This window comes from Natator depressus, chromosome 13 (assembly GCF_965152275.1).
Source record: "Natator depressus isolate rNatDep1 chromosome 13, rNatDep2.hap1, whole genome shotgun sequence".
NCBI classification, from domain to species: domain Eukaryota; kingdom Metazoa; phylum Chordata; order Testudines; family Cheloniidae; genus Natator; species Natator depressus.
This window is the reverse complement of record NC_134246.1, coordinates 22,748,317-22,892,153: the sequence shown is the minus strand read 5'-3', so window position 1 is coordinate 22,892,153 and position 143,837 is coordinate 22,748,317. Positions and strand designations below refer to the sequence as shown.

The 143,837-nt window shown below is 45.7% G+C and overlaps 2 protein-coding genes across 2 annotated transcripts; both read left to right on the top strand.

The window, feature by feature from the left end:
- The first annotated feature begins 2,449 nt into the window (after window positions 1–2,449).
- ACTR5 (actin related protein 5) lies at window positions 2,450–16,772 on the top strand. The gene is made up of 9 exons (XM_074970097.1): window positions 2,450–2,833; window positions 4,112–4,341; window positions 6,185–6,354; window positions 7,390–7,607; window positions 7,886–8,068; window positions 10,931–11,053; window positions 13,414–13,553; window positions 14,411–14,543; window positions 16,177–16,772. The coding sequence occupies exons 1-9, from the start codon at window positions 2,450–2,452 to the stop codon at window positions 16,432–16,434; spliced, it is 1,839 nt and encodes a 612-aa protein (XP_074826198.1). The 3' UTR covers window positions 16,435–16,772.
- Window positions 16,773–39,997: 23,225 nt separating this feature from the next.
- On the top strand, window positions 39,998–141,410 carry PPP1R16B (protein phosphatase 1 regulatory subunit 16B). The gene is made up of 12 exons (XM_074970221.1): window positions 39,998–40,057; window positions 62,603–63,010; window positions 115,874–115,944; window positions 118,367–118,512; window positions 122,772–122,875; window positions 126,267–126,391; window positions 129,667–129,792; window positions 130,830–130,905; window positions 131,974–132,103; window positions 132,967–133,135; window positions 133,874–134,441; window positions 140,704–141,410. Exons 2-11 carry the CDS (start codon window positions 62,764–62,766, stop codon window positions 134,393–134,395), a joined length of 1,716 nt encoding a protein of 571 aa, XP_074826322.1. The 5' UTR covers window positions 39,998–40,057; window positions 62,603–62,763; the 3' UTR covers window positions 134,396–134,441; window positions 140,704–141,410.
- The last annotated feature ends 2,427 nt before the right edge of the window (window positions 141,411–143,837 follow it).

The following is a 143,837-nucleotide window of genomic DNA, read 5'->3' as shown; positions in this document are numbered from 1 at the left end:
ACCATCTCAGTATGTTTGAATCCCTTTGTGATTCTTTTCTTTCCTTGACAAGTATATTAGTAACTCGTTATCTATTCTTTTTTTCCCTTTAAGAAAGGCAAAATATTCCTTTTTATAGGAATTGTGGGTTTTAACTTATTTCTAATCACAAGGGAGTTTGGCAGTGATTAGAGCAGGAACACTAGGAAAAAGCCCACGCTCTCTCATTGACCTATGGTGCAACAGTGGAAAAATCACTTAACTTCTCTCTGTGTGTTTCTCCATCAATCAGATAAAACCATTACTAACCACTCATCTCAGGGAGTTTGTGTTGCTTAATTGTTTGTATAGCACTTGGAAAAAAATGTCAGATGAAGGGGGGTATATAAGTGCACATTACTAATGTTTGCATGCTTTTAATTTTCTTGTTTGTGTATACATTTGTTTTTCTATAATAGACTATATAATATAGTTTATAATAGACTATATAATATAGTTTTCTATAATATTCAAAACCTTTTGAATTTTTTATCCCAGATTCTCCAGGTGCTTTGTAAATTCTAATTAATTAACCCTGACAGCACACATGTGAGCAAGGGAAGTCTTGTTATTCCTACTTTGTACCCTGGGTAAACAAAGAAATCAGTGGGCGGTGTTTCAAAGAGGCTGAGTATCTGCAGCTTCCATTGACTTTCATGGGAATTGTAGGGACTCAGCATTTCTGAAAATCAGGCTCTTAGTGAGTTGCCTAAGGCTAGATAGCCAGTCTGCGGTAGAGGGGGAACAAAACCCAACACTAGTGACTCAGGTCTCTTGCTCTAACTAGACAATGCTTCTCTTAGTCACAGGTATACTAAAAATTTAGTTAAATATTTCTAAAGAAAAACTGTACAATTAAGGCTTTGAAATAAAGTATTTAAAAGGTTTAACTGCCATAATTTTTAGTTGGAAGGCTTTAAGGGGAAAGCATAGTCGGAAAAGTCTCCGCTCTGATCCTAAGCATCATGAGTTGTGAAACTGAGGGGTGGCAAAGCTTGGCTTATAAACCAGTTTTACCAGGTGTGGGGTTTTTTTTGCTGAATTGCTGCTTCTTGTAGAAGCTCTTTCTTTATATAATTCTTCAAGAAAGTACTCATCCTTAGCATTAACCTTCTTGGAAAGCTGCCTAAAGTGACTTATAGTTTAGCCACTACATTTTAGGTCCCTTTGATACGCAAAATCTTCCAGTTTGTCACATTTATTCTCTGAAGTGCTAGACATGCTAACATGACATCAGGGATTATAACATTCAAAAACCGGTAGGAGAACACTTCAACCCCCTCTGGCCACTCAGTAACAGATTTAAAGGTGGCAATTTTGCAACAGAAAAGCTTCAAAAACAGACCCCAATGAGAAACTGCTGAGCGTGAACTAATATGCAAAGTAGATACCATTAACTTGGGGAGTTTTGAATAGAGACTGGGAGTGGCTGGGTCATCACACATATTGAATCTATTTCCCCATGTTAAGTATCCTCACACCTTCTTGTCAACTGTCTAAATGGGCCATCTTGATTATCACTACAAGAGTTTTTTTCTCCTGCTGATAATAGCTCATCTTAATTAGTTAGCCTCTTACTCCACCTTTTCATGTTCTCTGTGTATATCTATCTATCTATCTTCTTACTATATGTTCCATTCTACGCATCTGATGAAGTGGGCTGTAGCCCATGAAAGCTTATGCTCAAATAATTTGTTAGTCTCTAAGGTGCCACAAGTACTCCTGTTCTTTCTGCAGATACAGACTAACAGGGCTGCTACCCTTAAAGGACAGAACCATGTGAGGTTCACCTGAGAAGCAAGAAAGAACCAGATCAAACAGAAGTGAAACTGACGCGTCTGTTTTCACCAAGTGCTAGCAATACAGAAATGATAAAAAGCGAAATTTGATTTTAAAACTTTATGCATCGGAAAAACAAAAGGAGGACTTGTGGCCCCTTAGAGACTGTAGCTCAGGAAAGCTTATGCTCCAATAAATTGGTTAGTCTCTAAGGGGCCACAAGTCCTCCTTTTCTTTTCGCGACTACAGACTAACAGGGCTGCTACTCTGAAACCTATGCATCGGAAATAATCCGTTATTAGTAACAGGGGGATTTTACACTAACACAATGAAGACGTGTTTTAAAAACAACAGGATGGTTTTTATCTGGACAAACATTCCTTTAAGGTCTCTCTGTTTTATGGACTCTCGCTTCGGGAGCGCTAGCAGCCGGTTGTCCCGCATGCCCTGCAAGCTGGACGAACGCAGAGGCGGCCACAGGCAAAGCAGTTAAGCCTTCGCGGAGGCTGTCCGCAGACAGCAGCTGCCCACGTCGCGACCCGTTTCACCCGCCCCGCTGCACGCTGAGCTCCGCCCGGCCCGGAACGCTGGTGGCGGGCTCCTGTTCCCGGCCGGAGCGGAGCGGAGCTAGCGCGCGCGCGGCGGCCCCAGGATGGCGGCGGCGGGCCTGGTGTTTCCGTTCCGCGATGCCCGCTGGCTGCCGGACCCGGTGCTGGGGCCCCGCCCGGCCGTGCGCACGCCGCAGCCCGTGCCGCTAGTGATCGATAACGGCTCGTTCCAGGCGCGGGCGGGCTGGGCCTGTCCGGACCCCGAGGTGCCCGGGGAGCCGCTGCTCCGATTCCGCTCGCTAGCGGCCCGCAGCCGGGGGGCCCGGGGCGGGGCTGGCGCCGAGACCCAGGTGGGCAACGACCTGGGCAGCCCCGAGCCGCTGCGCTGGCTCCTGCGCTCGCCCTTCGACCGCAACGTGCCCGTGCAGCTGGAGCTGCAGGAGCTGCTGTTCGACCACATCTTCCAGCGCCTGGGCGTCTCCTCGCAGGTGCCGGCCGGGGGCAGGGTCGGGGCCGGGGGGGACCGAGGAGGGATCTGAACCTGGGCCGCGGGGAAGAGCAGGGACGGGGGGCGCTAGCCCCGGGGAAGGACCAGGTGAAACCCAGCGGGGAATGGGGGGTGGAGCCTGAGCAGAGGGGTGAGGGGCATGGCTGGGGACGGTTGTGGGAAGGAGGATCCAGGAGGAGCAGAAGTGGAGAAGGGTTTCTGGTCGCACTGTTTGGGAAGGCGGGCGGGGGAGGTAGATCGACACTGGGTATTGACTGGGGGGTCGGGATGGGAAGGGTGAAGAGCTTGGGGTGGGACAGAGTTTGTGGCTGAGCAATAACGGAGGGAAATGGGGGCGTTCTCAGGTAAAGCTACTGGTGGGGTGAGACGGCCGAGGTACGGAACAGAGTATGTGTTACGGTAGGAAATCCCAAAGGTGCTTCTAGTTTTCTCTTTAGGGGGCTGTGTTCTGATTGTGCCCAGTGTCTTGGGTTCTGGGTTGTAAAACGAAGCTGTCCAGTCCGTCCTGCACTGAGAACTGCACCGGGAGTGGGGCGTTGACTTCTGGGAGGCTCTGCAGAGTTCTTGTTGCAGGACCTTGTTTGAGAACAAGTTGTTTAGAGCCAGCCTTTAGCAAAGAGGTTTGGGGGTTTAGCTGAGTGACCGTCCCTCCTTGACCTAGTTGTCTGTCTTATATATCAGACTGTATTTTGTTTGTACAGCCCTTTACCATATTGTGTGTAAAAAAAAAAAAAAAAAAATCCAGCCCTTTTAAGCCTTGGGTAAAGCTTTCAAAGGAGCCTATATCCCACTCACAATTAGATTCCTAACTGCCTGAATCCATTTTGGAAATGGGAGTTGGGATCCTAAGTCACTTAGACGCATTAAAAAGCTCCCTTTTCTTCCTAAAATTAGGACCCAGCCCATTATTCTCTACTAGTTGAAGTAATGGTGGAATTTATAGGGTAGACAGGGTTCAGGTATTTTTATTACTTTGTCACTTAATCCTGACTTTTATAGTAGTCTATAAAACAATGTATACCAATCATTGCTCCGAGCTATTGCTGGTACCCATAAGTATTTGCATTATGCTCCTTAAGTAGGGCTGAGGGAGACTAACAAATGAAATGTACTTTCACTCTTTATCTGCATATATATCTTTTAAGCTCTATATGCAAAATAACTAGAAATGAGAAAAGATCTGTCTGTTCAGTATGTGTTGATCACATGAACATCATAATTCTCTTATTATCATCTCTGTCCCATTGTTCTGCTGTAGGGTTGTGTTGACCATCCAATCGTTTTAACAGAAGCAGTGTGCAATCCTCTGTATTCGAGGCAAATGATGTCAGAGCTCCTGTTTGAATGTTACCAGGTCCCAAAGGTTTCATATGGAGTGGACAGCATGTACAGCTTCCACCACAACAGAAGGCAGGACTGGCCTTGCAACAGTCTGATAGTGTCTTCTGGTTATCAGTGCACGCACGTTTTGCCAGTCTTAGAGGGCAGGTGAGTGACGCTCTAGCACAGGTTTCCACAAAGTGACGCACAGCGGCTCTTATTTTGAATACAGACGTGTAGGCAGCAGATACAACAGGTTCCCTCAGTGTGTGTTTTGCTCCAAACAGATGCTGGGACCTGAACTCTTTGCAGGCTCAAATGTATATTAAAGACAAGAAAGGATGGGTGCGGTCAACCTCCTAATAGCAAGATTTGGGCTAATATACTTGAATGCTGGGGTGAAGTGTACTCTTTGTGGAATACACACAATGCATTTCTTTATTGTTACAGTGCATAAATCCATGTTTCTAAAATAAAGGGGTAAGATAATCTTTCTACTAGTAAAATACCAGACACAGTAGAAAAGGTACATACATTGTGTTTAATGTGATTGTTTCGACAGTCTAAAAGGCTGGGTCAGACGTGTGAAGCCCTCACCTGGGCTTTGCCAAACTGATCAGACCATTGATCCATGCATTCCAGTATTCTTCCTGCAGTAAGTGGTCCTATAGCCTATACTTGATGCTTCAGGGAAAGGCAAACTTTCTTCACATGGCCAGTTGTGCAGTGCTGTACAGGGAAGGGAGCTTTCTCTAGCAGTCAGTTTACTCCGTGAAGTAGGAAAATTTGTGCTTCTGTGAGCTGGCATAGCTAGACATATTGTTTTTCACAAAATAGTCTAGTTCAGTGTTTCTCAACCAGGGGTACACATACCACTGGGGGTATGCAGAGGTCTTCTAGGGGGGTAGCAACTCCTTTAGATCAGTGTTTCTCAACCTGAGGGTTGCAACCCCCAGGGGGATCACAGGACGGACTTAGAGGGTCGCAAGCGTAGGGCCAGCCCTAGGGGATGGCAAGTAGGGCAGTTGTCTGGGGTGCCACGTAACAGGGGCCCCTGCAAAACTAAGTTACCTGCTTCAGCTCCGGGTGGCAGGGCTCCATCTTCAGGATGGCTCATAAGTGAAAAACAGGCTCAAGTATCACATTGAAATGTAAGTGGAATATAAATATTGTAATCAATTTCTTTTATAATTATATGATACAAATGAGAAAGTAAGCAATTTTTCAGTAATAGTGTGCTGAGACACTTTTGTATTTTTGTCTGATTTTTGTAAGGAAGTAGTTTTTAAGGGAGGTGAAACTTGGAGTACACAAGACAAATCAGACTCCTGAAAGGGGTACAGTAGTCTGGAAAGGTTGAGAGCCACTGGTCTAGTCGAGGTGACTCTGAACCTCTGGCCATGGATTCTGCAAGCTGATTGTACGCTGGGGGAAGATTAATCCACTGTGACCAAGTATTTCTTTTTGGTGTTAATTGAGTGTTATATGCTCTGTTGATAATCTCCTGCGACTCTTATATTCAAGCATTTCTTAATCAACTTTTCCCCTTTCCAGTATGTCCCCCTGCCTTTTTTTTTAAAGGATCTGAAACTAATGTGACTGTACCTGTTTTGAGTCCCATTGCTTTAGAAGTGTTGTGATCCTATGGGATTTCCAGGTCTCAGTGGGCACAGACATTTTTTGTGTCCAGTCATCTTTGATATCTTCCCTTCTGTAAAGCCAGTTCTACGCCTGTTCTGTCCCCCCGCCCCCCGACCTCCCAAAAACTCAGCAAACCAAAACGACCTGACAGTAGGGGCTTTTTGCAAACAAAAAATGAAACTTAGAAAGCTTTTTGAATAGTGTCTACAGTTGATGGTGTTGGGGGTAGTAAAGGTGTTGGATCTGCTATGTATTTGCCTACTTATTTATAATCAATATTATTTCCCTTGCGATTTAAAAGAGATGTTTTATTCTGTGAAGTTCTGGACTTCTCTAGTTTCCTTTGTCTGCCTTTTTTGTATTGCGTTAGATTGGATGCTAAAAACTGCAAACGTATCAATCTTGGCGGATGCCAGGCAGCTGTGTACCTTCAGCGCCTTCTGCAGCTGAAATACCCTGGGCATTTTGCTGCCATCACTCTCAGCCGCATGGAGGAAATACTGCATGAACACAGCTATATTGCAGAGGATTATCTAGAAGGTAAGGCTGGGTGTAAATCAAAACCACACAATTTTAATTCAAGCTTGATCCTGTCCTCTACCTCGTTGTCAGGTCAACAGGATTCTCCTTTTACTGAGATTCTGACAGTCTTCATACATAAAGCAGTTAAGCCTTCATGGCCTTCATTAGTCCAGCTTGTAGCACATATGGGACAACAGTTTCATAGCAGTCCATAAAATAGAGAAAATTTAAAGTAATGTTTATAAAGATAAAACTCGTGCTATTTTAAAAACATTTTTGTTAGTATAAAATCCTTCTGTTACTAATTACTGGGATTATTTCAAATGGGTACATATTTTAAAATCAAATTTTCCTTTTTATCATTTCTTTATTGCTAGCATTGGATGAAAATAGACCAGTCAGCTTCACTTCTGTTTCTGATCTGGTTCATTCTCTGCTTCTCATGTATCCATAATACATTTCTATCATGTTAGGGCTACTAGCATTTCAGAGAATGCATCTGATAGACTGATACACAAAATCTTCCAAAGGGGCCCTAAAATGTAGTGGCTAAGCTAGGAATCACTCTAGGCATCTTGCAAAGAAGGATACATTCAAAGGATGGGTACTTTCTAGAAGAATTTTATTTATATATTTTTGTGTTTAAAAAGTACTACTTCATGAAAAAATCCTGCACAGTAAAAGAGTCTGCAAGGGCCTGTGGAAATACAGGGAGACATGCAACCTGGGCAGAAGGACTTTAAGAATGAGTTAGGGCCCTGTTCACCACTCCTCTATTTCATGCTTTTTGCATTCTGGAGATCAGAGTGCAGCGAGACAGACTGGAAGACTCTTGATCTGAGTATGCAATCTAATGCTCTCACATTCAGTAGGTGCTACTTTGAGGGGACAGCTAACAGGGAACGATGGTTGGCTAGGCAGTAGGAAAGGGTCCCAAACTAGATTGCTGCTTCTTACCGTGTTCTTTAATGTGAGAACTTCCAGAACGGGGTATGGACAAGGTAAAGTGTCAGCCTGGCAAATAGATTATTTGCGTTCAAAATATTCCCACAGAGCTGCAGAAGTGGAGGTCGCCTGAGTACTACGAGAGCAACGTGCACAAGATGCAGCTGCCCTTCTCCAGCAAACTCCTCGGTAGCACCCTGACATCAGAGGAGAAGCAGGAGAGGCGGCAGCAGCAGCTACGTAGGCTCCAAGAGCTTAATGCACGCCGGCGGGAGGAGAAACTGCAGCTTGACCAAGAGAGGCTGGACAGGTTGCTCTACGTGCAGGTAGTTATAGAAGATGAGTTTGCTGTGTGTTTGGGGGTGGAGGGTCCTGCTCTCAGAGCCCTAATGACCTGGCAACGTCTCCAGAATGGCACTGTTTCACATACAGCACATTGAAGACTTAGCAGTTACCCTGTAAAGGCAGCAAGTCTGCATCACAGCAGATGGAGTTGTGTTATGATCTACAGCAGCCAAGGGGAAATGTCCAGTGCCTTTCCCCTGGAATTTTCAATAGGACCACTGGCAACCACTATCTACTTAATGGTGGGATCTCTCTGCAGGAACTGCTAGAAGATGGTCAGATGGATCAGTTTCACAAAGGTTTGGTTGAACTGAACATGGACTCTGCCGAGGAACTGCAGTCATACATCCACAAGCTGAGTCTGGCCATCGAACAAACCAAACAGAAGATCCTACAGGCAGAAGTCAGCATTGAAGTGGATGTTGTGGATAGCAAACCAGAGGTACGACACTGAAGCCAGGTTACTTCTGTTACTACATGCACTCAAAATTACATATCCTGAGAGTGTCTCCGTTCCCTAGACTATTCTTGTGACTGAACGGCTCTTCCCTTTAGCAACCTGCAACTCCCTATTGATTTGAGTACTGCTGCCCTGCCCCACTGCGACCCCTCTTCCCACCTGGCTACGGGTACGCCTGGAGCTGGCTTTGTGGTTTTGTCTGAAATTTACAACTCTTGCTACGTTCAGCACTCAGTATCCTCACGCATCTCTTGGATGTCTGTTTAGATTTATACTCCAATACAAAAATCAGATCAGCCATCCTGACACTTAGTTAAACTGTACAATTATCTGGGATGAACAGGCTTCCCTGGTTCCCCCCAGAGCCGATTAGGAGGGTGGGGGAAGGAGAAAGTACCTTCATTGGGATTGGGGCAAGAGCAGTCGGAGGGGCTGAATGTTTTCCTTTCCTTCTTTTTAACACATGCTCTAAGCAGCACCTATAACTTAGTATCGTTATACAATGTATCCCCATAGCACCACCTTCTCCTCTCCTGTGCCAGACTCTACCCATAAAAAATTTAGGAACAATGTATTATTCAATTTTTGAAATACAAGTAAAAGTGTCCATCCCATGTTCTCGGTACCTTCTGTGGTACCATAATTAATTTCCACAGTAATATCAACATGGACTGCTCATCCCACTCACAAATAAATGCACATCAACAGACATAATAAGAATCAGGCCCCTCCAACCAGACCTAAAGTGTTGGGTCTTACACTGTGCCTGGAAGGTTAACAAATCTGGGCTATTTTGGACCAAAGGGTGGACCAAGTTCCAAAAGTTGAGGCATGGTTACGGAGAGCACCTTGTTCTAACGCCTTAGTGGTACTGAGGGTGCTCCAGCTCAAGTACCTTCGCTGATTTCTACTGCAGCAGCATGGCACGGGCACAGAAGTAGACCCAAGTGACCAAACCATTTAGAACTGTACAGGTTGAAACTAAATTTGAATTCTACCCAGAAACTTTATTGGCAGCCAGTGCAGATCCCAGAGCACTGGTGTGAGACTCCAAGTAATTGGCCTGCCACCTTCTACACTAGCTTTAATTTGGGAGTGGTTTCAGGATGAAGTCCCAATTAGAGCATGTTGCAGCAATCAGATGTTGAGGTGATCAAGGCATGGAAAATTTGTGGCACAGTCCCTGCATCAGAGAGAAGAATCTCACTCTTCTCACCATGTACAGGTGAAAAAGTGATCTTGACTGTCACTGCTACCTGCCCACCCAAGACCAACCCAGGATCTATAATATAAAGATGGCACAGGTGGTGGCTGCACCTCCTCAGTTGGGGGTGCTGATAGGAGCTTCACTGATTCCTCTGGCTGACTTTTTTCCTAACCCACTAATATTCTCAGTCTTGTCCAGACTGAGTCTCAACCAGCTAGCCCTCATCTGAGCTCCAAATTCGAGAGAGTTGGTTATTTCTTTACTACACCACACAGGTCAGACATGACAGAGATGTAGAGCTGGGTGTCATTGCCATACTGAACACTTCAGTCCATGTTTCTTCATTAATCCTGCCAACGGTGATGCTCATTGAACAGGAAGGATGATAAAATAGACTCCTGTGATACCCTGTTTGAGAAGGCCTGGGGGGCGGGGCCCAATTGCCCCCAAAATCTGCTCAGAAAGATTGGAGTGCAGAGCCTGTCTACCCTAAGGGAATAAAAGCCAGGATTCAGGGGTGGTTAATTACATTGTGTACCATGTGCTGTGCCTGTGGGCACATTTTCCTATCTTTTGCTACTTTCTTCCCTCTTGGGTATTTGTCTTATTTTGTCTTTTAAAAGAAGCCTAAACATTTAACAGACCTTCAGCTAACAGCATCCATCTAAAATTAACTCTTCCCAAAAACATGGGATGTCATTTAAGACTTTTGAGCAAGAGCTTTTTCTATTTAAGATTCCTCTCTTCCCATTTTTAAAAAGGGAATGAGGGGATTTGTTAACATACTCAGACCACTTAAAACTTAATTTTTTTCCCTTTGTTTGCTCAGTGTTTCAAAATAGCCTGTTTGGTGTACAACGGGCAAAGCCAAGACCTCTGCAACAAACCCCAAACTCAAATTACTGTTTGTTGTAGAAGTAAATGAGGTAATTTAAAAAGTTACCCTAAAAATCTTGCCCAGTTCTCAAGAGTAGGCTCATGGCTAAAGGTATCATTGCTCAGCGAAGAGCTTTGGAGATATGACCATCCCTATGTCTGACAGAATGTCCTTGTGGCCTTTCTGGCACAACACCACAGACCGTACTTGTCTGAAACTAGGCAACTCCAAGACTCATGTGGCAGCTGTGTAGCCAGTAAGTGTTTGTTTTCCAGACCCACACAAACAAGGTGAGGAATTGTGGTAATTATAGAGCAGTTAAAATCTGGTGCATTTCCTGTTCTTCTAACTGATCTTAAAAACCTATTTAAATAAGATTTAATGTAGACTTTGGATAGCAGAGACCCTTTCTTCTAACAAGGCTAATTCAGGGGGATGGGTGGTCAGTCTGTTGAATAGGAGGCTTAATGTGTGAGTTGGCATCTTGATCAGGAGTTAAAGGGCTTTATGGAATTTATTCCGTGTGTGTGTGTGTGTATATATATATAATAATATAATATTGTTCCCTGGTTTTGTTTTCTCTTCAGTGCCTGAGAATTTTTAATGCTTGTGTAAGTATATTCCAGAGATGAGGTTTCAGGCAGCAGGGCAGGATCAGGCTAACAGGCCATTGTTTCATCAGAATCCCAGCCAGTTATAGACTTGGCACATCGGAGCTAAGGTCGCTGAAATAACTGATCCTCTTGGTTTCTTTTTCCAGACCCTGGACCTGGACCCTTTGGGCAGTGAACAGTCCCTGGAGGATGTGGAAAGCATTCATGAGTTTGAGCCTTTGTTTGCTGAGGAACAGCCTGAAGTTGAGAAGCCAGTTACCACCGTGGAGGTTTGACTCTTTATAATCTTTCCTTGCTTCATAGGGATTGCCCTACCAGTCGAGACCAATTGTCCAGTGGGTCTACTATCCTAGCTCAATAGCAGCCAATGCTGGGTGCATTGGAGAAAGGTTTCTCGTCCCCTGGAACGTTCTACTATGGAGGAAACTTCTTCGCAACCACAGTTGATCAGTTATATTCTGGTGCATGAGGATTGATGGCCCTTGCGCTTTTTTGTCCTACCTAATGTAGCTGCTCATACTTATTCAAAAAGTGTGATCATACTTTGAAACTTACTGTTTGCCTCTGCAGCCACAATTAAATAATAGAGGCGTACTAGAACTTTGCATGTTTCAGCTGACTGATTTGAGACTGGTGTGCGCCAAGAAACTAAATGAAAAGACTCTGATCTTTTTTTCTCCTCACTAAGGTTTATCTTTTTAATGGAGTAATGTATTACATCTTGTAAGAGGCTCTTATAAACAATGGCTCGTTAGAAAGAACTATTAAATGTTTGAAAAATAGAATTGATAGTTGTCCTCTTGCGGTCAGCTTGGTACGTTGCACAGATGCTTTAATTTCATTCTCCATGAAGATGTCCTTCAAGCAAGTGAGACTTGGCTGCTGGTATTGCAGCTGACTGGGCTTCTTGCTACCAGTTTAACCCTGTCCACACTAGAAACACAAACCTGTTAGCTACGGCAGTATGTCAACGTAGCTTCTGCTAGCAGGATTCTAGCATTGTTTCCCTCAACAACATAGGGAGGGATTTTTTTTTCCTGAGAAATTTTAATATAAAATGAGGCTAACAGGCTGTTAGCCTACGTCAGGTGTTGGTCTATAGCACAGTTCTGCTGGCAGCTTCGTCAGAAAAAAGTCCCTGTTGACAGTGGTGAGGCAAACAGCGCTAAAGCTCTACGAACACAGCTCTGTTACCAGTGACTTTAGCCATATCTAAAAAGGGCAAACAACCTTGCTTAGCTGACTTCTACAGCAGAATCTGGCTCGGTGGTATGGATGGGGATAAACCCAGTCACAACAGGCTAGACCGCAGCTCCAGCCTATGTCTCTATTATGCACTTGTCTGCATTAGCCTTGTTTTTTTTTTTATTTGACTGTTCCTGCCACTGATGGTAGCAACAGTGAGAGCTCTAGTATAGACAAGGCCCCGGTGGAGGTTTTAACAAAGTAACGTGACTTCTAACCTTGCTTAGGGCAGGCCTACGTGACACGGTGGCTTAAAAGTAGGGGCAACCATTAGTGCCTTGGAGCTCAAATTGTAACAGTAAGGAAAAGGTCTAGTATAGATGCAGCCTGTTTGGGCTGAAGCCTGGTTTTATAACATGATTTGGCCCTGCCCACACTGGCTGGCCAAACCATGTTACAACCTGGCTTGCCCAGAACTGTACTGAAAGCGTGGTTGTCAACCTCTGCCCTGTGTAGCTGGTGCCTTTGTAATCCAGTTAAGCAGCAATCTGCTGGGAAAATAGGAAACAGAAAGGGAAACGAAGCATATAGTGATTTATGGATTACAACACTGATGTTGCCTGAGGGTCCCTTCTGGTTTGTCTGTCCCTAAAATCTCAGGGCTTCCTCAAGGATCAGGAGGGGATTTCCTCCCCCGTAATCTGGGTTCTTTTTGTCTCTTTCTTCTGAAGCATCAGAGATGGCCAGAGCTGGGGCACTGGATGGGGACAACCAGTACTCTCAGGTGGTACTGAGCATTCTCTTTCTCGGGTGCTTGGCTGGCTAGTTCTTGTTCATGTGCTCCAGGTCTAACTGATTGCTATACATGACCTGATGGGGGATAGGGGGAGGCGAGGTGGGGTTGCTATCTTCTGCCTGGGATGCAGGTCTCTTGCCAGGATTATTGGAGTATACCTCACTTAATTCCCTGCCACTGCAGAAACCTCAAATTTGGTGCACCTCAGTACATCCTGTTCTCGCCCTGTGGCACATAATAGTTTAGTCTTCTGAGGGCTGTAATACCTTGGTCTAATTTCAGTTGGAGATCAGAATAAATCATCTGGTTGTCCCTTCTGGGCTTAAATTCTATGACTTTGACACTGTAGTCCCCCAACATGATTAAAACACACTTGGGGCTTACAGTGTCGATAGAACGGAACCATGATTCAACCGTATCGACTATGTTCTACAGACCTGCAAGGCTCAAGCCCTATTGCACTGTAGGAACACAGGTAAAACATGAGTTAGTCCTATCTATGCTGCCAAGTCAAACTGTATGTGAACTGTCAGGGCACTGGTGTATTGGAATCAGATCCCGCAATATAGTAGTTAAGGAGGCATACTTTCAGGGAGGGGAAAACGTAGTGGGAAAAGAGAGTTAATATTTAATGTTTTATATTTACAGCCCGTGTTTAACCTGGCAGAATACCACCAGCTTTTTCTTGGTACGGAGAGAATCAGGGTTCCAGAAATTCTCTTCCAACCCTCTCTGATAGGAGAAGAGCAGGCGGGCATAGCAGAAACCATGCAATACGTCCTGGACAGGTGAGTTAGCAAAACTGCTTGCGCTTTGCTTTGCGGAAATGGAATTAACTCCTTTAGGCTAAACTGAAAACAGATTAAGGGCCCAAACCCACTAAAATTCATTTTGATCTGGGCATTTAACTCCCTGAAGCTCCTCTGAAAATCCTCATCTTAGTTTTGAATTTCAGCTCTCACAGTTTGGGTCAAAACAGCTGCTTGCTTGACAGCACAGGTATTCAAATCCTCTTTTCTTTTGCTGGCCTTGGACCGTTGTGGATCAATTATATGGCCTTTGTGTTCTGGACTGAATCGTTAGTGACCGAGTAACAGTCCTGTGCTAGCCTAAGTAGATACAGATGCCAACAATAGCCCCTTATAGAAATCTGAATCATGACACTACAACCTGGAGTCGTTCAGAATTAGGATAGTCCAGGGGCTTGCAAATCAGTGTAGAGGGACACTAAGTAGATGCCCAGCCCGACCCAGAGCCCGAATTCATTTATTTTTATCAGCATTGAGTCACCCCACAAATGTAGGACCAGAAAAATAATCTAATATGAGAAAAGTTCTAGCCCTACATAAAGGACTGCGGATTGAAATCACTATAAACAGAATTCTGGTAATGTAGGATTCTGATTCTAATGTGGAAACCAGCAGAGGAACTGTTTTAATGACTTTGTCTGCTACCTCAGCGAACTTCTGGCTGTCTACAGGAAAACAAATATGAGCATCATATGTGGTATTCATGAAGCAAGGACTATCTGCTTATGTCCAAAGAAATCTCGCTTGACGTTGAGGTGGCAGTATTCTTCTCCATAGCTGTTCGCTCGTTGCAGTGAGATGCTCCCGAAGTTGAAGCATTGGTTTTCTTCCGGCAGGTATCCAAAGGAGCAACAGGCTTTACTTGTCCAGAATGTCTTCCTCACTGGTGGAAATACAATGTACCCTGGACTGAAAGCCAGAATCCAGAAGGAGCTACTTGAAATGAGGCCATTCCAGTCTTCTTTTCAGGTGCGGTATTGGCTGTGAAAATGCACAAGCTCACAGTGTATTCTGTTTTAAAAAAAAGCAAGACGTGCATAAGAGAAGTGAGGCAAAATCCAAGTCTCTTGTATGGTTTTGTAATGACACTTGCAAAGTCCTTCCTACCCATCTCAAAACAACTTGCACAGCTTTTCCCACAGCCTGCCGTTTCTTTTTAAATAGCAGACTGGTCTATAGACAGTATAAAATGAGTGATGTAATCATAGTCTATTCGTTTAATATCTGTTGCTTTGCAATTTGATGACTCTACATAGCACTGGCCTTCATATGACTGACCAGCGCAGAAACATGGATGCAGCCATGTTTTTGGCAGTTGTAATAAGGGTTACTATTGAATGCCAGTCACTATCTTTCTGTATATTAACCACCTTTGGGTGGCTTTCTCCTAATCATGTAATCCCCTTATTTGCTGCTGCGCTCTGTGTAGTTCTGCTGAAGGTAGAATTTGGGGCTGCCAGCTTCCTCACAGCAACGTAGTGCCAGCTTTTGGTGTTCCTACTTCTTTACTCTTTGATCTCTTGACATAGTCTCTTCCTTCCTCTTTTTTTCTACCCAGCAACCTCTCTTCCCCCTGCCTTCCCATCTGGCCTACCCTGCCACCCATGAGGTGACACTCCCTGTTAGTACACTACATCCAACATGCTTGCGTTGCTATTCCCAGCTGCACTGTAGCCCCACACAGCTGGATGTTGGCTTTCAAGGAGTGAGAGTTAAGTGCTTGGAACACAATCAAGTAGGTTCCCAGCTATTTGATCATATTAAATGCAGGATCACGGTAGGCAATAAGTCAGGTAGAATAAGTTGGCAGTTCTTAAACTGTGTTCTGGAAAGCTGATTGATTGCATTGTGCTGGGTTTTCTGGTTTCCTGCTGCTGATTCAAAAAAAAAAAAAAAAAAAAAAACCAAGTAAAACACTAAGTACCCTATAAGTACTTCTTTACTTTTCCTTATTAAGCAATTACTGTAGTTGCTGCACGGATGTTATGTGGTCATGTATGGAAAGGGAGGTGTCAACACAATGATCTTCCCAGTAAGATGTGGTCCATGCTGTAGAAGCCCCTGCCGTAAATTCTTCATTTTAACATTGATATCTCTTGAATCAGTGGTGGTGCTGGGAATCTCTGAGAAAAGGGCAATGTCAGTGGAAGATGATACAGTGCAAGCTTCTCCAGTACAGCACTCCTTACTCTTCATCTGCAGTTCTTCTCTGCTATTCTAGTTCTAGGTTGCCAGACTGTTCTGCCAGTGCACTTAACCTGTGCTGCCCCGCCACTATTGTTCTAACCTTGGGCTTCCTCTTGTTCTGAATCCTGTGGTGGGATTTTTGATGTACATAATCATGTACATCATGATTTGATGTTTAGTGAGGTCCACTAAACCCACTGGGGATTTGTCTTCAAGAGCCAAAGAACAATACTTTGACCCCCATGACTTCCAGGGCATTAAGTGGGATTGGCTCAAACTCTTAAACGTAATGTATGGAATATTGCAGTATGTAGACTCAATTTTGTGAAGTAAGTTAAGGGGCTACTCTCTCCTGGAGTCTCTCTTGTTTTCGGGGCTCACCTTCATTGACAGACCTCTTCTTTGTGCTTTCTAGGTTCACCTTGCTTCCAATCCCATTCTGGATGCTTGGTATGGAGCTAGGGATTGGGCACTGGAATATGTGAACCATGAAGAAGGCTGGATAACCAGAAAAGATTATGAAGAAAAAGGGGGCGAATACCTCAAGGAGCACTGTGCTTCAAATGTCTGTGTCCCCATTCGCCTTCCAAAACAGGCTCCACGGACAACTGAAGCTCTAGCACCCACCAAAGTACTGGCGGCTAGTGTAAGCAATCCTTGTGACCTGGCATAGCAGAGAGAATTTGACCACACACCCAGGGTTAAAGTGATTGCATGCCAAGCAAGGGAATAGTTGCTACCCTGGACAGTAAACTCACCATGGACTGCAGGCTGGAGCCTAGCACAGAGCATTTAGCACCTTGGGTAGCAAGTTTCTCTTGAACAATCGGGAGGGGGAGCTGTTCTGTGTCTCTAGTGCAGCAGCTGGCCTTGTCATAGCACTGTAACATGGAAGCTTTCGGCAGCTCCGTATCTGATGTTGCCTGCACAGAATATGGGACTATGCATCCATTCGATGAGGAATCGAGCAAGAGGATGAATACAGAAGATAACTCTTTCAGATGAAAAACATGATCAACCTCTTGGAATTTGAGAGTTGTATTATAGAATATGTTTTATAGAATTCTTCAAATAAAAATTTTTTTTTTACTTTTTCATAGTGCTGTTTTATTAAATGACTTATTCTATAAGCAAGATTTATAATGTAGCAGTCCAGCAGGGGTCTCTCTTGCCCATTATAGTATGAGTGGTTTGTAAGAAAACCTGCACACTTCATTGGTATTAGAGAACAGAAAGCTGGGCTGATGCAGTGGCTTTAATCCTTGTTGGTGTGACCATCGATTCTTGTTTCCTCCTCCCACCCTCCAAATAAGTAATATTTTGAACTGGTAGCCGTAATTAGCTTTTATTAATCATTTGTTTTAATCACTGTCCCCTTTAGGAGTGGGGCCACTTGTGCTAATTGCAGTTGAAGTATGCAGAGATCTCCTGGCCTAAAGACCTTACAATCTGATGGGCTTGCCAGATCCTTAACTATACCAAGGATCTGGCGGGGGAGAGGTGCAGGTCAGAGTGGCCCCTTGACCGACCGATAGTTTTGAGACAATAGGCCCGAGAGATGTGACCTGATTGGTTCTCCTCCCCTCCTCTCCCAGAGTCTGCCCCTGTTGTGGAATACCAGTTTAAGACCATCTTGCTGTGCCTATGGGTTTTAGAGCAATCTGAAAGTTAACAGCTCCTAATATATTGATTTTTGACATTGTGAACCCCTTGATCAAATGACCCCACCTTTGCACCATAAGCTCTACCCCAGCCCTTTCTCTGGCCCAATAGTCTTCTGTGCATGTAGATCTGAAGTCAGCAGTTCACTGGGGAGGGGAGGACTGTATCTGAGGAAGCCCTGGACCAAACAACCCCAACTTGCACCATGAATTCTACCACAGTCCTAATGTGGCACAGCAGTATCGGGGTGACATGGTAGTGCCACCACAGTTAAGGTTAAACCAGGATTTCCACTGTAATGGGGAGGAAAAGATTGGCCAAAATTGTCTTGCGTAACATAGATCACTTAAAGTTTATTGTAGTTTGTGCACAGCTTGGGGTTTGGTTTTGTTTTGTTTTGTTCCCCTACAGCCACCTGTGGGAGGAAATAGCAATCAGGGTTTGCTGTGACCGCTTTAAAGAGGGGATGTGACTAAAAAATTTCTAGTGTCTGACATTTCCTTCAGACCCCCCTTTTCACAAGAAGTAGAGCACATAGGGGGCTGAATGGTGTGACCTTTGGTATGTGTAGATAGCTTGACAAATAAATTTCAGCTATACAAATTTATGTCTTGACTAACAGTATCCTCCTGCCATGTTAGCCAATAGTGACCTTAAACCAATCCTTAGAATAGAAAACTTTCTATGAGGGTGTTTTTCTTGATGCTCAGAACCTATTTTGATGATGCTGGCATTGAGAGTCACAGCCACTTGCTCTTTTGTTCACCCAATCCCATTGATAAGGGTGAGGAGCCTGCAGCATAATTACATTACCCTAATATTGCTGCTTATTAGAGTCTTCTTTCTCTTGACTGTTTTCCTTGACCGTGCTTCTGAAGTAACAAATGAGCATGCATGTGTCTTTTAGAGCACTTTGGAATATCAGCTCTTAACTCAGAAGCTTTGCTCTTAGGGCAGAATTTCCAGAAGAAGCCTCTGCAGAATGCAGGCAGAGAGAAACTAGTGCACACAACACAGGTTCTAAGAAAACTGCCACACACAGGACTCAGACTCAGTATGTGGGTGCTGCTCACCAGGTTGAGCAACAATGGTGCAGCACCTTGAGCCACCCACTTACTGTCAGGCTGCCTGTAAACTGTCTTGCAACAGAGCCCCAGTCCTGCTGCACAAGTGCAAATTACTTCCTCTGGCTTATCGGCTTGGCTTGATCCTCATTTTACCCCCTGCCTAACTGTGGAGTATTGCTTGCCCAAAGGACAGTGGGTGCCAAAGACTAACTGAGATCAATCCCAAGCAGGTGATAACAGTTTGGGGAGGATCAGGACCATAGTTTGAGCTCCAGGATATGTTGGGGTTTTTTTGTTTTGTTTTTTTTAAAGGGAAAAAACCTGTAAAATTTTAATGTCTTGCTTGTTTGGGAGATGTGAGGATGGGGGTATATCTTAGGAACCCCTTGTTCAAGTGAAATCACATTTGGACCATTGATCTGGGTCCCTAAGAAGGCACATCAGTTTTCAAAACAATCAGGCAGCATGTAGATTTCAGAGAATTTAGAAAAGTCAGCTGTTAAACAGCAAACTAGTATCAGCCTTACCTGTAGCGATGCTACTCTCCCACTATGATGAAGTAGAGGTGAAAGGCGGAGCATCCCTTAGCAGTTCATTCATTTTTGACAGCCCCCTAGCTATGGGGGCAGCACGGCTCTTCTCTGACATACTTTAATAATAGTGAGAATTCATTTAGGCTCCTCAAGACTGAAGTAATAAAAGACTAGCTATGCTGAATGTTCCAGCTATTGTCTGTTGCTTAATTTGAGCAACACAATTATTGTGATGGAACCGGAGATGCCAGATCAGCTGCTCAAAGAGTAAAATTGTATAATGCCCCAAAATAGCAACTATTGATTTGTCACTTTACATCATCACTAGCTGTAGTATCCCATGAGAACTCAGAGGGATGGAATGCAATCATTGGCTGCTAAAAATGCATTCCAACCTATGGATGTTTTATGGGTGAGATTTTCAAAGTCTCTGAAAGATTTTGAAGGCCTTCATTAATTATAATGGGAATTAGGCATACAAATCCCCTAGGGCTCTTGGAAAATTTAAGCCTGTAACTGGGCTTTCTGCCAGGTGGGACTAGAAGATGCAAACTGTGGAGGGATCAGGCCCACAGGTGAAGGTTTTTTAGCTTGGTTTTGGGTTGTGTAATAGGTAGTAAGAATGCATTGGTGTTGTGGGTGCTGCCGCATCCTCTGGTTTGAAGTGGTTTCCACCATATACAGGGTTTACAGTTTGGTTCAATAGCTGTCAGCACCCCCACTATACAAATTGTTCCAGAGCCCCTGTAAGAGTGACTTCGAACCAGTAAAAAGCCCTGTGTCTTAACTGCAAAAAAATCCACCTGCATCTCCTGCGTGTAGCGAGTACAAAGTGATGTTCAAGGCAGCCTTCCACAGGGGATTTCTCACAAGTGCCCATAACTGTATAGCAAGTGTCTTACACTCTTTAATGTGCTTATCCTCACAACCTCCCTGTAAGCTAGGGAAGCACTATTTTATCCCTGTTTCACAGAAGGGGAATTGAGGCACAGTTGCCTTTAACATGTGAATTCACAGCAACATACAACTCCGTTAAATTAATGGTGTGTTATCACCTCTTTCAGGTAAAAGAACACAAAGACACAAATTACCACTTTGTGACAAGCTAGGTAAACTCAGTCTGCTGTTTAATCTGAAAGAAGCAATCTTCAACTGGGTTCCACCTTTCACAGAGTTGCTTAGATTTGTTCTGAGTGGAAACCACACATCACTGGGAAGTCCTGGAGACTGAGAACATGAGCCACTTGTTTAAATGTCCCAGGTTTCAGTCTGAGGTGCAGGCAGGTTTGTTTTTAGTGTTTGCGGCTTCTTACGCTCCCTGTCCCAACATAACTCCAATGCTGTGACTCATTCTCCACCAAAGCAGCCCAAGATCAGAACTCTTTGCTCCAATTAACAATCTGTGAAACGTGTAAGGTGCTGTATAAGCAAGCTGTCCAGAGAAATGGAAGGACACCCATGAATTATTACTGCCCTCAAGGTTGGAATGCAGGAGTCTCCCTCCCAGAGAGAGGTTACAATGATCCTGTGACAACCCGTGTGAAGGCAGAGAGTCAGAAATGGGGCTGAAGGAGAAGTGCATGAAAAGTTGGGAAGGCAAATGGTGCAACAGATTTTCCCCTGTAATATTACTATCTCTAAACCCCTAGCATGCATCTTCCCATGGGTTCTATGCATGACAACCTGAGAGACCTACTATCCTGGGTCTTGCCCTTCATTCTCATGTGCCACCTCTCTTCTCTTTTATTTTGGGTGTGAAATAATAGTCGAGACCCTAAAAGTTCAGCTTCAAGAAGAGTTTCCTTTCAGAAACGTAAAATGCTCGAATCCCTCCTTCCCTAGCACAGCAGGTATTCTGCAGACTGGCTCTTGCTCCGTTTTCAGGTGCTTGGCTACCTATATTTAGCTGGTACACATATTTAGCTCTCCTCCTCCTTCACATGCCCAGCACTGGCTCTCTTAGGCAGCATTGTATTAAGTTATTTTGATGGTCAATGTTCTTTTTTACGGTCTTGTTTTCTTCTTTTTCTTGAACATTGGTATTAGGGGGCGGTTTCCCTTTCAGCGCTCTGTGTGGTTCAATGAGCAGGGCACTAGACTGAAAGTCAGGAGATCTGAATTCTGCTCCTGTCTCTGTCTTGTTATATATATGATGATAGATGAGAAGCTATTTGCTTTGGGACCTTGAGCAAGTCACTGCACTCTTCTGTGCCTCAGTTTCCCCATCTGAAAACAAAAAAAGAGAACTAATTTCTTAGATTGTAAGTTCTTTGGGGGCAGGGAATGGTGTTTTTTGCTCTGTGTTTGTACAGCACTTAGCACAATATGGCCCTGATCCATGGCTGGAGTGCCTAGGCACTATGATAATATAAATATCTAGCCACCTTTGTAAACTGCTTTGAGATTGAAGCATCAAGTGATAAGTCTTACTTCTTTCATAGTCTTACTTCATTCATAGCCAGCTGCAGGCCAGACAGGATTGTTAAAAGTTGGCTTTTCCCTCTCTAGACTCAGACACAATGTACTGGCAGGACCTCCCTCTTTGTCTACCATTTTCTTTAGCAGTGTAAGGCAGTGTCTGCTTCATTTATTGTTCAACTTACTGAAGTGACGCTCTGACACCATCTATGTTCATGTGTAAGTGGAAGCAATCAGAAAGAAGAGTCTATTCAAAAAGAACCCAACCCACCCATGAAATTCAAACCCCCTTCTTCAAAAGGGCTGGCTGAATGGACAAGCATCACAGCATGCCGGAAACATGTGACTTGGTTCAGGCCAAGCTCTGTCACGGTGAATTCAATGGAGGAGAGTTCTCTCTCGAGCACACCCAGGCTCCCGGTGTTCAAATGCAGTTAGCTAGTGTGCATCGGCTAGATGACGTACAGGGAGAGAGGCAGCCTGTAATATAACCAGAGCTCTAACCATGCATGGGCCTTATTGTTCGAAATAAAGACCTTCCACAGGACTTGGAAACAGATGCGCGAGTCAGTGCATCCTAGAGAGCATTGGTGTCGTGAGAGAAACTTGGCTTGGCAAGACACCAGGGCTCCTCTGGACTTCTAGGGAAGCTTTTCACCTCAGCAGAGGGCTTCTGGTTCTTTTCCTCCTCCCCCTGCTCTCCAGGCTACCCACCTCTCCATGTTTATCCTGTGTCTCTCTCTGTTGCCTCTTCCAATCCAAACTGCTAAATGAACAACCAGGCATCGATTTTTCTCTTAATGGCCTGGAAGGCTGAGGATTCTCTACCTGAATACCCCGGGGTTTGGTGGGAGGCAGCAAGCTCAGGACAACTAGAAAAGCATAGCTGTGGGACCTAAGGACAACCTCGGATTCCCACCAAAGCTTTTAATGTACAGAGACTCAGTTCTTGAGTGTGTTTTCCCCTTGGCTGTTAAAGGGGACCTGCAATAAAGGAGGAAGAGGTAGGGTCTGGGGTTTATTTTGTTACTTAGTGATTCATAATGATAATGGCAGCCTCAGTCCTAGTGGTTTTCTTGGTGCTTGTTTTTTACATTAAAAAAAAAATTAGGAACGTCACGGCTGGTCTTCTCTGCTTTTGCTGGGAGATTGTTAGGGGCTCTCCAATGTGTATTGGAGCAACAGCAGCCTTTAATTGAAAAGGGAAGGGACCTTGACTAACATTTTCTTCTAGTTGGTTGCAGGGCATTTGAGTTAAGTCTGTACAGTCAAAAAGCAAGTGCTTCTCTACACACTGTTTTCAGGACTTCAGCTCTCTCCTTCGAATGAGATATAGTTAAATCAGAGCAATGACCTAATGCTGACTGAGTTATACATGTATAGACTATAGCTGTACATCTACCCATGTCTAAAAGGATTAGTTACATGGGTACAAAAACAGTATGTAGATCAGCCTTTAGAGGTTTTACTTCCTTGGTATTTGTAATATTAATCCTACCAGTTCTCCAGTCATTCACAGAGTTATCCAGAGTAAACAACACCTACATTCCTCATCTGAAGAGCGTTTTTCCCCCCTCAAAGGAATTCTCAAGCTGCTTTTATCCATCATGTAGAAGCAAGAAAGGGCATAAATTCAGGTGTGTTTTTTTCCCTTTGCAAATCACCTTTATCCCCATAAGGCAGCTGAGCAGGGAGGTCTCCTCAGTGTCACAGGCTACTTTCAAAGGCAGTAGTTGAAACACTTGACCCATCATATTTACCTATGTTGTAAGGCTACAATGAGCTCCTCATCAAACAGTCCATAAACAGCCTCCCATAGCAAAGAACTGTTTTCTCGGATGCAGTCACATTAGCGTGCTTCCACCACTGATTTACCCTGCTTTAGGAAAGTTATTACAGGGTAGATGCAATCTATTAACACAGAGGTTTGGGCTATTAATTAAAAGCATCTCGCATAAGAGCAGTGGTAAGTTGTCCAGTTGCAGGGTAAACGGCTTTGCTTTCTGAACACGGCAAGTTGTTTTTAAAACCTCGTTTCATCTCCCTTGCACTAGGGGTTTGTATCAGAACAGCATTTCCAACAGTCTCTCCACTGAGAAACATGCTTGCCACCATGTTCCTTTCCAAGTTCTGTGTTACAGCTTGGCTAAAACATCCCCCCACCAGACACACGCTCTCCTCACCCCAGATTCTTACCACATACCTGGCATTCTTTCATTTTTAATGAGATAAAGGAGTGGGGGATTTCACTCTTGTGGAATCTTAGAGGAACAATAAGTGGATTTATTTTCCAAAGCCCCATTTAGGGCACAAAAGCTCCTTGCGAGACAGTCCTGTCATCCCCAGTCAGGCAAGGTTTGTCGTGCATGAGGGATCTTTTAGGTATTCATTCAAAAATCCTGCTGAATATGAGCTCCCAGTGTGAGTCTGTCACCAAAAGAGCTAATGTGTTCCTGGGATGCGTAAACGGGAATCTCGAGTAGGAGCGGAGAGGTTATTTTACCGCTGTATTTTGCACTGGTGCAACCACTGCTGGAACGTTGTGTCAACTTCTGGTGCCCACAGTTCAAGAAAGATGTTGATAAATTGAAGAGGGCTCAGAGAAGAGCCACAAAATGATTAAAGGATTAGAGAACATGCCTTACAGTGATGGACTCAAAGAGCTCAATCGGTTTAGCTTAACAAAGAGAAGGTGAAGGAGTGACTTGGTGACAGTTTATAAGCCTCTACATGAGGAACAAATATTTAATAATGGACTTTTCAATCTAGCAGAGAAAGGTATAACTCAATCCAGTGGCAGGATGTTGAAGCTAGACAAATTCAGACTGGAAATAAGATATACATTTTTAACAGGGAGAACAATTAACCATTGGAACAATTTACCAAAGGTCGTAGTATATTCCCTATCACTGACAATTTTTAAAACATGCTTTAAAAATTATTTGGGGGTGTTCTCTGGCCTGTGTTACACAGGAGGTCAGACTTGGTGGTCATAATGGTCCCTTCTGGCCTTGGAATCCATGACTCCATGAACTTCCCTCTCCCCCTGCCCTCCTCCTAGTCTTGGAATCTATGAAAAGCCCAGTAATGTTAATTCATCCCTTCTTCCTTCTGAGTGCCATGTTCTTTACAGTCTTTGGCCTGGTCTACGGGGGGGTGGGGGGGTTCGGTTCCGATCTAAGTTACGCAACTTCAGCTACGTGAATAATGTAGCTGAAGTCGACGTACTTAGATCTACTTACCGCGGTGTCTTCACTGTGGTAAGTTGACAGCTGATGCTCCCCCATCAACTCCGCCTGCGCCTCTCGCTCCGGTAGAGTACCAGAGTCGATGGGAGAGTGCTGTCATGTTGTGATAAATCGACCCCCGCTGAATCGATCGCTGCCCGTTGATCCAGCGGGTAATGTAGACAAGCCCTTTGACTCCAATGGGAGCAGAGTTATGCTTCCGTTGTGCGCTGTTGAAACCCATACCCTAAATATCCCATGGTCTAATTCATAGATTGCTGGCTTGCTTCAGTGTCCTTGGCCCAAATTTCCCCTTTTCCTTATCCTGTGCGATACCCTGCCATCTGCTGTCCCTTGTGCAACCGCTTCCAGCTCGGACAGCAGGTGTCCATATAGAGTTATGAACTGCTCTGGAGGAAAGGTGCACTATTACTACGATGTTTCATATTTTATTCCTGTGGATGAAACATTTGAACTGGGAATCATAAGGAAGGAACAGGAATAGTTTTCACCCTGGAATCTGACCTCTTATTTGGTTAAATATCTGATGAGGGAGGAGGAGTTGTTACAGGATCAAGTATGTAACAGAAAGCTAAAGGGAAAAAGAAACTAGTACCACTATTTTTGCCTTTATGTGCTCCCTTAACTGGCTCAGTAGTACTCCAGCATCAATAAGCATTCCCAGAACTCTCTGACATTATCAGCAATAATAGTCAATTAAGTGTACCAGGAAGTAATGATGAGGAAATAAACAGATATGTTCAATTCGGTGCCAATGGGGCAAAAGAAAATTAATGTTTACCAAGTAGAAAAGGTTAAAAGCAATACCAGGGAGAGGAGCAGGGGAAACATTTTCAAGCTTTCAGTGTTACAAAGGAAAAAGAACAGTAGAATGTTCTGGACGATGCTTTTTTAGCTTGCCAAAGAGGCAAATTGCAATACAGCATGAGAACATTTTTCACCTGCTGGCTCTCATTAATCTGACTTTAGAAACGTGATTACAAAACCTGTTTTTTTTTTTTTTGCTGCACAGGTTTTAAAAAGTGCCCTGAAGGTAAAAGGATCCATGTTCTAATGTATTGTTCGAGACTGGAATGCTGTTTGGTACTATAGATAGACGTGGAAATTTGCAGTTGTGCTTGGGTCTTCGAGATTCCAAGCGATTAGGTCAGTTTTGGCACATGATGCCTTAAGGCCATTTTTCCCCGGAATTTGCTTTTGAAATATGCATAATAAACTGCTATTAGGCAGGTACAGCATGAGCTACTAATCACCTCCAGTCTGGTTTGCGAAGTACAACAGTAATAGCATTACACTTTTACATGACACAGTAGCTATAGCACTTCTTAAGTGGAGGATCTTTAAGCCCTCCACAATGTAATGGAGACATGGTAGGGATTCCATACAGCTGAGGTTATAACTAGCTTTCCTCTACACCTGTCTGATCACAACAAACCTTCACTTCTTGAAAACTCAGGTCTGGCCTTTGGTCAGTGGGTGATTTTTTGGTGTGATGTTTGAGTAAGAATGATGCTTCCCGGACAAAGTATTTCAGAAAGGTAAGAGGGACGTGGGAGGGAAGGGAATGAGTGTTTCATTTTCCAAGCAATGTAACTTTTCATGGGTGTTGTATCTCAAACGGCTGAGTCCTAGAGATTCCATATTTGTTTTCTTCATTTGCATTCAGTGAAGGCTCCTGCCTTTGAGAAGTGCATTTGCGAGGGGTGTTGTTCATTTTAGCTAACTGGTTAGATTCTCCTGATTTCCATAATTACACCAGCATAAAGCTGGAGTACCACGGTAGTGAATCAGGTTTATTAGCTACAAACATCACAGGTTTTGCCAAGGTCTCTAGGGCTTCCCTGGCTAGAATTTTTGTGCCGCTTAAACTCCGTAAGATCGGGGTCTAGCAAGGCTGGTAATTCTGTGGAGCTGTGACTGAAGTCCTGGGCATGCTGCTCCTGAGCTTCCGCCTAACGGAGCATCTAAGTTTCCGGACATCGTCGAGGGATTGAGTTTTCTTGACAAGTAGTTCTTGTTACTCTCCGGCCTCACCGCTCCCCTATATACTTGCGTATAAACCCAAGTCATTTTTAAATTGGCAATTTGTGGTGGTTGTTTTATATGCAAGTATTCTGAGAGGCACTTTTTTTTTTCTCTTGAACAATTCCTGTGAGGAAAAAAATTCACTTTAAAATAAGAGGTAGGAACAGTGGGGATTTCCTTGGAAAGAGGAAGAAATTTCCAGACTGAAAACTTTGAGTGAGTGAAGGCTGTAAACAGATGTGGGATTAAACCAACATTATTGTAGTTTGTAAATCAATAAAAGTTTGAACATCAGGAAATAATGAAACTGAGCTCTTATACAGTGTTTTGCATTAGTAGCTCTCAACATGCTTTACAACAGAGGTCAGTATCATTATTCTCATTTTACAGATAGGGAAACTGAGGCACAGAGGGGAAGTGACTTGCCCACGGTCAACCAGCAAGCCAGTGGCTGGCCTGAAGGCTGTTGACGAACTACATCAGCCCAGAACTACTGTTTAATTTCCGACACCAACATTAGCTCTTTCCCACCCCACTTCCCTGCTCCTTACCCCCAGGCCCTTTTAACTTTCAAATACAGACTCCCTCCTGGTAACCCAAAGGAAATTCTGGCTTACTGACCTGTGCAAACCTCCTCCTCATTAAAAGCTTGAGATCAGACTAAACACTAACATTTGATGTTTTAATATCCCCATGTAGTTCATGCAGCCTTAGCCATCATTTACCACCTACTCTTGGTTGGGTGGTATGCTCTACGTCAGTTGCCCTCCATACTTGTCAGAGACCCAATTACCAGACACAGACTGGATATCAATTTCCCCGCCCCCCCCGTCATCCCCATCTTCTAACGTCCTTCTTGAACATTGGAGGCCACAGCTTCAACTAATCTGCCCACCCTCAAAATGGATCTGAGATCCTCATTGTCTGGGAGGATGCAGGTATCCCTGAACACCAAAAGACCATGCTATTTCAATTCATATTCATAATGACAAGAAAGAGGATCTTGTGGTTAGGGCACGGGGCTGGATCACAGGAGTCCTAGGTGCCCTGCAGCAAATCACTTACTTTCTGTGCCTCAGTTCCCAGTCTCAGATGGCAGTAATGCTCCTTTTCTCCCACTGTTTGTCTGTCTTGTCTATTTGAATTATAACTGTTCAGGCTAGGGACTATCTTATGCGGAGTTCATCCAACATCCTCACCGCGAGCCTCAGTCTCCCTTGGGGCTTGAAAGCATAATGCAAATGAAAGGTAGAGGGAAGAGCTGCTCAGGTTAACTAGTGGAATTTCCCTTCTAAGAAGGGAGGGTTGAAGGGAAGAATAAAAACTGGGAATTGGAAACCTAATGACTTATAGACTTTGATGTTGCAGCTTCCGAAATGGAGGGTGTTAATGTTCATGCTACACACACGCATTTGCATGGTAAGGAAATGCAATAGCTAAAGCATTTCAAAGTGTTTAGCAATTTACAGCCTTAACAATCATAACCAAGTATTTGTCTGGAAATGACTGAGGCTTAACGTGCCTGAGAGGTAGGCATTGGTGTGGCCTGTTAACCCGTGTCCCTCACCTTTCCCATCTGTTAAGCAATTTACCGAAGATGATACATGGACAGAGGTGAAGGTGGGAATAGAACCTGGGGCTTCAAAGTACCCACTGCCTCCTATGGTTTTTAGTGTTAGTGCCACACTTCGAAATTGCCAAAGGATACATTTTTAAATGTCCACTTAATCTAATCAAATTAAGACTGGCTGGTGCTACACTAATTCCATTAACAAGGAAAGACCACCACCATTTGTTATGAAAAATGGCTTTCCAATAGGGGGTGTTATAGTGTGATTATGTAGAGGAATTTAGTACACTGTTTTCAGGAAGTGCTTGATGAGAGAATAAAATGTGAAGGAAGAAATAAAGCCTGAATGTTGCATTAGGTTGGATCTCTCCTTTTATGCTTGAACACCGAACAGCCAACTTGAGTCACAGGGTTGGCAGCTCAACACCAACTCCAAAGCCTTGTCTACACTGGAAAAATTAGCACATTTGTTACAGCAACTCCAGCAGCAACAGTAGCAAATGCACAGACATTTCACCACCATGTGCTCTAGACAGTAAGACAAGGCACAGACATTTCACCACCATGTGTTCTAGACACTACTCAGATATTTGAGACCTGTCTCCATTAAAAACACTGGGCAAAGTTTTTTCACCAAAAAAATGGAGATTGGGGTCAACCAAAACATTTCACAGACTCATGTTGAATTAATTGAATTGTTTGTCAAAAACATCAGAAAGAATTGAAATGTCTGACATTTTTGAAACAAAATGTTTTGACTCTTTTACTCAAAATTACTTTGTTTTGAAATTTCAATCTGTTTAATTTTAAAAAGTAAAAGCACAAAGTCCAAACATTTCCCGTGAAACAAGATGTTTTGTCTGACCCAAAATGATTCTTTTAAAAATTTTTCAGGCTGGCCAACCAAAAAATAAATTCAGTTATTTGCACAACTCTACTAATAGAATAGCATAGATGCAACTGCTTGCTGCATTAAGGGGACTTTTCTTCTAGTATAGATACACCCCCAAAGGGGCAACACTGCAAAGGAGACAATTATGAATTATACAAGCAACTTTTTATCTTGGGAATTGACACACATTCCAGATTCTAGGTCACTGTCTACATTGAGACATTTGCTTTGGGTTGGAAATGGATATTGTTGAAAACACCTGCAGCAACAAGTCTGAAATGTCTTTCCAGCAGGTCCAAGACCTCAAGGCTGCCTTGCCCATTCCAGAAATGAAACCTGGCATACGTTTTGTCCCAACACTAAAAACAAAGTACAGAGAAAATATTAATCTAGAAAATACTCTGAAAATCTGAATTTTGTGTTGCTGCAAAAGACAGCTGTTTGATGTTTTGAAGAAGGCAGAGGGTATGAATCCCATAGCAATGAAAGGGTGGAAAGGAGTTTCTGAAGGTGGCTGGCTGACTTATTTACTTAAATCAGGGAAAGGCTCCTACACTGCAGTAACATTAATGAATTTCAGATCAAAGCACAGGAACTATTAACCTTTTGCTAGTATGCAAGTGTTATAGGCAAAGGAGAATGATCGTCAGTAAGATGAATACATTGCAGCCAGAGTTACACCTGTTACTTTATTTCATATTCTAGGATAATGCTCTGACCTTATCTGCAAACAGCACAATATTCCTTCCACCCTGGAAATGGTGTTTGCTTCTAAAGACAATGTCTCTTTCAGTTACTTCATCGTATTCATCACAGGACACAACAGCTCCTCTCCCAGGCTTTTGGGGATCTGTTTATGTTTCCTCATGTCTTGGGCTCTGGATTCTTTCCACAGATCCTGAAGTTCATGTTTTGCCCAGACTCCTGCCTCTCTGATTAGTAAAACACATGCTTCTGTTTCTGTGACCCTGTTGGAGAGGTGTGGATGATCACTTATTTCAATCAAAGCAATGGGAGTAAATGTGGCTGAAATAAGACTAAGGCATGGTCCGCCTACACCTTGAATATTGGTCACCCCATCTCAAAAAAAAAAATTAGACTTGGAAAAGGTTGAAAGCAGGGCAACAAAAATGGTTAAGGGTCTGGAACAGCTTCCACATGAAGAGAGTTTAAAAAGACTAGGACTTTTCAGCTTGGGAAAGAGACGACTAAGGGGGGATATGATAGAGCTCTATAAAATGTGTGGAGAAAGTGAATAAAGAAATATTACTTACATATTCACATAACACAAGAACTAGGGGTCGCCCCATGGAATTAATAGGCAGCAGGTGTAAAACAAACAACAGGAAGTACAGTACCTCTTCACATAATGCACAGTCAACCTGTGGTACTCACTGCCAGGGGATCTTGTGAAGACCAAAAGTATAACTGGGTTGAAAAAAGAATTAGAAAAGTTCATGGAGGATAGGTCCATCAATGGCTCTTAGCCAAGATGGTCAGAGATGCAACCCCATTATCTGGGTGTCCCTGGGAGAAGCCGGGAGTGGATAACAGGGGATGGATCACTTGATGATTGCCTATTCTGTTCATTCCCTCTGAAGCACCTGTCACTGGCCACTGTTGGAAGACAGGATGCTGGGCTAGGGGGACTATTGGTCTGATGCCGTATGACCATTCTTCTGTTCTGATAGCACTTGTATCAAAAGAACTCATTGACTAAAGCCCAGTGGCAAATGCTGTTGCTGAGCACTTGCAACACTGCTGATAACCTCCCCTTCAGGCTAATGCACAGCTTTGCCTTCCTAAAATCCTTGTTTTGTCATTGAACATTGAGATGGAGGCTGACCAGGAATGCCCAAATTTTGCAGGTGGTTTGAAAGTCTTCGACCTTGTGCTTCACAACAGATCTGTGGCATAGAAGTATCCTTGTGACACAGCTCACATTCTACTGGGCTTCTGTCATTTTACAATAGATGCTCTAATTAGGGGAGTCTAACGTGTTCATGTAATAAACTTCCAGCACATTTTACAAAAAAGCTAAGCCTAATGCCATTTCTTTCATCCCCTGGCTCTCTCATATATAAAATCATAATACACAGCTTTTATAAAAGTGCATTATTGCTTCACAGCACCTCACAGACAATAGGATATATTGGGCTAAACTAAAGTAACCCCAAACTCTGGTCTCTGAAATCTCACACCAGAGACAAACTTTGCATCTTGAATCCATCTCTATAATTACCCCCTGATGTGGTAGATAAAAATGTGTTTGTTCAGATTAGAGGAACAAAGTGCACAGGTTAAGTGCCACACAATGGACTTTACAACCAAAACTAAACAATAGACAGAAATAAATGACGCATCATCTAGGTGTTGAGTTTCTTTTCTGCTCTGTAAAGAATCTGTGTAGGCAGGACTGTAAACAGTGCCTGCCATACATGCATTCTGTGCAAGGCAAACATGTCTGTTTCACAGTAGCATGACAGACGCCAGAGCAGGGGCATTTCAAGCAGGAATTAACCTTGAGATTACAGACCCCATTAGCTGAAGTTCTGCTGGGCAAGGCTCCAGGACAGTGCAAGTATAATCTCAGCTATCAGTACTAAGTCTGTACAAAGTCTGAAGGAAGAAACCCCATTCCTAGGAAAATTTGTCTTGTCCCTATTGCTCAAGGAGCTCACGTCTCCCCAACCACCACCATGTTCTGTAATCACTTACACCTGTGCAAACAGGCTGGCAGGCTCTTCCCAATCAGAAGCCTCCACTCACAGGTGTGAACATTTCACTTGGCACAGCTGTAAACAGCTAACTAAGGTGGTAGAGAATCACAACCTAGCGGTGTGGTTTTTATCCTTATTACCGTAGCAATTTTCGCAAAACAGCCCCATTTCCCAATGTGCTGGAGCCTCCTTAGATCCTATTAGAAGGTCCAATCAAGCCAGGTCTCCACTGCTAGCCACTGTAGAGCAATAAGAGGAGTCCCTGCCCTAGAGAGTTTAGAATCTCAGTTTAAGATGAGATGTAACAGGTGGGTGAAATGAACAGGCAGGTAAGTGGAGGGTTGGCTCATGATAATGGGTGCATGGTTTCTCACACGAAGCTGGGCAGATGGCCAGCTACAAGCCACAAAGATTTCAGTTAGTGCCTGCACCAATATAGAATCTTCCCTCAATCAACCTGCAGCATGGTTTTCCTGGCCTTACAATATCCAGGAGCCAAATCCTGTAGTCTTTACAGAGACCAGTCCAGGGTTGTGTTTGGTCCAGACAAGTGGGGGTGTTTGAAATGCAAACCTAGATCTGGTTTCCAGTTCCACAAATGGTCCCTTTCAATAAAAAGCGTAATCCAAGTCCTGGATCCAAACACCCCCACGTGCTGTGGTGGTCAAGAGCCAGATCTGACTGTTGCATCTGGAGCCCTTCCCCCATACAAAATGTGTTTTGACTCTTACCATGAGAGTTTTCACTGGTAAAGATGGCAGAGCTTGGCCCCATGTATTTATGGGAATAGCAAAATAGAGAAAATAAATGCTAGACCCTGATAAGGATTAATCTCTTGCTAATCCTGTGGGGTTGATTAAATAGTCTTCCCTTTGCAGCTTTAAATTTATTCACTAAGATTCTAAATCCACTGGCTCTGCACTGGGTTTTAATTTTGCAGTGGGCACTTGAATCATTTATTGGCATCTCTTAGGAGTTCATATGCCAGTTTAATGCTCTGTGCTGTGACATAGCAATTTGGCTTCTATTTTCTTAGCTCTGCTGAAAGCGTCATCACCAAGGTCACTCATCACTTCCTCCCATCTGAATCGAAGGGCTATCTTCTGTTCTGTTCTTGATCTGTTGGCCTCCTGTAGTTCCATTTATCAGTCACCTCTTCTTATTCCCCTCCACTGCAGGCTTCCTTTACTCTGTGCTCTCCTGGTTCTCCTCCTACTATGCCATCTTTTAGTATCTCCTGGGGTGTCAGCTCTTCCCCTCTCTGTTGGTGTCCCTCAGAGTTGTCCAAGGTTTATTCCTCTTCTAGTCTCTTGGAGACTCTGCTCCCATGGTTTGTAGTGCCACTTCTATGTGGAAAACTCCTAAGTCTACTCCTCTCCCCCTTTATCCAGTCCTGCATCTCCTGCTGCCAAGTCCTCAATACTGGATTTCTTCCTCCCACTCCACCTTTGACAGCTCCACTATATTCCTCTTCTACCAGATTCACAGCCTTAAAATCTTTATTTCCACATTGTTCCTCCCCACCTTCTTCAACCCCTTTCCAAACCTCTGAATTTGTACTTTGTTACATAATATCACCAAATTCCATCCTCTGCTCTGCACCCCTCTTTCTTGCTCCCGTGCCTCTTGCCTTGATTTCTGTAATTGCCTCCTTTCCCAGCGTACCCAAACCACCACCACTAAAATGATCTTTTCCCACTGCTTTGACCTCAGCACAACTCTCCTTGAATCACTTCATTGATTTCCACTCCACTATGCTTCTCCTCACCAGTCGGGCCCAAGTAATCTTCCCCCCCCCCCACCAAATTACATCTGTTCTTCCCTGCTATTCCCTCTCTAAATCCTCCCTATCCTTTCACTTTGTAGCTCCCTCTGTGTGTCTCTCTCACTTCCTGCTTAGCCCCTTCTGTTGTGCTAGCCCCTCTCCTTCAACTAGTTTCTTCCCAATCACCAGGCACCATTTCTAATCTTCAAATCTTCAATCTTTCTGTTTCTTTCTCCCCCGGCCCTCAGATAGACTCAACTGGCTGCTGGCATCTAGTCGGCCTCTGACCAATGCGCTTCTAGAATACAAGCGCAGGAGGTAAAAACCTTCCCAGGACACAGAGCCTACATTTTTATGGTAATGAGATCACAGGATGTTAGCACCTAGTTGGTCTTATTCTCTGTCTGCTGCTTCTAGGTTTCTACCTGGGATCAGAAAAGCCTAAAGTTCAGCCCTCAGGTAAGGGGTAGGGGCAACTCCAGAGTTATGCCTGCTTACACCAATACTCAGGGTGGCCCTTGGTCTCTCTGGGAATAAGGCATTAAAATTACACCCAAGTGATGTCCTTGGCAGTTCTCTGACTGCCGGTGACTTTGGGTCTCTGCTTCACCAGTGCTCTCTGAAGAGAAGTCAAGGCCCCCACCCCCACCCCGTCCTGCCACCCTAGCTGCTGCCACCCTAGCTGCTGCCAAGATCCTGGTTTGCTTCTGCAGAGTGGAGCATGGTGCAGATCACAGCTCTTGCTCCTTGGCTTCCATCTAGCATCTTCACAGCTACGTGAACTGTGGAATCGCCTTGCCCCTTGTGAGTCCACCTGCCCTGCATCACATGCACACCCTTGACCTGCCAACTGGAATGCAATCTTTGCTTCCCCTTTTGCAACTCTGTTTGACTCTGCCACATCTCACTGGTTTCTGAGAGACCAAACTCCCTTCCTGCCTTGACTGGTAAAATGCACTTCAGCTCCGTACGGGGTGATCAAGGTGGAAAAGAGGCAGATTATCTACTGATACAGCCCCATTACCATATTATCTGAGCATCTCACAATCTTAGACATTTTTATCCTCTCAGCACCTCTGTGAGGTCGAGAAGTGCTATTATCCCTGTTTTACAGGCACACAGAGGGACTTAGTAGTTTGCCCAAGGTCACACAGGAAGTCTGTGCCAAAGCAGGGAATTTAATCTGGGCCTCCCAAGTCCCAGACTAGAACCCTAACCCCAGGACCATCCTTCCTTAGAAGGATTGGGTTACATATGACAGAGCTGGATGGGTCCCTACAAATGTTATTTCACATGGGGTCATGCTAAGCCTACGGTTGTCAAAGACTTTAAATCAGGAGGACCTGGGCTGTAGTCCCAGCTCTGCTATTGACTCCAAATCTAGTTCTGGACCACGCTGCCTCCCTAGTCTCAGTGATTATGAGGCAAATGTCAGCTAGTGGCATAGATTTCCTAGATAACTTCCACTTGAGTTTAGTTCAGTTACCCTGACACTTCTAACTGGCAACTGCTTCACCCTTTCTACAGTGTGGTGTCTACATGCCTTCTTCAGATAAGCTGTCGTGATTTTCTGGATCCCTGTTGGAGATGAACAGTTCTGTCTTCCTCTCATCAGCCTTGTTTCCCCGGTCTTTGCAAGTAGTGAAGATCACAAACAAATATACTTTGAACAGGATTGGCTTGTGGAACTGTGGATGCTGTTCTCCACCCAAGTGTATCTATGATATTCCTCACCGGGCCAGGAGATGACATACAGAGCAGAGCATGATAGACTCTGTTCCCCTCTTCTAATCTGTCACAGCACCAGGTTATTTTTCAATAAATCCATTGTTGTAGCAGGCTTTCCCTGGTGGAATCTGTCTTTAAACAATAGGGTTGATCACAGTGGAGGCCTGGTTCTCTGGATCTGCACAGATAATAAATTAATTCGGGGTAGAACTAACTCTTGGGACATGACCAGACGAAAGCTTCACACATGCTGATGCTCCCTGCCCAATACAAGACTTTTGCTGTGCTGTTACACACCGGGAAGGCTCCAGGTTCATTACAAACACTGCTGACCTCTACAAATTAAGAAGCTTGCTATTCAAAGGGAAAGTCCATATTTCAGATTATAAAGTGACTTGTTAGGCTGGAACAATTCCCTAGAATGGGATCATGGACACCAGTATTTCCTGAAGGCAGAGTATATGTGAGCCAGAGCCAGTACAGCCCTGCTCAGTCTGGGCTCCTTTAACCATTGACTGGGAGAGGTCAGGTGACTGAGGATCATGTGATGGCTGAACTATAAAATTTGCTGTTGTGGGGGGAGATCAGCAGTGAGGCTTGGGGGAAGTAGGAAGTGTTTGGGAGGCTTTCTGCAGTGGGCTAAGGAGAGACCAGATGGGCTGTTGACAAAAAGTGGAAGAAACCCTCTCTTTGGAAGTGGCTGTAGGAAAGGCCTGTGAGGTGGCAGGATATAGGAAAAATCCCAGGGAGGAGTGGAACTTAGCAAGGATATGGCCTGGGAGAATATGGCATGGGTGTGGACTAGAAGCCTAGCGTTGGTATCTGTTGTTGTTATTGTTTGAGGGCCCCAGACTCCTGAAGCCTAGTTCTGGGAAGTGTGGGAGGAAGCCCTCTCCACTATCAAGGGCAGGCTGTGGAAAAAGGAGTACTGGGTTTACAGAGAGCAGTTGAGCTGGGTTTCTCCTTGTGGAAGGGGAAGACTCTCTTTGATTTGGCCGGAGGTGCTATATCTGAGGGTGGTTGAAGCAGTACCTGCATCCTGATGGCAGAGTAGCTAAGCCACTGTCACATTTTTGTGCTTCCTTCTAGTCAGTAGCACTACACTTTCTCCTTGGTCACTTGTAGGTCACATCCAGGGAATCGTTTTCTCCACCTGGGGCACAAAGCTGCTAAGCTCTTATCTCTGTCTGGTATGTATAATGCACCCTTCAGCTTGATATCTAATCTAAATGCTGTAGTGTTGAGCCCCCTTACTGATCTGAATGAGAGGCACTGAATTCCTTTAATATCAAGCCCTTAAAGCAGGGTTTAATTTGTGCCAGGGCTAGCCAAGGCTGAGCCCTGGCACCTGTAGGCTTGGCAGTTCATAGCCCTGGCACCTCTGGACTTGCTGCATCAGTTATGAATGTAGAAAAAAAATTACTTGAGATCTGGCACCTAATTGCTTGAGTCTCCGTACCTCTTTCATTACATATTAAGCACTGCCTTAAAGCCTGGAGGCCTTTTGTATACAGGAAGTAGATTGCTGTAGTCAGTGGACCTCTTAGGGTACGTCTATACTATCCGCCGGATTGGCGGGCAGCGATCGATCCAGTGGGAGTCGATTTATCATGTCTAGTCACCTGCTGAGTGCTCTCCCGTCGACTCCAGTACTCCACCAAGGCGCAGGCGGAGTTGACGGGGGAGCGGCAGCAGTCGACTTACCACAGTGAAGATGCTGCGGTAAGTGGCTCTAAGTACCTCGACTTCAGCTATGTTGTTAACATAGCTGAAGTTGCGTAACTTAGATCGATTTTCCCCCCTGGTGTAGACCAGGCCATAGATAACTCTACTAGACAAGGCACTTCACATCAAGGCTTCATTATTGTAGTACAGTACATTCCTGTTTAGCTAAACAACTGGGGGACACCTGAATGTTTTGGATAACCAGGTGTTTGGATAAACAGAAATGATTAGCTGACAGGGCTACATGGGGGACACAGGGTAGATTTAAATAACTAGGATTTTTGGATAAAGGGAGTTCAGATAACTGGCATTATACTGTATTTGTAATGGGGGGACAGAACAAGTGACCAAGCATCCGATGAAGTGAGCTGTAGCTCACGAAAGCTTATGCTCAAATAAATTGGTTAGTCTCTAAGGTGCCACAAGTACTCCTTTTCTTAAAGCACTGTAGGTGCACTTGGGAATTTGTGCATGTACAGTCTTATTCCACATGGAGAGGGTCCAGTGGTTAAAGCAGATTCAGAGCCAGGACTCTGCTACTGACTTACTGTGACCATGGGCAAATGACTTTCTCTATACCTCAGTTTACTTGTCTACAAAATGGACATGAAAATTACATAATCAGGGTGTTGCCTTGATTCATTAACATATGCAGAGTTCTTTGACAGGCTTAAATGAACACCTTATAGAAGTACAAAATATTGTTTACGTGGCTTTTGTTTTTAACACTTTCCTTATATAAAACCTGAAACCTCTCCCCTCCAGAGTAAATTCATTTCATGTCAAACAGGAACTTGCTATCTGACTCATTTGTTTTATCTATTAAAAACTTTAGATATTTTTAAAATCTGGATAGCCTCCTATAACAACAGCAATTTAATAATTTCAATAAAGCCAGCAGTGTTCCAGGTGTGCTCACTCTGAATTAAAATGCAAATCTTATCTAGATCCATAGTAGGCTATTTTAGGAGGACCCAAATATACCTGGAATCTTCTACCAACCCCAACACTGGAACCTGAGACCTTTTTAAAAAAACCTGAGCAATCAAAGGCACTCATTGTTTCAAAGGCACTCACACACACCCAGTACCTTTTGATTCCAAAAGAATATTTTGGAGGAGGTGTGGGTTTTTTGTTTTTGTTTTTTTCTTTTCCCAATTCCCCTTCTTCTGTTTTCTAAACATTGTCATTTTTCTGACATCAGCCAAGTCCAGAGATTGTGTGCATCTTTCAGGGAAGGGCTCATACAGAGAGGGTCACATCCTTAGCAGCGTAAATCAGTGATTCCATATACATGCTAACTTACATCAAGTGATTGGAACCAATAAAAGAAGCCCAGTTGATGGGAGGGGGTCGGGGGCTGAATTAAGCTTACTACTATCTTAAAAAAACAGACATTTCCTTTTTTCACTACTTCCTTTCCACTTTCCTCATTTGTCTTCCTTTCACAAGTGGGTGTATAGCATGAAAGGCCCCTAACTGCTTTTCAGCTGTAGAAAGGATTTAGCTCTGTTTCCCTGAGTCGGATCCCTTAATAAAATCTGTGCTTGAATACAGGGATTCCCCCTTTTCTCCTGTTGTGTCCAAAGGACTCGTCTCCTGTTTTAATCTAGATCAGCAGTTCTCAAACTTTAGCAACCCGAGGACCCCCATTTTGATCTACAATTTTTTGCTGACCCGCAACCTGGCTTTTAATTTTCTCACGGGGGGTGCTCAACCCCTGCTCAGCCCCAGGCCCTGCCCCCACTCCACCCCTTCCCCTAAGGCTGCAGCCCTGCCCCACCTCTTCCAACCCCTGCTCCACCCCTGCCCCTCTTCTTCCCCACCTCTTTTTGCCCCCCCCCCAGTGTGTCTTGTCCCAGCTCCTCCCCCTCCCTCCCTCCCACCACCTCCTGCATGCTGCTGAACAGCTGTTCTGTGGTGTGCAGGGAGGCACTGGGAGGGAGAGTGAGGAATTGATCAGTGCGGTGGGTGGCCCCAGACATGACCCCCTGGAGTACCCTCATGGACCCCTAGGGGTCTGCAGATCCCATTGGAGAACCGCTGATCTAGATCAAGATGTTTATATGGTCCCATCCCCACTGTACTCGAATACCTTCCAAACAGTTTGGCGGGCCTGTAGCATATCACTTTGGCACCTTGATTGCGAGCAGGCCAGAAAACAGTGATGGTGGTTTACCAAGTATCCAGGGGGGCTAGAACAATTTGTATGATGGGGGTGCTGAGAGCCATTGAACCAAGCTGTAAACCCTGTATATGACGGAAACCACTTCCAGCCAGGGGGTGCAGCAGCAGCCCTAGTTCCAGCATCTATGCCAGGATCTGCAGCATATATATTGGGGGGGGGGGGATATAAAATGGAATTTCATTTCTGAATCGTTGTGAGCCGCTCTTCCGTCAATACTGTCCCGGTGGGGACCCCTCCCTGCACAGCAACCCTTCCCCCACTGCTTTGCTTGGCCTGGTTCCCGCTACCCCCCGCCCGGCTGGAGGAAGCACGGGACTCTGCCATGCGCTGCGCCCTGCTCCTTGCTGCCTCTCTAGCCCCTCTGAAAATACCTGTGCGCCCGGCCGCTCCCCAGCCCCTCTCTGCACGTCCCCGCGCAGGATCCCTCCCCATCGCTCGGGCAGGGGAGCGCAGAGCATCGCCCGGCTCTGGTCCTCAGCCCCCTCCTCTCGCCCTGGCCACACCTTCGAGGAGGAGCCGGGCGGGAGCGAGCGCAGGACCAGAGGCGGCTGCACTCCTATCAGCGCCGGCTTCTTCCCTTTGGTCCCTGCCGCCTGCGGAGGCAAGGGGCCGCTCCGGAGCTGGGCAGCTGCAGGGCGCTCCCGAGCCTGGCTGCAGCCCTGCGCCTAGCGGGGGGCCCTCCGCCGGCGGTGCTCGCCTCTCGCCGGCCTGGGCGGCTGCTGCCGCAGCCCGGTCGGCGCTGGCTCCTGCGGCGGGTGAGTGACAGAGCAGCTGCAGCCCGGCGGGGCGAGGGGGCGCTGGGAGATGGGGGGCGCCTCACATCTCCCCCCCCCACGCCGCCCCATCAGGGTCAGGTGCATCCAGAGGAGAACCGGGGGCGGGGGGGCAGAGCCAGCGAGGGCGGCGGGGTGAGCGGTGTGAGGGAGCCGGAGATCTGCCCCCCCATCTCCGGCCACTACGGCGGTTCTCCGGCTTTAATTATGCAGGAACTTCCCAGCTCGGGCTGTGTCGCCTCCCTTCTGTTTGTCTGGGCTCTGCAGCCAGGGGGAGCCCGCCCGCTCTTTGCCCCTGCCCACAGCGTCGGGACTTTGGCTCCCCCGGTACTTGGGTCTTGAATTCCTGTGCCCGAGGCAGCAGGACTATGTTGTGCTCTGGTAGGGTGAAGATTTTGCGGGAAGGGGAGGGCTGGGTTTGCATGGGTGGGGGGGCAAAGGTGTAAAAGAGAAAGCAGCAGCTCTGGGTATCTGGGGGTGCGATGCACTGCTCTGGGTAGTTTGCACTATTGAGGGCTCTTATTTCTCAAACCTTCTTCGCTGTGATTTTTGGCTGGTTGTTTTTGCTCGTGGGGGAGGAGGCAGTGGCAGTGCTATGGGCACTGGGCAGTGAGAATGTGCCTAGCTCCTGACCTACCCACCTGCTCTTCCAGTACTGATCGCCTGCATGGCTCTTCCTATCTACATCAGTCCTGCCGTAGCACCCCTGCCCCGGGGTATTCCACTCCCGATCCCGTTATACAGTTCTCCCAGTGCATCGCAGGTCTGGCCTACGATATGCCCTACTATTCCGGTTCTTGTTCCCATAGCTCTGCCAGTGCACCTGACACCTTGTTTCTGGTGTGCAGCCCCCCCACCCTCGTCTTGCAGTATGGCGTCTTCGCATAGGGGTGCCCCTCAGTCCTGACCTGCAGTATCCCTGTTATTTCAGGCCCAGATCTTCACACTGCTGTGCCAATGTATGCCTGCTTGACCTACAACACTCCCTGCTATTCCAGTTCTGGTATTGTCAGTGATGCGTGGTGGCTTCACGGGGTGGACAAAATGACCCACTAGTGACTTGAGACCACCAAACTAGCTTTCATGGCTGACTAGGTGTAAGTGATGCAAACCTAAGTCTCCATAGCTGAACAGTCAGAGGGGGGTGGTGGTAATCTGTTATTGAGCAGTGCTGACAAAATTACTTTGCAGTGTCAAATCAGGAAGTGACCTCCAGCGTTGTGCAATCCTAGGCAAGCTTGAAAAGAACCACTTAAATAATCTAGTCAGCCCTCTACATCAAACAGGATAAAACACTGTTAATCCCACTATACTTTGTCTAACCTTATCCTGAACACATCTAATGACAGGACATAATTACCTTTCTAGGGCAGTTCATTCCATTGCCAGATTGGCTTCAGGGTTGAAAACACTTTACCCATTATGGAAATTAGGTGATCACAGGAAGCTGGAGAATTCAGGGCCTCAGTTTCTTTTCCCCACGTAGGAGTGGATTTTGTTTGCTTCATTTGGAGGGTCTCTTCCTTTGGCAGGAGTTAGACATGTTAAAATAGTTCAGCTAAACATATGCCTCTGTATTTAGAAACGAATTGATGGTTAAAGTACAAGATGGGGCTTCAGGGAGTTCAATGGCCAGACCTGGCCGTCTTCCTGTGTGATCCAGTGAAAGTGTGTCCCAGAGACTGTCAGCCAACCTCAAATCTAGTCATTTCAGGTGCTAACCCTGCCCTGAGGCTCCTGTGTGCAGTTCAGTCATTTTGAAGGGGCTCTGTCAGCCTGCAACTTGCCTGCCAGTCTTTGTTTTTATTATCACTTTCTTATCTTTAAAAATGTTCATTTCCTCTGCTGTGAAAAACCCACACAAACCAGGGGACACTCTAACTACATAAGGGAAATAGTGAAACTGACTTTTGGAACGCACAAAGCAAACAAATATGGGGGGGAAAAATCTCCAATGTTTCAACTCGAGTCATCTTAGGTATTTGTAACAAGTGTATAAAGCATTTTCAGACAGAGTGAGTTGAGCGTCCTAACTTCTGAGCCCATCTATTACCTTACCTTCCTAAACAGAGCTGTTTTGAGCCTTAGATTATTACTATTAAATTGCACAGGGAAGGGCCAAGTATCCTTATTAATATTCAGAACTGATATTATTTATTTATTGTCTTGGAATGTACTTTAATCGTGGGGTGCTAGTCCACACCTGGATTGGTTTCACTGTAAAGCACATCAGATTGTGTTGTAAATGCTATACAAATAACAACTCTGATAACATTTTTCCCTTACTCATTTAATCTCTATATTGATGGCCTGGATCCAAAGCTATTAAAGCTAATTGAAAGGCTTCCTTTATTTCCATAGGCTTTGTATCAGCCCCAGGATTTCTAAAAATTGAGCTGCTTGCCTTCTGACTCGAGGGAAGGGGAAATGACTGAAGATTTCATAGTAAATGAAAGATTAAAAGTGTTCCAGTTCCAATGTATATGATGCATGTGATATCATTTAGACATAAAGATGCTACTGTTTCTCTCTCCCCTTAAGACTGCATGTCCAGGCAGCTTGTCTCAAACAAGGTTTTGTTGTTGAATCTTTCTTTGGTGAGAACTTGTCCCTGCATGGATTGTCTTGGTACCAGCGTCTTCTTGGTGTCTGGGTTGCACTGTATCATCTCTGCAGCAATTCTGCTGGGGGAAAACTCAGCCATGTTTTGTTTTGACTTCCGTCATTTATAAAATGCCTGTTGCCTCTGGGTATATTTCATTCAGTAAAAGCCAAACATCAACCAGTGTTTCCTGCAATGCTGTTGGTGGTGGTTACCCAGTCTTAGATGTTCGGGTTAACAAATCAGAAAAAGCCCATGGCTTCCTTGCTGACCAGGGAATGTTTCATTTTACCCTGATATACACTAGTGCAGAGGTTCTCAACCTTTTTGTTTCTCAGCCCCCCTCTCCCCCCAACACGCTATAAATACTCCATGGCCCACCTGTGCCACAATAACTGGTTTTCTGCATAGAAAAGCTAGGCCTGGCTTTAGCGGGTAGCAAGCAGGGCAGTTGCTTTGGGTCTCATGCCACAGGGGTCCCCCACGAAGCTACATTGCTCAGGCTTCACCTTCAGCCCTGGATATTGTGGCTCAGGGACCTGTGCTTCAGCCCCATGTGGTGGGACTTCGGCTTTCTGCCCTGGGCCCCAGCAAGTCTAATGCTGGCGCTGCTTGGAGGCCCCCCTGAAACCTGCTCAAGGCCCCCTAGGGGGCCCGGATCTCTGGTTGAGAACCACTGCACTAGTGAAAACATAGGCTTTGTTCTAAAAGATTTCTAGGGATGCTAGGTTACTAGCTCATGCTCTCTTCCATTTTGCACCCCAACAAAAGGAACCCACTCTCTTCAAACAAACCGCAGAATTTACCTATGAAATCACTTAAGCTAGTGTAACTCTAGTGAGCCTGATTCTCCTCTTGCTTACCCGTCTAAATCTAAATTCAGTTAGGCAACTCTGGAATTAAATTGGAATCAAACAAGTTTAAGTGAGAAAAGAATCAGGCCCACCATTGCTTAGTATCTTCCCAGAATCAGCATTTATGGCTGGAAGGGACCCCTTGTAGCATTTCAGTGTAGACACTACACTACACTACACTACACCAACAGGAGGGATTCTCCTGTCTGGACAGGTAATCCACCTCCCTGAGAGGCAGTAGCTAGGTTGACAGAAGAATTTTACACAGGGACTTGGTCGGTTTAACTATGCCACTCACGGGTGTGGATTTTTCACACCTCTGATCAACGTAGTTAAACCGACCTAATTTTCTAGTGTAGACGAGACCTTAGAATTGCTCATTCAGCTGGAGGGCAAAACTTGGTCCATAGTTTAGGTGGTTCAAAATGAGATTAGATAAATGATGATTAAATGTCCTCACTTGGCAAATTAGATCACTGGCTAATTGACCTAGCCATTGAGGAAAGAAATCCTACCTAATATTCAACATTCACTGAAATCTGTAACTTATTTAAAACCCCGTAACTACTTTGGATAATTCTTCACCTTTGTCACTATTGCTAAATTACTTCTGGATATTTATCAGAGCTTCACTTTGTCATCTTGTCTTTGGGCTGAATTCTCTCCATTAATCATACCCACTAATCCTATCATCCTGTTGATCTCTTGGAAATTCCTTTTGCAAACTGCCACATTGGATTCTTTCTGTCTCTTTTGCAGGCTTTTTTAAAATATTGGCACAGTGGGTGTTTATAAACCTGGCTGACAGATCTCCTCCTCCTCTTTCCCCCCACCTCCATTTAGGCAGAATGAAAACCTTGTTTTGAATGTCACTTAAAAAAGCAAGTATAATTACGTACTTCTTATTTTTGAAGTAAAGAACTCTTGTGGGTGAGGGGAAGCCGGACCCAAGTCAATAACATTTTCCATAGATGTATTTGTGGACACTAAGACCCTAATCTTGCAATGAGCAACATGTGGGCAGATACCTCTTCCCACACAGAACTGGTTTTGACTTCAGAGGCTCTGTGCAAATTCGGGAGTCTGCCTGCATGTTGCTCATTGCAGGGTTGGGGCCCAGGGATGCTAATGTTGTGGAAGAATTTTCTATGCATTTAGAATGTGCTATTTTCTTTTGGACTAAAGTAGCTGGATTAGGTCAGTGGGTGAGTAACAGTAGATTGGTTGTTCTGATGATGCTAATGGTCAGTCTGAATTCAGTGTTTATTTTCCAGCTGAAAACAGCTCAGCTGGCTTTCTTCTGTGCCAGAAAGGCCAACAATTGTTGACAGCAAGTAAATGCTTATTTAGACCATGGGGTAGTGCATATCTAGCCCTCACCCCTGTTAAGAGCTGAAGGGGTGAACTGGGGTGTGTGAAAGGGGTCAGCTGTTTACTTTTTGCAAGGCTCCTGGGTCAAATAACACCCTATCGTGGGAATGGTTTGCCAGCTGGCTCTCCCTTTAGGGAAGTTTAAAGAGGCTTATTGCAATCTTTCTAGAAGTCTGTCTTCCTCTATTAGTCTGCTTGCCTCTCCATCTCCCTTCCATGTGCTTGCTCGCTCATTCATACAGACAGAGCCATTGCTACATGTGCACAGTTATCTATCCATACCAGCTGTGCTGCTCAGTGAAGTGTTCCTCCCAATCATGGCACATTCATTTGTAGATTGTCACTTTGTGCTGTGCAACATACATTTTTTTCCTTAATATTTTTCTTTAAAGTGACACTTCTGAACTACTTCTAAGCCATATGCTTAACAAGCCTTAAAAAAATGAATCTTCTGTTGACTATCCAGGTGAGACCCATTATGTTTGATTTGAAAATCAATCTCTTCATCCCTGAGCAATTAACCAAAAAGCCCTCTTGCTGTAGGTTCTGCTTTTGCATATACATGGCTTTAACATCCAGATTCGTAAAGCATAAGCCCAGCTTGTCTTGTGTTTGGGACCTACAGTCAGGACCAGCAATAGGCTGTGTATGTATCATCACTGGTTCCGTGCCTCTGTTTCCCTGTATAAAATAGGGATTCTTCTACTTCACATGGGAGGCTGAATTGTTTAAAGCACTCTGACACTTGGATCAATAGTACAAAATATTTCTTATTACAGTTTTCCCACCTGGAGGGGTGGAAGGTCCCAAATGTTTCATGGTTCATACAGAATATACTGTCCAGACAGTGCAAAATTTTGAAGTTTCTCTATCTGCTGGTAGCAAAGACAAAAATGCTTATTGTCACCTGCCTGCCTGTGACCAGACAATCTGAGCTGATATAAGTGAACCTGTGTAGTCTTGAATGGCAGCTCAAAATCATCAGTCAGCAGCTGAGCTGATCAGAGCTGAGCTGAGATTTTTAATAATACATAGTTTGTTCTTACAGCATCTTTCATCTGAGGGTCTTGTAAAGGTACCCTGATACCATGGTGATCAGGGCCATGTAAGTACTAGACGAGATGGAGAGGTTTTACAAACATTAAACCTCAATACCCCAATAAGGCAAATGAAGTACATCATTTCACAGTTGGGTGAACTGAGGCATGGGTTAAATGACATGCTCAGGGTCCAACAGCCAGTGGCAGACAGGAGAATGAACCCAGAAGTCCTGTTCTTGTTAACAATTAAAATAATGCTTTAACTGCAAAGGCAAGTAGGCAGCATCCTCATTTTACAGAAGGGGAAACTGAGGCAGAATTGACATGACTATCCAGGTTATGTTAGTGAAACCCCAGGGTACAACATAGGCCTCCTGAGTCCATCCAATACCTCTTCTGCTGCATTCTCAGTGGAATATACTCAGTCTTTTACATTACTCTCAGTTGTTTGTTTGTTGGAACATTTAGTCTGTATCTTTAACTGGGAAGGATCAAATCTCATGGTTTTCAAAGCAGCTAAACTGAAGCTATGCTCATGGGAATTGTTACATGCACTGGGAAGGTGGGTAGGTGCTACTGCTCTGTGGGCTTCCTGTTTTTTTCCCCCTTCTGTTGGAATTACGGAAGTTAACTGAATGGCTTTTTTTTTTTTCTATTCACACTTACAACAACTTGATAGGATCTGAATTAAGGAAGCTAAATAAGAATTTGATAAATAGCAAGTTACCAGATAAGCTTCAAACAGGAAAATAATTTTCAGAGGGAGGCTTTTGCTTCAGTATAAAGTAAAGATCTTAAGTTTAATAGTACTGGGTTCTTCCTTACCACTTTGCTCCATAGTCCCAAAAGCAGTTTTCATACGATCATTCTCTTCCTTTAATGAATGGGAGTGGGGTGGTAGGGAGACAGAGGGATTGTACATGTAAAATAGGACAGGAATAGCTATTCTGCAAAGCTCCCATGTGCACACTTATTCAAAATACAACTTTCATTTTTTGTTTTACCTTAGTCCACTTTGGAAGTGGATTAACCTGGACAAAGGCACTATTATTTAAAAAGTATCCTCATGGGGAGTCATTCCAGAATAGCTACAGCACTTTAAATTCACACCTTACCTTATTCCAAAATAACTTCCCCATGGAGACAAGCCCTGTGGCACAGGATAGAGAGGGAGGTGATTTACCCAAGATCATACAGCAGGACAGTGGCAGGAACAGAGATCTAGTCTTCTGATGGCCTGTCCACATTACCTCCATGCTGCTCGTACAGTTGAAACTGACCATCCTTTCTGTGGGCATAATGCAGTTTGTGCCTGTTGAAATTAGCTTTCATCCTTACTTTGAATTTGTCACTGCTAAAAACTGCAGCGGTCCTACATCAATGGGACTGCACCTCTCATCCCAGTGGATTAGGCTGAATTTTGGATATTAAACGTAGCATTCAAGATCAGTCCACTAACTCCCAGATCTTACAGCATGTTGGAAGCACACAAACAAACAGCAGTCGCTCAGTGGGTCTTGTGTTTGTGTTCCCCAAATAGCCTAATAAAGATTGAACCAAAATCTCTTGCTAGGCTAGGCTATAGCATAGCATCTCCTCTTTCCAGAGATTCAGGGTGGATCCGAGTCAGAACATAGCATCAGATATAACAAGCTGAGGTTGTGATAATGGATACCCTGAGCTGTATGTTGGTGGCAAGTGTGAATTATTTGTAATTAACTGTCATGCTACACACTTGGTTCACTCTTGCCGGGGAGAAGCAAAAGTGTTTGCATGGTGTCTCCTGAACTAGGGAAAAACACTGTACAGTTATACAAATAAGCAGTTTTTATTTTAACATCTCATGATTCTTTGGGTTCTGACTCTGTTATTTTTGGTCTGAATGAATCACGGCTTTTGATCTCTCCCTGCTTATCCCCTTGTGTGACAATCACAGGTTGAAAACGCAACTTTAAATCCATGCACGTAGGCAGGCATCAGCTCCCACTTTCCTCTCTCTCCCCCACACTATCCAGAGCCCTCCCCTGTGGTCCTGTTCAATGACTCACTCCCTGGGTAGGTTTCTGTTTCCAGCCTGCAGATGGATGTGCCTTGGGATCTTACTGTTAACAAGAGAGAGAGGAGGAGAGAGGGAGGGCGGGGTGGCAGTGGTGCCAAGCTTAGGAAGAGTGCAGCTCGGAGGTGGGCCTGCTCCAGGTAGGGTGACCAGACAACAAATGTGAAAAATCGGGACGGGGTGGGGGGTAATAGGAGCCTACCTAAGAAAAAGACCCCAAAATCGGGACTGTCCCTATAAAATCGGGACATCTGGTCACCCTAGCTCCAGGGTTCTGCCCCACTCAGTGCATATGGTGCCCCGGTGCTGCAGGCGGTGGTTACAGCGACCTCTACAAGCCAAAGCCAGAAACGGCATGTGGCTCAGGCAAAATTCCTGTGCTGCTGTAGCTGAGGATCACAAGCCCCACTCCAAATCACAGCACTATCAGGTGTGGGAGGCGTTGGACGGCGTTAAAGTCTCTGTTACACTGGGAGTAACTCCCAGGCCAAATCCATCCCATCAATGGAGTTACACCGAGGATATACTTGGCCTCGTATTGGTAGTGAAATATTTGTTGAAATCCCCCAAGAATTGCCTCTGCTGTCCTGCGCAGGGCTAAGATTTTAGGTCAAACAAAGGAATGACTATAGGAGACTCTGCACATCTGGGCCTCAAGCAGTCACTGCTCAGCTGATCGCACTGGTGGTGGTAGTTTCGTGCAGCGGTGCCCAAACTTTTCCTGTCGTGCTTTCTCGGCGCTACCAGTAATGGAATCTGTCTGTGCTCCTCCCCGCCATTGCAGCATAGTTGGCTCAGCAGATGACCTTGGTGTGGGGAGAAGCTGGGGCTAGAGGCGGAGCTGGCGTGGGTGCAGAGCAGGGGGCAGAGTGGAGCTGCGGCTCGGGGTGGAGCTGGGCTGGGAGGTGCTTCCTCCCTGCCCCCCCCCACCGTGCATCTCCCTGAATGTTCCTTGGCGCCCCCCTAGAGGTGTGCACCCCAAAGTTTGGGGACCACTGTCTTAGCAGGTGGAGAGCAAATGGGCAGAGACCTTCAGACCTTGCTTCATGTAGATACCTCAAGTCGGAATTCATCCTCTGCCTACGAAACTCGAGGTGTTTTGACTGCTGCTGACCAAGCTTTGGGTAATGACTGGGGCATGTTGAAATGCCCCCCTCTAACCATCCGTGAACACCCATCAGGGGAAACGTGGGTGTGGGCGGTGCAGGAAGGAAATTCCAACCTTGGGCAGCCTCTGAGGTACTGCAGAAGTTAGAAAGGGAAACCTGTTAATTCCCTTAGCTTGTTTCTGTGTCCACATAGGACTGTTTCCTGTGCGTATTCTAGTATGTCATTGTCAAAATAACTTCCAGTGGCTTGGGCCTTTGACTGCTCCCATTAAGAAGACTGGTCTAAGAGGAGATTAATGCCTATCTGAAGGGAAGGGGATTGTCTCCTACCATCTCCATGGTTTGAGAAGGCTGGTGTAGCCTGCTTCATGTCTCCTTGTTCTATGGGCTGTTTTGGATAATCTCCTTCTTCAAACCATAATATTTTCAGGTATATGGTCTAAGGAACCGGGCTTTGGGACCAAGCCCACCCATACCCACTGCAGCGCTGGGGAAAACTAATGGAAACAGGAAAAAAAAATACGAGGTGATTATAAAGTTGTCACAAATGGGTCAGATCATTTCCCCTACAGGGGTCTGGCCTGGCAACCTGCATTCAGATTTAATGTGCTGTAAAAAGAAAAAAAAAATTAATGGAAAAACCGAATTGGAGACTTATGCCCTCAATTATTTTTTGTTCTACATAGTCTGGGCTACTATATGTCCCTCCCTGTAATGTTTCATTACTGCAGTTCAGCCTGGTCTGGAGGATGCCCTGTTGCAAAGTGGCAGTTAAAATTCAGTTCATGTTTGCACAGAAATGCAGTTCTGGTCTTTCCATTTCTCCCAAGTAAACTCTGAATTCTGGGATGGGGTCCTTTTGCTTATCTGATACTGGAGATAAAGTTTGGTAGCAGATACTTTGCTTCTGGGATAGGAACAGGGAAATGATGGGGTGAAATTAACCTTCAGGGGAAGGAAAGTGTCCTTGTTCCTTCGGGAGAACGAAAGGCCAGAGTTGTCCTTATTTGTGCCCTTCACATGCTCTCCATCCCCAAGGTCATACGCGAGCTGTGATTATATATAATGCATCTCAGTGTGGCTATTGTAGATATTTATAAGGTGCCTATCGCCTTGGCACAAGTGCTATCAATGGGAGTCTTCATGCATAGGATTAGCATAAAAAGAAATGGCCCTAGTACAGGAAAGGAATGCATCTTCAGTGCATTTTACTATCATCTCTGCCACTCTACAGGCCAGTAAATAGAAGAGATTTCTCTTCTGAGCTGGATAGAAAGGGGCTGAGTTAGAATGTTGTCTCTTCCCGATTTAATCCCAAACCCAGTTTCTAATCCCCACCCAAATAAAAATTAAGGTTGGGTTTTCAAATGTAACTCTTCATTTCAAATGTCCCTTGCCCCGTGTCTGAGGACCCTCTCCCCTGAGCTGTTTCCTGATGGCTCTGTGCCCCTGGCCAAGCTGAAACCAATGGCTTTCCAATGCTGGCTGACAGCAAACTTTCGAATAAAAGGCTGCTGAGCGTCCACCTCCATAATGCCCAAGGAGCAGTTTCTGCAGCTGCCAGAGACCCCTTAGGGTACACATAGATGTTGCTTAACAATAAATCCCTGAATGAAATATCATGACCCAGCCTGCACTGAACATGCAGATAGAAAGGGGGTGAGATGAGGAATGGATTATTAACTCTTATCTCCTTAGAGACATGAGTTTCTATATAAAAAAACCCCCAATATGAAATCTAATTTTAAAATTTTACCCATAGCTCTTACCACCCACCAGAAAAGCCCTAAATTGTATTTAAATTAAGTTTTGGGTTTTTTTAAAAAGTGTATTAATAAACCAACCTGGAAAGGAGGTGGCTTACTCCAATGGGGCAAACCTGTGGCCTGAGTGGGTAGGCTGTGTACTGGGGCTCTGCTGATGCCTGGGCAAGGAATCCAGAGGCTGTGGTAGCTACTGCAGTTCCTGCAGCTCTGCTCAGTGTCAGTGGGCCTTGCTGGTCTCCTTGTTGCCTTTGCTTCACTCCAAACTTCCCCTGCATGCTCGGAGCACCCTGCACTGGACTTGGGCAGGCCATTTGTTGGCCTTAAGACACAATCCTTTTTAAAAATGGTTTGTCCCCTGTCCGGTACTGAAACAAACCCGGATGTGGTTTTGTCTGGTTTCACCATGCGCGTGAGGTCACACTGGTGGGGGTGGGATGGCACGCTCTTCGAAATGGCATCTTCCATGCGGTGAGACCTCACCAGGTCACACCAGTGTGTGCGGGGGACACAGGCAGGAGTGGGCCCACACTGTTCCTGGAAGTACCAGAATGTCCAGTATTCAGGGGATGTGTGAGTGACCACCCTGGTTGGCTTGGTGCATGCCACACAACACAGGCTCTCCAGATCCATTCTTCTCCTGTGCAGTGGAAATGCATCAGTTCTGCTTAGTCTAAGGACCTCCACATGCAGCATTTGCCCAGTATTGCCATAGCTCTGCAGTGAGTGAAATATGAGCGAAGAGGAGTCTTTGCTCTACAAAGCGTAGTGTGAGGGCTGGGATTTTCTAAAGTGTCTTAACTCTCCCTGATGTACAATGGGACTTGGGCTTCTAAATGTTACTTGTGCCCTGTTGGAAGCTGATGAGAGTTGCATGCTAAACACACTAGTGTTTCTAGAGTGTCACGCTTGTGTGGCACAGGAGGTCAGACTAAACCTATGTATCTATGAAAATTCCACCTTCAGGGCCTGATCGTGCGTTCCTTCAGCACATAGCTGTTGACCTTGGTGGGAGTTCTGGGAACACAGGATTTGCCCCTAAAGATACAAACCTCAGGCTACTATTAGAAAATCCTCCTTATTCTGTCCATATTGTGCTTCTGGGAGACTTATTGGCTCGGAGCTAGTGCAGATGACTGGAGGCTGCCATCAGATTTGTTTTACTCATCATGGAGGTGCCACTCAAAAGAGCAGTTATGTTACAAATACACAAGCTGATCTGGAGGAGGAACATTGGGCACAGGGTCCCTTTAAGAAAATGGAGAAAGTGAGTCCAAGATGAAATATGGGGTGGAAAAATGTTTTATGTCCTACTGTGTAAAATGTTACAGGAAACATGAGGTGAAAATGTTAACAGGCTTCCTCCAGCTCTTGTTTAGAGTGGAACAGTTGGAAAAAAACAAGGCCCTTCAACTTTTCTATTAACAGTGTCAGTTTTAAAACCATTTCTGACTCACTGTTTAGCACCTTTTTTTCTAGCTTGGCATTTCGTTCCCAATGCTAGGAATAAGGTCAGTGGAAAGAGAGAGGATCTGGAACCCTTGGGAAGAACAGCCAAACCAAAACACTTCATCCCAAACTTAGTGGCCTGGATGGAGTCTCTGGGGAAGTGTTCAGTTAAAATCTTCAGGCTTCCCTTGAGCTAAGCAAGAATTTGTAAACTTTGATCCAGTTTATGTAGCTCCACCAATGGCATCTCAAGTAGTTATGAATGTATCCTCTCTATAGTGTGGTGAGGTCATATCCCCATCTTACAGATGGAAACTGAGGCACAGACTAAGCGACTTGCCCAAGGTCACACAGGAAGCCTGGGAATCAAACCCAGAACTTCTGAGCCCCAATCTATGCCTTAACAACAGGCCCTTCTTGACTTAAATGTCCCCTGCTGTACATGAACATTAAATATTCAAAGGCACATTTTGTAAGAATCCTGGTTTATCCCAGGGTCCTTGGTGAAAATGTCCTCTTCTCTCAATTTTTATGCAGTATGTTAATACCACTTGACGACTGTCCATCACCCAGAGATGGCTGCATTTAATGATTCTTTATGTATATAGTTACAAAAGGGCTTTGGGAGTCCTGAGCATGAAAGGTGCTGAATTCATCCGAGGTTATATCTACACTGCAATTAGACACCTGTGGCTGGCCCTTGCCTGCTGACTCAGGCAGAGGCTAAGGGGTTGTTTAATTGTGGTGTAGACGTTGGGTCTCTAGGACCCTCCCACCTTGCAGGGTCCTAGAGCTCATGCTCCAGCCCAAGCCTGAACGTCTATACCACAAATAAACAGCCCTGTGAGCCCGAGTCAGCTGACAATGGCTGATTTGCATCAGTGACTTAATTTATAATCACTCCGACCTAATAATACCTGGCAGTGCCAATGTACCCACTAACATGGCAGAATAAAACTTTGCTCTCAGAAATAGTTGCTGAAATTACTCCTAAGGGTGAGCTGAGAGCTCACGATAGTCAGGGGCCATATTCAGCATTCCCTGGTGGCTAGAGCACAGGACTAGAGTTAAAAACCCCGGAATTCTAGACTTGGTTCTATCACTGACTTGCTGTCTGGTCTCAGGCAAGTCGCCTCACCCCTGTAAGACCTTCACGTCCCCATCCTTTTCAAGGGAAGCGTTGGTAGTTGTCTGAGAGGGTTAGTCATCTCTACAGTGCCTTGACAGTGTAATTGATGTACTTATGCAAAGTCTTTGTTTCATGCACTCCCCTGAGCTTAGTATCGCATATGCTACAGTACACAAACTTCCTCCCAAGCTCTGCTGCTGGTTCTTCGTGAAGTAGGTGCTAAGTGGTGCTGCGATGCGTAATGGTTCTGTGGGGCAGAGATTCAGATAGGAGCAAGGGTGCATCTGTCCAGTGGCTGCTTGTGACCGTGGTCAGAGGAGCAGATTTCAGAGTAGCAGCCGTGTTAGTCTGTATTCGCAAAAAGAAAAGGAGTACTTGTGGCACCTTAGAGACTAACCAATTTATTTGAGCATAAGCTTTCGTGAGCTGTCATGAGATAGAAGAGACTTTGGTGTCATAGCACCTATCCTAATGGTATTGCAAACTGCTTCAGAAAACAGTGCATTAGCCCCTGGTCCTGGCCCTGCAGTGACTGCTGGTGAACATTGCACCCTTATGTGCTCAGCAAGAACTCATGCATGTCTTAGGAAAGTATGCAGCACCTGTTTGACTGAAGAGAGCATTAGGTAGGACACTGGCATGATCCAAACTCCTTGGAAAAGCGCCATGTCAGCTTTAGCTCCCACCAGAGAGGGGCAGAAGAGACTTTGGTCCGTCTGCCCTTCTGTACAGCACTTCAGAGGTATTGTCCTTCCAGACTCCTTGGTCCTGCAGTAGACCTGCTCCAAAGCGCCTTACAGCCCTGGCTGGCATACAGCTGGTGCTGCTGTACTTGCACATCTGGCCCATTTCCATCTTGGGTTCCCCCACCTACCTGGCTTTTGTTTGGAGCCCATTTGATTTCTACTCACATCTTCCTCTATCGCTCCCGCCCCTCTCCACCCGTCCCTTGGTCTCCCTAAGACTGTCTAGCACCCCCTGCCTCTCCCAGCCTCAGGTGGCAGCTGCTGCTCCCCCTGCAGGTGAGGAACTCCTGCTGCTTGACAGTCACTTTCTCAGATTGTGTGGTTCCCAAACTTCCCCTGTCTATCAGCCCAAACCACAGCGCGGGACTTGCACCACCAACCAGTTTGGTTCAGTGAGAATTGATGCACTAGTGGCAACAAAGCCTGATAAAGGAACTGAGAGTCCAGCTAAGGAGTCACGGCCAGGATGCTTGATGGAATCATCCGTGGGAGAAGGACAGCAGAAGAGTTGGTCTCTGCAGCTGGCATTGGGTGGTGGGTAGGAATTAGGGTGACTAGATGTCCTGATTTTCTAGGGACAGTCCTGATATTTGAGGCTTTTTCATATATAGGCACCTATTACCCCACTCCACCCCCATCCCGCTAGCTCGTCATCCTAGTAGGAATGGTGCTGAAAAGGCCGTGGATAGAGAACACTGGTTGTGAATGCTGAGGGGCAGATCTGAAGAAATCCTGGCCTTGCAGTGGGCTAGGAATGGATGCTAATGAAATAAACAAACCAGACTGCCTCGTTTACTGAAAACTGTTGTCCTTGTTGTAGATTCTCTCATTCGGCTTCTGATTCCAGCCGAGAGAAGATTCATGTGGGGTTAGTCAGCAGGGGAAGGTGGGGAGTGCTCTTATTCTTTGTGCCCTGGCAGCACTGTGGGGCTTTGGGATCAATCCTGCAGACACCTGTGCCCACAAATAATGCCACTGACTTCAAAGGAGACAACTTGTGAATGAAATTGCTCATGTGCATGTTTGAGTGACTGCGTCCTTAGCTGCATTCTTGCTTCTTAGACCAATACAAACAGCAGGGCAGTTGAAGAATTTTATACTTAAGTCTCAGCCCACCCTATTTAAAGGATGGTCTGTCAGAAATTGAGTGTTCCCAAATCGTTTTTCCCCCTCTAATGTTAACATGTGATAGATATGCCTGGTCTGTTAAATATGTGTTTATAGAGATCTCATGGCAATTGAATAAAATCACAAGCAACGGTATACAAGTGCTGTAATCATGCTCATTCTGTAATATCGTTAACACTGTGTTAAATCTGGTGACTGTACTCCTATGCAATGCCTCTGCGAAAAAAAAGCTAACTGTTGTAGTGATTGTTTTGTTTCTGATATTTACATGGTGAGGATTTGTAAACTTGTTAAACCCTCCAAGTAAGTAAGTAAGTAAATAAATAAATAAATAAATAGTTAAAAAAAAATAGAAAAGTCAGTATTTTTTAAAGAAATCAAACTGACTGTCCTTTTACGTGGCTGGATCATAGGTGATTACTTTTTGCTTTATTAGTGTTGGGGTGTGACAAAGTTCCTCCTCTACCTTGGTGGGTCTTGCGCTTATTGGCGGATTTGGTCGCCTTGGAGCTTCATGGCAGCCCTCAGTTTGGCCGTTTTCGTGAACCCACAATCCAGGTCAACTCTTCCTGTGTCTGACCAGCAGTTGGGAGGTTTGGGGGGAACCCAGGCCCGCCCTCTACTCCGGGTTCCAGCTCAGGGCCCTGTGGAATGCAGGTGTGCAATCTAGAGTGCCTCCTGGAACAGCTGGGCGACAGCTACAACTCCCTGGGCTACTTCCCCATGGCCTCTTCCCAACACCTTCTTTATCCTCACCATAGGACCTTCCTCCTGGTGTCTGATAATGCTTGTACTCCTCAGTCCTCCAACAGTCCGCATTCTCACTCTCAGCTCCAAGCGCCTCTTGCTCCCAGCTCCTTACACACGCACCACAAACTGAAGTGAGCTCCTTTTTAAACCCAGGTGCCCTGATTAGCCTGCCTTAATTGATTCTAGCAGCTTCTTGATTGGCTGCAGGTGTTCTAATCAGCCTGTCTGTCTTAATTGTCTCCAGAAGGTTCCTGATTGTTCTGGAACCTTCCCTGTTACCTTACCCAGGGAAAAGGGACCTACTTAACCTGGGGCTAATATATCTGCCTTCTATTACTCTCCTGTAGACATCCGGCCCAACCCTCTCACAGGGGGTTTGTGAGCAAACTGGAGGTTGGGTCAACTTATGTTGCTCAGGGGTGTGGATTTTTCCTCACATATCTGGGTTGACCTAACTTGTTAGTGTAGGCCAGGCCTAAATCTGTCAAGCGTCAACTTCCAGCCACTGGATCACGTTATACCTTTCTCTGCTAGATTGAAGAGCCCATTAGTAAAGATTTGTTCCCCATGTAGATCCTTACAGACTGTCATCAAGTCACCCCTTCACCGTCTCTTTGTTCAGCTAAATGATGTCACAAGTTAAAGTGGGGGCTGCTTGCTTGTGCCTCAGGGAGTTGCCGCTTTACAGGAAGATGCCCTGATCCTGCAAGGCCTGAGAGTCACTTGAAACAAAAGTAGATTCATGGAACTCACCTAATCACATATTTGCAAGAGGTGGGCTTTGGTTGCATTGTGGGAAAGGACATGATCACAAGTGCCAGCACCTACATGCTCTTAGTAAGGATACTTGGAGGTAGACATAGGGCCCCCATTGAGCAGCTGGATTACTTTTTGATGGACCATCATGAAAACAGTGATCACATGAGTGGCATAAAATAGCGAGCGTCCCTCCTTCTGACTGGCACCTGCAGTAAGATCATTATTCTCTCTGTCCTGATGCTGTGGTTTGCTCGCGGCTCACAGGATGTGTTCTGCACCTCTCAAGAAACTGAGCTGCTGAGCTCACGGAAAAAAAGCTGGGTCAGAGGCAGGGGGGAAAAAAGGAGAGAGAGAGAGAAACTAAGATGTGAAGCTTTATAAGCCACAGACACCCACGCAGCTGGGTCCTGTGCTGCTTTAAAGGTAAAATGAACATTGAGGTCTTGCCGTGGCTGTGCTATAATTAGACTGGTTGTGCAAAGAAAAATCAACGCGTGCAAAATATATATATATATTTTTGCACAGTGAAAGAAACTAGGTCATTTGAAAACAAGCAGCCTGAGTTGCAGAGCCAAGATCCACATGGGGCTTTCTGGACTACAGTGTTCTAATGAGTAGCCCGGAAATCGGTCCAGTTCTGCCACCTTTCGATGCTTGTAAACCTATAGCAGTTCTCTGGTGCTCGAGGAGGATCTAGTATTTCTGGTAGTGGCAGCTGCCTCACAATAACTTCCAGGCGGCTGCCGCTTTTTAAAGCCATGTTGAGGCATGAGTTGCAAAGCACAGCCTCTTTGTCTTCTCTCATTTTCTTCTCTTGTAGGTCTCTCTGTTCAGTTCTGTTTGTTTCTTGTTCTTGTGCCAGTGTAAGAGCTACAGGAGACTAAAATTTATGCAGCGAGCAGGTGAAGCCAGGCAATGGCAGAGCAAGCTTCCCACCCCCCTGGCTCCCTCCTATGCCTTCTAAATGTGCTGTTTCCTCTGGCGCTTCTCGGGCACAATCCTGCAAGCTTTCCTCCTGGGAGTAATTATGCCTCAGGCAAGCAGACCCACTGACTTCCACTTCCACTTGCTTTAATAGACCTGCAGAATCAGGCCCTTGCTGCTTGAGCTGTTTTTGTAGGGATGGACACAACTTTTACTAAACAATCGTGAAAAGTGGCTTCTGTTTGGCAACGGGGGACGTCAAGAAGCGGCCCTCACTGTTACCTCTTAAACCATCCAGTTATTAAATACATTGGGCTTCAAATCTTCAGGGTTAGCTAAAACATTGCTAGACTAGACTCCCTCCAAGGAACGCTCTCAGAAGGGTAGAATTCTGTATTACGCTCAGGTGCCTTTGACCTTGTGTTCCACTCCGACTGAAGCCCACACACTCAGGCTCACAAGTGCCACTGAAGCTGCACTTAGGCTTTATTCTGGTGTCTCTGCACATGACGGTTTCCACAAGAGCAGCCCAGGACCAACCTGCATGCTTTGGCTCTTCTGTAAGTTAGATTTGTATTGGAACGCAGGGTTCCAGCTTTCAGCCTGAGTAACTTGCAGAGGAAGCAGAATGTCTTGTTTAGAGTCTGCGGAGGTATTTACTGAAGGGGTTGGGAGGTATTTACAGAAGGGGTTGAATCCAGTGGTGAGCTGGAGCCGGTTCGCGCGAACCAGTTAAATTTAGAAGCAATTTTAGAACTGGTTGTTAGGGCTCCCTGAGCTCCCGGCCGGGGAGGCTCCCCCGGCCCCTTCCCCACCTTCCCCCCTCTTGCAGAGCCTCAGCATGCCACACTGCCAGCGCCAGCTCTGGACCGCTCCTGCTTTGAGCAGCATGGTAAGGGGGTGGGGCTGCGAGCTCCAGCGGGCCGTGTGGCATCCATACACGCTGCCCTGAGCAGCATGGTAAGGGGGCTGGGCCAGGGCTGGGAGGAGGTGTTGGATAAGGAGCAGGGAGCGGTTGGAGGGGGCGGAGGTTCTGGTGGGGGTGGTCAGGGGACGGGGAATAGGGGGGTTGGGTGGGCAGTCACTGCCCCAGAAAGTCCCAGCCAGGCTGGGCCTCGGCTGGGGCAGCCCCCCAGGAAAGGGGGCCCCGACTCGCAGTGCTAGGGAGGGTGCATGGTGTAGGGCTCAGTGTTATAGAAGAGGTCTGTTGGAGACAGGGCCGGCTCTAGGCACCAGCAAAACAAGCAGGTGCTTGGCGCCGGCCATGCCGCCCCTAGAAATGTGCCCCCGCCACCTCAGCTCACCTCCGCCTGCTCCCCTGAGCACACTGCCGCTGCTCCGCTTCTCCCCCCTTCCAGGCTTGCCGCACACCAAACAGCTGTTTTGCGCGGCAAGCCTGGGAGGGAGGGAGGAGAAGCCGAGCGGCGGTGCGCTCCGGGGAGGCGGCGGTGGTGGAGTGGAGGTGAGCTGGGGCGTGGAGCAGTTCCTCTACTCCCCCCCTGCCCCGTTACTTCTTGTGCTCCCCCCCGACCCTCGCTCACCTCTGCTCCGCCTGTTCCCCTGAATGCTCTGCCTCTCCCTCGCCTAAGAGGGAGGTGGGAGAAGCAGAGCGGTGGTGTGTTCAGGGGAGCAGGCGGAGCAGAGGTGAGCTAGGGCAGGGGGTTGTGGGGGGAAGCCCTAGGAAGCAATGGGGGAGGGGGAAATGTGGCATGCCTGGGGGAGGAGGCGGGGCTGGGGATTTGGGGAAGGGGTTGGGAAGGGGCGGAGCCAGGGGTGGGGGGGGCACGAAAAAAAAGCTGGGGCAGCCAAAAATTTTTTGCTTGGGGCGGCAAAAATCCTAGAGCCGGCCCCAGTTGGAGAAGGGGCTCAGTGCTAGAGGTGGTTGCATGGAGCAGCACCGTTTGAGGGGCGCGGGGCTATGGAAGGGCTGCGGGGCCCTGTGTCCTGTCTCGGAGCAGGGGCTGTGCTACGGCTGGTACCTGCACTGTGCAGCCATCCAGGCAGCCGCTCCGGGGCCCCGCAGGCAGAGGCTGATCTAATGACGCCTCGCTCAGCAGCCGTGGCCGAGCTCCATGCTGCTTCCTGCCCGGCCCAGGAAGTGCGACCGGCTGCGCTGGGCAGGGAGATCAGGCACCATGTGACTGGGTGCCGCGCAGGGCCGGGGAGCCAGGCCCCTGGCAGCAGCAGCCTCCTCTGCCCCAGGAGCCGGGCAGGGCCGGCTGGTGCCGTGGCTGGGGGCTGCCTTGGACATGCTGGGGCGAGCCCCCCCCCCCCCCCCAGTCTCTCCCGCTCCTGCGCTGTGGGGTTGTCCGACCTCCGCCGCTTGGGGGCACTCACATCCCGCGGTGGGGAGTCGGGCAGACGGCAGCCTTTGCTTGCAGGGAGTCGCCGCCCCACATGCCGGGAGCGACTCCACTGATGCAAGGGCTGCAGGGCTCCTGTGCCACCCGCAGGCACCTGGGATGGAGAACGGGCCTGGGGAGGGCAGGGGGGCAGGACAGAGCCTGGGGGGCAGGACAGAGGCACATCCCTTAAATCAGAACTTTTTATAGGGAACCGGTTGTTAAGATTTTGGCTGCTCATCACTGGTTGAATCCTTTATCAAAGGCCTTTGGAGGTATTTGCAGGAAGGTGGATGGGGATGAAAGAGCTGTTGTAAGGGGCCTCGGGGTATCCTTCCACGTATAAACCTTGTGAAACTATCCACCATTTCGTACAATCTGGTGCATTCCAAAGGGAAAGAATTTACTCTTCAGAAACATCTTTGTGGGCCATGGATAAATCATGCTTGGCTGGACTGGCTTGTGTTATCCAAAGAGGGCTGAGGTCTAGCAGAGGCACATGCCTTTACATAATTTGCTTTGACTATGATTTAAGCTGCCTTGAGGACTTACTCGATCTGTTTCAGACTGCCTCTGTGTTTTGCAAATACTGTCTGTCCCAAAGGGCCTTGAGGCTTTTAGCACCACTTCTGCTTAACAGCGATGCTGATCTTTCTCTGTTTTGAAATGGCGGGTGAGCGAGGAATATTCCTGCCAGCTTCCGTCTCCATTTGATTACAACCCTCCAAATTTTCAGGCATTTGCAAATTTTGCATAACGAACCCCCAGTATCTGACGTGGTCAGACTTGCCTGGGAGAGGATTGGCGGGAAGGATGGTGGTAGGAAACTTGACCAGCTTTTTTAATATGTGGCTTTAACGTAGTGGCCTGTAAATATACCTAAATTTTGACAGGCTTTGGATCTACATTGGGACTTTGCAACCCTATACTCTGTGTACCTATACATTTAGCGGAAACTAGCTCATCACTGAGGCAACTTGTTTGTGCCTCATTAACTGTATCTCAAATTCATCTCCTGTAGCGGAATGTGCAGTATATTGAGTATATATGGCTGTTCCTCTCTTCCTGTCATTGCCTTCCTGGGCCTCTTGATTAGCCTTAAGCTGATAGGCTAATTGGCTTGGTAGCTCACCCAGCCCACCAGCCTGATTAGCTAATTATCTTTAATTACCCCAGTCAGCTGTCTCCAGGGGGAGCTAGTTGGTGTCAGAGTGCAGGCTCAGGTTTGAAATCCCCACATTCTGTCACACCCCCCTTTGGGCTGCAAGCGGTTAGGATATAAACATCCTGTCACTTAAAAAACGTTTTCCCAATGTATTAGGTCTGTTGGCAGCAAAACACTTAGCTGTGTTTGGTTTTGTGGTAGCACCTCTAAAGCCCCGGTTTGGGATTTGGAGCCTAACTGTGCTGGGTGCTGCACACACAGTGCAGACAGACCCTGCCTCAGTGTGCAATGGCAGTAAGGTGAAGTCATTGGTGGATACAACAAACAGAGGTGAGGAGAGCACAAGGTAACATTGACACCTTGATTGTCACTGTGTGTGTGTCTATCCTGCATCGGCCTTGGGGGATGAACTGGGTGACTTCATTGGTCTCCAATCTCTAGCTTTTGTTTTATTTTAACACTCGAGGCCGCTTTGTCTAGTGGCCAGGGCACTGGACTGGGTCTCAGACCTAGATATTGTTCCTGACTCTGCCACTGACGTGCTCCGTGCCTCTATTTTATCTTCTGCTCTTTGTCTTACTACCAGATGTTGTAAGTTCTGCAGGACAGGGACTCTTGCTGTGTGTCTGTAGAGTGTCTAGCCCAATGGGGCTCAGATCGCCGATGGGGCTGCTAGAGACGACTGTAACGCAACTGGCAATAGCCTCATCAGGCTGGAGGCAATCTAGAGCTGTCATAAACAAGTGGGCTGCTGTGAGAGGTGAAACTAACTCCCCTGGTCCTCAAGGAGAGTGAGGCTGGGGATCTGACCAGCGTCGGATTCTTAAGTGGTTACTTTATGTGTTACGCCAGAGGAGCCCATAGGTGAGTCATGGCCTCAGGGAGTTCCCTGGTGCTCTAATGTGCAATTGGCCTCAACTAAAACAGCGACATCTCCAAGTGGGTTTCACTAGGTCCCTTCCAGCTGGTAGGTGACAATTGTACAATGCATCACCAAGTTTTGTAGTTAAAAGCCTTGACCTGGTGTAACGCCATCAGATCCCGGTCGTTGTTGGATGGGATCGAACCTGGGACCTCTCAACCTTAGTGCGTGAGCCTGAAGCCACATGTCTGTTAGCTAAGGCTGTAGCAGACTCATTAATCTCTAGATGGTCTCAGTGTCACTAGAGGGGGATGGAGCACCACACCAAGCAGGCCTGGGTTCCAGTGTCAGCAAAATGGACACTTCTTTAAGATGCTAGCTGTTATCAGGGGAGGTTTTTTTCCATTGGGCTGGGAATGGTGACTTCTCTGAATGGGGCTGTTGGAGACTTAGCCTTGTTTCTTCCTTCTCTTCTCAGGGTTCCACCATGTGCTCCTTTGAGATTAGGATGCACCGATCACAGCTCAGCCCCAGGAGGCTGGTATAGTGCTGGGCTGCTGACGCACAGAGCTCCTGCTGTGGGATATCGCTCCAACTGGGCCATCCTGGGCCTGCACTCCTTCTCTCCCAGCAGAGCCAATGGACGCCCACGTGGATCTCCTAACAGAACTCGAGCTGCTGGATAAGGTGCCCACGTTGGAGCGGCTGCGGACAGCCCAGAAGCGCAGGGCTCAGCAGCTGAAGAAGTGGGCGCAGTACGAGAAGGAGATGCAGCACAAGAAGCGGAAGCATGAGAAGCGGAGGAGCGCTGTCAGCCGCAAGAAGGTGTCTTTTGAGGCCAGCGTGGCTTTGCTGGAGGCGTCGCTGAGGAATGATGTGGAAGAAGGTAGGACTTGCTGGGGGCGCCTCTGTCTGGCAAAGTCCTTATGGCTTGGCTACTGGTGAACCTGTTGTACCTCCATGCGGTGTGCAGGGCCGCCTGCAGTGGTGTCTGCACAGAATCACTGCCCTTGTGGGCTGGCATTTCCTGCAGTGAAGGCACCAGGCAGCACGGATAGGCTAAGGTGGTGCGGTCAGTGTGGAAAGTCACACTTCCTTAGACTGGTGTCAGAAGGTGGCCCAAGTACATGATGGGGGTGCAGGCTAGATCCTTTTTGGGGGGAGGCTCCTTTCACCTGTCCAACCCTCCCATGCAGGGACAGGCCTACGGTACTTCTGCCCCATATGGCAGGGGAGCTACCAATTCCTATTACTCTGCACTTCTGCAGGAAGATCTTGAAGTGCTGTACGCATGGATAAAAGAAGTCTCCCAGCACCCCGTGAGATGTGTCAGTATCTCTTTCCACTTCAGAGATGGAGGAATTGAGGCACAGGGTGGTGGAGTGACCTGCCCAAGGTCCGAAAGCAAATCAGTGTCAGAGCTGGAAATAGAACCCCGATCAGCTCGACTCCCAATCCCCTGCCATAGTAGCTAAGATACTACAATGCTTGCCATTCATGGGGATACCTATCAGTAGCAGAATATACCCTGACCTGGCCTTCCCCTAAAGCAATGTGTTGTATTTCCTCCAGCCTTCACCTGTCACCCAGTACTACAATTGCCACCTCCCATGTATGTGACTTTAATCTAGCTCCACTACACTGTCTGTGGTCAAGGAAACTGTCTGAACAATTTCTCTGACTAACTGTACTGAAAACTAGAATTGAAATTCCCATGCTAAGGAGCAAGAGAACAGCCTCGGCAGCTGCTGACGGGAGTACTGTCCTATCATAGTAGAAGCTGTATCTGGTTTACTGGCACTTACGTGGATATGTGGAGATGCCTGGAACCTTGCTGAGTTTCATCTTCGCTCTGCCAGTGCAGGTTTATATTGTGGCTTCTAATCTCTAGCCTAGACTGAGTAGGAGCCCTCTTCTCTCTTGCATGTGGCAGCATGTGCTCCCCCAGCTCTACCAGCTGGTATAGACCTCCCTTTTCCCATCCCACGCCCTTTGGGGAGTGTAGTGGTAGCCGCACACTTACGGTGTGCATGGATAGGGACTGAGGTTGGCTCCTTTGGCTTCTGCACAGGGTTTAAGGTGTGTGTATGTTGGGGGGGGGGGAGGGGAGAGGTAACCTGGCCTGCTCTGGAAGGAGTTTCCCCCAAAGTCTTCCCACGGCTGTTCTCTCTGAGATACCTTCTTGTATTCCTTTTAGCCCCTCAGAAAGACATATTGTACCTAATGAGCGTGACAGTGATTGAGTCTGGGGTAGATCGGATTTCCTGTAGAGCTGTGTCTGTCATATCTTTGTAGTGCATTTTGCAAAGCAGTGTACACTGCACAGCTTTAGTGCATGGAATCCTGGTCTGACCCTTGGCAGGTGGGTCTGGGCAGACCTATAATAATCCTTTGGAGACTGACTTACGTATATGTATTTTCACTCTGCGAGTTTAACTGGGTTACAGCTGCCCCCACTGCTGAGCCAGAGTTTCTGAACCCTGACTCTGTTTCATGAATAATTGGCTTCTTGAAGAATGCGAACTATGAGGCCAATTATGAATAATTGTGTCGGTTTTGGACTGTGAAAGCCAGTCATTAGATTTTATGACATGTGACATAAGCGGTAAGTTAATTGCTGCCTGGCTGGCATCCTTTGGTGGTGGCAGGTAGGTGGCAGCTACTTATGATGTTCTGTATATTTTAAACTGTTGGCCCAGCTGTGAGTGACATGAAATACTTCCATTAAATAGGGTAGTGTTGCTCTCTCACACAATATGTCTGGACTTCTGCCTACTGAGTCTCAAGGCTAGAAGAGGTCAAAGGCCAGCAGTATTGTTAAAAATCTCGGTACCTCTGCATCTGCTGGCTTTGGATCATAGAGGTTGGGGGTTAAGAGCATAAGAACTGCTAGACTGGGTCAGACCATGGTCGTCTTGCCCAGTATCTTGTCTCTGACCATTGCTTCAGTGCGAGTGTACAGAACAAGGCAATTGTGGAGTGACCTCCCCAGTCTTCCACTCCCAGCTTCTGACAGTCTGAGGTTTCAAGTTACCTTGAGCATGGGGTTGCATCCCTGACCATCTTGGCTAGTAGCCATTGATGGACCTATCCTCCATTAACTTATCCAGTTCTTTTTTGAACCCAGTTATCCTTTTGGTCATTACAACATCCCATAACAATGAATTCCACAGGTTAGTTGTGTGTTGTGTGAAAAAGTACTCCCTCTTGTTTGTGTTCAACTTGCTTCCTATTAATTTCATTGGATGACCCCTGGTTTTTGTATTGTGGGAGAGGGTAAATAACGCTTTTCTACACCATTCATGATTTTATAGACCTCTATCATATCGCCCACTTAGTTGTCTCTTTCCTAAGATGAACAGTCCTAATCTTTTTAGGCTTTCCTGGTATGAAAGTCGTTCCATACCCTTGATCATCTTTGTTGCCCTTCTCTGAGCCTTTTCCTGTTCCACTATATCCTTTTTAAGATGGGGTGACCAGAACTGGACACAGTATTCGAGAGATGGGCACACCATGAATTTATATAATGGCATTTGTTATTTTCAGTCTTATTTTCGATCCCTTTCCTAATAGTTCCTAACACCCTGTTAGTCTTTTGATCACTGCTGTGCATTGAGCGGAAGTTTTTGTAGAACTATCCACAATGACTCCAAGATCTTTCTTGGGTGGTAACAGGTAATTTAGAGCCTATCATTGTATATGTATAGTTGGGATTATTTTTTCCAGTGTGCATTACTTTGCATTTAACAACATTGAATTTCATCTGCCATTTTGTTGTCCAGTCACTCCGTTTTGTGAGCTCCCTCTGTAGTTCCTCACAGTCTGATTTGCTTCACTATCTTGAATAATTGTGTATCACCTTCAAGCTTTGCCACTTCACTGGTCACCCCCTTTTCCAGATCATTAATGGATACGTTGAACAGCACAGGTCCAAGTACAGATCCTTGGGGGAACTTGAGCGTTGTTTGGGTCTGAGAAGGAACTCAGACCTGTCTCAGAGATGGCTTGTCTAAAATGTCTTTCCTTGTGGGAACGTACTCAAGTGAAAAGAGTGGCTATGAACAACACCATACCCACGAAAAGAGACCTGCAGCTGAATGAGTCAGCACCTGTGAGTTTAACAAATCCATGACTGAAAACTGCATCATGGATGCCATCTAAACTATCCACGTATGGTATCAAATATGAAACATGTCCTATGCCCCTGAGTTCCAAAGACTTGGTCCACCCCGTCATATGAACTAAAGAATCACCATTAGATGTCATGAAATCAAGACTTTTTTTCCCCCTAACCTTCAAAGAGTTGAGGGTGACTATCAAATTCTTGAGCAGATTGGCTAATCCACCCCAGATAGAGTTGTAGTGTGCCCACACACAATAGAAAACACATTGTGACTGGCTCAAATAGAGGAAGATCAAACCAGTCTGGCCACGTAGTTTTCTGCTCTGAAACTTTACTACAGCCTCTACTGTACTGAGACAAGCGTAGAGCTGGGTGGAAATTGTAGTGATTAAAAAAAATAAATGCCCATTGTGTATCACTGCAACTGAGAACTTTCAAAATTGTTCATGAAAACCAATGTGTCCCACCCCAGAATAGCCGAATGTCAGGTGGTTACGGAGTGGAGAGGCACAGGTCTCAAGACTTTGCTCTGAATCAGACATGAGTACTGTAACCGCTGGGCTATTGGCTCTTCTGGCGGTATGTCTCGTACATATACATTCTGACCTGAATTTCAGCTCTGGGGCAGTGAAACCTTTCCTGACAAAAGTTAAAGCTGATACGTTCCTGCCAGAAGGTTCCGTTTTTGACAGACAGGCATTGTCCGACAAACATTTTATTGAAAAATTCCTGACCAGCTCTGTCAAGAGCTTTGAAATTGAGAGAAATTGTTCTGCAAAGCATACCTGGTCACCTTGGCATCTGGTCTTAGTTTAGCTTGTAGTGCCAAGGCCACTTCCAGCTAGAAAAGGAATCTGAATGCAGCACACCAGCCTGGCTGGCGGGCTTTTGATCTCCAGAGTGTTGGCCATATTACCTGGGAAAAGTCCCCAGTTGTGCATGGGCAGTGAAGTGGGTCAAATGCATGGTGAATCATAGAATATCAGGGTTGGAAGGGACCTCAGGAGGTCATCTAGTCCAACCCGTTGCTCAAAGCAGGACCAATCCCCAACTAAATCATCCTAGCCAGGGCTTTGTCAAGCCTGACCTTAAAAACTTCAAAGGAAGGAGATTCTACCACCTCCCTAGGTAATGCATTCCAGTGCTTCACCACCCTCCTAGTGAAAAAGTTTTTCCTAATATCCAACCTTAACCTACTCCACTGCAACTTGAGACCATTACTCCTCGTTCTGTCATCTGGTACCACTGAGAACAGTCTAGATCCATCCTCTTTGGACCCCCCTTTCAGGTAGTTGAAAGCAGCGAGCAAATCCCCCCTCATTCTTCTCTTCCACAGACTAAACAATCCCAGTTCCCTCAGCCTCTCCTCATAAGTCATGTGTTCCAGTCCCCTAATCATTTTTGTTGCCCTCCACTGAACGTTTTCCAATTTTTCCACATCCTTCTTGTAGTGTGGGGCCCAAAACTGGACACAGTACTCCAGATGAGGCCTCACCAATGTTGAATAGATGGGAACAATCACGTCCCTCGATCTGCTGGCAATGCCCGTACTTATACAGCCCAAAATGCCAGTGGCCTTCTTGGCAACAACGGCACACTGTTGCCTCATACCAGCTTCTCGTCCACTGTAACCCCAGGTCCTTTTCTGCAGAAGTGAACTGGCTTACAGCCTGGCCCTTTAATATTCCCTTCCTGGCTGTAGCTGATGGAGTTGTCTACAGGGAAGAGACCATTTCTGGACACCTGCTAATCACTCTGACCCTGAAACTCATTGGTCCTCTAGAAAGCAGTTTCACATTGCACACAGGCATACCCCGTGGGTTGTGTGGGGACCAGGAGGTGGGCATGCAGTTTGGGGCTTGAAGCTCTTCTATTTAATGGGAAACGCCACATCTGATCTCTTTAAATGTAGTGTTACCACTCTGACCCCTTTCCTTTGGCTCGGCCCATGTGGCAGGATGTTCCTCTTACTAGTCGCGTCCTAGCATGCTAATTCAAATCAGACCACATGTGAAAAAGGCACTTTCAGTGCTAGCTGGAAAAATCAAAGAAACCGTATTGTATTGAATCCCTTAGCTAACTGAAGGCTGAGTGGGGGGCGGGGGAATGCAGAGGGATCATATCCCCAATGCAACATTTGCTTCCCCATTTAGCTGAATATTTCAGATGCCTCTGGAATACTTCAACTCAATGGGGTTGTACTGTGTTCATTTTTCAAGTCTAAAAATAGTTTACAGACCAGGTTTTGTCCCTATTCTGGTCCCTGTTGTCCTTCCTGAGTAGTCAGTACAAAGGGTGGGTGGAATCTAACTGCAGCTGCCAAGTATAGAATTCCCTGGCAGAGGAATTCTTAACTAGTTTAGAACAAGCGGAACCAGATCCTAAGCAAATGCCCTACACCCGTTTTAGGAGGCAGAATTTTGCTTCATCAGTTTTCAGCTGACTTTTAGGGCCACAGCCAGATGTTCTTATTTTTATGGCAGCTCCTGCTGTTCAAGGGAAGAGCAATAGAAATGATAATGAGGCTGAGAAGTTAGTTGGAGAAAAAACTGAAGAGCCAGGTGTATGTTTTGGCTCAGAGGTAACTAGGTTGGGGAACGCAGTGGTCTAAATTCCTCTTCTTGCAGTTTATACATTTGACATTTGTAAAGCGGAACAAAAGGGTATTACTAGGAATAACAAAGTGAAAATAGGGAGGGGAAAACTTAGACTGAATATCAGGTTAGCAGGGAGATCTACTAAGCTGTGGAATAACCTCCCAAGGGACGTGGTAGAAGCCTTGTAGCATGAGACTAGGCTGGATGAAAAATCATAAAGTATCCTTTAGGGAACAATCCTGCATGTGCTCCAGGGGACAGATTGGGTGATTTAACAGGTCTTTACCTTTTCTGGCTTCTTTTACTTTTACACTGCTATAACTGAAAGCAGCAGCAGCTGTTTTGCTCAGTTGTCATAATACAAGTATCAACCCAAAAGGTATTTGTTAATGTTATACGTGGGTTAGAACAAGAAATGCTGCTGAGCCTTACCATTTCCTCTTACAAATAACCACCAGTGTTTGCACTGCAGTCATGTCTAGAGGCCAGGGCCCCATTGTGCTAGACTCTTACAAACATCAGCTAAAACCAGTTTCTGCCCAGAAAGGGCTTACGATTAATGTTTAAGACAAAACAGCAGATGTGATCAGCCTAATGTGCAGCACACCAGCTTCCTCATTCAGAGTGTCATGACATAGATGGCTTTTCAGCTGAGATTTAAAAGATAAGGTAGTGGCCTTGCAGACTTTTTACAGGGGATTCTTCCTTGCATAAGGAGCAGTGTAGGAGAGCACAGCAGTGCTTGGTGGGAAACTGGACAGACAATCAAGGCTGACATCATTGGCCTCTGTGGAACTGTATATAGCCCCCGTACACTGCTTTCCCTGCTACTCATTTACTTGCCCTGTGGGTTAACTGAGAACCACCCACCCACCCTTCCCAGTGTTGTCTGAAGGGTTTTCCTTCCTTCTGACATCATAGCAGATATCCAGCTGTGCAGAGTCCTAACAACTTCCTGGCCAGCATCTGGAACTTCAGAAATACACTCTGGAGAGCAGGTATGATGCTTTTGTTGGTTTCACTGTGAAAGCTGCTGTGATAGCTTTGGAATGGAAAGTATTCTTGCAGGATGACAGTCCATACAAGCTGGTTTCACTCTTTGTGAAAGGATGAGTAGCCAGCCCAGCTTCCATGGTGGAAGGTGAACACAAGTACATTCTCTCCAAGGGAGAAATCCTAAATAGGACCTGATTAAAGTAGGCAATGGAGACAACTTCTTGGGCTTTAGTGAATTTGATTTACCTCATGCACAAGTTGTATTTGGAGTAGAAGTACCTGACATGACAAGTTCCTTGCTCACTTTTGGAGGTAGTCCTGCCAAATCCATGGTTAAACTCACTGGCAGGACAGTGTGGTGGAAGCTTAGACAGCCGTCCCCAATGCTATACCTAGTTTGTGAATGGAAGACTTCAGTCTCCAGGGCTGTGACCCAATCAATACTTTCTAGAACACTGAACGATGAAAATAATACCTAATAGTTGGCCATCAAATAGGAAACCACCACTGAGACACTGAAAACTCAGGCCACTCTTCTCCTGAAAGCATGCAGGGCGGCTGTGCCTGGAAAAAGGTATGTGTGCTCAATACCTGAAACACGCTGCATTTGCTCGCAGATTGGGTAACTGCACAACTGCTACCAATTTGAGCTTACAGTTCCCACTTGCATGCATAGCAAAGCAAGAGATTTCCTTGTAGCAACTTCAGGAGGTTCTGTTCTGTTAAGTGCCTTGGTTGGCTGAGGAGGTAAACTAATCAGATTGGAGTGCCCGCTGGAAAGTGCGGGAGGTCCAGTATTGCCAACTCACGTGACGTGAAATTTGGTGCTGTTTCTTAAAGCCCCACCACTTATTATTATTAGAGTTATTCTCAAAGTAAAAGTTGGGGTTCTCATATAACTTTCTGGTCTTTCTCTTTGTGGGGAAGCCTGAAAACCCCAAACCTAAAGAGTCGCAAACAGAAGACAAATGAAATCTTCACATTTATTTAAAAAAAAAATCTCTCAACTTGAACACGTGGGATAGCAATAATGGAGGCAGCATTCACTGAAACCAAGCACGAGTCTTTTCTAAATGCTGTGGAGTTTCTTACGTATGGATCCAAGCCAGAGGCCTGATGCAGATGTTCATGTCTATGGGAAGCTTTGCCTGGGTAGGGCTTCAGCAGTGGGCCCTGTATTCATAACAAGTAAATCAATATTTACCTAGTTAGAACACTGGCGTTTCCCTTATGATGACCCTTGAAAACCTCCAGAAAGCTGCAGCAGAATCTTACGCTCGGAATGTGCAGTCCATGTTGTTTTCTTTTCTTTGCACTATTTTAGTATAAAACTGACCTTGTCAATTACAAAAGCATTTTAAAAGAGGCCCTAATTAGCGTCTATAAATTGCTTTCCCTAGCCTTTCCAAGTTGATGTGGTCTGTTCCCTTGTTACTAAAAATCCTTTTATAAGGTGCCTTAATTTTCCACCCACATGATTAGTTTCCTGCAGCCTTTTTCTCAGCTTTTCCTGCATGCAGTCAAGCTTGAAGGTGTTTTATCAGTAGGTGCATTTACCTGTTTGATGGGGGTTTTTCTGCTGGCTTCTGTGCTGCCTTGAAGGGCCTGAAAAAAGAATTAGTTGTCCCCAGCAGAATCAGGACATATATTTAATAAATTAATCAAGCCCTAAATGTGCAAGGTCTCTGTTCAATAATACATAATTTTTTGGGCTTCTTGGGCACTAAAATCCATTCCTTCTGGTGCACCAACAAGGGAAACGTCAATGTCAGCCTTGTTGGCAAAGGTGAAATTATTCTAATGGTAAATTAGTGGAGGTGTGTGCTTCAGTTACATGCTGATACAGTCTGGGTCTGACTACAGCCAGGCTGGCTGACGTATGGCAATTAAGCAGTTGCCAGTGACATCAGAACCTGGGAGTCCATCTGATGTTCTAACAAATGGATGACTCTTCCTGGCTGCTTGAAGTCAGAGCTAGGCAGGAAACTGTGTTCCTGTCTTGTCAGACTTCTGAGATTTCAAAAACTTTCCTGGTCTTGAATAGGGATGAAAAGTAACCTGTGAAATTTTTTGCAAATGGAAAATTTCAGATTGGGTCAATAAAAGCACTTCATTCAAATGTTGACCTTTAATTTCTTTTTTACTATAAATTACCTTAAATGTTTAAACTAAAAGTAGTTTTGAATTGAAATGAAATGTTTCATTTCCAAAACATCAAAATGGGAAACTTTGACAACTTAATTTTTTTTTCAAAATGGGAAACTTTTAAAATGAAAACTTTTCCACTTGGTTTTGACATCAGCATTTTCCTTCTAAAAAGCTATTTCATTGAAAAATTCCAACCAGCTCTACTTAAAGCATTTACAGTATCCACTGAGGAGAGCCCTTTATGGCATGTGCTTTTTCTGTTTCAAGGCATCTGAAATGACAAATAGACCATAAAGAGTGGGGTCGGGCTCTGTTTAATGCGCCTGTCACCATGTCTAGATACTCTGTCAAACTAAAAATCCAGGCCAAAATTCTCAAACGTTCAGCTCCTAAAGCCATACACGGCACCACAACAACAAAAAAGGGGGGTGCGGGGAAAATGATTTTTTTTTAAAGAAGTACTGAACACTTGCAGCTCCTGTTAACTGCAATAGAAACCAAAAGTGCACAGCCCCTTTAGACACCCTGGTTTGAAAATTGTAACCTTTATAAATTGGCCCAAATATTAAAAAAAACAAAAATCCTTGCCTGTGTTACTGTAATCTGAGATTGATAAAATGAAAACAAGATTGTTAATCTAATTTCTCAGTTTATGCTGTGCGCATGCTCTGTCCCAGCATGCTCTCTCACTTTACACAATGAAGCTACAATTTCATGTTCTGTTAATATTCAGCTCATTTTCTGGTTTGTTTTTTGTTTTGCAAACTACAGATCTGATCCCACTTCCACAGGAGTCCATGGTAAAACCTTGATTGCTATGGATGCATTATCAATTCCTAGCAGAGTATATGTCATGCAGTGCTTGGGTTACCAATATATTGTTGAATGGCAAAATTGAAAACGATACTTTTTTATGGATCTCTTCAATCACTGAAAATATTTCATATAGGTTTTTTAAAACTCCTATACAGTGGACCCTAAATGTTGGGTCCAAACTACTTGTCCCTCTTTAACAAAGAGTGTTAAATTGTATCCAGGCATTTAAAATGGATCTGGACTTGGCCAATGGCTCTTGCCAACTCCTGGATTTTGTTTCTTAACAAAAGTAGCTTAAATTCTAAAGTGTTGGAAAGAATGTGGTTTGGAGGCTAGTTTCAGCAGCTTTGTCTCCCTGGTTTCACTTTTAAAACCTGACACACTTTGGCAGGTTCAATCTTTACTCTTGTACTTTTTAGACAAGAACCATCTCTTAAAACAGCTGCGTTGTCTAGCTGTGAACAGCCATTAATTCCCATTAGCTGCAGTTACTGTTGATCATGTGTGCTGCACACTTCTAGTCTGTATAGGCTTGGTTTAAACAGACCCCTTTAGCATGGGTAATCCCACTGATGAATTGTCCGGGTATGATATTGTCTCAGTCAGTGTATTGTCCTGGTTAGTGTGGGGATGGACTAGGACATCAGTGTTTGAGGCTGCTATTACATATCACCTTATGTAATACAGTAAAAGCTGTGTTATCCAGCACTTGATCAACCAGAAAGCTCTATTAACCGGCATTTCTGATATCTCCCAATACACATTTTCAGTCTAGTAACCGGGACTAGTGTACTGCGCAGTTGGTTATGCAATTGCACATTCTGCACTCTACTTTTATGCAAAAGAGGCAGAAGACAAGTAAGCAAGCTGATATCAGGGATTTATTCAAAAAAGCAGCTTCCAGGGTGTGTCACAGGGTCATTACAGATTCAGCCCAATCTCCTGCACCTTCTACATCTACAATGACAGTTGATGCTGATAATGATGACCATGAGGTACTGCAAGATCCTGAAGATCATCAAAGAAGGATTAAATTTATGTTCAGTATAGTTTTAGTGCAAAGAATATTTTTGGTGATCTGGGTGTACACCATGCGCTGCCCATAGTGATATGTAGTGGCATAAGAGAACCTACTGTACAGAAACCTTTACCTGTATATACCTAAGTGCTTCAAGAAACCAACCACTCTTCAGTGCAGTACGACTACTGGATTGGTGAGTACCTGTGTCATAAATATAAAGGGAAGGATAAACCCCCTTAAAATCCCTCCTGGCCAGAGGAAAAATCCTCTCACCTGTAAAGGGTTAAGAAGCTAAAGGTAACCTCGCTGGCACCTGACCAAAATGACCAATGACGAGACAAGATACTTTCAAAAGCTGGGAGGAGGGAGAAAAACAAAGGGTCTGTGTCTGTCTGTATGCTGCTTTTGCTGGGGACAGAACAGGAATGGAGTCTTAGAACTTTTAGTAAGTAATCTAGCTAGGTATGTGTTAGATTATGATTTCTTTAAATGGTTGAGAAAAGAGCTGTGCTGAATAGAATGACTATTCCTGTCTGTGTGTCTTTTTTGTAACTTAAGGTTTTGCCTAGAGGGATTCTCTATGTTTTGAATCTAATTACCCTGTAAGGTATCTACCATCCTGATTTTACAGAGGTGATTCCTTTACTTCTATTAAAAGTCTTCTTGTAAGAAAACTGAATGCTTTTTCATTGTTCTAAGATCCAAGGGTTTGGGTCTGTGGTCATCTATGCAAATTGGTGAGGATTTTTACCAAACCTTCCCCAGGAAGTGGGGTGCAAGGGTTGGGAGGATTTTGGGGGGAAAGATGTGTCCAAACCACGTTTCCCACTAAACCCAGATAAAGTTTGGTGGTGGCAGTGGAAATCCAAGGGTAAAATAATTTTGTACCTTGGGGAAGTTTTAACCTAAGCTGGTAAAAGTAAGCTTAGGAGGTTTTCATGCAGGTCCCCACCTCTGTACCCTAGAGTTCAGAGTGGGGAAGGAACCTTGACAACCTGTATACTATTTTATACTTTATTCATTTTATTGTAGTCTAATTCTTTGACAATTGGTATTCCATTGGTAAGTACAACTCTTAGTTAACCGGAATTTTTGACTAACCGGCACTCCCTATACCGCCAGCATGCCGGATAACAAAGCTTTTACTGTGTTAGAGAGACAAGGTGGGTGGGGCAATATCTTTTATTGGACCATCTTCTATTGATGAAAGAGACAAGCTTTCGAGCTATACAGAGCTCCAATTCAGGTCAGAAGCTGGTCCAATAAAAGATATTACCTCACCCCCTCTTGTCTCTCTAATATCCTAGGTCCAACACGGCTACAGCAACACTGCAAACAATATTTAATATTGTTTTAACAATCCCATTATTTCAGTGGTAATGTAGAGATTGGTTCCTTTGTCCAATAGACATGTTAACTGAGAGGAAGCATGTCATCTGTGGCCTGAAATGTAAGTTTCATTGAGGTTTGTATCATTCCTAGATGCTGACTGAAGTTAAAGCATTTCTCTGGTTTGATAGGACTTGGGGGAGACTCTTGCTGCAGTTGCACCACGTAATGTGAAGGGTTTCCTGCCAAGAGGGAAAAACGGAGGCAGTTCAGAGTTAAGTCTGAAGTTCTCCTCAGTGTGCTTGTGAAGTATGGCAGGTAAGGTCACCATCTTCTCCACAAACACTGCATTGCCAAATCTCAGCAAGCCAAGCCGAGGACACAATGGCAGCCTTAGCTGGAAATGTCATGGCTTTTGTCAGCTCAAGGCAGATTATTAATGTTACCTTGGCTCAAGTGGGGATGTTTGTGCCCAAAACAAAGCGCTAAATCTCTCCCGTTTAACCTGTCATTGCCCCCTGTCACAGCTGCTGTACTTACAACTGCGAAGAACTAGCAGGGACACCCTCCTCAGCCCTCAAGAAGGGCGGATGGTGGGAAGCACGTGGCAATGCACATGCCCTGCAGGTGATCTAACTGCCATCAAGCCAGCCCCTTTGAGATTCTTGTTTACGCTTTAATATCCTGCAACTGCCATGTATCAAAGGTCATAATTTCCAAGACTCAAACCAATAATAGTTTGCATGTACACAACACCGGTAGCCAACTACCTCAAAGCACTTTAAATGTTGCGACTCCCCCGAGGGAGATTTTATTAACCCCATTTACAAATGGGGAAACTGAGGCACATAGGTTCAAGTAACTTGCCCAAGGTGTCAATGAGTCACTTGCAGAGCTGGGCCTGGAACCCAAATCAGCTGGTTTCCAGTCCCTGCTCCAGCTACTAGCTCAGACTCTGAAAAGTATCTTTTGATCTGGCTGCCCAACTGGAGGGTCTGTAACTGAAGAGGAATTGGTATCACAGTACAGATATCAGCTAGCTGAAATGGGGATGGCAGCATGGAAGTTATTGCAGTAAGCAAAACTTAGCTCTTCCTCCTCCTTACCGGCCCACTGTGCTGTTACTTCCCGCACTCAAATAGCAGCCACCTACGTTCTTCAGCTCCTTCAGTAAAGAGAACCACAAGAGAGCAAAAATAAAGGCACCTGGGGTGATTGGAAGATATCTCCTGTGTAATAGGTGGTGGCAGGAACCTAGAACAAAACAGTGGCCCTGTCTCTACGTGGATAGTGGTCTTGGACATCTAAAGTTGCAGTGCACAAAGGCATTGCGGTCTAGAGCTAAACATGCCACACTTTGTATTGGTCGAGGGGTTTGTAAATGAATATTGGTGACTTTAGAAGGAGGAGAAGCCGGTTGCGGAGAGCCCTCACATGTCTGCCTTTCCTGAAGAGGTTGGGGGAGGCGGGGGAGTCATGCTTGTAGACAGTTCATAGGGAGCAGAGAATCAGCCCAGGGACTATGTGTGGCAGTTTAACATGCCTGCAGGCTTTTCTTTTTTGCCTTTTCTCCTGCCCAGGGAGAAATTTAGAGGTAATCTGCTTTATTCTTTCCAGACTTAAATCCCTGTCCTGGCTTCGGGACTGCGACCTGGGATACGCTAAAAAGGAAGGTCGACCCAGCTACATCGCTCAGGGTTGTGGAAAAATCTACGCATCTGAGTGACATCGTCAAGCCAGCCTAACCCCTCATGTAGACGGTGCTGGGTCGATGGAAGAATTATTCCGTCGAGCTAGTGACTGCCTCTCAGGGAGGTGGATTAACTACGCTGACAGGAGAACCCCTCCCATACCATTGCTGTAGTGAGTTTCTACGCTGATGCGCAGTAGCATTTTAAGTGTAGATGTAGCCAAACCTGGCCCTGGTCAGCCTGTATACATTTACAGTGGCAGTACCTGCTCCTTAGGGCTTAGGCTGTGATCAGGTGTCTTAGTGTATTTATAGATATCTCCATAGCATGGCTGAGTAACTGCATGTATGTGTTTTGTGTAAATGATGCTGGCCCTGTACCCCCTGCCACTCACTTATATTCATTCTCCTCACGCCTCTGTTTTGCTTCGGATCCCACAAGCTGCAGTTCTCCCACTTCCCTGAGGAATGCTCTAATTCCTTATTTAATACCAGTTGCTATGGCAGCTGTCAAGGTAGCTCCTGATGACCTATTGTAATGCTTCTGTTTCCCTGGTGTTTGCTTTCCACTGGAACCTGGCCATGTGTTTCCCAAGCTGTAAGTAATCTGAGTTTGAGAAACCTTATCACCTCTTAAGAATGAATTGGCAAAAAATCGGATTCTGGAAGGATCATTAAAAGTGTTCCGAGCCTGGCTTACCTTATTCCCCATCACTCCATGGCTAGTAAATACGCCAGCAAACAAGCCACAGTTTAACACTGCCATGCTGCCAGTTTAACTCTGTTATCTCTAGGGCCAGAGGAAAACCAGTACATTGCTGACTATCCCAGCACCACTGCCCTTAATTAGGAAACAATAGATCAGATGCAGCCTGCAGTAAGCACTGAAGTCAAGTGGGGCTTGCGACTGCTTATCCCTGAAGTTGCCCTCCAGAAAATCCCAGGTTGGTGTAAACTTGCCCTCACTTTGAACACTAGCTGAAGGTGAAATGGGATCCAGCTATAATATTTTCCCCCTTACACTCAGCAGACACTGTATACCACATTTTACGGTGTCCCAGAGTTTGGCTTATTATCTTATGTTAAACCTGTCCCTTTAGTTTTTCCAAGTCGGCTATTGACCCACCTGTTCTCCCAGGAAGGGAATGCCCCCCTTTTACCTTGCCTGGGCCGAGTCAAAAAGTCTGTTTGCTCCTTGAGGCAGGATGCCAGCCTGGCTGCATGAAAGATGTGATTCACCACAGGAAACTGGATGTTTCTAGAGATCATATTAATGCTGATGCGTATGCCTGGGCTTTGGGTGGGCAAAAGGATAGGTCCTTTTAATAAGGAGGACTCTTGCCCAGTCTCTAAGGAGAGGAGTGAGGAGAGCAGGTCTAATGACCGACTGGCTATTGGAATAAAGTTGAAAGCAACCCCACTGAACCACCTTGCTCCTCCATGTTTTACCTTAATCCTGGTTCATAGCGGGGACTTGCTAGCTTCACAGTGCTGTTGCTTTGTCCTAATTAGTTACACAACTAGAGCTGTTTGAAAAACAAATTTCCTTCTGTGGGAAGATGCAGCATCTCAGAATGACTCTCCCTTCCAAATTAGAACAAAACCTAGCAAAATTTTTTGCAAAACAAAATTCCCAAGTTTTCAATTGGAAATATTGAGATGGTAAAATTTCGATGCTGAATGACCCAAGATTTGATATGTCAAAAAAACCATTTTCTTTCCAATTCTCCGGATCAGAAAATCTCTTCATAGCCATTTTCCACCATGGAATTTATTTCAATAAAATGACATTTCCCAGTCCCAAAATGTGACCCACTGCAGAAAAGAGAGGGGACCGAGGGCAGGGGTTCCCGGGGGGCTGTCAGAGAACGGGGGGGTTGGATAGGGCAGGAGTCCTGGGGGGGGCTCTCAGGGGGCGAGAAGTGGGGGTTCGGATAGGGGGTGGGGGCCGGGCCATGCCTGGCTGTCTGGGGAGGCACAGCCTTCCCTAACTGGCCCTCCATACAATTTCAGAAACGCAGTGCGGCCCTCAGGCCAAAAAGTTTGCCTGCCCCTGCCGTAGACAAACTTCTCAGGACTCTGCCAGCTCTTTACTTTGCCTTATGGGTAATGCTTCATTCACCCCAGTTCCCGAGCTCCCTGGCAAAGCACTCCCCTGGAGCATCTAGCCCGTGTCACTAGATATTGACCGAAATTACCAAGTTTGCTATCTCCAGCGAGACAGCGTACACTCCAGCATGTTTGGCTGAAGTAAGAATTCACATTGTTTAATATTACAGTACTGAGATCTAATTACAGGAAAACAAAGTGAAGTTTATTAACAAATATGGAGATTTAAGTGATATTGAGTAAAGAGAGTGGAAAGAGTATTGGTTATAAATAAAACTATAACATACTTTTAAGATACTAATCATCACTTTAGCAAGCTATAATCCTTAGGCTAAAAGCAATTTTCTCACCCTCAAAGTTTTTCTGCAGAATTTGCTGATTAATAAGGTTATGATTCTGTCACAGAGATCATGGATTCCGGGACTTTCCGGGACCTCCATGATGTCTTCCACAGTGGCAGGGCTGGAGCAGCTGTCAGCCCCAGGGCCGCCCGAGCAGCAGCACCAGGGCTGAAGAAGAGGCTGGGGTTGTGTCAACCCCGCTGGAGCAGCGGCGGTCAGCCCTGGCCTCAGGAGTAGCGGCAGGGCTGGAGCAGCTGCCGGAGGTCATCCCCTGGCAGTGCTCCAACTCTTAGTCCCCCCGTGCCCTCAGGGTATTTTTAGTAAAAAAAAAAAAAAAAAAAGGGACAGGTCGCGGGCTTCCTTGAATTTTTGTTTAGTGCCCGTGACTTGTCCCTGATTTTTACTAAAAATATCTGTGACTGAATCTTAACCTTACTGATTTTCAATCAAATCAGGGCCCAGATTTTCATGGTTCTTCCCCCCCCCGTGTCCTCCCCCAGGAGTCTCCTCTGTAAGAGGATAACAAAATGTCTTTTTGCGTCCCCTTATGTTTCCCCCAAACACATTGTTTTGCCCCCCCGAGACAAAACAATTCCTTGTAGCTTTAGGGTATGCCTTCACTAGCAACGTTAAAGTGCTGCCGCGGCTGTGCAGTCGTGGCACCAGTCGCTGCGTAGTCCCAGCGCTGAAAAAAACCCACCCCCGTGAGGGGAGTAGCTACTGGTGCACTGTCTACACTTACGTTTTTTCACACCCCGAGCGAGAAAGTTGCAGCACTGTACAGTGGCGGTGCAGACACGGCCTCAGTCTCTGGTGTCTTCCCATGCCGATGTCACAGCCCCCAGTCAACCTGGCTTTTCCTGTTGACGTACACGCAAATACTGCTCTGATTGTGTTTGGCTTCACGGTGCTCCATTTGCATTAGGGACAAGGGAGATAACTACCTATCTGGAAGCAAACCTGTTTCTCCCTTTGGTTACAGACTCTAAAGCATAATATCAATGTGTGTCCATAATTCCTCATATAGTGTTACTGTATACATTTCACAATGATATTAATGACCAGTGTGTTAACGGCTTTCATTCAGTACCTTACAAGGCACTCTCTATAGATAAATATTATGACAGTAATGTGTTAGGTGTAGTGAATTTGTCAGGGCCAATAAGAATTGCAGACACATAGTGAACCACCAATGGGCCTCTGTGTTACAGTAATATTGACGGCTTTTTTACTGTTGCAGATCTGAAGTACACTTAAAACTGAGTGTGCTAAACATCTGTTTAGAATCTTGTCAGTGTGCAGAGTGCTTTAAAGACAAACAGGAAGACAGGATCCGTGCCCTGAGGAGTTTCCACTTTAAACACCCCTGTGAGGTGAAAGCAGCACTTCAAGATGACACATGTTCTCAAAATGTGAGGCACATAATAGAAATAGGAATCCGCTTTAAGAAGGAAAAGAATAAAGAACAAGTTTATGGTGTGGGTGGGTGGGTATCAGGGGAGGAGATTTCAGTCAAACACTTAAAGAATAAGTTTTAACCTATTTAAGAGCTCAGAGTCCTTCTGTGACTTTTAGAACTTTTCAGACCTGATTTTTTAAACTGTGTACGTTTCTCTTAATTAGCACAGTCTGTCAGACCTCAGGAAAACTCCTCGGGCAGCTAAATGCACTCTTCTTTTTAATTAAATGTGGTTGGGTTGCCTGAAATAGCCCTTATTAGTAATGGGGTAGTGTTCCACCAAAGGAGGACAATCCCAGTGGAATCTATAGACTGGGGCAGTCTCCTAACTCTCTCATGCAGCTGTTTTGAAAGCTTTTAAATAGAAACTAGCAAGGTATCAATGCAGGTCTCAGAATCTTAGAATATCAGGGTTGGAAGGGACCTCAGGAGGTCATCTAGTCCAACCCGTTGCTCAAAGCAGGACCAATCCCCAACTAAATCATCCCAGCCAGGGCTTTGTCAAGCCTGACATTAAAAACCTCTAAGGAAGGAGATTCCCCCACCTCCCTAGGTAACCCATTCCAGTGTTTCACCACCCTCCTAGTGAAAAAGCTTTTCCTAATATCCAACCTAAACCTCCCCCACTGAAACTTGAGACCATTACTCCTTGTTTTGTCATCTGGTACCACTGAGAACAGTCTAGATCCATCCTCTTTGGAACCCCCTTTCAGGTAGTTGAAAGCAGCTATCAAATCTCCCCTCATTCTTCTCGGAGTCTAATGCTAACTTCCTTTGATGTGGGCAGCAACATTGACTAAAGTCTAACTTCGCTGCTGAGTGATGTCAGAAAAAAAACAAACAAATGTGTCCTTGTTTTGTAATAATACTAATGCCTCACTGTCAGATAGCACTCATTAGTGTAGATCTCGATGAGTCACTGAGTTGAACAATCCATGGTTTTTACCTACTGTAGCAATCAATATAGAATCTAAGCACTAAAGAGCATGGAAAAAAAGAATCCCTGTCTATTTCAGTAACAGTCCTGCTCACAAAGGACTTCCACGTTGGTGTGATTGTGAAATGGTCACTGGGCTTGGTAGGGTTACCAATAAACATGATGCTCACTAAAGGGTGCATAGTAGGACCATCAGCAATCTGATCAGGCACAGGCTATGGGACAGTGCCCCATCCCAGAATCCATTCTTATCTTCTACCACATTGCAGCCCTTTTAAAAGCAATACACTTGAGGCACAGGGGAAATTCCAAGTTCACCCTGTATTGTGGAGTCAAGGTTCAAATCATCATGTCCTCTGACACCAATTTTACTGGACCACTGAGTGGTCCAAGATTTTTGACTTATTCAGTAAGCCCTTTAATACTTGGATAGTGGACACTGAAATTATGATGGTGAATGAGAGCATGAAACATTTCTTTTACTTGCATTCAGAGACCTGTTTTCCAGTTAAGGGGCATCACCTGCCAAACAGTTTCCTAAGACTAAGTAGGATTGACAGCCTGAGTTACAGCTGGAGCTGGGGGAAATTGTCAGCTAGTTCACTCCCTGTAGCAATGTGCTGGGGCAGGGACCCAGGAGATGTGAGAGCAGCTGTGACTGGATGGCTCTGCTGGATGCAATCTTTCACACTCTCTGGGTTTTGCCAGGTTTCCTGAAGCACAGTGCAGGTTTATTCTTACTGGGCCAAATTCCAAGATGTGCTGAGCACCTACAAGGCCTGGTGACTTCTGTGAGAACTCCATGAATGGCACCCTTGGGCATTTGGCTCCTTAAGAATGAGTTACTCAGAGTCAATGAGCCTCCTATTCCTTGCGAGTAGATGTTAGTGCAAAGCCTGCCAATAGAAACACTCCTTGCCCCTGGTACTAATCAACCACAAACTGGAGTTTTGTGCCTCTGAGGAATGGATTCTGGATGCACCCCAGCTAGTGCTGGAAGTTTCCAGCTCCTGTGGGAGTGACTTACCAATTAGCAGTGGGATGGTGGGGGGTGGGGTAGTTCCCATTTGGCTTCAGTCACCTTGTTTTGGAAATTGATTCTGACAGGATGGAGCCTACACCCTTCTCTTTCCCTTAAACAGAAAGTGACTCTGGGCTTTCCAGTCATGGGACAGGAAGGAGGTAGGAGAGGCTTGTTAAATCTCCTAGCAAGAGTGGCTTAATTGTTAAACTCTGTCATGCTGTGACACCAGTCACAATCAGGGGCCTACTTGGTATTCTGGAAAGAGTTTCCAAGTCTGCAGCACCATGACCAGCAGTCCTGAAATGCCATGGCTGGGGCCACTAGAAGCTGCTTCAATAATATTCAAGTATGCCGACACATTGGTGCTGGAGAGCCACTTTAGCTGCTGGCTGAACAGCCAATTGAAGAAAAAGCCTGTCATTTCATAACTAAAACAGCCCCTCGGGCTGTGAGACTAACCAAATGTCTTTGTTGCTCATGTCTGAGTAAGCAGAGCTAGCAAAGCCTAGGATGGGGTATTGGTCTTTACATGTTGCTCTCTGCTGAATAGGGAAGTAGGTGAAACATAGTTCTCCCTTACTGCTGCATTGTGATGAGCTTGGCTAGTTTTATATAATACTGCCCTTTCATGAATGGGATCGAAGCTATCTGACTGCATATCATAGCCGAATGGAGTCTCTTCTTCAGCTCAAGTGCTTTTGGAGCCATTGTATCTGGGTTCTTTCACTGCCTAACTGAGTAGCAATGGTGTACTGCATAATGACAGCCATGGCATTCTACATAACTGTTGCTGTGTTCACCTCTAGCGGAATCTGTCAGAGAAAAAAACAGCCGAGGGACACCTCCATATCCAAATAACGGCAGCTCCATTTGGATAAAGGGGATGCTATTGTATATAGCTATGTCACGGAGTCACCGGGCCAATGCTCTGGAACTACTCCATATGAGGCCAGTCAGGACTCTGGGGTAGCATGCCTTCTCTCTCTGAGCATACTGTCACCAGGGCAAGAAGCTTACACAGCTTCGACCTTCCTGGGTCTGACCTTGATGCATTCAGCATCCCCTTCCTCACTATGCGCTTCCCACAGCAAGTCCACCCAGGCGGGGCTCCTGGGGAAGCCAAAGGGCCTTGCAGCCCAACTCCATGGTCAGCAGTGACTCTCAGTCAGCGTAAAAGGGAAGGTTTATTAGGTGACAGGAACACAGAGTAGAATAGAACTTGGTAGCACAGGATCAGTGACTTTCAGCCAAGTCCATCCTGGGGAGTCCTGGGCCAGATGCCCTGGACTCCCCCTCTTCCAGTCCCCCCAAACAGACTGCCAGGTTCCAGCGACCCGACCTCAGACACCCCCATTGCTCCTTCTCCTGGTCTTTGTCCTGCTTCCTGGGCCAAAGATGTCACCTGGTTGCATCCCCCTCTTGGGTCTCAGGTTACTAAGGGCATGGGCCATAGCTTACGTACAGGCAGCTGGAGCAGCCTCACCTGCCCCTGAGGGTCTCAGCCAAAGTCACACACCCTTATTCCCACCACCAAGGCATTGGTGCAGCACACAGGGAAACTGAGGCACACAAAGTATTCATGCAAAACAGTAAAACTCACATAGTCTCAACAGTAAGACTTTCATAGGCTCCCATACAACATAACAAGGGAAAATTCCCACTTCATCAGAAGCTGCAATTTGATAAGTTACAGGCAAATATACATGTAAAAGGGGAGATAGCCTTGCTTCCAGATTTGTGGGCTGGGAAAGGTGGGATGAATTTTCCCCTCAGCCCGAACATTTGCTGTTTTTGCAGTGAATATTTTATACTTTGTTAGGAGCCCGATATGTTTAAATTCCTTTACAGTTGCCACTCTTTGCTTACCTGAGTGGAAATGAATCCACTTCCCAGCAGAGAGACCCACTCTGAAATGAAAGTGACTCTGCAGCCTCCATCTGAATTTGTCTCCTCTGTGGAAGATGTGGGGCTGCTTTATTAATTGTTGCATCCTTCGTATGCTATACTTGTCCAATGGCTATAAGGGACGGTTTTGTCTGACTATACGGAGTTTAGTCAAAAGGGGCTGTTAGGGAAAACCAGCAGGAAACAAAACAGTAACTAGAGATGAGATTCCTATGGGGACAACATTTAAGTGGTCATTAAGAAAACACTGGCTGAGCTGTTAATTGGGAAGGGCTCACCTGCCAGGGCTGGGAACCTAAGATCAAAAGGAAACTGAACATGTAAAGTCCCTCTCTGAAGAGAAAGGGGGCCCAGCTCTGCAGTGTCTGTTAATCAGTCTAGTCCATAACTGTCTGTACAGGGTTTCTTGCACTCGGCTCTAAAGCATCTGGTACTGTCTGCTCTGATAGGATACAGAACTAGATGAACCACTGGTCTGACTGGTATGGCAGCTCCTGTGGTGGTTACTGTGCTTATCACTGATATCTGAGCATCTTAGAGGGCAGGGATGTGACAAACTGAATCCACCAGAGATCTGTTTTCCTGCTTCACTGTGCAGGCCCTGTGCTCAGTCAGTGGGCTTCTACAAGACGTAGCCCTCTCCAAAGAAGAATGCCATTCTGTGGAAAATGAGGCAATTAGCAGAAGCCCAAGTGAGATGGTGACTAATTAAAGACCCCGTTACACAGGGAGTAGTGCCAGCCTCCCTTGCAGTGAAAGCACCATACTCATCCAATCAGGGCTTAAATTCTCATTGAGTATTTCCTGGAGCCACTCATGGGAGGTGCTGGGGCTCGAGGCTTCAGCCTGGCTGGGGGCGTTGGAGCTTTTGCCCTGCAGGAGGCACCAGAGCTCGGGGCTTCAGCCCAGCTGGAGGTGCTGGGGCTCAGGGCTTCAGCCCCGCGGGGGGCACCAGGGCTTGGGGCTTCTGCCCAGCGGGGGATGCTGGGATTTCTGCCCCGCTTGTTTAAAAATATTTACCAGCTCCACTCCGGACAGCTCCAGCTGAATTTAAACCCTGCATCCAATGCTGGGAGTGAATTATTAACATGGTGTTTGGAAAGGACAGGTTTTTGAGGACTTCTGAAAGCAGCAGGGCTGGCTGATCCGCCAGGTTCCAACCCATTCCTCCCTTGCCGCTAAGTCCGCTGTCACCAGATGGCCATCATGTTAATAATCAGCTCCATGGGTGCAATGAGGGGAGAGGGTTTTACGGTAGCTGTTAAAGATTGACCAATGGAGTGGGAATCCAGGAGCCCATAAAAGTCCTTCATTATGCTAAGCAGCCTCTTTTAACTAAAATTAGCCCTTGGTAAGTGGCATTGACTGCTGTACATAACAATGAGCTAATCTCACTCGTGAGAGGATTTACTAGAGGAGGATCCATTTGCTGTCAGCTGTCTGGCTATGTTATCTCTGTATGTTACTAGGAGTAGCAGATCCTTTGTAAGACCCATTTGTCAAAGCCTTGGGCCCATGAGACGAAGTTAAGTTGTACTTTGAGACACAGGTTTGAATCCTGCCTTGTATCACAAGTAAAGTGACTTAGAACTGTGAGAGAATGTCTTGTCCTGCAACCTGTGGTTGGTGGCTCTTGCTCAGAGGATTAGAGGCGAGAGAGATGCTCAGTAGTCCAGGACTGAAGGAGGGTATTCCACAGCATTTACTTCCAGGATTTCTGCTCCACACTAGCCAGAGTTTTTTTGGGATTACCACCTGTTAGCAACGTTGTCCTGCTTTACTTCTGCTGCAGCGAGTCTTCAGGAGGAGGGCTGCTGATTAGTGAAATCTTCATGTCTTTTTGTGTTCGCGTGGCATTCTCAAACCAAAGAGCTATAGTTCATGCAGCTCTTGGGTTTCCTTAGTGGCTGTACACAGGACTCATGGAGGGGCCACCTCAGAGTCATGTTGAGAGGGATGAGTGATCATTAAGGCTGCGATTTAGTCACGCAAGTCACAGATTCTGTGACTTCCAAAGACCTCTGTGACTTCAGCCAGCCCCGGTTGGGAGCTGCAGGGTCCCCTGCTGCTGAGGGCGGCAGGCAGACCTCCCGGAGCTCCCAGCTACCGCGGGTGGTGGGGGGACCCTCACAGCTCCCTGCCCCCAAGGGTGGGAAGGGGGACCCTGTGAAGAAGTGGGACTGTTCTTAATGTTTCCTCTGAATACTGTTGGGGTGCCTCAGTTTCCCCTATGCATTTCTTAAGTCTCTAAGTGGTGGGATAAGAGTGTAATTGTTGCAGAGCAAAGGGCCAGTGTACATAAATGGCCGACATGCTGTTTCCTGGCAACTGATGGCCTGGGCCCTTCCCCCCTGCAAGGTGATAGCTAAGGGTTGGAGAACAAAGAAATCAGGTGACCTCCTGGCCTGGGAAAGGGACAAAGCCCAGAGGAGGAGGGGGTGGAGAGTGAGTCAGTTTGGGGCTGGCTGGGGACATGGAGTGAAGTGCAGACATGGTTGTCTGGCTCACTGCCCCCCAAAATGGACCCGGCTGAGGGGTCCTGTTCTCTGTACCAACAAGCTCTGTTTTAGACCAAGCTCTGTTTTAGACCACGTCTAATAAACCTTCTGTTTTACTGGCTGGCTGAGAGTCACGTCTGACTGCGAAGTTGGGGTGCAGGACCCTCTGGCTTCCCCAGGAGCCCCGCCTGGGTAGACTTGCTGTGGGAAGCGCACGGAGGGGCAGAGGATACTGAATGCTCCGAGGTCAGACCCAGGAAGGTGGAAGCTGTGTGAGCTGTTTGCCCTGGAGACAGTCTGCTCACAGAGAGGAGGCTTCACCAGAGTCCTGCCTGGCTTCGTAGGGAGCAGTCCCAGAGCATCGCCCTGGGGGACTCCGTGACAGACCCCCGCTGCTCTCCACCACCGCGGGTGGCAAGGGGGACCCCCACTGCTCCCCACCATTGCAGGGGGCAGGGGGGACACCCGCAGCTCTCCCCCTCCACAGGCAGCAGGAGGGACCCCCGCAGCTCTCCAGCAGGAGAGACCTCCAGAGCTCCCAGCCTGGCCTCCATAGAGGCCGGGGGAACCCCCGGAGTTTGGAGCCGGCAGTGGCGGGGGACCCTGGAGCTCCCAGCCCACTTGCAGGTGCCCAGACTCCTCATTTTGTCATGGATATTTTTAGTAAAAGTCAGGGACAGGTCATGGGCTTCCATGAATTTTTCATTATTGCCTGTGACCTGTCCCTGACTTTTACTAAAAATATCCATGACAAAATCATAGCCTTAATGATCATACAGTGCTTTGAAGATTAAAAGTGCTATGTAAGGGTTAGTGGCTGTCTCTTCCAGGCTTATTCTGCAGCTGGCAACAGGCTTTCCTACCCCACTGTGGAGCTACCACCTAGGTCCTGGACTATGAACGTATCAGTCACTCTGTCCCGCTTAAATCCCAGAAGGGAACAGCTGACTCTCCCAAGAGACCGTTTTTAGGTGGGTGGGAAGGAGGATGTTTAGCTGTTTGCAGGCAACCAAGCAATCTCCCAAACCCAGAAGAGTTCAATCTACCAGGACCCAGGGCGGGTGGGGATGGATTGCGGGATGATTGTCAAATAATTGTGGCTGATTTGCGAACAAGACATAAAAAATTACGGAAAAGTAATAATGGACTTTTACTAATTGCAGTAATTTGGAAAAGCCAGAGCTATTTGTTTAAGAAAAATTTGCTGGAGCAATATAAACACTCAAGTATTATGTTATGCCTGCTAATTTTTTTGATAGCCAGACATTTTGCTAGGTTTCAGAGTAGCAGCCGTGTTAGTCTGTCTCCGCAAAAAGAAAAGGAGGACTTGTGGCACCTTAGAGATTAACCAATTTATTTGAGCATAAGCTTTCGTGAGCTACAGCTCATTTCATCGGATGCATGCCGTGGAAAATACAGTGGGGAGATTTTGTATACACAGAGAACATGAAACAATGGGTGTTACCATACACACTGTAATGAGAGTGATCAGGTAAGGTGAGCTATTACCAGCAGGAGAGAAAAAAATCCTTTTGTAGTGATAATCAAGGTGGATCATTTCCAGCAGTTGACAAGAACGTGCGAGGAACAGTATGGGGGGGAAAAATAAACATGGGGAAATAGTTTTACTTTGTGTAATGACACATCCACTCCCAGTCTTTATTCAAGCCTAATGTAATGGTGTCCAGTTTGCAAATTAATTCCAATTCAGCAGTCTCTCATTGGAGTCCGTTTCTGAAGTTTTTTTGTTGTAGAATTGTGACTTTTAGGTCTGTAATCGAGTGACCAGAGAGACGGAAGAATTCTCCGACTGGTTTTTGAATGTTATAATTCTTGACGTCTGATTTGTGTCCATTTTTTCTTTTACGTAGAGACTGTCCGGTTTGGCCAATGTACATGGCAGAATAATAAATAAATTTGTTAGTCTCTAAGGTGCCACAACTCTATTACAGTGATTAATGCATGGGGCTGACAGCGGGAGCCCCGCCATGCAAGGGGCTGACAGCCTGAGCCCCAGCTGCTGTCAGCTCGGATACATAGGGTTCTACTGTACTAACTGGGGGGAAAGTGTGTGTTGCAAACCATAAAATGTATGCAAAATTGTGAACTGTGCAAAGGAAGCTAATTAAAATCAAAATTGCGGTGGAAGTCTAATATTGTGGGATCTGTAATTTCCGCAGTTTCGCAAATTAAGTAAGGCTTTAACCATAGCTTAATCCAGACCCAGTTTTACCTGTTGGGTGGTATAATCTCTTTGGGCTGCTCCTCCACAGTGAGGGTGATGGTGCCTGGGCACCATCTTCTGGAACTCCCAAGGGCAGTACAGGGCAATCCAGAGCCAAATCTCAGCTGCGGAGTTGGCTCCTTGTCTCTCATGCAGCTTGGGCCCATCTCTGTTCAATATAGAAACTGCCCAGTGAAGGTTAAAAGGAAAAATAATAAAGCTGAACTACAGTGCGACTTAATCTATTTCATTTAATTAAGCTTTTTCAGGATCTTTGTTAGTGGCCTCTTTTCTGGAGAGCAGTTTAACTGGGAACGTGAACTCTCAATGGAGGTGGGGTGCCCTAATTAAAATGGTTCTTCTACAAGCCCTTTTAAACTCTGAATCTGAGCTAGATTTACCAGTATGTTCTGGATGCTTTCTGCAGCTCTGGTAAAGCAAATCAACCATAAACCTGGGTCTACAGCTCCTTTGTATTGCTGGAGTGGCAGAAGGCAGCCACAGCATACCAGCGAATCTGGACCAGTATTTCTTTCCCTCCTGAACAGCTTAATTTTCTTCTAGTTAGTGTTGAGTATTGAGGAGTGCTGCAAAAATGATCAAAGGTTTAGAAAACCTGACCGGTTAGGAAAGGTTAAAACAACAGGTCATGTTTAGTTTTCAGAGTAGCAGCCGTGTTAGTCTGTATCTGCAAAAAAAAAAAAAAAAAAAAAAAACAGGAGTATTCGTGGAACCTTAAAGACTAACAAATTTATTTGAGCATAAGCTTTTGTGGGCTACAGCCCACTTCATTGGTTGCATAGAATGGAACATATAGTAAGAAGATATATATATATACACACACACACACACACACACACACGGAGAACATGAAAAGGTGGAAGTAGCCATACCAACTGTAAGAGGCTAATTAATTAAGATGAGCTATTATCAGCAGGAGAAAAAAACTTTTGTAGTGATAATCAAGATGGCCCATTTAGACAGTTGACAAGAAGGTGTGGTGTGAGGATACTTAACATGTGGAAATAGATTCAATATATGTAATGACCCAGCCACTCCCAGTCTCTATTCAAACCCAAGTTAATGGTATCTAGTTTGCATATTAATTCAAGCTCAGCAGTTTCTTGTTGGAGTCTGTTTTTGAAGCTTTTCTGTTGCAAAATTGCCACCTTTAAGTCTGTTACTGAGTGACCAGAGAGGCTGAAGTGTTCTCCTACCGGTTTTTGAATGTTATGATTCCTGATGTCAGATTTGTGTCCATTTATTCTTTTGCGTAGAGACTGTCCAGATTGGCCAATGTACATGGCAGAGGGGCATTGCTGGCATATGATGGCATATATCACATTGGTAGATGTGCAGGTGAACGAGCCCCTGATGGCGTGGCTGATGTGATTAGGTCCTTTGATGGTGTCACTAGAATAAATATGTGGACAGAGTTGACATTGGGCTTTGTTGCAAGGATAGGTTCCTGGGTTAGTGTTTTTGTTGTGTGGTGTGTGGTTGCTTTAGGTTGGGGAGCTGTCTGTAAGCGAGGACTGGTCTGTCTCCCAAGATCTGTGAGAGTGAGGGATCATTTTTCAGGATAGGCTGTAGATCTTTGATGTTGCGCTGGAGAGGTTTTAGTTGGGGGCTGAAGGTGACAGGAAAGGTGACAGAGGGGGCACCTGATAGCAGTCTTCAGATATGTTAAGGGCTGTTATAAAGAGGAGGGTGATCAGTTGTTCTCCATGTCCACTGAAGGTAGGATAAGAAATAAATGGCTTAAATAGCAGCAAGGGAGATTTAGGTTAGATAGAAAATGCTTTCTAACTATAAGGATAGTTAAATGTGGAATAGGCTTCCAGGGGAGGTTGAGGAATCATCATTGGAGGTTTCTAAGAACAGGTTGGACAAACACCTGTCAGGGATGGTCTAGGTTTACTGGGTTCTGCCCCAGTGACCTCAATAGGTCCCTTCAGTCCTACATATGATCTTCCTCCCCTTAAGGTAAAATCCCCGAACAAGCCTTGCTTGCTTGTATCCTCCAACTCATTCATGGCTGTCCTCTGTGATGCCAGCCCAGCTCTGAGCTCTCTAACTCTGCAGCAAAGTACAGTATGGAGTCATTTATAAACAGCAGCTATTGTTTTTCATTGGCTGTTTTTGCAAGTTTTTTGTTTTTTAAGTGCTGGGCAGATTCCCTTTTTTTTTTTTTTTAAACTAACAAACTCACTAGATTTCAAGTCTAGAAGACACTCCCCACCAGATAGCAGCTGTTTAGAGGAAAACATCACCGATTAGCTATTCTGTATCTTAGGTAAGCACTGGGCTTGTGGGACTTGCATGGTGGGGCTAAAAATAGCTGTGTGGATGTTCCCACGTGGGCTGGAGCCCAGGCTCTGAGATCCTCCCCCATTGTGGGTTTCAGAGCCCAGGTTCCAGCCCAAGCAGGAACATCTACACAGATATTTTTAGCACCAGCCCAAGCCAGTTGACCCATGCTCTGAGACTCGTGCCCACAGGGGCGTTTTCTGCAGCGTAGACATACCCTTAGATCTAAATAGAGCTAATTAATCTAGTTCTGGAATTAGAAATTAATCAATACATTCTTCAGACTGCTTGTTTTGTCAGTGTTTTAGTATCTCTAAATGTGAAGGTTCCAGCAAAAGCACTAGCCTGACATAGTTTGCATTAGAGCTGGGGCGGAAGAGCAGCTCAGCATTCAAATAGGTGACAGCCTGCTCCTTAAAATCACCTGTTTTTCATAACTGTAGGCATCAAAATACATGAAGTTACCGTGACTCTGCAAATTTACTGCACATGCAAATTACTAATCCAGCCATCACTTCTCCATGCAGTTACTGGGCTTGCACACACAGCTGCAGTTTTTGCTCACATGCAGTAAGTGTGCTGTTAAATAAGTGCAGTTCTGAAACTTGAGGTTTGGTGTTCTGCAAGGCAAGGCAGCAGTATTTCTGGAAGATAACAGAACCTCTCAGGGATAACAGAACCTCTCTTGAACTGCAGCTCACAGAACAATTGCAAGAAGCCCGTTTCCTCTTGATCATGAATTATTTTTTAGTAGTTGGACCCACTTTAAGAACATTCCTCAGTGATTTGTTCTTCACTCTAAGTGTATGGAGTGACTAAAATATATTTTATTGTGCTGCAATTTTCTTGTCTCAATAATGCTCTCTGAGTGGCCAAGAGGGAACAAAGATAAAGCGGAACGGGCCTCATGCAAAGATAGGGGTGTGGAGTCACTTCCTGACTCCAAATTGCTTTCATTTTTCTCCTGCAGCCTGTGATAAGCAAATCACAGGTCAGCAACTTTTTCATCAGATACTATTTTTCTTGTGAAAGGAGAGTGTCATTTGTGAGTGAGGGTGGATTATTCTGTATGAGAAATTAACAAAATTAGGGCAGATCTAATAACATGACTTATCAATGTATCTGCCTAATTTAACACCCCTTCCTTGGCACTTGAATCCTGAGGAATATTCTTTATCAAGTATCTACTTATTCTGGACTGTTCAAAGGGTGCAGGCAGAAAGCAGGAGCAGCACCAGGAAGGAAATTGCAGCCAAGGCATTTTTGGGGACCTTTATAACTCAGGGATGTATTCTGAGTGACTTTCCTTCAGATGCTGACTATAGTATTGTGGGGAGATGTTCAAAGCATTGTAAAATCTTAATACCAGCAACTATAGGCTGGAAATCTTTAAAACTGGTTTTAAAAAAGTCTTTTCCAGAATGGGCCCTTTTGCAATCTCAGTTTCAGAATGTCGTGCTCCTGATGGCAAAGCTACTTGCCTTTTAGTATGGAGGAGAGTGGGAAGGGTAAATCTCAGGTCATCTGTGTCTGTCTAGTTCTGATCTCTCTCCAGATCAACTATGCAGCTATTAGAATTCTTTGAGGGAGTCAACAAACATTTGGACAAGCTTAAGCCAGTGGATATAGTGTACTTGGACTTTTAGAAAGACCTTTGACAAGGTCCCTCACCAAAGGCTGTTAAGCAAAGTAAGCAGTCATGAAATCAGAGGGAAGGTCCTCTCACGGCTCAGCAACTGGTTAAAAGATAGGAAACAAAGGGTAGGAATAAATGGTCAGTTTTCACAGTGGAGAGAGGGAAATAGCTGGGTCCCTCAAGGATCTGTACTTGAACCACTGCTATTCAACATATTCATAAATGACCTAGAAAAGGGGGTGAACAGTGAGGTGGCAAAATTTATACTCTTACTGGGAAGAGTTACAAAGGGATCTCATGAAACTGGGTGACTGGACAAGAAAATGGCAGATGAAATTCAATGTTGATAAGTGTAAAGTAGTGGACATTGGCAAAAATAATCCTAATTATACATATAAAATTACGGGGCCTAAATTAGCTGTTATCACTTCAGAAAGAGATCTTGAAGTCGTGAATAATTTTTGGAAAACATCAGTGTGGAGCAGCAGTCAAAAAAGCTAACAGAAAGTTAGGGACCATGAGGAAAGGGTCAGGTAATAAAAAGAAAATATCATAATGTCACTATATAAATCCATGGTACTCCCACACCTTGAATATTGTGAGTGGTTCTGGTCGCCCCAAGTCAAAAAAGATATATTAGAATAGGAAAAGGTGCAATGAAAATGATGAGGGGTCCGGAGCAGCTTCCATAGGAGGAGGGATTAAAAAGACTAGGACTGTTCAGTTAAGAAAAGAAATGGCGGGGGAGGGGGGGCATGTGATAGAGGTCTATAAAATCATGAATGGTGCAGAGAAAGTGAATGGAGAAGTGTTATTTGCTCTTTCATATAACAACCGAACTAGGGGTTACCCAATGAAATGAATAGGAAGCTGGTTTAAAGCAAACAAAAGGAAGTACTTCACGCAACACACCGTCAACCTGTGGAACTCGTTGCCATGGGGTCTTGTGATGGCCAAAAGTATAACTGGGTTAAAAAAAGAATTAGATAAGTTCATGGAGGCAAGGTCCATCAATGGCTATTAGCCAGGATGGTCCGGGACAAAACTGCCTGCTCCAGGTGACCCTAAACCTCCAATTGCCAGAAGCATCTGGCACCGGCCGCTGTCAGAGACAAGATGGACTGTTAGTCAGACCCAGTATGGCTGTTCCTATCTATGTAACCCCATTGTTACGAATGTAGTTAGTGCTGAATTAAACTGCTGTGATCAGGTATGTTGGCAGTCCACAGGCTTGGAATCAGGCCCTGTGAGGCGGTGGGGGTGGGGATGCTGGCTCCCTTTGCATCAGTTTCCCTGCTTTTGTTTCTAATGGCTGTCATGTAAATAACGGTTACTGTGATTTACTGCTCTAGGCCTGCAGTGGTATTAGAGCTAAGTGAACATTTCCTGGCTGTCCTGAACATTTATTTCTGTCCCTCTATGGGTATTATTTACTGGGAAATGCAGGGATGTGCAATCACCTTTTTAACATCTTCACTGCTGTTGTGTATTGGTATGAAGGGCACAATATATCTGGACTACTGTCCCCGGACCAGCTCTTGTATGTTGGGCCTGTGAAGGCAATGTTTCCTTTCGAGATACTGAGGAACAGCCCCACTGATGAATGGGCTGCAACAGATTTCAACAATGAAGGGGTTAATTTTGTCTTATCAGGAAAATATTTGCATTAATGACAACTCTGTGATCCTCCTCCTGCACCTCCCCCTGTTAGCCCCAAAATTGACACACAACCCCTCCCCAGCCCTGTACTGTGGTAGGTAGCTCTTAGATCAGGGGTGGGCAAACTTTTTGGCCCGAGGGCCACATCGGGGTTGTGAAATGGTATGGAGGGACTGGTAGGGAAGGCTCTGCCTTCCCAAACAGCCTAGCTTCCGCCTCCTATCCATCCCCTCCCACTTCCTGCCCCCTGACTGCCCCCCTCAGAACTCCTGACCCATCCAACCCCTCCCACTCCTTGTTCCCTGACTGCCCCCTCCTGGGACCTCCCGCCCCCTAACTGGCCCCCCGGGACCCCACCCCCTATCCAACCCCCCCTGCTCCCTGTCTCCTGACGGCCCCCCCTCCCGAACCTCCGCCCCATCCAACCACCCCCTGTCCCCTGACTCCCCCCCGGGACCTCCTGCCCTTTATCCAACCCCTCGCCCCCTTACCAGGCCGCTCAGAGCAGCAGGACAGGCTTATTGGGAAGCCTGGGAGGTTGGCAGGCACAAGCTGCACTGCCCTCATGGTGGCATACCTGCAGGCGAGAGGGGACAGCAGGGGAGTGGCCGGGGGCGAGACTCCCTGGCCGGGAGCTCAGGGGCCGGGCAGAACGGTCCCGTGCGCTGGATGTGGCCTGCGGGCCATAGTTTGCCCACCTCTGTCTTAGATCAATGAGGACTGGATGCAAGTTCATTAGGGGCCTGTCATCTGTTGGAGTGCTACCTCAGGGTATGTCTACACTGCAATTAAACACCCATGGTGGGCCTGCATCGGCTGACTCAGGCTCCTTGAACTTGGGCAGCGGGGCTGTAAAAGTGTGGTGCAGATATTTGGGCTCTGGTGGGAGCCTGAGCTCCGGGACCCTCCCCTCTTGCGGGGTCCACTGCAGGTGGAAGCGGGTTCACTTCAAACTCCGTGTGAAACACAGGAAGCCTCTTTTCCATTGAAAACAGCAAAAGTCTGAAGTGTGTCTCCCTCCGGCCCCGACTTTGTATTATAACTGGCTGCCTGAAAATGAATCTTTTGTTTAAGAAGAGAGACACTGGGGTTGTTTTTTTATGCAAATCAAATATAAGACAAAGCTGAGGTCAAAACCTCCACAAGGAGAAGTGTTAGTGGCTTGAGCACAGGACTGATAGCCAGGACCTCCAAAGTTCTCGCCCAACATTGACTCCTGTGGCCTGGGACAAGTCACATGGCCTCTGCTTCTCCCAACACAAAGATGGGCATAACTTTGAACCTTAGTGGAACTTCTCATGTGGGGAAAGTTATGCATATGCCTAAGAGATTGCAAAACTGGAACCTTACTCTCCCTGCTTCCCAATCTGTAAAATAGGGATGATCCTTGGAGCCTATGAAGATGATCTCATGTTTTAGAATCACTTTGAGCATAAAAAGGAGGCCTCCTTGCTCTGCTGAGGTCTGCTGCAGCCCCATTCATCAGTGGGGCTTTCCCTCAGCATTTCGAAAGGGGATATTGCTTTGTCAGGCCCAACATACAAAAGCTGGCCAAGGGACAGCAGTCTAAGTGTGCTGTGCCCCTCCCACCTAATACATAGCAGCACTTGCCCAGCATAACCCACGTTGACTTTGATGGAAGACTTGCCTGTGCAAGGAGTGCTGAACAGAGCACTCTGGGTCTAATCCACTGCCCATTTAACATAAATGGAAACATTCCATTTGGCATCAGAGGGCCTGATTGAAAGCCCCAAGTGCTAAACATTATTAGTGTTTGCATTGACTGCATCCAGCTACTAACAGCCCGGCTCGTAACACACGAAGCCGGAGATATTGCCTCATTTGATTCGGGCAGCACACAGGGAGCAGGGGACCAGCAGAGCATGCACAGTGCTGCTAAATGGCACACAAAATCGTTTCAGTGCAGAACACAAATCTTTGAGCCCTCACCTCCTAATTAAAACTGACTCATAGCTCCCGAGAACGTCGGCATGATCCACCTCCGTAGCAGGTAATTAGCTCACCCATCAGCGGAGCAGTATAAGCAGCCATTTAAGCATTAATTAACTTTGATGAACTTACAAAGATGGGCTTTGCTACTAAAGCATTTTGTTATTACTATAAGTCTTGAATGCAGAAGATTGTGCTGCCAGGTGATGCAAGGCACCGGCCTGACTTTTGCTATATCTTAATCTCCATCATGTGGTATCTTCTTTATGTCAGATTCTTCTCATCCATCACAAAGAATTGATGCTGGCTGTTATGCTTATTAAAACTGTCAATTTTAAATGGTCCCTGTTTATTTGACGTTCAAATATTAGGAGCAGAATGAACACAGGACAATCTGTAATTAAAATACAGAAGATTGACATTTTCTTTACTATTTGTTTTGTGGCAGCACCTGGGGCCCCTAGTTATGGGCCAGTACCCAACTGTGCTATGTGCTGTACAAAACACACAACAAAGAAGTCCCTGCTCCAAAGAGCTTACAATCTAATTTTCTAGTAATTAAACATATGGGGCAGAATAAACTGATTAATTAGCACTAATGTTCTTGCATTATTGCATGTATTCTGCCCTCAGGCAAATCAGTGTAACTCTATAGAAGTCAAGGGAGTTCTTCTAGACTTTTCCCAGTGTAGAGAAGAGAATTGGCTCCGACGCCACTGACAGAGCTTCAGCAGGACTTAATGACCCTGCATTAAATGATTTGGAAATTTGCTTTATTTCTCAGCTCTGTACTTTGGAAAGGCAAAGTGTTTTGATAAATGAGAATGTTCGTTCACTGGCAAACAAAGGAAAACAATAATCCCCGCTGGTGTGCTATTGCTAGAGGAGGCATGGGGGGAGATCTGACTCTTGAGTTGAAGCATGGGCCATTGAAAATATCATCCACCCTATGACTTCCAAGGGCTAAAGTGAAAACAAAGCATCTATCTGTCTCTACACTTTCCACTGCTACTTCTTGGTCTATTTCCCACATATGATGGCAGAAGATCACATGATGACGCTGAACCTTCATATATTGTGTGAATGTTACATGATATTGCATCAGTGCATGCCAACCCTGAATTTCAGTGTCTCATCATCCATGTCATGATTCAGTTTCATTTCATTGTATCAACGTGTAGGATGGTCAATGCATGGGCATGCTAGTAGGCACATTTGTCTTCATAGTCTATTGATGCATGAGGTGGTTGTCTGTTGGGGGAGGGAGTGTTGCGTGTTCATATTTTTTGAGAAAAAATCCCAAAGTTGTCAAACTGCAACTTCATGTGGTGGTACTATCATACCAGGAAACTTGATTATGACACCTAAGTTTCATCATCATTTAAGGCAAACCTTCCTCCCCCAATGAAGGTAGCCTCCTTGCAGATGGAGGGCCATGTGGATTGATCTCTAGCTAGGTCTAGCTGAATGTTCAGTCTGTGTCCATCACTGGTGATCTTACCGTGTCACCGAAACTTTTGACAATCACATGGTCACCACATTGTGGCAGCATTCCATAGTAAACATGCTTTGTAATGTATTGGTCTCCCATCCTAATAATATGTCCATACCAAGAAAGCTGCTGAAACTGAACCCGCGCTATTAGGGTTTTGTTAGTGGGTGTAACTACAAGTATCCTCATTGCTGCTCTTGTCCTGCACTTGATATAGAGCAACTGAGAAAGACGACTCTCGCAAATCTTGCAGGAAGCAGGACGCAACTCATAAAAATTGTGACAATCTGATGAATTTCAGGGAGGTGTCAACCTGGCATTTCCAGGCAGGTGAAACAAATATTAAATTAAATTATTCTGTACTCAGGGCACTTTAATAATCAGGTATCAGAGGGGTAGCTGTTTTAGTCTATATCCACAAAAACAACGAGGAGTCCGGTGGCACCTTAAAGACTAACATATTTATTTGGGCATACGCTTTCAGGGGTAAAAAACCCACATCTTCAGATGCATCAGCACCTTTAATAATCGGGAGATGGGCCAGTGCAGGCTCTGGACATCTGTCCACTTGGATGATATACTTAATGATGTGACTGCATTTGGAAAGCTTCCCTTTTTATCTAAACTCTGGGCAAATTCTAAGCTCAGCAAGGCTGAGGTCTGGAGCCTTGGTCAAGGCATGGGCTGGTTGGGCTTGTTAATGAAGCAAGTTGGGGACTTTGGAAATGTACTCAGTGTGGAGAATGAAATTATAATAGTTTCTCAGGTAAGAAAACTAAGCAGGTACCCTCAGTTTCTGAGATCCTGGGTTTTTCCTTAGTTGTTTGGCTTTAATTTGCAGGGCATTCTAGACTTTTGTGAGCTGAGCCATAAAGAGGGGCTATAGATATCTCAGCTGGTCCATTCTGTTTGTTGAATCCAACCAGGCTCTAGGGCCTGGTCCCAAGTGCACAGGCTGTCTGGTTTCAGTATTACAGTTAGAGAGAACCACACTGGCAGTTTGAGTCCAGCAGTGTTATTAAAGAATCCCCGCTATATACAGTACATCAGCCCTGTCTTCTCTAATACAAATCACTTGTCAGAGTCTGTGTTCTGCAAAGTTTGTTAGCTCCTGTGGCAATCTGACTTCAATGTTGAGTTTGCTTGTATTTAGGATTGCTAGCAGTAGGACTGTGAACCCAGGATCCCCCTTTAAAGGGGTCTGGAAGAACTCTTCTTGTTATTGGTACTCACGTGCTCATCACACTACCAGTTACTGCACACTGTATTTGCATGCACAGATCTGAAAACCTGACTTTGACAGTGGGTCACACTCTAATTGATGCTTTCCCTTTAACTGTCTAGCTTTGCATAGTTATCTGGTAGCTCCATTGCAGCTGCCTTTACCACTGTGTCATTTACTGGAGCCAGGCTGCATGAGGGATAGTGTAAATGCTGGGAGGGAGGGAGACTGTAAACGCTGTTCTTTCTTTCTGATGATCCCAGGGTTTCTCTTTGAATTCCAGGCATGTGAAAGGCTCTTGGTCTGGAGAGCAGACTAAATGCATCTTTTTATCAAGCCCCTTGAGATGTAGTAGGCAGATGCAAGGATATTAAGTTGCTGACTCTGTGCGTTACCTTTGAGGGACAGGTGAGCAGGTTCAGATGAAAGGGGAAGTGACTTGAAGCTTTCAGGAAAAATGAGGTTCTAGCCTGCACCTAAAATTCTCTTGCATTTCTTGCATCTATCTTGCTGACATAGACCAGGGAAGCCTGTCTTGTGGGGGTCTTGTGGCTAAGCAGCTGTGCTTTTGAAGGATCCTCTTCATTGCTGACTCTTGGGGCTCAAATGGACACATCTTCTATCATAGCACTCGATCCTGACTCAACCAAATGCTACCTGCTTTTCTTCCCTAAGCCTTTAACATGGCCCCCACCTCTGTCTTGGGGCTCCAGCTCCCCACTCTGAAACAACACCCATTTTTAGCTTAATGCAGGTTACTTCACTAATGGGAATGGAGCTTCCTGACATCCTTGAATGACTGGTGCTACAGAAATTCAGGGTATTCTGGAAGCTTATTCCAACCTGTGAATCACTTAATATTATCTACAGAATACTTGTGTGTCATGAAAATAGAATGGCTCCTGAAGATCCATTGCTATTTCTCAGATAAACTTCAGGCCTTTTATAACCTCACACGAAAGTTTCCTTTCTGTCAATGTTTGTTTTTAAAAGGAAGTTGAACCACAAACGCATCTTACAACAGACTTCCTATTTCAGATTTGTTTCCTTCTGGTGTCTCAGATACAGTAGAAACCAAGCCCATTAAACAGGTGATCTTGTTCTTTACCACTTGAGTGCACCCAGCAGCCCATTGCAGATTCCAAGGTCATAAGGACCACTGTGATCATCTAGTCTGACCTCTTGTATAACACAGGCCAGAGAACTTCCCCAAAATATTGCTAGAACAGAGCTTTTAGAAAAACGTCCAATCTTGATTTAAAAATTGTCAGCGATGGAGAATCCACCATGATCCTGGATAAATTGTTCCCGTTATCCTCACTGTTAAAAATTGTATGCCTTCTTTCCAGTCTGAATCTGTCTCGTTTCAACTTCCAGCCATTGGATCATGCTATACCTTGTCCTGCTAGATTGAAAAGCCCATTATCAAATATTTATTCCCCATGTAGGAACTTATAGACTGTACTCAAGTCACCCCGCAACCTTCTCTTTGTTAAACCAAATGGATTGAGCTCCATGAGTCAATCGCTACAAGGCATGTTTTTTAACCCTTTAATCGTTCTCGGGGGTCTTCTCTGAACCTTCTCCAAGTTATCAACATCCTTCTTGAACTGTGGACACCAGCACTGGACATAATATTCCAGCAGCAGTCACACCAGCACCAAGTACATAGGTAAAATAACCTCTCTACTCCTACAGGGAGTGCTCTCAAATTCCCATGTTTATACATCCCAGGATTGCATTAGCCCATGTGTGATGCAATTTTGTGTGCATGGTGGGTGTTCCATGGCACATCTGCATTATGATATTGCATGTTTATTAAGTGTCACAGTTTTCTATCAGGTCTAGTAACCCTGCCGTTGCAGTGTCACTTAACAGTTTCAGAGGCTCTGTTACAAAGCATATCTTGGCATAGTACATAGCTCTAAAGACCTGTTTATGTGAGGGGACAAGTATCGTCAACTTCATTGTGAGTTAAGAGTGCTGAGAACCTTGAAGAATTCATCCCAAATATGTGTCTGATCACCTGGCTTCTTAAAGCTCCCCATCCCCCTTCTGCTTCTCTGGAGCCAAATGGAGGGCAAATAGTTGGTAAGAATTGGCAGTCTGAGCCGAACAACAACAGCGCTGCAGCCAGTTGTTGACCAGATGCAGCTTAGGGGTAGGGGAGTGACTGTATAGCTCAGAGCAGGTGGAACCTCTGTTAGGTAGGAATTGAGGGAGGGAGGGACAAGAATAGAGGGGCACCCCAAAGAATAAGAGCCTCTAACAATCCTCCGTAAGTTGAACAATTCATGTCTGTTGGAGTCACTTTTGGCTACCAGTTCAAGTGACTATTACTGTCGTTTGGATCACTATGAGGGGTCAACATGGGCTGCCTTGTGGCAGCATCACAAGCATGTACTTTCCCCTCAGCCCTGCCATCCTGTACACCAGAATCTTCTTATAAAACCAAATCTATACCTTACAATTGTAGAGAATCTTAGAAAACCTAAACCAAGTGCACATCAGTGCAGTGATAACTACCCGAGTCAGAATGCCTGAAACAACAGCTCTGAGATGGCTGGCCTGCCCCTCATTTATTTCAGTGAAGTGTTAACTCTGGAACCTAGTTCCATTTTAAAATGGCAACTTTCACTGTTTCATGATATAGGTAAATGCGTGGTCTGCTGTGAATGGAGCTTGGGAGAGTATCATTACACTTCCCCAAGTCTCAAACACTCATCATGATCATCACTGTTGTTTCTGATAACATCCACGATGTGCTTGGTGCTATACTAACATGAAAGAAGGTGCAAGCCTTGCCCTGAAGAACATGCACTCAAAAGGTAGTTGAAACTTTATAACTGTCCCGACACTACTATTTCCTTCCTCCCTCATGCCAAGATATGTCTGTGAACTGATTGGTTTTTGTCTAGTCAGTTTCCTGCTATATTGTTATTTCAGTGCTCTGAGAGATTGATTTTCTAACAAGTTTTGTGTAGACTTTTAGATGAACATTTCTACATGTCTGTTTAGGTAGGCTTTGGTATAGTGCATAGGAAGTGTTCCTTGAACAGGTTTTTAAGTGGGCTCCATTGTACTACTCCAAAGGGTTTGCCACCATTTCATTTGAATGTATTTGCACACATTTTCATAGCTTCATCACCAACCAAGCATCTGTTAAAGTGAGCCTGGAAACAGTCACTCAGGTTCTTCACCCTGCAGTTCCATAAGAACAAGTTTATATTTTATATGAGCAGGCTTAAAACAGAGTCTTGTCATGGAAACTATATAGCAACCTTAATTCCAGGGGCTACTTCTACTCTTGCAGTACTTTAGGTAGATCTGTTCTTCCCAGCCCTCTCCCCACAGAAATCCTACTGACGTCATTAGGGTCCAAAGTTTGTAATCAACATGCATCCCTTAAAGAGGCACAATCGATTTAAAAATCATGCTCCTGTTTGCCTGTTGTTACAGGTAACAAGAACTGAGCAGGAGATTTGTGTGAAAATAATCTCGGTATCTTTCGTTTTCCTTTGTGCTTTTGATAGTGCTTTGTGTGTAGTCCAGTTTCACCGTTCCTCTCTATAGTCGGCTAGGCAGTTCCCCAGACATGTGGTTCTTTCGTACAGCAAAAAAGGGAACCAGACACAGAAAAACGTGATCACAATGCTACAAATCGTCAAGGGGAGTTTGGCAGATACAGCATCTGACCCTTTTAATTCACTTTTTAAAAAACTGACTAGGTTTCATGTTGATTGTCCCTTTAACACGGCTCACTGAGATGGGGGTGGCTGATCCTGCAAACTGCTCCTCCTCTGAGGCTGAGAGGTGTAATTCCCAGCTCAAGTAGTGCACTAAAAAAGGCAGTGTGGCCACGGCAGCTCGGGCTAGCCACGTACTCAGGAGGTCAAGCAGGACTGTACTAGGGCGGCTAGATTCTGCTGTGGCCACACTGCTATTTTGACTGCGCTAGTTCAAGCAGAGCTAGCGCATGTGTGTCTCCTCAAATTGCAGCTGCAGCATAGCTGTAGCCTGATCTGCCCCAGAAGGGTGGTGTCCAGCTCAAAGGAGGGGGAAGGCTTGAAGCGCCGGACAGTGGAAGAATCCTTCAGGCCCCAACAGCAAACTTAGTGCTGGTGAAAAATGTGAAATTGACAGCCTCTGGAGACTGAAGTCTTACAGACACAGCGCAAGTGCAGTCTGGGAAGCAGTAGTGGCCTCTCCTCCACAAAGGAGAGAATGTTGGTGATTGGCATTAGTCTCCTTGTTCGGTTTCCTAATTGTGTTCTAGGAGGTGCTCCGATGCCACCATGATTTTGAAGAATTGGTGTGAGAACCAAGATAGTTTGTAACGCAGAGACCTGCTCCCTAAGAGCAGGACTTGGACTCATTACACATTGGTCACTAAACAAACAAGTATCAGCTGCTTGTGGCAGAATAAAATCACATAAAGCCTGCATATGGACCAAACCCCAGAGCACACAGCCTTGTTCAGCAGTGATTACCGTCTGGGGAAACTGATTCTTTGGGGCTAGTGCTGGTAGGAGCAGAGGCAGAAGTAGCCAGAGCAGGGACTGGGTAAAATGGGAGCCAGCTGGGACCACTCCAGACACAAAACTATGCAGGGGAGACTCTCCCATTCTGAGAAGGTGCCTCTCTCTCTATGTGGCCTTGGACAACAATGCAGAGAGGAACCGGCCAGAGACTCTGGCTGGTGGGAACAGATGCAGAAGCAGCCACAGCAGGGATCTTTGGACTTTCAGAGCTTCCTACAGTTTTGGCTGGACTTCCTCTGCCTTGTGCTGATTGGCTGTTTGCTCCAAGCTTCTCCCTCCCCCTTCTTCAGTCTCTTTATCTCTGCTTCACTCCACATCTGCCCCTCTGTCCCTTCATCTAACCCTGCCGTGCCCCTAACATCCTCTTTCCCTTCAATGTCCCCTCTCTCTTCATTTTTCTTTCCATTTAGCTTATCCCCCCTTCTAACTAAGCCTCTCCCCAAAACACTGTGGAACTAACATAATGTTCGCTGTCGTTATTGATCACTCAGCGTGCAGTGCGTGTTCTACTCCTTTCCCCCTGCCTTGTGTCAGTCTTGCCCATTTAGATTGTAAACTCTTGGAGGCAGGGACTATCTACTACTGAATGCACAGTACCCAGGACAATGGAGCCCCATTCTTGGCTCGTCCTTAGGCTAGTTTTACAACGGACTGCATAAAAAGCACTAGCGAAGTCAGTACAAACTAAAATTTCATACAATTACTTGTTTATATTGCTCTATATACTATACACTGAAATGTATGTACAATATTTCTATTCCACTTGATTTATTTTATAATGCTATGGTAAAAATGAGCAATTTTTCAGTGATAGTGGGCAGTGACACTTTTGTATTTTGATGTCTGATTTTGCAAGCAAGTAGTTTTTAAGTGAGGTGAAACTTGGGGATACGCAAGACAAATTAGACTCCTGAAAGGGTCACGGTAGTCTGGAAAGGTTGAGAACTTCTAGCTTATTTCAGTGGTGTGAAATTTTCTTCTCTGTGTGGGTACAGTGAGTAACATATGGGGCCCTGCAGGCCTGAATCCTTTCACAGACTTCCTTTATTGTGTGTCAGGTATATTAGCAGGGAAATAGTGTGACTAAGTTAGATGGGAGGGATCTCAGTAGGCGTTGAGCTTTCCTGAGAAGGCTGGGGGTGATCAATCTTTTGGCAGGTCACTGAATTCCTATCTCAGCAGATAAACTGGGCCATAAATGTTGGAGTCAACATTTTACAGCAACTGTTTAAAGCTGTCTCTTCCTTCTCTTGCAAAAGGCTTTACATAGCCTGTCACGTTGCACCCCATAAGGCTTTATAGAAATATGCTTATGAGTGTAAATATGACATAACTGGAATATGTTTTATGCTAGATATGCCATGTAACATATCTTTGCAAAGGTTATGATCTACTGAATATAGTCATCCTATTTGTATGCATGTATAATTTTTATATCTGAAGTTATGAGCGTTGGCTCTATGCTTGTATTTAAAGTGTTTGCTGTAGGAAGCACATAAGGCAGATTTGGTCAACATAGTATGAAGGGATTATTCAAGTAATTGGGAGTACTTAACTAGCAATGGACTTTGGGAGACGCCAAACCACATCTGAGCTTTCCTGGGAATGTTCAAACTAACATGTAAACAATGGCATCGACCTGCAAAAAGCTGAATCATTCATAGACATGGGACTTGCCCAGGTGGCTACAGACTCCATCTTGTTACTGTGATTTTGCACAGGAGAACAAAGGGGTTTCTGCCTACAAGAGAGAGAGTATAAAAGGCCCTGGAAACCCCTCCATTTGGTCTTCAGCTGGCTCAAAAGATAGCCTCTCCACCCCAGAGAGATGCCTGAAAGAAACTGGAACAAAGGACAGTAACTACGGGGGTGTGAGTGATTGCTGTACCCAGACTAGGAAGGAGTCTAGTCTGTGAAAAAAGCTTATTGGAACATCTCTGAGGGTGAGATTTACTTGCATTTAGTTTCCTACTGTATTAGGCTTTGACTTGCATGTTTTTGTTTTATTTTGCTTGGTAATTTACTTTGTTCTGTCTGTTATTACTTGGAACCACTTAAATCCTATTTTTTATATTTAATAAAATCATTTTTTACTTATTAATTAACCCAGAGCAAGTAATTAATATCTGAGGGAGCAAACATCTGTGCATATCTGTCTATCAGTGTTATAGAGGGCGAACAATTTATGAGTTCACCCTGTATAAGCTTTATACAGAGTAAAATGGATTTATTTGGGGTTTGGATCCCATTGGGAACTGGGTATCTGGGTGCTAGAGACAGGAACACTTCTTAAGCTGTTTTCAGTTAAGCCTGCAGCTTTTGGGGGACGTGGTTCAGACCTGGGTCTGTGTTTGCAGCAGGCTAGTGTGTCTGGCTCAACAAGACAGGGTACCGAAGTCCCAAGCTGCCAGGGAAAACGGGCTCAGAGGTAATCTCAACACATCAGGTGGCAATGCCAAGCGGGTCTCTGTGACCCAACCCATCACAATAGCTACAGAATTATCAATGGGTAGGGGAAGGGAAATTAGTTGTGTGTTGCAGGCAGTGGGAGAAATGCATCAGTTTGTTCTGAAGATGGCAATCCAGACACTCTGGCTAATTAGAACAGTGGTTTTCAGACTGTGGTCCATGGACTGCTGGAGGTCCACAGACTATGTCTAAGATTTCCAAAGGGGTCTGTACCTTGATTCAAAAATTTGTAGGGGTCTGCAGATGAAAAAAGGTTGAAAACCACTGAATTAGAACATTAGAAATAGTGCTGGTCAAAAAAACTTTCATCAACTTTTTTCCAGTAGAAAATTGAATCTTTGACTAAACTAATTTTTTTATGCAAAGCGCCAGCTTCCTTCAAATCTTTAGAGTTTGTTGTCCAAAAACTAAGTTTTAACTGGGAGGGAGAAACATTTTCTGACCAGCTCCATTTAGAAATCTAAGTGGAAGCTACCAACTAGTTCAGTTCCCTAATTTTAGATCATGTAAAATTTCATAATTTAAGAGGAATAGAAATGTTGCCAGGTTTTATTCAATGGAACCAGCTTTAAAAATACATCTATTCTACATACAGGGCTTTTTGCAAGAGCTTGAGAACCAGCTAGTGAAACTGAGTAGTCTAAATTTCACTATCCAAACTAAGAATAAAGTCCAAATGGCATAAGATAAACCTGATTTTTAAAACTTACATTTTAACAATAAAACAAATTCTGCAAATCCTTACTCATATACTTAACTTCCAATGGACAAGTATTGTCTCATTATTTCCTTGTTCTTTCCTGTCTGTTTCCATCTATTGTCTCCTGTCTTATACTTTGATTGTAGGAACTGTCTTCTTGTTCTGTCTTTGTACAGCACCTAGCACAATGGGATCCTTGTCCATAACTAGGGCTGCAAGGTGCTCCAGTAATACAAATAATAATTAATTAGTTCTCCTTGCTCAAATGGGACAGCTTGTGTGCTTAAAGCTAACCCAGTGCATATGTCTGCAGGATTGTCGCCTGTGGGCAGGTCTACACCAGAAACTTTTGCCAGGATGGTAACATCAGTCTGAGGTGTGATTATTATTATTATATATACTTTTTACACTGGCAAAAGCCTTAGTGTAGATGCATTGATATTGCCGCAAGTGCTTTTGCTGGTCTGTGTGTGCAGTGTTACTGGAGTTACGTTGGTTCCAGGAGAGAAGGTGGGTGAGGTAATATCTTTTATTGCACCAACTTCTGTTGGTGGGATAGTCCAGGTTTTGAGCTCACCCACCTTGTCTCTCTCAGGGTTCTGGTATATCTTATTTTAGCTCTGGGGACCGGTACAAGTTATACAGGCAAAAGCATTCTTTTTGCTGGTATAAGCTGTGTCTACACTAGAAGGTTTGCTAGTTCAGCTATACTGGCAAAACTTTTCTTGTGTGGAATACCTATCTTAACATCTCAGGCCTAAGGAACTACAGTGCAGTCTTGACAATACCTCTTCAAGTGAGTGAGCTTCTTACATTTTGGTGTGTCTTCTTTACGGCGGTTACTGTTCTTGGAGTATAGGCTGCTTTATTATCTCTTTCCCCCCAACTCCCATGGTCTGGGGAGGAAATAGGTCATGCTGGGATGTGGCAGGAGGAGGTTGGGGGGACTCAAGTGGAGGTTTGATGTTGTTCAGTAAGTGCTTTGTTTATGTAGCTTCCAGTTTTAGTGTGATGCGGGTAGCTGTTGGGATCTGTTCATTTTTAAGAGATGTATTTTCATAGTTGTCATGGGAGCGCTTTTATTTAATATAGTGTAGATTTGAATGAGTAAATGTATGCAGAAACTGCACTGATGTCAAATCTTCCTGAGCATGAGAAGTTTAATTATAGCTAGAGTGGACAGAATAATGGAAAATGCATTTGAATTATTATTCTGTGAATAGAATTCATAATGAATTATTCACAACGATTTGCTCACCTGGCTCCTATTGTGACTGCTGTATTCCATTTGAAAGGGCGTCCCTGTTTCTCACCATCTTTCTGCTTGGTGCCTACAGCATATCAATGGGTCTATCAATTACAGATAATTATGGCCAAATTTTGTAACAGAGCTCAGCACATTGGGCACTGAGCTCTCTTAAGGACTTAATTGTGTGAAAATGGGAGCTGCTTGCTGGATGCTGAACTCTCTTGAAAACACCCATAGCAGTTCTGAGTGCTCTAAGCTCATTTTTAAGTAAATGGTAAAAGCAGTTTCTGTTTATCCACGGATTTACGGCTCTCATCACTGTAGCCCTTCCAATTACCCTGTGGAGGACAATGTTCTCCTAGTTCCTTGCTCCAAACAGCAGGCTGAAACTTTTATTGTAAGTGAACCTATACAAAGGCTGTTCTTATGAGAAACCCTGGGCAAAGAGTGGCCCAGACCACTCGCACAGCCACCCAGTAACTGTGGTCCATGGTAGACTTGCTGGTCGTCCACAGCTGGTGTTGGCTGTTTCTGCTTGTCTTCAATTGTTAGATCTTACTAAAAGCAGTAAATAAATCCTTTACTTTCCCATATAAGTTAACAGATGTAGTTGACAGATGGATTGCAAATGAGAGAGGAAGTGCCCAGGAGACATTCTCTCTCCCTTAAGGTGTGGTACCCACTACGGAAAGTTTGAGATTCTTCTTCAAGCACAGTGCTGCAACATCTGGGTTGCAAACGCTGCAGGGAAATACTGATCTGTTTCAAAGTGTTAGTTTCCATTGCAACATCTTAAGAGGTTTTGTTTGGTCCTGGGTTGTGTTAAAAGGCTGTTCATGCAGAACTCAACCTGACCTGTTGGTGTCCACTTATTTACTTCTCATTTGCTCTGTTAAAAGTCTGAAGGTGACGTTGTATACATATATTTTATCTTGTTTAATGCTCTGTGGGGTTTCTTGCACCTTCCCCTGAAACATCTGGTGCTGACCACTGTCAAAGACAGTAATTGCCTTACTGGATCAGTACTGTGGTCCATCTAGTCTAGTATCCTGTGTTCCAAAAGTTAGAGTGTAACTGACTGAATGCATCCCTGGTAAGTGGGTCTATTGCTAATGCCACAGCATTTTAAGCAAGTAAATGTTATTCGGTATTGTTAGGCATACTGGTTTCCTGCAAGATATTCTAAGTGCCTCATTCTTTCCCATGGGAAAGTCAACACATTTGTATTCATCCTAAGTCTTCCATCAGAAGGTGTGGCCTGCTCCCGCTCCCTACATGGAAGTGGCAATAGCTTTGGCCCAGGAGGCTCATACATTTCAGGGGATCTGCCAGAGCTATTTGTAGGGGAAGCCCCAGGTCTCCTGCCCTCTGCCCATCTGCACAGCTCCCTCTTACAGTGCACCCCCAGGAAGGACCCATGGCATACACCTATCACTCCCACTCCCTTGCCCCCCAGCTGGGATTTACTGGTTCAGATTCCCAGCCTTAAAGCTTTCCCGTTCATCTTTAATTGGGCTCCCCCCAGCACTGTTCGCTATTAACTGGCAGCATGGTGCCTCTTGCAGTTCTTTCAGGTTACCCCTGTGCTTGACAGCAAAGCAGAAATCCCTGGTGTTGCCACCTGCTCTGCAGTTCTTCTGTAGGCAGGCAGCGCAGCGGGTAATGACCCTGCTTCCTTTGCTCCCGGTGTAACAGGGGCAGAGGCAGGACGCGGGCCCAGCACACGGTGGAAATAATGGAGGGATTTGTGCCAAAGAGAAAAGCAAGATAAGATTTCAATGGGTGGAACAAACAGTGAATGAGCACGCAGCCAACAGGGAGTAAATGAAAGCCCTGAGCGCTGTTCCATGGCCCGTGTGAAATGAGGTGGGTGTTCTCAGCCTAGTTCTTAATTGACAGGTGTCTGTGTCACAGTGGGTTCCCTCTTTGACATTCCTGGCAGAGAACACCACACTCCATGAAAGGGCCATGGAGCCTGAACTCACTCCCCAAGGGCACCCCTCCAGATTAGGCTTCTGGGGATCAGTGGCTGAGTGTTGTGGAACCCCTGGGACTGGGCTTGCCCTGCTTTGCCCAAAGAGGAGGGATGGCTCTGTGCTGGAGCAGGGGCCTAGGAGTCAGGATTCTGTTCCAAACTCTGCCATAGACTTGCTGTGGGACACTGAGCGAGTCACTTCTCTCGTGGTGCCTCAGTTTCCCATTTTAGGATGGAGCTATTTCCACACCGCACAAAAGTGAGAAGCTATATTGATTATTTGTGACGTGCCCAGATACTAAGGTGAGGGGGACATACAAATATCTTGACAGAGCCATGGAAAAGCTCCTAGATATGGAGTGGGGGTTGGAAATCCAGTCAGACAATCCCTGAGAACAAAGCAGAGATCACCAAACTCATTTTCATCATGCTCTAAGTAAATTTTTGCACCTAGACTCCAGAGGTGGAGGCCAGGGCTCACCATTACCTAACTCCCTGCTTCCTTCTTTCTGGGCTGTCTTGTCCCCAGAAGATTCTCCAAGTCCTGGATAAAGCCCTGAAGATGCTCCCAGCCTCAATATCCTCTAACAGAGTCAGGGGGATGTTGCACAGGAGGACTCACTTATCCCCCGGCCAGCTAAGGCGCAAAATCATGACACTTGGCTGAAAGTTAATATATGTGCCAAGAATCTCAGTGCTTTATACTCCCTATTTTGCAGATGGGAAACTGAGGCAGAGTGAGGGGAAGCGACTTTGCCAATGTCACACAGCAAAGTCTATGGCAGATTAAGGGCTGGTTTCATTTTTCCAAAGGGACTGAGTAACATAACTTTAGTTAAAGCCACTGAGTCTGACAGGTGCCCAGCACCTTGGAAATTCGGGCCCTACAGAGGCCTGCCTTTAAAAGCTCAGATTGTTCAGTAGCAGCTTCTGGGCGCTGAGCACTTCTGAAAATCTAGTCCGGGGCTGAGCTGGGAATTGAACCCAGGCCCAGGGTCTCCACCACATGACCAGACTTCCGCTGTCCCTGCCCAAAGTAACCCTGGACTGAAATAGCGGGGAAGGGTATTTCCAAGGGTATTTCCCCAGGTGCGGAAACTTTCTGGTTGAGGGATGCTGGTGAAGAGTGGCCCTGTTGCTGAGTGAATGGAATGGCCCCGGTGCTGTTATGACAACAGCCCCATTGCCTGACACATTAAATGAAGCTCTAGGCAGCCACAACATACTTTAGCTCTCAGAATTTGCATAGCACACTATCTTCAAAGCACTGTGCAGCACTAGCTACCTCTTTTACCCCTTCTGTGAGGAAAGTCAATACTGCTGTCCCCATTTTACAGACTGGGGGTGGTGGGGGAGGCTGAGCCATACAGAGGGCACACGATGTCTGTGGCAGAGCTGGGGGGCCAAGTCAGGAGTCCTTGGGTGTCAGGTCTGCCCTGGTTTTGGCGCACCCGGCCTATGAGTAAGTTCATCACAAGGCATTTCCTGTCAGGACTAAGGTGCAGTGGCAGGGCTGGGCCTGGTGGGAATGTGATGCACAAGCCAGTGCAGTCTCTCTCTTGCATTCATGAGCATGAATAATACCTTGCTGAGTCTGCGGAAGGGGAGAATATAATACGTCTTGTAGTAAGGGTCAACTCACGTGGCTGCACATGAGCTTCGTGTCAGTCCTTTGCTAACCATCCTTAACCCTTTCAGTGCCTTATGAACCCTTTCAGTGCCTTATGAACTTTGGTAGCAGAGAATATATGGACTCTTCAGCATATACCCTGGTGTTCCACTGATGCTGACGGACCTGAGATCAGTGCCCCAGCTCCTCCCGCATGGACGGACAGCACTTGTAAGGTTAATCTGCCAGCATTTACTTGTCCAAATCATTGTAAGCAGGGAAAACATGATTATAGAGCCACATGACATTAGTACACAATGGCTCTGAAATGAGCCAGATTGAATTAAGCCTCCTAATGGCATCGCATCCAAAGTAAATAACAAAAAAACAGATCCACCGGTGAGTGACAGGGCTATCAGTCAAATCCTATTAGCAGAGCAGGAAGATGGGGTTAGCCAGTAATAGGAGAAGCATAGTCATTAAATCAGATGTATTGGCAGGGGGTGCAGACGGTTTCAGAACTGGGAAGTGTGTGAGTACTGTGGGGTGTCCGTGTGCTGAGCATAAAGTGTGAGCTGCCTAGACTGGCCATTAAACCTGGTGTTGTGTGGTGTGTGTTTAATTCCCAGGAATAAATATATGACAGGAGTGCTCTGTTTCTCTCTCTCAATAATTAATAGATAAGGTGCTAGTTGGTGGTGCTCGAGAGTATATAACATGGTTCCTGCTTTGTATAGGGCCAAGAAAACGTGTATGCTGCACACAGCTTTCTCTGTGCAGCTCCCGACATCAAGCTCTCAACAGCATCAGGACCTCCAAAGCGCTTTGCAGATATTAGTGAATCCTCCAACACCTCTGTGAGGTCCAAAAGGAACATTGTTCCCATTTCTGATGGGGAAACTGAGGCTCAGAAGAGTTAAGTGATTTAGCCAATATCAGTGAGTGGCAAAATCGGGAATAGAACAGAACCCAGGAGTCTGGCTTGAATACCTGATTATATCTCCCTTCATCCCAGTGAGACCTGCTTGGGTGACTTGAGGGCAGACTGTGTCAGTAGCAAACTGGCACACTAAGAAAATATCACATTGAGTTTAAATATAAAGAGGAATCTGCAAAGCTTTAGGCCATATCTCAACACCAGGTTGTCACGCTGGATCAGTTACATCATGATAATTTGTGTTGGAAGAGAGGGTGGCCTAGTGCCTAATGCACAGGAATGAGAATGAACTCTGGCGTTCTAGTCTCCTGATGCCATCTTCTTCTGTGTCTCTGGGCAAAGCATTGAAGTGCCTGACTACAAAACTCCTGAGGACAGAAAGGGCTGAAGTTGGAGAGATGTGGGTACTGATGGGGAAACTGACCTGGAGAGATGAAAGGCCCTGCAAAAATACTAGACCGCAAAAGCAGCCAGGTTGAGGTTCCTGATTATCCCTTGGTTCAGATTTGTAGTGTAGAGAAAACCTAACTGGGTCACATAACTGGACTAAGGCCTTGGCCATGGCCGAGGTTGTAGCAGGTCAGAGAACATGCCTACGGTCCTGTCTATACTACAAACTTTGACTATGTTGTGATCCTCTTCTCAGACTGGAGGGCTTTAGTAGGGGTCTGAACCCTTCATGCATATTTTCTAAAATGAGGATAAGAACCTCCTGGCATTCCCTGCCTCTCTGCGCAGTTATGAGAACTAGCTGTTGTCTACACTGGACTTTTGTCGGTAAAACGTTTGTTGTTCAGGGATGTGAAAAAAACACTCCACCGAACGATAAAAGTTTTACCGACGAAAAGCGCCAGTGTGAACAGCGCTTTGTCAGCGGGAGAGCTCTCCTGTCAACAAAGCTACTGCCGCTCATTGGGGGTGGATGTTTTTTGTCCGCAGGAGAGCTCTCTCCTGCCGACAAAGAATGGCTACACTGCCCCTTTTAGTGGCACAGCTGTATCGGCACAGCTGTGTCGCTAAAAGGTGCATAGTGTAGGCATAGCCCTAAACAAGGTCTGCATAGTGCTCTGAACAGAAGTGTTAAGCATTGCTGCTCTCTGAGCAGAGCACAGAGGTCCTGTTGCTCGTGTGTGTACATTGCAGGGTTATTTCCCTAATCTCTCCCGTTTTGATAAAGGGGTTGCAGGGAGGAAAGTGACTAGTCCAAACTGGGCACCTTCCCGCTTGTACTGTTGCTCTGGGAATAGCCAGTGTTGCAATCTCTCCTCTCCGCAGGGTCAAAGATTGTTATTGCCCTGTTAGCCTCATGAGTGTTCTGTATTTTACAGCTCTGGTTTCCCTTAATGATCACGTCCCCTGCCAAGGAACATGATGGGATACAAGTAGCCGGTGCATCTCTGCCCCTAGGGAGGAAGTTATTATGAACCTGCTAGCTCAGTGACATGTGGCTGGGAAGAGCATAAGGCTACAGAAGCTAAAAAACTAAACCACAGCAAACAAGCGTAGGACATCACAACTTCCGTGTAAATGACTTGAAATGTTCCCCATACTGGCCATCAGCTGATATTTGATGAGACTCTTCTGTACTTATTTTGTGGCCACTGCTGTTACCATGTGTGAGGTCAGTTCCTAAATTTTTCTCCTTTTGCAAATTTGCCCTGGTTAGATGGTTTACAAATATTTTTGGAAGCTTTCCTTTAGCAAAAGGAACCTTGCTTAAAAAACTGACAATACTTGTAGAAAGAGGTGGGATTTTAACAAACTCATCAGTAGTCCTCTTAAAATCCTGTGATGTCCTTCCGGCATACACGGACCTGTGTGAAGTACCAAAAGCTATACCTCCATCTTGCAGACCTGCTAGGACTTCCCAAAGCGATGATTGATTTTGGGTGCCTCAGCTCTTGTATCCCAAATCCGTGACTCCTGACAGAGGCCTGAATTTCAGAGCGTGGGTGCTCACACTGTCTGGAAGTTAGGCTCTTTTGCATCAAGATGGGAGCAAAAATGGTCTTTTGGAAAAAATCGGCCCTAGTGCACAGTGAAACCTGCACTCAGGTATGGTGCAGTGAAATAGAATGCAAGTTCCAAACTGTTCTGAAGCAGACCTGTGCAGTTTACAATCCCAGGTACAAGAGAACTCCTATTTTATGAACCAGTTTGGATCAAGGAATTCATAAAACTGAACATCGGAAAATTACAGTGGGTCTGGGGCATAAGTCGCAGTTTGGTGCTCTGCATCATGGTCTTGTCCTTAAAACTGCTGCAAAGAGATTTCCAAGGCAATGAAGGCATCAACATGTGAAGGGTTGACGTTGACATCAGTTTTGTTATGTGATTATTTTATTTCATTTTTGTCTGGAAAAATTATCCATATAGTTGGTGGTTCATATGGTTGGTGTTCATAAAACTGAGGTTCTACTCTATGGTAAAGCTTCCATTTAGAGTAAAATTAGTGAAAAACTCTCTGTGTACGAGTGCCCTCTACTGGCTAGAATCAGGCAGCACAATGTTATATGTGCTGTATTAACTCTCCTTTAGCTCAAGTGCCAGGGGCATGTGCTTTTGCAGCCCGTGGACCAGAGTTCTAGCCCCACTGTTGCCACGATGTTCCCAGTTGCCAGAGCACAGCATAGTGACAACCTGGAATGGGTAGGTGGCCATGGCTTTGTCTCAATCTACAATCATGTTTCTTTGTGGCCAGGAGTCGGTTAGAGCTGAGGGTGAACAATGTATCCAGAATTGGTAAACTGAAGTTCCTTTCTTCCTGTTGTTCTCGCTTACAGTGTGTTACTTGCTGAAGAACAATATCAGCCCGGACCTGTGCAATGAAGATGGACTCACTGCCCTGCATCAGGTGAGGCCTTGAGCTACCCTCCCCATCCTAGGCTGCTTGTTACCATGTGTTCATCTTCCATGGTGCGGGCACACCAGTGTGTCTGTGCAAGGCCATCTGTGAGTGCACCTCACAGAGACAAGGGAGGGTTCCCTTCCCACGTGTATTTAGCTTGTTTTCCCATAAAACACCTGAAGTCTTCACATGTTGCAGCATCCTGTCCTCTGGGGCTAAGCTGAGCTCAGAGCCCCTCTCCCTACCCCCCAAACTTCCTTTAGGGAGGAGCTCACGCAAAACTTGGGACTTGAGGCCCAGATACAAAAAGCAGCACCTCTGCAGCTCCCCATGAGGCTAGGCTGTCAGCTCTTAAAGGCAAGCTGACTTGACTCTCCCACAAGGCTGAGCTACTCCCTGGTTTTGAAATGGGTTTGGTTCAATCAGTGCACTAGTTGTTTAGGTAAATTGCTGCAGCCTTCTTGTGTGGAGACTCATACATTGATTTAAGGCACTGTGATGCTCCTCAAAGGTACCCAGCATTGTGAAGCACCTTGTCCTTGTCTATACTTGCCTGGGTCAGCTCCCTGACAGCCTCGGCCCCAAGCAGCACAAGCATTCCCCTCTTAGCCCACATGGGCTCTGCTGTCCCTCTGCAGGTAAGCAACAGACGCCCTGGAGCATCCCCTGGCATGTCCAGACACTTACCCACCAGACAATCACAGAATCACCAGGCTCGCTGTCCCTAAAAGGAACAGTACAGCACAGCTTATGAGTTCACCGTAGTCACCGATCCGCTTAGCACACAGCACTTTTTTATAGAGAAAACAAATAAAAGTTTATGGAACAAAGAGTTAAGATTCGTGCAGTAGCAAACAGAAATATTGGGTACACAGGGCTAAATTCAAACACAGAGTTACATGTTAAACAAAATCCTACCACGCTTTCTCAAGTCTGAAGTCAACTAATAAGATGCCCTCTTGTCTAATAAGGTACCACTTACCCCAAAGTCCTTCTCACCGTGTTTTTCAACCGGATGGCTGTGACCCTTTTTTTCACGAGGTCAAGCCCACCAGCAGCTTTGCCTTCCCCAGTGAAGGAAAACTTGGAGTTCATCTATGCCCCAGATATACTTCCAAAAGTTTGTTGTCTTTAATCTTAAATGTGATAACCCCTGCTGCCTTTGTTTTTTTCTGTAACCCCCACAACCTATTGATTAGCATTCTGCTCAGACTGTCAATGGGTGTATATTGTGAACCAGACAATACTCAGTTTGCACATGACCAGCCAGAGGGAGAAGCGTCTCTTCCCCCTGGCCCGACAGAAGTATGTGGATCACCTTTTAGTGACTGCCTATCTCTCACACCTAGGGAACACAATTTTTAGTATACATATGTAAATTCCCATGTTTTCTATACATACCGCTCACGATGATTGTGCTGACCAGCATGACACAGGCTTTCTTTAGAGACCTTACACGACTGTCTTTGGCATACCAGTATATAGACCCCAGACCTGGGGTATCCCGACAGCCCTTATGCAGCACACCTGTGCCCTCTGCCAGCTGGCACAACTGGGTCTCAGGCAATTAGAGTAATTTTCCAAGCGTCCACACAGGGGACTAGGCTGAACTAAACTGCAATTTGTTAAATCAAACCGATTTTAATTCCCTCCCCAGCTAGTAAGTCCTGGTCTCTAGCGCAGAAACACAAGAAGAATCAAACTGCTCCTGGGCTCACAGGGGTTGCAGTGACTAGAAGTGTCAGCAGGCAGCCTCCTGCTTGCTGCTGAGAGGGGGGCAGTGAACAGCAGTAGGGCAGCTGAGCTCGGCCTTTCCCAGTCCATGTTGTAAATGCTCTCATTGACTCTATGGCTGGAACGGGGGTTTGTCTACTAATGACTTTGGTGCTGGAGGGATGTTTGCTTTAAGAAAAGCTATTTCTCCACCGGGTCATTGTTCTTCAGACAAAGGGGAATGTTTTCTGCTTGTGACACTGGTGGTTTCATTACTTTCACTGCCAGCAACTGAAGTCATGCCAGGAAAACTCCACCAAGCCCATGAAAGGATCAGTCATTGTTAGAGCGGCAAAGAGTCCTGTGGCACGTTATGGACTAACAGACATATTGGAGCATGAAGTGGGTATTCACCCATGAAAGCTTATGCTCCAATACGTTTGTTAGTCTATAAGGTGCCACAGGACTCTTTGCCGCTTTTACAGATCTAGACTAACACGGCTACCCCTCTGATACTTGACAGTCACTGTCAGGGCACAGTTTGGGGTTAAGACAAGAACCATGGCATTACTGGCATTATTTGAATCCCGATTGAAATATTGTGCCACGTGTAGTTACTGTGCCATTAGCAATTGTTTCTTATGGAGGATGCAGCTTGTGGTATTGTGATCACTTACATGTAAAAATTATCTCCTCTGTTTCTGTCCCTCACCAGTGCTGCATAGACAACTTCGAAGAGATAGTCAAGCTTCTCCTCAACCACGGGGCTAATGTCAATGCAAAGGACAATGAGCTGTGGACTCCGCTGCATGCAGCAGCTACCTGTGGTCACATCAACCTGGTGAAGATCCTAATTCAGCAGTAGGTGGCCCCTGCTTCCTTTTTGTGTATCTCTCGGTGGGCCTGAATCCATGAGGTGCTGATTGCTTCTCTCTGAGCTACTGAGTGCTCACAATTTCCACTACTGTTGGTAGGAATTGAGATCACTTGGTACCTTGTAGGATCAGGCTGAAGGTGCTTGTTGGCCAGGTCAAGGCTGCACGTTGATAGGAAATGATGCCTGGGTTGGAAGAGTAGGGAAAGAACAGGAAAAACCAAGGAGAAAACAGTAAAACAGAGGGTGACCTGGATCAGTTTGCTTTGAAGGGGGCAGGCGCCTGTCTGGCCAAAGCCTCTGGATTTGGATTTCAATCTGTCACATGTGGCTTGTTGTCTGTTGGCTGGATGTGTGTAGTTCACCTTTCCTCTATGCTTCCAGGCTTCTGCTCACAGTAGGTGGACCAGGAGCAAAGGAGCAGTAAGAGGAATAGCCAGAAAAAACAAACGACAAAGGGTGAAACTCATCTCTGTGCATAGGGTCCCCACAATGCCCTACGCACCATGCCAGTCCTTCAGCCAAGGCTAGAAACACTGACAGAGGAAGTACAAGGTGTTCACGTAGCACAAGAGATATAGAGAGCCAAGCTGCATCACACAGGGCACTAACACTGGGCCTCCCACCCAATGGGCCTCCCACCCACCCCTGCCTCGAGCACTTGGGCGAGGGCCCTAATGTTTAACCCCTCGTGCTCTCTGCACTTGGGTGAGCAGGAGGCCCAGGGTTAGTGCGTAGCATACTACAGCTTAGGGGTAATCATGCTAAATTGTACTTATCTGAAGGGAGGCTAATGAGGAGGTGTCAATAACCATACAGTTGTGTCCCCAGGTGCTGTCTGTAGCATGAATACCTTGCACTTTCTGTATTGAAAGCTGTCTCTCGCCTCGGATGGCGGTTGGGCAGGCTGAGAAGAAGCCCTGTATGCTAACATGCTGCCCTTCACAAGCTGTGTCTGTCTCCCCTTTCTCTACGCCCGAGACCAGGGGTTCTCAACCTTTTTCTTTCTGAGGCCCCCCCTTGACATACTATAAAAACTCCAGGGCCCAGCAGGGGTGGGGATGGCCTTAGGGCAGGGGCCTCGGTCATAGGCATAGTTTAACTTCTATTTTGGGGGGCCCAGGGCCAGTGAGACTCGACCCACCTCCACATGGTGGGGTCCAGGGAGGGAGTGACCCCTCCACCCCCTGAGTCACCTCAGCAGGCCACCCAGCCTGTCTGGGTTGGGGGGGGGGGGGGGGACAACCAAAAATTATAACTCAAAGGTGGGCGGCTTAGCTCAAAAAGTTTGAAAACAGCTCAGGGTGCAGGGAAGGGTTAGCTATGGACTGTGTGCAGGCATGGGGATAGCTCAGGATGCAGGGAGGGGGTAGCTAGGGGCTGTGTGTGGGAAGGGGGGTAGATCAGGTGCAGAGAGGGGGTACCTGGGGCTGTGTGCACACGGGGTGGCTGTGGGTGCAGGGAGGGGTGTGTTTGCAGGCAGGGGGTAGCTGAGGGTGCAGGGAGGCGGGTAGCTAGGGGCTGTGTGCAGGCAAGGGGGTAGCTCAGGGTGCAGGCGGGGGTAAACTAGGGGCTATGTGCAGTCAGGTGGGTAGCTCAGCGTGCAGGGAGGGGAGTAACTAGGGGCTGTGTGCAGACGGGGGGCAGGGTAGCTCAGGCTGCAGGGAGAGGAGTAGCTGGGGCTGTGTGCGGGCAGGGGGTAGCTCCGGGTGCAGGGAGGGCGTAGCCTCAGGGTGTAGGGAGAGAGTTATTAGGGGCTGTGTGCTGAGAGAGCTCCCCTGTGGTCCCTGTTCCCGCAGGGGTCTGCCAGTCACGGAGCCATGTCTCCCCACCTGGGCGGCTCTTACTGGCTACCTCTGCGCTGCTGCGGGAGCAAAGGGGGCTGGGAGCTGAGGAGCAGCTTCAACCCAGGCACCAGCAGAAGATGAGGGAACCCTGCCGCTGCCTGCTCCATGGCACCAGCCACAACAGCAGCTGCCCCGCACTGCCCGGCTCCAGTTTCCCACCTCCGACCTGGCCAGGGAGAAGGGAGAGGAGATTGCGGGGGGGAAGTGTGGAGCTGCCCCCGGGACTGCCATGCTCTTGCGCTGCAGTTGGGGGGGGGCGATGCCCTCCATGTCCCCAACTCCGCCCATGGGCTCAGGGCTTCTGCCCCCCAGGGAACACCAGGGCTTGGCGTTCCTGGCTTCAGCCCCTCAGGGGACGTCGGGGATCAGGCTCTGGGTTTTAGCCAGGGGGCCCCGTTGTCCTAGACTACTGCACTGCCAGGTGGGAGACTTGGGTTCAAATTTTGGCCCCTTTCTTGGGCAGAGGACTCTGTCTATAAGGAAGATAATGAAGCAATGCTTCATGACCTTGAACAAACCCGTCCATTGCTGGGAGCTTCCTGCAGTTTCCTTAGCCTATAATTAGGCTTGGAAAGATTAGATTTTTATTGGTAAATGTCAGTTTCACCATACACACACATTGACTAAAAGATGTTTCCATCAGTAATAACTGAAATTTATAGATAGGCAAAGTGAGAAAACGCTGCTTGAGAAGTTATTAAAGTTTGATTTAAGGATATTTACTCTGTGTATTTTGACATGTGCTGTTGACAATATGTGTTTTAATAGTTATAAAGCTGTCACTTTATGAATCTTAGCATCTGCTTCATTAAATAATTGTTGTCTGACCCCCACAATTTTCCGCAACTGTGAAAATGTAAATCGATAAAAATAGAAAAAAAATCTTAAAAAAACTATTATCTGTTGAAATAATTAAAAAATTAAAATGGAATTCAGCCAGGCATAGCTCTAATGTTTGGGGCAGCTATATATGTAGCCTCAAGGTTTGGACAAGCCCAGGGATAAAATTGGTGGGAACCTGAAAGTTTTGGGGAGGGAGGTTAAAAATGGAGTGCAGAAATAAATGAAACGTAGGAATGCATATTGCACTCCGGCTGAGACCTGCAACATCCTTTCTTGTGAAAGGATGTAGCATGAGGGATAACAAGCAAGCATGGTCGGACTGGGGAGCTGGGAGCATCTGTTCTGGTCCATCCCATTCGGGGGGGTGCAGGGTGCCCTCTGTTGACTCAGACACTGGCAAACCAATACTGTAGTAACACTGCACCATGGTCCATGTTCAGAAGATGAGTTGTCAATTGTATCTTTCTAAGGATGAGGGATGACAGGTTTTCTGCAGTTGGCATAGTGTGGGGTTTTTGTGATCAAAGAAAGCTTCTGCAACAGGTGTCTCAGATCAAAGGGTTTGCTTCGACACTGCGTCACAAGGCTTTGGTGTCTGAACAGAGAACGCAGAGACCACCAAAGGTAGCAGCTTCCAAAGGATGTCAAGTCCTATGCTTTGTTAGTTGCTTAAATTAACTCTAATACATTGCAAGTGTAAATTATATTGTAATTTGCTCTGCTGATGTGAAAGAAAAATGAACAAGAATAAAAATGCTGGTGGATGCTGTCTGCCTTCCTTTAAAGGCTGTAACTATCACAGATCAAGCTTTAGCTATGTTATAATATAAAATACACAACCAGACTTCATAGAGGTTGAACACCGACAGGGATTACCCTGTTAGATCAGAATAGTATTCCATTTCCTTGGGTATTCAGCCTCCGACAGCAACCACTATAAGATTCAGAGGAAGATGCAAGAAACCCTGTAATGGACAAGAGACAAAAATCTGCCCAGAGAGGAATTTACTAGTTTAGTCCACACCTACATTCCCAACAACCCTCTTGGCACTCAGAACTTTTCAGTGAGGACCAGCCAGCCAAGTGTCCACTGACTAAGGATTTGTTAATGGCTTGGTGCGGTGTTCCAGAATGATGTGCCAGTGGCTCATTGTGAGATGTTGCTTCTGGCACCGATGGGTCGTTGGCCTGTTCCTTCCTAAAAGCGCAGGAGAGGCTGCTGGGGACATGCACAGCCCAGATCCACTAGCCCCAAATCCCGTAGAGGAGGCTCAGTGTGCTATGAATACATCTACTCCAGGACAGGTACCTCCCCATGTCAATCTTTCATAGGTCCATTGGACACCGCCTTGTATGTCTTTGTGTCTGTCCAATCCTGGAGGTATTTGGGCACCAAATATGAGACATTACTATTAAAACCTCAGCTTGGTCTTCAGAGGACTCATCCCAGCTGCCATGACCTGTTGGATATTGTCTGTTATAGGGCAGCATCTGAGCTTCCCTTCCCTTCTATATATATTGGTGCCTCTTCCTCATGATGGACTTTCTCTTTGCAGTGGGGCAGACTTGCTGGCAGTAAATGCAGATGGAAATATGCCATATGATCTCTGTGAAGATGAGCAGACCCTCGATGTCATTGAGACCTGCATGGCATACCAGGGTAAGGAAGAGTGGGAATACTCAAAATACATTGGAAGTGGGTTAATAAAGTATTGAATCATGTTTTTGTGTTCTTCGGCACTTGGTACTCCTATTGAGGAAAGTAGAAGTCACTGCACTGCATTTCTTCTTGGCAGCTGTTGGAAGCCAGACTTTCATGGGCCTAATCTATAAAGTCCTGAATAGTAACCCACGGTAAAGGACTCTATCCAGCTACCAATCCTCTGATCCATACAGCCCCCCTTAATGGGGATCATTATCGCAGAGCCCATGCTGTGAAGGGACTCATCTGAAAAGACAACCTTAGATTTTGAGAGAGAGAGAGAGAGAGAGAGCTGCTTTGGGGGAGTTTAAAATCTGAACCTGGATCTGAGTTTAGCTCTTCGCTCTGGACAGGCTAGCTAGTTTACCTTTCCCCAGCCAGAGCTTAGGCTCAGAGGGGCACTAAACCATTAAAGACCCCAGCCTAGAGAAGAAGAAAGATGAACAAGTAGCAGTGGCTAGAGGGCTCTCTGACAGAGAGAAGACTACAGGGACTGCCTGTCTCTCCCAGGCCAGGGTCAGGCTTGGATTGAGTGGAACTTACTCACACCTTGCAAGGAGAGAACAATGTTTAGACAAGACCCAGGCGCACAGGCCTTTTGTTTTGTTTTATCCCTTTGCGCTGTACCTTTGGGTGAATAAATAATGCTTTCTTTTGAAGAAGCTGTCTGTGGGTTACTTTAATCAGCTACTCGTCACAGACTCCTGGTGGAAAAGGACTTACAGGTGCCAAATATAGCTGGGCCTGACTCGTGATCATGGTTTCGGGAAATGGAGGCTGCAGCCCGGTGACGCAGTCTAAGAATGCTAAGCTGCATGATTCCATCCCGAGAGGTGGGGTGCACTGTCACCGGAGGGGTGCATTCAAGAGGGATTAAGTGTCTTAAGCATAGCTTACCAGGTAACCATGATTGGCCTCATCCTAGTTGCTAAAGCTGTGGGTGAGGAACACTTGCTTGGCATCTGCCTATCTACTAAGGTCTGTTTTGGCGCCCATCACTATAGAATCTCTCAGTACAGTACTTGCATTCTGTCCTCACTATGCCTGGCTCGAGCCACTGCTGTTACCCCTTCAGTTTTCATAAGCTGGTTCTCAGATGGTAGCATCATCTGTTCATGTATTCCCTACTCATTTAAACACAGAGCCCTCTGTTGCTACCATTGAAGTCAGTGGGAGTCTGGTTGCTGAGTTTGATAGGAGCAGAACTGGGCTGGGGTTGTCGGCTGTCTGTCAGAAGGGTATATGCTGTACGGATTATGTATTCCCCCATTTTCCTATCTATAAAAGGGGGAATAAGGACAGCCTAGGGAATTATAGACTGCCCAGCTGAATTTCAGAACGCAGAAAGATAATGGAACAAATAATCAAACAGTCAATTTGTAAGCACCTAGAAGATAACAAGGTGATAAGTAACAGTCAACATGCATTTGTCAAGAACAAAGCATGTCAAACCAACCTAATATCCTTCTTTGACAGGGTAACAAACCTTGTGGATGGGGGGAAGCAGCAGATGTGATATAGCTCGACTTTAGTGAGGTTTCTGTTTCTATCTCACGTGACCTTCTCATAAGCAAACTAGGGATATATAGCCTAGACAAATCTACTATCAGGTGGGTGCACAACTGGTCGGAAAACAGTACTCAAGAGAGTAGTTGTCAGTGGTTCACAGTCATGCTGGAAGGACGTATTGAGTGGGGTCCCTCAGGGATCTGTCCTGGGTCTGGCATTGAGAGTACAATTATAAAGCTTGTGCATGATACTAAGCTGGCCGTGATTGCAAGCTTTGGAGGACAGGATGAGAATTCAAAATGATCTTGACAAATTGGAGAAATGGTCTGAAATAATGAGGATGAAATTCATTAAGGACAAATGCAAAGTACTACTCTTAGGAAGAAATAATCACTTGCACAAATACAAAATGGGACATGACTGCCTAGGAAGGAGTACTTAAGAAGAGAATCTAGGGGGATTATAAATGGATCACAAACTAAATATCAGTCAACAGTGTAATACTGTTGCAAATAAAAGCAAACATCATTCTAGGATGTATTAGCAGGAGACTTGTAAGCAACACATGAAAATTAATTCTTCCACTCTACTCAGCACTGATAAGGCCTGAACTGAAGTACTGTGCCTTGTTCTGGGCACCACACTTCGGGAAAGATGTGGAGAAACTGGAGAAAGTCCAGAGGAGAGCAACAAAAATTATTAAAGGTCTAGAAAATGTGACCTACGAGGAAAGATCGAAAAAATTAGATTTGTTCAGTCTGGAGAAAAGACTGAGGGGAAACATTATAACAGTCTTCAGGTAATAAAAGGTTGTTATAAAGAGGAGTGTGATATATTGTTCTCCTTAACCACTGAGGACAGGATGAGAAGCAATGGGCTTAAATTGCAGCAAGAGAGATTTAGTTTAGACATTAGGAAAAACTTCCTAAGTGTAAGGGTAGTTAAGCACTGGAACGAATTACCTAGGGAAGTTGTGGAATCTCCATCATTGAAGGATTTTAAGAATGGGTTAGACGTACACCTGTTAGGGATGGTCTAGATAATACTTAGTCCTGCCTCACTGCAGGGGACTGAACTAGACGACCTATCAAGACCCTTTCCAGTCCTACATTTCTATGATTTCTTACCCTTCCGGAGCTGCAATTTTTCTCCCTTGCCAAGTCCCTTCCCTGTGTAACATACACATAAGCAGTGACTATCCTATGGCAAATAGCAGGGTGGATGAAATAGCCCATAAGTTCCCTCTGAGAATGGGGGCCTGCTTCGTGAGCACAGAGAGGGGAGTCTCCCTGTCAACCGTGCAGCACATAATTACCTTCTGTATAGATGGCCAAGATGGTCCCTTCCATTAGGCTTGCTGGAAATGTGGGTCAGGAATGAGGCTACCTCTGAAAGGGGTAGTGCCTCAGCTCAAACTTGCTTCTAGCATGCAAAGGGTTAAAGAAACAGTGGTTACACCATCAGTCCTCAACCTGTGCAGCTAGCTGCCTATGAGCCACCAGGGTTTGATAGCCTTTCATCTTTCTGAAGCACAGAAGCTGAGTTTCTGTGCGGGGGGCTTAAAATTGAGCTCCTGTTTGCTCTGCACAGGCATTAAAGACTCTGGCTCTTGTCCCCAGGGTAGGATTTTGTTGGAATATCATTCTCATGCCATTAGGAGCACTATTAATCTGGCTGTGCTTTGTAGGTACTGAATGGATAGAGTATGCCAAGTGTTCTGACTGATGTTCAGCATGCAGATATGATCAGACAAGGAATTTGAACCCAATTATTGCTGTTATTTACTGGGTCAGGAGAGGAAAAGAACATTTCCATTTCCTTTTCTCCCTGTTAACTACAGGCATCACACAGGAAAAAATCAATGAGATGCGGGCTGCCCCGGAGCAGGCCATGATCTCTGACATCCGAGGTCTGATTGCAGCAGGACAAGACCTGAACAGGACAGATATTCAAGGTGCTACATTGGTGAGCAGAATTGCTACAGTATCCACCCTCGTCCATCCCTGCAATCTGTGTGAATTTTAGGAGGCTGTTGGTCGTCTGTGTCCTTTGTTAATCTCCAAAGACAAGTACAGTGTGAGGAGGTAGAAGGCTAGTGGTTTCCATTTTAGGTCATCTCCTTTGAGCAACAAATGGTGTCCATGAGTAAAGACTTTGCAATTCAGGGCCTGATCTCACTCCCACTGGAGTTAATGGCCAACTGATCTGTAGGAATTGCCGTAAGAGATCAGATCACTGGCCTATCTTGTCCGGTATTCTGTCTCTGATAGAGGTCCAGTACCAGCTGCTTCAAAAGAAGTCCCACAATGAAAGTCCTGTACACTCCAATGGAAGCATGAATTTTGGAAAAGTCTTTGGGCAGGTTGAGTAAAACAATTCAGTAGTTCTGTTATCACTCCTAATCCCATTAGCATCTGATCTGACTTCTACTGAAGTGAGAATAAAAATCCTCATTGACTTTAGTGGGATCAGGTGCAACTGAAGGATCTGATCCCATATCTTTTTGGTTGGCCCAAAGGAGTCTGTTTGGCCTCTCACTTAAACTTTCCCAAAAAGCTAGAGTGCCCTAGTAATACTGTTTTTTAACTGTAGTGTATTGTAGCCTGTGTGGCTGTGACTTTGGTAACTTGACATTTGAGTTCAGAGGTATCTGAGAAGACTTTGGTACCTACTGGCCCACCGAAGCAATTCCGGGCCCCAGGACAGAACAGTCAATGGGGCCCTTAGAAAGTGATGGCTGAGGTTTGATTCATGCAGGGCGGGCTGGAGCCGGGCCCCACGCTGCTGCTGGCCTATCGTGGCGTTGCCACGTGAGTGCAGAGCTGGACCATGTGCGGGCTGGTGCACACATGCACAAGCCACGGACACCGTCCACCTGACATTTGGGCAGTGCTGCACCTGCCCTGGCTGGTGCCCAGCGAGCTGCTGGCTGTGCTACTGGGTGTGCTCTTCCGGCACCACCAGGGCTTCCACATGCCCACCTGGCTGCCTTCGCTGCCACTGGTATTGCCCCACACGCGCCTAGGAGCCCTGCGGCCCACCCAGGCGATTTGAAAGGGCCCCGGGAATCCTGTCTGTCATTACCGCAGCAGCGGCTGGGGGCCTCCTGTTCCTTTTAAATCGCCCAGGCCCCTGGGCAATTGTCCCCTTTGCCTGCCCCGCCCTCTCCGTCAGCGGGCCTGGGTATCTAGGTTACCTGATGTCATTACACAAGTGGCCAAACCATGGCAGTGTAATGAAGTCTCTAACTCTAAAACATTGTCAGTGGGATTCAGAAATCTTTCCTGTATCATTAGTTACAAAATCTGAGGAGTGCAGGCTCTCTAAATAAGACTCTAGTGGCAGTAATCTTTCATGGGGCTTACGTTTTCACGGCATTCTGAGGTTTCTCCTTTTAACTAATTTTCAGTTCTTTGAACATCCTGTTTGACTATTCCATTAGCATCACCCAAATCTGGCTTGTTGGGCAATTCTAAAATCTCTGTCTTATCATACCAGCACAGTGGAACTGTTATAATTTTGACAGCTTCCCCCCTGAGGATCAAGCCTGCTTCTACCTTTCAGGCTATTCCTTGTGAAAGTCAAGAATTTCTCACTCACACGCAGACCCTTGTTGGCCTCATGAAGATATGACTACTGATGCAAAGCCTATAAGAAATGAGCTAGCTCATGATGGTTTGAGGGGAAGATGAGATTTGGCACTCGATATATTTTATAATAGGGTGAGGGGATGCAAATGTATATAGTATATCCGATTGTGTATTCCTTTCACCCCCACCTTTGTATGTTGCTGTTTTAGACTGTGACCTCCCTGAGACAGGGACTATCTGCCTGTGTGTTAGAACAGTGCCTAGCACAATGGGGCCCTGCTCTCAATATTAATGACCACAAGCTTTGAAACACTATTGCAGCTGCCTTTTATTACCTGACAGCCACAAACTTCTAGTCTGGGATGCATGACGGCAGTGGCTCGTTTTCGTAGGGTGGTGCAGGCAGCTAGCATTTCTTTTAGAAAAGCATTGAATTTTAGTATAAAAATAACTCTTACGTGGATGATAGGATATCAAAAGGGCAAACTGAGCGTCAGACCTCCCTGCTTTGAGAGCGTCCCTTAAATTACACACAAGAGAACACGAAGAAGTCTATAGAGAAGACAGCTGGTATAATTTCATTTCTGTGGCATGATCCACATTCCTTCTCCATTATGGAATGTGCAGAAAGGAGTAGAAGTTCTCTTTCCCCGTACAACACCACTTGAAATGGAATTATGTCTGTGGGGGAAGGACTGCTGCTGACTTGTATACAGTAAATTGCAAAACAGAGCACGGAGCAGGAAGACGGTATGTTTTGATCAAGGATACAGCAGCAGACACTATGAAGAAAAACTCCCAAAAGAGACCTAAATGTCCTCACAGAGTAGGAAAGATCCTGTGATTAAGGTTGCATCTGAAGGACACTCAGATGCAGTTTGTGCTCTTTGTATCAGACGTTGGAGACCAAAATCTGAAATGCAGATTACCTGAACTGCAAGCAGTCAGGGATTTAGATGTCTAAGTCACTTAAATTGTGAGCGCAAGTAACAGCATGTGCAAAACTGTGGCCACAGAAATGGAAGCGTGACTATGGCCAGGCTGAAAACTTGGTCCTAGAGATCCATTCCAGAGCATCTCAGAAGAATGTCCTCTTCCCCCATTGTCATGGAATGTGCAGAGTGCCCTTTAGCTGTGATCCTCCACCCCAGAGCTGGCTGCATTGTGGGGGTGCTGCATGCTCATAGTTTGTGAAGCACTGCGGAACCTTTTGAGATAAAAATGCAAAATGTTGGGAGGGGAGGTGTTTAACTCCTGACCACAGACGCCTGCCGCATTGCACCTAGCGTCACAGTACCTTACATTTCTCTCTCCATAAATAGTTACAGATGGTGATGTCATTTTGTTTTGACATGTGTGAAAAAGCACTTACTTGTTAAAAACCCTTGGAGGACATTTCTTAAATCAGCCCAAAGACCTTCAGTGGCAGAAATTTCCCTAAACACATTGATGACATTCCAGGGTCCAAACAGACTCCCCTGGAAGTCGGTGCAGTGTCTTGTCATTCACGTCAATGGGCACTGAACAGCACTGCTGTTTTTTCTTGGTCTAAACTCAGACACTGCAGTGGCGTCACCTGGGTTACTTGGTGAAGAAGGAAGTTCATGAGCCTTAAACAGCAATTCATACTCTCTGTTCCTGGTCTCTTAGCTGCACATAGCTGGGGCTAATGGCTACCTGCATGCAGCTGAGATGCTTCTCGACCATGGAGCACAGCTAGACATCCAGGACTGGGATGGATGGGAACCTCTCCATGCTGCTGCCTTCTGGGGACAGGTAAAGATTTTTGTTGAAAGTCTATTTTGTGCGGCTGGTTCACCTCAGAGGGAGGCTGGGGCAGCATTTCAAAGCAGAGGACGAGTGCTCTGGCCAGAGTGCACGCTCCCTTTGTCTGCAAAATCCAGGTGCTCTGTGGGTACAAGCAGAGCAAGTGTATTGTGTGGGCACAAGAAGTCCAAACAATAAAGCCTTAATAATGCCAAGATTTGCTCCCCCTGCCCTCCACACACTTACACCATCCAATATTTTGAATAGGGCATGTATTGGAAAACTACTGTTTAGGATGGTTTTTGAATGCTGTGAAATGTCATTGGCACTGTTTCTTGTATCCCTCCACCTGTAAAGCCGGAGTCCTAGTTACCAGCTGCGCAGGGCTCAGAAAGCCCTAAAAAAGACCTAAAATAGCTTTTTAGACATCCACATGTTACGGCTTTAAAGTCTGATACCTCAGGCTCTCCCAAGGGTAGAAATGAGTGCAGGTCCCACGGATAAGCTGGGAATCTCACTGAGCCAGTGTTGGAGGGTTGGAGTGTGTTCTCTGCCTGTACATGTACATACAAGGAATTGATTTGTTCCTAGTATTTTCCCCTCCAACTCCCACATCTCATGGATCCCTATCTGCTAGTACCATTCCTTAGGGTGTGCGTGCCAGAGACCATTGCCAATGGACACACTGCCATCCTGGCAAGTAGACATGGAGTGGATTTACTCCCAATTGTGGGGTCCCCGCCCATGGGCTGGATGCATTGGGTGGGTGGGGGGGAGGTATCTAAGCTCAGAGTCTCACTAAGACCCTGGTGATTCGCTTTCCCTGGGAGAGCTGGTGGGAAATCTCCCAGTGGTTGAGCTGGTAGGAACTGTGCTTAGTCTCTTGTGTGGAGAACACTCACACACCCACCAGCACAGCTGGAGATCCTGGTGTCAGTGAATCACGCACGCCACTGCTCCATAGCTTGCTTGGTCCCTTAGATCACATGCAGCTACTGATTGCCTAAACCAGGGCTGTGAATATTGCTTTATTTCCCTTGCTGCAGATGCAGATGGCAGAGCTGCTGGTGTCCCATGGGGCCAGCCTGAGTGCCAGGACGGCCTTTGATGAGATGCCAATAGGTGAGTTCAAATTCTCTCCTTTGTAAGGATGTTTCTAATCTTGGCTAAATCCCTGGGATTTCTCCAAACAGCACAAAGCAACCAGGGAGTCTCTGAGCCTGCTGGAGTTCAGGGCTGAAATTTTTAAAAGTGTGATTTTTTTTTCAAGTGACTTAAAAGCATATGTCCCATTGAAAGTCAATGGGACTTAAGAGCCTAAGTGCCTTTCAGTCACTTCAGTGCTTTTGAAAATGTTACCTTTGCTCCTGAACCATCCGCCTCTCCTCCATACACCCCTGCCCACATGGCCTCCCCATCTCCAGCTCCCCCTCCACCTGTCCGCTGCAGAACTGTGAATGGTTTGCTGCTTTTCAGGTCTTCTGCATCTACTCTGTGCAGCCCAAAGAATGTGGTTTTTATTACCCTGGTTTGATGTGGCCAGATTCCAAGCCAGTTTGGTGTGGAGTAGGAAGGGGGGAGATAGGGAAGTCTGATACCTCGACTTCCAATCTCCATTTCTAAGAGTCCTATCCCCAGCTCCTGACCTCCTATCATTGTGTGTCCACGGGAACAGGAATTGGTTAAATACAGAAACTCTCAAAAGGCTTCTTCCCTTCCCCATAGACCTCCATTTGATTCCAAGAGTCATCCTACATTTCTAGAATATCAAAATATAAAGCAATGGTCAAAACATCTCTTCCCCTTTGTGATGTGAGGTACGATGCACTGCACAGAAGAGAGGGATCGAGTCAGTCTCTCTGGCCAATGCAGAGCTAAAATCCACAGAATATTCTCCAGCGCTTTTTTCCAGTCCTGTTTTAGGTGCCCCAGACAATGCTGCTTCCACTAATTGCCTTAGGGATTGGCTTTCCTGTTCTGCTTAAATTTTCCTTCTCAATTCTATTCCATTATCTCTACCAAACTGTGAAGACCAAGAAGGCGCAGCTTTGTGGGTGGCGCAGGAGAGTCTAATTATGGTAGTTCTCATATGTGCTCCCTCTAGCCCCCATACCCCCTGTTCCATTCAGCTGAGTGTATTACATTAGTACAGCCCTGCTCATGGCTTGGTTTGGTTTGTGTGTGCCTTAGACTTGTGTGAAGAAGAGGAGTTCAAAGTGTTACTGTTGGAGCTGAAACATAAGCATGATGTGATCATGAAATCTCAGATGAGGCATAAGTCCTCCCTCAGCAGGAGAACCTCCAGCACGGGAAGCCGAGGGTGAGTGCGAAACTGATCTTCCCACAGATCATGCCACACACTAGACTGGAGAGCACCCTTGCGGTCCCAAACCTGAAGGCAGACTACCCAGTATGCAGTGTAATCAGATACAAAGCTGTCTGCTCTGAAGTTCAGTGGACTCTCCAAAAGGCTGAAACTGGGCCAATTGTTCAGTGAGCTTTTTTTTTGGAGATAGTGCTGCTTCTAGAAAAGTAGGCTCCATGATGCAGTGCATCAGACACTGCTGGAAAACGTAGCAGGTGATAGGGGAGTTTCCCACCTCCTAAATTATTGGTATTTGTTCCATCATTGATTAATGCTTTGAAAAGATCTTTTCTTGCATGATAGCTCTAATGACTGGAGATGTGGGGAAAAGTGGAGGTATAGCAATAGGTAACATAAGGACAGAACCCTGATACTCTTCTGCAAGTTGACTGAACACACAGTCTATCTAGAATATTCTTTTTCTGTATGAATTTAGAGTAGCAGTTCTCAAGCTGTGGCCTGCAGAACTCCACTGGACCAGTCCACAGGTCCTCTCCTAGAACAAAACTAACGGATAAAGCTCCAGGGGAGGCTGGGTGGAAAGCTGTCCACTAGCAGAACTGTATGTGAGGTCTCATCTTCTGAGCCCAAATCCTCTTTGAAAAATTCCTTTACCATTTCTATGCTTCCCTTTCCTCCCTGTAACGTGAGAGTTAGGGACCTTTTCTACCTCACATAGGTGCTCTGAGGCTTACTTCATGTTTGTAATGTGCTCCTAGACACTGATGGAAGATGCTGTAAAGTGCAAGGAGGATATGAAGGAGCTCCCTCACTGCCCCATCTTGCTAAAGTCTCTGCTCCCTGCTTCTCTCCTTCAGGAAGGTGGTGAGGAGGGCAAGTCTTTCGGACCGAACCAACCTTTACAGGAAGGAGTATGAAAAGGAGGCCATTGTCTGGCAGCAAATGGGAGCAACGGAAGAACAGAGAAACTCAGGCTATGCTGGAGAAATCATGGAGGCTCGATCTGACCAAGAGAACACAGATCCAGTAAGGAACCAAACTCATGTTCTACTTTCCTATCAAAATTCATAAAGAGCCTGAAACCAGAGATGTGAATGGGCATGTTGATTATCAGTACTTGGACACTATGGTGATGGGTGTTGTGTGAGAACCTAGATTATCTTAAAGACAATGTTTAGGGCACACATTTAAATACAAGGCCAGATTCTGGTTCCAGCTACACTGGTGTAAATCAGGAGTACTGCTCTGGAAGTGAAAGGAATGATTTGGGATTCACAACAAAATAAATGAGGCCAGAATCTGACCCAAAAAGACAGGCAATTGCAAAAACTCATGTTCTCATATAATTGTGTGTATTTTTATGTGCATTTAATAGACATTATGTAGCTGCAATATGGGTGGGCCAATGTTTCTAGAAGAACTTGATCTTGCACTCTCTGGTTATCTTTATTTAATTCAGTTACCATCATGTTGAACTAACATAAGGTGGGGTTTTGGGTTTTTTTTGCATTTAATTGCCTTGTTTTTTAAAAAGAAAGCCAATGTGGAACTGTCCTTCTATGTTAATATTTAACTGGTCCCAGTTAGGATTTGAAGTTCACACATTAATGAAATAATAGGGCTGGGGGATAGGTAATTTCAGCCCTTTGCTGCTACTCTTTGGCTGCAGGAATGGATTAAAAGGGACCAGCCTGGACTCGAAAGCTGTGGAAGGGATGGCTTGTACACTGGGAGCTGCTTCTCTTTAATGTTTTCTCATTACAGAATTCAGAGCTGGAGAAGTCTATGCTCCTTCCTGAGTTAGCAACCAAAAGCACACAGAGTGACCCTCAGTCCTCCCTCCAGAATGGACTCAGGACACCGGCCAGTAGTTACCAGTACTCGGTTTCCAATGGGGACGTCTGGAAAATGCACACAGCTCCAGACTGTAATACAAGTCAAGCACTGCCCTACAGCAGCCCCGGTGTCCCCGACTCTCAGCAAATCTGGTGTGGCTACAAGGATCGCAGTCATCAAACACTTTCTGAACTGAAGCGGCAGCGGGCTGCAGCTAAGCTGCTTAACCACCCCTTCCTCAGCACCCACTTTGGCACCAGTGTGAGTGGGGTAGTTGAGAATGGGGGCGAGGCCAAGGAGCACCTGATTGATTCCAGGACTTCTCCCTACAGCTCCAATGGCACATCGGTTTATTACACAGCGTCCAGTGGCGATCCCCCTCTCTTGAAATTCAAAGCTCCCATGGATGAAATGGAGGAGAAAGTGCACGGGTGCTGCAGGATTTCCTAGTGTCATCCATGTCTCGCCTCAGAGGAGACTAAAAGTGGGTGACCAGGTTAGCTTTATTATTGTGGATGGGCTGTTTCCATCCCCACATGGGGAGAACTCAGTTTAGTTACATAGGACCTGATGGTGCCAGCCTCATTCATCTTGAATAGTACCTTACCAGGCCAGTAACCCCGCTGCAATCAAATGAGTAAGGCTGGCAGAGTGAGGCCCATAGTGGAGAAATGAAGTACACGTCCTCATGTGCTGTAAAAAAAAGCTACCCCACTCTGCCTCACGGCAGTGTTATGAAAGGGACAGTGGGGGGGCTCTCCACTCTAAATCATGAAGGGTCTTTGAAAGACAAAACCATCTGAATTAGAGTCCTCCCTTTCTGAGCCTCCTGCTGGGAGCCACGCAGCTTCTGGAATGCGACACACTGGGCCTGCCTCTCTCTCGTGGATGTGATAGGTGTATCCCTCGAGAATATGTGGTCAGACCCCTGCCTTTGTGCAAACAGCCCAGGAGTTGCAAGTGAAGACTTTGAAACTTTGGTGTATTTCGTTTGCTTACACAAAGGTGAAGCTGGGCACATCCCCAGTGCGTGTACTTCGGGAAGTTGTGTGATGCCTGCATTGTGGCAGCCGACTGTCAAAAGCTGCAAACCAGTTTGTGGCCTACTGTAATTGAAAGCAGGGGCTGTGCAGCGCCATTGGGTTTGAAGCAGAACTCCTGATGGAAATCCAGTAGAATAAACTCCGGCAATAAAATGCTGACTGACAGGGTCAGTAATGGGATAAGAACAAATTACTTGTATTACTAAGACCCTTAGATTAGTGAAATCCATTCATTTTTAACAATCTCACCTTCCCTGTTGGTGCTGCTTTTTACTCTCTATGCTTCACTCAGCTTAAAAACTAGAATGGTCTCTGTTGCTTTCTGTCTCTCCTGCACTAGCAGAGTGCTATTGTATTTGGGTTGCCAGAACCGCAGGGCTCTGTTTAAATTAGGAAGGAAGGGGAAAGAAATACCTGCTTCCAGTAAAAATGGCATGGAAATATTTCCAGCCTCACTAGGTTTTGACACTCTTGTGTGTGAACCTGTGTTCTTGGGGCTAAGCTGCTCGAGCATTTAAATGTGTCAATGCTAAATCGTTGCTTTTGATTGTTGAGCATCACAGTAAGATGGAAAGTTTTTTACATTTTTTCCCAGCATTCCAGTGTTTTTTCAGACCCTATGCTGGGGTCACCAGCAGCAGTACGGTAGCTGCCAGCAAAAGGCTCAGAAATAGCTATCTTGTATGAGAGAGAAAGTGGCTTCTTTCACTGAGCAAAAGCCAGCATGCAGCAATGAAGTTTGGAGTGGTCTAGTGAAGTGCTGTTGGATAGGAAGCCGGCAGCATGTGTTAACTGTGTGCCAGGCTGCATTTGAGAAATCTGTGGCTTGGTGTAACAAGGGGTGTGTGATTGGCAGGACAGTTTCTGCAATTGCCCTTCAGGGAGCAAAACCCTCACCTGAATGGTAGGAGCAAGGAGACAGCACCTATCAGCAGAGCATCAGCTCTAGGGAATTGGACACGACAGTCCAGAATAAACAGGCAAAATCTTCACAAAATATTTTAAGTTGCATCTACAATATATCTGTCTGCACAAAGGGGCCATTGCACACAGTCTGCATCTGTGAATGTTTGTCTTATAGGCTCAGCGTAGGCCCCAAACTTGAAAAACGCAGGATTGTTTGGGTTCCTGATGCCACCCTGAGCCATCACTGGGTAGAATCCTGCTTACAGGACTGTATCTGTGCTCCAGCTAAGCATCTGCCATAGACCATGGAACTTCCATGCATCTTCCTCTCTTTCCAGCTGCTATTTGAGAGCAATACTGTATTCCCTTCTGGTAAGGGACTTTAAATGTACCTTTCTCTTCTCTGACTCCTCCCCACCCATCCTTTCAACCGTGTATGGCTTGGAAAACAGGAGACACTGGCCTAAAGATGAGGCAGCATGTTAGTGAAGCCATCCCACAACTAGAAACATTGTTCCATCTCTACAAGGGAGATTAGCGGTGTGTTAGTGAGACATGTGTGGTGTTACAATGAACAGGGGCTTTTTGACAGTGGTGGGATCCAGAGTTGCACTATCCTTATATGAGGGAAAGGAAGCAAGAGGGAGCTCCACTAGGTACAAGCAGCATATCAAGTTGTCTGGAGGGCTTACACACTCCTTGCTTTGTTTACTTCAGAGTTGAATTTGATGTTGCACTTTTTTGCATGGAGCCTGCGTCTGCAGTGCCATATCCAGTGGCATAGGAATTTGGGCCCATCTCGCCCTCTGCTGGAGAAGGCAGGACATTGCACATTACAGTATCTGCACCCCCCCAAGCAGGGGAGATGGGCATCTATTACCACAAGGAAGGTGCCAGGGTGTATTGGCAGGTGTTGGAGCTTCCTCTCAGGCTGACGCTTTAGTCTTTTGGACTCTGACAGTCCACTTATCCTTCCTTCCCATTTTCTCCCTAAATGAAGAGAATTTTGGCATAGGGGATAGAAAGTCAGGTCAGATTTCAGAAGGTCTGTTACAGCGAAGGCATCTTTTCCTAATGTATTTAATAACATACCCAGTCACTCCTCCCCATTATCCCAGGGATCCTGCCTGACACTCCTGCCCCATTTTCAAGGGGCTGACCTGCTATTTCTGTTCCATTTCCTGATGCCCTGCCTGCCTTGGCACTCCACTGCTGCATTGTTTGAATTTGTATGATAACCTTTGAGGGTGTTTGGTTTTTTTTATTGGGCCATCAGGGAGCTTAGCTCCTATTCTCCCAACTTAAAGGAGTTGAGCAGATAATTGAAGAGTCCCATGCAGCTAACTCTGTTGGAGGGTGTATGTAGGTCTGGTGGTGTCATATGGTTACCCAGAGTTCCAGGGAATGGAACACATCAAGTTTTCTGAGACAGTCTTAGCAACTGTAGCCTCGATATCATGGAATGAAGATGTTCCCCTTTTACTAGGGAATGTCCTTTTCCCATTACCCCCAACTGGAATGAGAATCGCTGGAGCAGAATTATCCTGGTGCTGCTGCACATCAGTTGCAGCTGATGCTAAGCTTTGAACAGTTGTGAGCTGTATTCCCAGTGATAGATGATATCAGGTCATGGCCTGTTCCTTCTCACTCACACCAGCCATAAATCAGAAGTGACTCCAATGAAGTCCGATTACACTGGTGAAAGTGAGAGGAGTACTGGGCTTTACATCTCATTCCAGCCAATAGAAAGCAGTGGATGCAATGGAATTATATAGTTTGGGGCTTGCTTTCATTGACAGTGGTTAGTTACTACACTAAAGCAGTGTGAATCCAGCATAATGTAGACAAATAGCTCTGATGCATCAATATGACATCTCTGATTAACATAATCTCCAGGATTTCATTATTCCAGCTAATGTTGTGATATCTAACTAAGCAACAATAGCTTTCCTATTGGGGGTGTGGAAGAGATGCTACATGCTCTAGGTTGCACAAATATTCCCTTAATTGGACTGCTGTAACATTGCAACCATAAAATTGGCCTTAGAGCTGCTTAATGTGGCTGTTATGGCTCTGGGGCTGTAAATATAACCTTGGTGATAACTTGTAATTTATCTCCAATTTATCTCAGAATGGAGAAGAGCCAGAAACTAGTGAATGCTCCAGGAGCTGCACCAGGGCAGTGATGAGCTTTACCTACCATTGGTGCATGTAGGGATTTGGGAATGGGATAGTCAGTCTAGGGTCCTTTCCATGGCCACTTAAGGATGTGAATCAATTTGACAGCTTGGGATAAGTTTTCAAACAAGGGCATAAGTGACTTGTTGGCAGGAATGCCCAGAGGGCCATGGGACACCAGCAGGGATACATGGGCAGGGCGTAGACAACTTCAACATGTGTGTGAAGTGATGATAGTAAGCACCGAATGGATAACTCGGAGCACAAAATGGGGACTTAATCCACTGGCAGGTATTTATTTGGTAGATCAAATACAGGTTTTCACGGGTAGGATAGGTGCACAGGCACTTCTGTAGATATATTGCAAGTGCCCTCCTTTAAGAATATAGTCCTTATTCATTTTTAAAAAGCACTATAGCTACAACAGTGATGCTAAATCCTGTAATATCTAGCACTTGGGGGCCATTCCAGTAGGATGCTTTGATTATTTTGTGGCGTACAATAGCTGACACTCAGCTACTTCGTTGGAGATTTTAGTGCCACTAAAAAGTTGAGAATAGAAACCATCTCAGGATTTGCATGTCTAGCACTTAGGTTAGTAGAAATTTTTTCTTCTCTTTTAGCGTTCTGTTCTTGGCCCAACCATTCAAACTCTGTTCCCCCCTAAAGCCTACACAGCTGTCTAGCCCTGCCTCTTTGGTACAATCCTCTCCTTCGTGCATGTTCCCTGTAGGCAAGGATAGCCTGGCTCTGTTAAAATCTGAGTATCAGTGGGGAAGCCGGTCAGACTCTAGCTTTCTTAGACATGAGCCCAGGGTGTAAATTTCAGATCCACCTTTCCCCAAGCTTTTGAGGAGGTTGAATCCAGTCATCATCCAGTTATTAGTCACCACATCCTGAGAGTTGTGTATGGGCACAACCTTACTGCATGCAAGCCTTCATGATATACTGGGGCCCTAGGGCTGCTAGCAAGCTAATGAAGAGTTGGAGGGAGCTCCAGCTGTCATACTAAAGGACCTTCTTCAGATGCATAATAGTGCCTGGGAGCAGTCTCTGCCAGCTCTTGATCCAGCCAAGCAATATGCATAGCAATAGGCTATAAATTGTTAGAGATGGGCTTGAACTATAAAGTTAGGTTCTCATTTCAGACCTAGATCCAAACTTTCCCCTTCAAGATGTTGACATTTCTTGTCCCATTTGAGCTCTTAGAGCAAGGCCTCAGTATGGACCTGGATCTGAATTTCTTCCACAGTTTTGAGCCTAGTGTTCTAGCTTGGGCTCTGATGAGATGTTACACAGGGCAGAGCCTCCCCTGTGTTAGGGAAGGAAGGGGATGATGGTCACAGGGAGAGTTCAGGTAAATAGCAAGAATGAGACAGGGCAGTAGCCAATGGGTATGATGAATTCTGTTAATGCAAAGTGGCTTTTCGCTGATAAGTTTGTAGGTAGATGTGAGCGTTTATAATCCCCTAAATTGCATTGAGCCTCATTCTTAGCACACTTCACCTTGATGTTGGGCATCTGTTCCCGCAGCCTTCTGTGTTGAAACATATACTGAAATAGGAATACTCCACCGGGGGAAGCCCTAGAACTATTCTTTAAAAGATCTCAGTGGCTTAATTGGGGTCAGCCTGCCTCGAGGTGTTCTCCCTGTCTGTGGGTATATCTATGTATTACCAAGCTAGCTAAAAATAGCTAAGTGCACGTGGCTACTAGAATGCGGCTACTCTGTACAGCTGGCTTCAACTGTTTTGACAAAATGGCTTTTCAAAGGAAAATCTTTTTTTTTTCCAAATGTTCACTTCCTATGAAATTTTTCAATTTGAATTGCAGATTTTTGTTTTGCTTCTTTTGTTCCCCCATCTCTCTTCTCTGCTTTTCGAGCGAGAGGAGAGGGAATCTTCCCTCCCTCCCACCCCCCCACCCATCCACCCCCAAAATTGTATTTGAATTGAAATAAAACAGATTTTCAGCAGTCCTGTGATACCTGGAATAAAAGCATAATGAGTTCTAGTTGTGTTAGTTTGGGGCCATGGTCGAAGTTATACTCAGGCCTGGCACACACCTGAGTTTCAGCTCTGGCTCCTGTCCACTGGCCATGACTTGATTCCAACATCAAGTCTGGTGCCAGCATTAAAATCTTTATTCTTTCTCTAGCTTTGATGTCCTGGTGCAAGCATTATGAGCACTAAATGTTCTTCCTAAAGTATTATCTTACTAGTAACTGGCTGATTTATAAATGAAAACTTGTGTAAGGTGAAAACTCCAGGTTAGCTTTGTTCTTCTCGGGTCATAAGGGTACACAATGAGATCCAAGTCCTTGTGTATTTTAGCAGATGGTGTTGGCACATCACATTCTCTCCACAAAAAGTGTTTCATTGTTGTACAGTAAGTGCCCAAACACAATGGCAGTATTGCGAGCTGCAGTCCATTACTACAGGACACTGTAATTTTTCTAAGGCTGTAAAATGGGGTTTGGAGTTACTGAGCAGTTTCCAGGCCTGATCCTGCTGTCTTCATGCAGGTAAAGCTGCCAGTGTAGAGTTGCCTACACAGGAAGAGTATGCTTGGATTCTTTATGGGTGCATCTGCTACTGCAAACTTACAGCTTGTAATTCTCCTCTGTTGCAGCTCTATTGGTGGTAGCAATGATGGAAGGCCTAGAAAGAAGAGTCAGGCATTTAAGTTAGCTGGTGTTCAATCCCATGCCTGAGCCCAGTCTATACTCCAGCCTCCACCTGAGCCAGTGGAGAACAGGTTTTCAAATAGCCAGTGTGGATACACCCTTAGTTGAGCCTTGTCTGACTTCTCAGCATCTAGACTGCAATTTTGTCGTTTTTTCCAGGAGAAGGAAGCAGTAAACCAACTTCAGTGGCATTTGTAGGCCTGGTACAGCTAGGTTCGGCTGCTGCATATCCAGGACATATCAAAAGGATGCCCAGCCGTCGGCAATAATTCATGACTCCATTGAGCTGTAGTAAATGATGTACAAATAAAACTTGACAAAATGTATTTTATGTGAAAAAATAATGTAAGAGAACTGTATATTGTATTAGCAGCTTTGTGTATAAAAATGGCATTTTGGCAATCAGAGTAATATATTTAAAACTTTTTAAAAAAGGATATTTGATATTGTATGGAATTAACTTCATATTGCTACTGTAAGTATGAAAAGATGGTTTCTTAACATGTTGAAGCAATGCATTAAATATCAAACTGTACGTAAATCTCATGCCAACAGGATATGTATGACAGTATTAGCATCTGACTTCTCAGTGTCTTTAATAGAATGATTGAATTTTTTAATTTAAAAAATATATTAAATTTCTTTTGATAATACCAGGAACTGCAGATGGGGTCTTTATTTACTGGCTTAATATGTTTGAAATCTATGGCATCTGATTTTTAATATAACAATGTACCACCACTGTGTGGACTGTACCTAAATGTGTTTCCTCCTCTGATGCAGCCATGGGCTTTGCCAACATAATTTGTCTGGAAGAGCTAGGCAGGTGGATAAAATGCAGTGAACTTAAATCAACCGATGATCAACAGAAGTGAGCTCTTAGGATGATGGGAATTGACTAGTATTCAAGCCCATGGCCTGGTGTCCTTAGTTACCAGATTTAACGTTGCATGGAGCTTTGAGCTCATGGTGGACTCCTCATTAATCCTATACACGCAGGTTGCCACAGTAGCAAGGACTTCTTTCATACATCCTCAAATACCCAGGAACCATCACCCTTTTCTTCCACAATTGAGGACTCAGCAGTTATGTTTGACTCAGTGCTTAATTTGTGCCAGGGCTGAGCCCCAGCACCTCTGGGTTTGGCAGTTCAGAGCCCAGGCACCTCTGAGCTTGCCACATCAGTTATAAAAGTAAAATATTGCTTAAGCCCCAGAACATAATTGCTTGAGCACCGGCACCTCTTCCATAACAAATTATGCACTGCTGCAGCTCTCTCTACTGGGGCCTGAGGGTAACCATCACAGGTATAACAGGAACAGTAAAAATCACAAACCCCTCCCCACCCTCCATAATGAACAGGCCAATGTGCAGCTGTCATGCTGGTCCTCCATCAATTCCACTGTCTGTTTGCTTCAGGAGAGGGGCTATTATCTCTCTGCAAGTTTGGGAACAGACCCTTGCAGAGAGAAGAGGAAGAAAAGGAATTAAGCCTCTTCAGGCTTGTCTTAATAGGAAAGTTTTACTAGTTATACCAGTAGAACGTTCTGTATGGACACTTTTTTCAGCTTGGCTTATATTGGAAGAAGAGCATGCACACAGTTACACCAGTATAACTTTCCTGTATAGATAAGCCCTGGAGTGAGGGAAGATGTGTATGTCATCCCTCCCTTGATCACAAATAGCAGCAGATCCAGCCACCGTAAGGGCTACAGGAGTTTTCTGCTGCCACTAAGGTCTTGTCTTCACTAGGAAAGTTAGCTTGACAGCTGAAAAATGCACCCATGTTAACTAATGTGTTTAAACTGTAGTGAAGACAAGGAATTGTAGGTTGAACCAGTTGTAACCTACCTGGGGGAGGAAGGGTCACATGCCCCGCCACAATCGGGAGAGGAGGGGGAAGGGCATTGCTAAGGACTTCTGCCCTTGGTGCAGGGAGTTTGTTTATAAATAAAGAAGGGGTGATTAAGATTATTTAATGGGAAGCCTTTTATTAAGGATCCTTAGGTGATCTTGAAAGCATTCCCAGGCACTCCAGTTAAAAGACATGAAACAAAGGATAGGAATAAATGGCCCATTTTCAGAAGGAGAGAAGTAAATAGAGGTGTCCCCAGGGGTCTGTACTGGTCTGGGGTCAGTGCTCTTCATCATATTCATAAATGATCTGCAAAAAGGGGTAAATAGTGAGGTGGCAAAGTTTGCAAATGATACAAAATTACTCAAGGTAGTTAAGTCAAAAACAGACTGCAAAGAGTTACAAAGGGATCTCACAAAACTGAGTGACTTGGCAAGAAAACAGCAGATGAAATTCAGTGTTAAATGCAAAATAATGCACATGGCAAAATATAATCCCAACTATACATACAAAATGATGGTGCCTAAATTGCTACCCATCAAGAATGAGATTTTGGACTCATTTTCAGTATTCCGGAAGCACTGTTTCCAGAGTACTGCAAATGTAAGAATCCTTCTCACTGTGCCTTTACCATCCTGAACTCATTCTCCAGCTTCAGAAGACTTAAAAATTATCTCCAGTCATCAATGGGGCAGACGCAACAGAATAATGTAGCTGTCCTTAACATGCAGGTCATCTCGGGGGACATGTGCCCCCCCTTTAGCTGGTGCCCCCCTTGTGTCCCTGTCAACTGCCTTGTCTTCACTATGGTTCTAACACAGGTGAAAAATACACCTCTTTTCCTTGTGAAGGCACAGCTTCAGGGCAGAAGCAGCTGTCTGCAGAGAAAGCGTTCGCATTTAGCAGAGTTGGAGCTGGCAGTGAAATAACAGAGACCCCTTAAATCTGTGCTACCTCTTCCCATCCAACAGTGTTTTTCCCCCTGCAGAAAGGTAATGCCCTTTTCTCCCTACCATTTGCTGCCATTGAAACATTAATTTGCCTCCGTGTTTCACCAGACCTAAAGCTTCTAGCCCTTTCTTCTCTCAGGACTTTCCCCCCTACCTCTGCTAAATGCAACAGGCTCATAACAGGGGATGGGCAGCGGGGATTTTGGATGCTCTCGCTTCTTTGCCCGTACCCCTCTTTTCAAGTGGCATAGTACAACGGTAGGTTCCTTGGTTT

What these genes read in the sequence shown, in the direction of transcription:
- PPP1R16B (XM_074970221.1), top strand. Translation starts at nt 62,764, where the DNA reads ATGGACGCCCACGTGGATCTCCTAACAGAACTCGAGCTGCTGGATAAG. An exon ending in GACTCACTGCCCTGCATCAG is followed by an intron (nt 115,945 to 118,366) that starts GTGAGGCCTTGA and finishes GTCCCTCACCAG; the next exon opens with TGCTGCATAGACAACTTCGA. An exon ending in TCCAGCACGGGAAGCCGAGG is followed by an intron (nt 132,104 to 132,966) that starts GTGAGTGCGAAA and finishes TCTCTCCTTCAG; the next exon opens with GAAGGTGGTGAGGAGGGCAA.
- ACTR5 (XM_074970097.1), top strand. Translation starts at nt 2,450, where the DNA reads ATGGCGGCGGCGGGCCTGGTGTTTCCGTTCCGCGATGCCCGCTGGCTG. An exon ending in TTGTGGATAGCAAACCAGAG is followed by an intron (nt 8,069 to 10,930) that starts GTACGACACTGA and finishes TTCTTTTTCCAG; the next exon opens with ACCCTGGACCTGGACCCTTT. An exon ending in CATTCCAGTCTTCTTTTCAG is followed by an intron (nt 14,544 to 16,176) that starts GTGCGGTATTGG and finishes TGTGCTTTCTAG; the next exon opens with GTTCACCTTGCTTCCAATCC.